General features: G+C 35.2%; 8 protein-coding genes and 1 pseudogene across 15 annotated transcripts in view; 6 read left to right on the top strand and 3 right to left on the bottom strand.

The window, feature by feature from the left end:
- The window catches only part of LOC117924649 (homeobox protein knotted-1-like 13), a 6,176-nt gene extending 4,802 nt beyond the window's left edge, over positions 1-1,374 (bottom strand). For 2 of the 3 annotated variants that reach the window (XM_034843344.1, XM_034843345.1), the window contains exon 1: positions 513-1,372. In XM_034843344.1, the coding sequence (XP_034699235.1) occupies positions 513-1,220 (708 nt within the window). In that variant the 5' untranslated portion in view covers positions 1,221-1,372. Of the gene's footprint in view, positions 1-512 lie in introns of all 3 variants that reach the window. The other variant, XM_034843343.1, reaches the window with a different exon arrangement.
- Positions 1,375-18,244: 16,870 nt separating this feature from the next.
- Positions 18,245-21,551, bottom strand: LOC117924494 (peptidyl-prolyl cis-trans isomerase CYP28, chloroplastic). Its single transcript, XM_034843119.1, has 2 exons — positions 20,803-21,551; positions 18,245-18,655 (listed from the first exon to the last, which is right to left on the bottom strand). Exons 1-2 carry the CDS (start codon positions 21,479-21,481, stop codon positions 18,444-18,446), a joined length of 891 nt encoding a protein of 296 aa, XP_034699010.1. The 5' UTR covers positions 21,482-21,551; the 3' UTR covers positions 18,245-18,443.
- An 18,472-nt stretch (positions 21,552-40,023) lies between these two features.
- On the top strand, positions 40,024-64,515 carry LOC117925022. Of its 3 annotated transcripts, none has more exons than XM_034843821.1 (9): positions 40,024-40,311; positions 40,399-40,529; positions 41,561-42,019; positions 42,134-42,740; positions 43,836-43,927; positions 56,924-56,998; positions 58,343-58,404; positions 63,498-63,567; positions 63,773-64,515. In XM_034843821.1, exons 1-9 carry the CDS (start codon positions 40,161-40,163, stop codon positions 64,157-64,159), a joined length of 2,034 nt encoding a protein of 677 aa, XP_034699712.1. In that variant the 5' UTR covers positions 40,024-40,160; the 3' UTR covers positions 64,160-64,515. The 3 variants fall into 3 exon arrangements, with proteins under 3 accessions (XP_034699712.1, XP_034699711.1, XP_034699710.1); XM_034843820.1 differs by having other exon boundaries at positions 41,561-42,031; positions 42,146-42,740; XM_034843819.1 differs by having other exon boundaries at positions 41,561-42,740.
- A 2,137-nt stretch (positions 64,516-66,652) lies between these two features.
- Positions 66,653-69,327, top strand: LOC117925158 (transmembrane 9 superfamily member 11). The gene is made up of 2 exons (XM_034844058.1): positions 66,653-66,761; positions 66,975-69,327. The coding sequence occupies exon 2, from the start codon at positions 67,010-67,012 to the stop codon at positions 68,978-68,980; it is 1,971 nt and encodes a 656-aa protein (XP_034699949.1). The 5' UTR covers positions 66,653-66,761; positions 66,975-67,009; the 3' UTR covers positions 68,981-69,327.
- A 1,090-nt stretch (positions 69,328-70,417) lies between these two features.
- LOC117925405 (adenylate kinase 5, chloroplastic) lies at positions 70,418-98,893 on the top strand. 2 transcript variants are annotated; one of them, XM_034844404.1, is made up of 19 exons: positions 70,419-70,724; positions 70,831-70,932; positions 72,696-72,824; positions 72,908-73,042; positions 83,199-83,345; positions 84,519-84,593; positions 84,689-84,782; positions 85,739-85,791; positions 85,949-86,077; positions 91,897-91,932; positions 92,002-92,082; positions 92,194-92,332; positions 96,360-96,439; positions 96,558-96,623; positions 97,453-97,482; positions 97,564-97,673; positions 98,286-98,423; positions 98,541-98,570; positions 98,653-98,893. In XM_034844404.1, exons 1-19 carry the CDS (start codon positions 70,530-70,532, stop codon positions 98,675-98,677), a joined length of 1,794 nt encoding a protein of 597 aa, XP_034700295.1. In that variant the 5' UTR covers positions 70,419-70,529; the 3' UTR covers positions 98,678-98,893. The 2 variants fall into 2 exon arrangements, with proteins under 2 accessions (XP_034700297.1, XP_034700295.1); XM_034844406.1 differs by lacking the exons at positions 72,696-72,824; positions 72,908-73,042 and having other exon boundaries at positions 70,418-70,724.
- A 1,564-nt stretch (positions 98,894-100,457) lies between these two features.
- On the top strand, positions 100,458-105,031 carry LOC117925406 (sugar transport protein 7-like). The gene is made up of 5 exons (XM_034844407.1): positions 100,458-100,837; positions 101,011-101,307; positions 101,946-102,265; positions 103,564-104,187; positions 104,271-105,031. Exons 2-5 carry the CDS (start codon positions 101,157-101,159, stop codon positions 104,754-104,756), a joined length of 1,581 nt encoding a protein of 526 aa, XP_034700298.1. The 5' UTR covers positions 100,458-100,837; positions 101,011-101,156; the 3' UTR covers positions 104,757-105,031.
- A 2,607-nt stretch (positions 105,032-107,638) lies between these two features.
- LOC117924769 lies at positions 107,639-108,589 on the top strand (annotated as a pseudogene).
- Positions 108,590-115,446: 6,857 nt separating this feature from the next.
- Positions 115,447-116,632, bottom strand: LOC117925660. The gene has a single exon (XM_034844725.1). The coding sequence runs from the start codon at positions 116,520-116,522 to the stop codon at positions 115,944-115,946; it is 579 nt and encodes a 192-aa protein (XP_034700616.1). The 5' UTR covers positions 116,523-116,632; the 3' UTR covers positions 115,447-115,943.
- A 5,357-nt stretch (positions 116,633-121,989) lies between these two features.
- Positions 121,990-144,179, top strand: part of LOC117925564 — a 22,676-nt gene continuing 486 nt past the window's right edge. Inside the window, exons 1-5 of one of the 3 annotated variants that reach the window (XM_034844611.1) lie at positions 125,378-125,467; positions 126,523-126,604; positions 136,961-137,000; positions 137,147-137,369; positions 144,095-144,179. The exon at positions 144,095-144,179 is cut by the window's right edge and continues 486 nt beyond it. In XM_034844611.1, coding sequence (XP_034700502.1) covers positions 137,187-137,369; positions 144,095-144,179 — 268 coding nt within the window. In that variant the 5' untranslated portion in view covers positions 125,378-125,467; positions 126,523-126,604; positions 136,961-137,000; positions 137,147-137,186. Of the gene's footprint in view, positions 122,011-125,377; positions 125,468-126,522; positions 126,605-136,960; positions 137,001-137,146; positions 137,370-144,094 lie in introns of those variants that run through there. The other 2 variants (XM_034844610.1, XM_034844609.1) reach the window with 2 other exon arrangements.

Genomic DNA, 144,179 nt, shown 5'->3' with positions numbered 1-144,179 from the left:
TCTAGCAAGTGGAGAAATAAGACATCTTCAGCAAAGAGATTCTTCAAAGCACTCCAAAAGCTAATTATTAGAGTGCTGAAGAACTGAGCACTGAACAGCTGGATTCTTGTAATGATGCGACATGAGAACATTCTGATTAATGTCACAAGGATAAGCTTTTGTACGGTTATTATGAGAAACCATACACCGTCCTTCGAATGAGAGATGAAAATAATAGCAACAGGCCTATTGCTTCACTCACTCTCTTCTTTACCCATCTCAAATTCAACTAATAGGGAAAAATCAATCAAACATGAAACTCGTTTTCCTTCTGAATTTATACTTTGGTGGAAAACAAAAGGTTATTGCTTAAGTTCAAATTTTTAAGGTGAACGAATGGCATTAATCGCAAAAATCAGTGAACAAGAGCATTCAATTTTCACAATCCAATTCAAACGAGTACGGAAGAGCTGCTTAGCTGAATGAATCAAACGACAAAAATGGAAACATAATGAAAGAAATAATGTTCTCACCATGAACTGATCGAGCTCCTTATCATCCAAAGGCTGATTTGCAAGGACCGAATACTTGGTTACAACGCCCTGAGATTGCGCCAGCTGCGCATCGATCCTCGGCAACTGGTCGACAGGCGTCGCGATTCGGAGGCATGAAACGTGAGCGGAAAGCAACTGTTCATACAAAGGATGGGCCAAGATATCGGCTTTGTACCTCGCATTTTCCCAATTCCCTCCAGAATCACAATCCAGCATGTCCTCACCATTGTTATCGCCCCGGTTCTGATTGTTCCCTCCGTTTCTCTTCTCCTGATTACCGTTCAAATCCGCCGATATAGCAGCAATCACGGACCCGCTAGACACCGGAACGTCGTCGTTTTGGGCGCCCACGTTGCTCATCGATCGCGAGAGCCACTGGTTGGTCGTCGTCGTGGCCGTCGCCGGAGAGGACGTCGAATCCGAATTCGTCTGCAAGTGGAGGAAGCTCCCATCGGCGTATTGACTCTGCTGCCGCAGAATTGCGTTGTTGAGCCACGTCGGGCCGCCGCCTCCGCCGCCTCCTCCTCCCAGCTGCTGGTGACTAGGAGGTTTTCCGGCACCGTCGGAAGACGACTGGCCTAGCTGCTCCGGCAATATTCCCCGCAAAACGGCCGTGTTCTCACTCAAGTGCGAGTCCGTGAAATGCTGGAGAGCCATATCGTGGGAGAGCTGGTTGTGAAACGCCATCAAATAAAAGCGGTTTCACGGCCACTAACTCATCACGCTCCGCTTTATATATATACACACACCCTTATACGAAGAAAACGTAGCCATAGGGAGAGAGAATGTGTCACTCTTCGCTACAAACGTAGCCTAGAGAGAGAAGTGGTTTTTCAAAAACGCTAGTGGTTTAGTGGAGGTGGCTACGGCTAGTCGGCTGCAGACGCCGCCCAATTTCAGAGGTGGAAAAGGTTTGGAAAAGCTCTTTTTGGAGGAGACTTTTGGTTGGCACGAGCATCTAGGATGGTAATCGGACGGTTACATGTTGAGACACGTGGAATAGGGTCGCTGTGATACTGGAGGTGTAATAAGACAAAGATATGTCTACGATGTTAGGGGGGAGCTACTCCACGTTAATTTAATGCGGCTGAGCTGTGGCTCCATCCTGTTGGGTGCCCTAGCCTGTTTACCACTTGTTTGGAAAGTGAGAAGAAAATTCAAAATAGTGCCAAAGCCAATACTTATCAAGAAATTTGTATTAAACGCTTGGTTAGGTTTTTAGATGGTACGTTGTAGGGTCCGTTTGCTCTACTTGCGCCCACCATTCAGATTTTTTCCTTTTTTTTTCCGTCACAATATTTACAACATAAAAAAAAAAAAAAAACTTTATACCAAATGTATTAACAATTTTTTTATTTTTAAAAATAATAATAATTGTAATTTCTATATAAATTATATGAATTAAAAATAAAAAATACTAATAATTTTTATAAAACATGTCAAAAATGGAAATTATTATCAAGATTTTTAAAACTTAATGGTATAAATTTTTTAATACGTAATTTTATACTCCAATGACGAAAAGAATTAGCTATGGATTTTTATTTTTTATTTTTAAAAATCAAATCCAGGAAGATAATATATAATAACATTTTAAAATAATGACGTGGCAAGGATCAATCGGTAAGTTGGTCCCAAGGAGAGACAAATGAGCTGCATGGAGCCAAAACCCCAAATTACGTTCCCTCCGGAAAGCGACCTTGGCAGACACGCGTCGAGCGTAAGTTAAACTGGACCACAGGGTGGTCCCCACATCGAAGCACGCGCCATCCAACCACCAATTACTATCCTACGTCTGTAGAAAAGGCTCGTGGGAGTGGGGACCGCGGAAAATTTTGACAATTCCGGGAGTGGGAGGGGCGCGTCGGTGGGTGGCGCCGCCGAGTCCACGCGCCAAAGGGGGAGAGGAGCCCCCCCACCGTACCAAAGCCGAAAGGCGTGGGAGGTGTGGGGCCCAGCGGTATACTACTGCCAACTTCTGGTGGGCCCCAGGTCTCGACTGAGACCACGTGTCGTGACGTAGAATGGTCCCCTACCTACTCGCTTTGTCCTGCCCTCAGCTGGACGGCAATTCCACCCATTCCCAACTCACTCCAATTTTGCTTTCTCCATTTTTTTTTTCTTTTTTTCTTTTTTAATCTTTTTATAAGTTTTGTTTTCTGGTGACTGGAATTTCCAACTCTATCTCCATTCTCAACTACTTATCGACGTGGCCGATTATTCTACTTATTTAACTGATATTTGTTTGCTTGATTCCTTTGCTTCTATTTATCTCCTTCCTATAATGATCTATTATACGGTACTCCATTAGCGTACAGCTTTATGTTACGACTCACACTTTATTACCTCAAAGACATCGAAATACCTATAAAATTATTATAAATACTTAGATATTTCAGTCCATAATTTTTATTTATTAGTCTATCTTTTCTTTGGCTTATCCTACACCATATAATTAATAGGATATAACATAAAATAAGAAATATCAAGTTTATTTGGTCATATACTTTAAAAATAATCTTTTATTTTTAAATTAAAAATAAATAAAAATTATAAAAAGTTATTTTATGAAATTTTATTTTTTATATTATCAATTTTTGTTTGCTATACCGTTGATATCATTATCTTATATAATTATTAAGATTATTAATTTATCAAGGATTTATCGTATTTGAGAAAGCAACGTTATGAGGTGGGATGGTTTTGCCACTCAAAACTTTTTGTCCCCCTGTATTTTCCCACCACCTCCTCTTTCCTCACCCATGGGAGAATATGATTCCATACATCAATGGCAGTTACTTTTTCCTATCATTACAATAATTTTTATTTAAAATGTTTTTAGTAAAAGTATTTTTTGTGAAATATTTATTTAAAAAAATTACCTATAAAATGTTTCTTTATAAGATATTTATAAGTGATTTTTTAAAATTTTAATAATGTTTCCTAAATTTGATCATACACGTCATCTTTCTTCAAAAACACATTTTAAATTAAAGAGGTTCTTAGAATCATGGTCAAACAAAGTCTAGAGTTAGAGTGATTTTAAGAACGACTTTGAGTTTTAAAAGTGTTTTTTTTAAAAAAAAAATAGATATTTGACAAAATTTAAGATCCATGAGAACAGTTTTTTGTTTTCTAAAACAAGGAACATGTTTGACAATTAAAAATTATTTAATTTTCTATTTTTAAGAATAGAAAATAAGATATTTTCAAATAATATCTTTAAATTGTTTTATGTTATTTTCATTTATCTTTAAAAAAATAATTATACAAATATATAGATTGATTAAAAATAAAACACTAGATATAAAAATTATTTTTGAAACACATCTAAAAATATTAAAAACAGTTTTAAAACATTTTAGTTTTTCCAAAGGACTTTTGTTATACACAACATCATAAAACAATTTTTAAACACGGTTACCAAACAAGCCCTTATAAAACATGTTTAAAAATATGAAAAATTATTTGTAGTATTTTTTTAAAAGAAACACTTAATAAGTAGTTCTCATAAAAAACACTTTTAGACAAAACACTTTTACTAAAAACATTTTAAATAAAAACACTGTTAAACACACTTTTAATTTTATTTTATTTCTAAAACATTATAAGAAAAAATGAAATAAAACAAAATATTTAAATAAATATCAATATTATGATTAAAATAATATTTAAATAGAATAGCATCACTCTTATTATTTAACATCTTCAAAAATTTTAATTCAATAAATAATTTTTGTTTTGTTGAATACATTTTATCTCTCAACCTAATGCATGTTTTGCATAGTCCTATTAAATTTAAAATCTAACACATTACTTTCCAAGTTTTTAAAATACTAATACTATACCTTTTTTGTTTGACAAGATTAGTCTCAATCGATGGAAATGTTACACGTGACTAAATAAGTAATGGTAGAATTATAAATTAAATCACCAAAAAACCCTAAATAGAGTCCCCCTCGTTCTTTTTCTTCTTCTTCGTCAATTTGAAACACCTAGCCCAATAACATTGATGAGTTGGGATGAAAAATACAAGTGTTATGAAATTAAGTGGTATTTGTTTTTTTACTAAATAGAAAAAACCAAATATTTTAATTTTTTCTATTTAACTAAAAGTAATATGTTTGACACTATCCAACATAATTAAAGTGAATTTGTTATCAGTATGTTTAGTTTAAGTACGTTGGTTGATATCAACAAGTTACTTCTAACTTAATGGACAAAGTCAAATATTTTAATTTTTTCTATTCAGTCACAAAATAGACACGGGTAAAAAAGAATTTGTTTATTTTTATTTTTAAAAAAAACGTGTCAATAGTGGCCAAAAGGTAAGATTGAGCAGTGAACTATAAATAATTGGTTTGAAAAAGAAAGATTAAATTTCAGATTTTGATGATTGATTTGTAAATGATGGAAGGTATAATGGCATTAGAGGACGTCAAAATTGAAATGAGAGGGGCCACCATTATGCTGTCGAAGCTCCAAAATCATCTTCAAGTCGAGGACCGATACCAAATTTCAACCTATATATGATTTACTAATGGGTCACGTTGACTGTCAACAGAATAAAGTTGATAACCTTTCAAAATAATTAGTAAATATTATTAAGAATTTTCAATCTTTTTCCAAACACTACATAACATGTGAAAGATGTGATTGGCTGAAAAGCTGACTACTAATCTGAGTGATGAGCATGAATAAAGAAGTAATATATCTAGTTTCGTTATGAGTAGACATTTCACCTATATATTTTAATAATCCCCAAGCTCCGGATATTTTTTTGAGATATGCTTCGTGACGTGATTACATTAAATTATATTAATTCAATTATTACTAGTTAAAAAACTATTGAAAAAGCTCGTAAGAATACCATAAGATACCTTTTTATTAGCGAATGGAAATAGTTAAGTCTTTTATAATATTCGACTTTTATTATTTGGGCAATTCCGTCCTTATGTTTAAGTGCGATATTCTTGTATCAATCTTTTTCCTTAATAGGACATTCCCATAAAATGAATTTATGATCTTCGTATTAATATTAATTTGGGTTATTTGATTATAAAGGTCATTGAAAACATAAGATCTATTTTACAATTATTTTTTAAAACAATTTTATGTTATTTAGAATAAAAACACAGAAAATAAGTTTGACAATAAAAAACTATTTAGAATAAACATGTAGAATAATTAAAAATAAAATACTAGATATAAAAATTATTTTTAAAACATATTTAAAAATATTAAAAAATATTTTAAATTTCTAAATAGACTTTTATTTTATAAAAATTAGATAATAATTTTAAAAAACTATTCTCAAAACTATTTTTTAAAATTGTTTTGGAAAACAATTATCAAATAAACTTCTAATTTTGGATATTTAATTCTCAATCATTTTTTCATCTCGACAAAAATGTCTTTATTATTTTTTTATAAATATAATTATTATTTTTAAATTATATGTAAATATTTAAAATGATAATGAGTATTTATATCAAAAGTGAATTATTTTTCAAGTAAAAAGATAGGAATTGTTAGATTCATAAATTTAAGAATTATTTCATCTATTTTAATAAATTAATTCTACTAATTTTGGGATTGAACTTTAATTATCTTATTTAAAAATCAATTAATCTTCGAGGGTATTTATGATATTCCATTATCATCATTGAATGATATATCTTCAAGTTTAAAAACAATAATATTATTTTTAATATTAATTTAATGAACAGAAATTAATTAGTCATTTGACTTGTAGCTTTTAAGGAATATGTTGAGTATTTAAGAAAAGCATAGAGATGATGATGTGGATAATGACTATGATGTAAGTACCTAGGAGGCGACGACAGTGAGCGTGTAATTATACGTACAGAACATATTCGATAATTAAATGTAATATTAATTATTTTAAATTTTATTATACTGCACATGGGACGTGGGCCCCACCCATTAATTTTGAAACCAATGGTCTGAAGGTATTTTGTCCAAAATATCCCATTCAAAAAGTTGGGGTTGTTATTTTTTCAAATTTGAATATTATTTTAATCTTTTTAATTGTGTTCTTTTCTGTTTTTTTTTTTAATTTATTTTTTTATTTCTCAATATTAAAATTTCAAAATATTTTTTATATTTCAATTATAACTAAGTATACTATGAAAAAAAAATCTAAAATATCTATATTTATTTAAAATATAATGTATTTTTAATTTAAAATTTATATTTTATCAAAAATTCATAATTTTTTTATTTTATAAATTTTCATTATGCTAAATTTATAAAAAAAAAAAATTACTATTCTAAATAGAATAAAACTAATTTTAGTATCAACTTATAAAAGGACCTAAGGGCATGTTTGATATTATATCTAAAATACATTTAATAACCAAAAAAACAAACAACGGTCTTTTTTATTTTTTAAAATAACATTTTTGAAAAAAGGAAAAAAAGAAAAAGAAGAAAAGCATATTTAATAACTAAAAAAACAAAAATGGTTTTTTTTAAGGCTTGTTTGAGAATTATTTTTCAAAACAAAAAATTGGGAAAACATGATTAACAATAAAAAATTATTTTTTGTTTTCTATTTTTAATAGTAGAAAATATGACGTTTTTAGATAATATATTTTAGTTTTTTATTTATTGTTTTTACTTGTTTTGTAAGGGTTGTTTTAAAAAATAACTATATAAAGATATAAAATAATTAAAAATAAAATACTAGATATACATTTTATTTTAAAAATATTTTAGATTTATAAACAAATTTTTATTTTATAAAATATCAAATAACAATTTTTAAAAAACAAGCATCACATATATTTTATTTTTTTTAAAATAGTATTTTCACATAAAATATTTTAATTGTTTTCAATTATTTTGACTTATTTTTTATAATTGTTTTAAAAATTAATTATATTATTTATTTTTAAAACATATTTTAAAGTATAAAAAATTATTTTAAATTTTCAAACATTATACACAATATTATAATTGTTTAAAAATGTAGTTAAAAATAAAATTTTAAAGTTATTTCCGAAAATAATAACTGGAGACGACCTGAAGTCAAATCCCAGTCTGGGCGCAAATCAGTAAATCACTATCATAGTCCTTGAGTTACCAAAATGCCCCCAACCGGCCAAGAAGGTACGCGGCTCAGTCTGACAAATTTGGGGCATGATTAGGAATCTGGGTCCCTGCCTGCCTAGGACATGGAGGTTTTATTCTCTCCTCAATCAGAAGCTGCCACGTTTTAATTTTTGGACTGTTATGTGGGGCCCACTCCCAAGAGAGACAATACTAGTAGCCACTGACACGGCTTCTTCCTTCACTAATCCACGAATCACAAGTTTTACAGTTGGCAGGATAGATATCCACCCACGCGCATTGTGATGGCGTGACAGTTCTTACTCTCATAGGAAGTTTTTGAGCCATATGTAAACTGTGATTGGGTGGTGCTTTCAATACAACTTTGAGCGCGTGCTTTAAAGCTTTCGTCCATTTTGGGAAACGAGGGAATGCACGCTTGCCCTTATTTATCATCCCATCCGTATTTTCTTTTCTCCCCAGTCCCTGTCCAGTTATTTATTTATTATTATTAAATTAAAATAAAATAATAATTTTCCACACTTAATTCTAATTTCTACGATATATTGTATAAGTTTTCTTGAATAGACACAAATCATTCTAATATTTTGGGAAACAAAATATTAGGTATTTAGAGTTTTTATGAAGCAAAACATCCATTACACTAGTTTTGGGAATTGCTTTTGGCTTAAAAGCTTTTTTTTTTTTTTAAAAAAAACATACTAAATATTTTTTTTAAATCACTTATAATATTCATAAAAGAAAACACTTCATACATAATTTTTGTAAAAATATTTTCAAATAAAATACTTCAATGAAACATATGTGAAAAAGACTTTTTTAGTTTATATTTGTTTTCTTGACTTTTTGTTAAAGATAATTTGTTCTCATACTTTAAGTTATTTATTTATTTTTACTTTTTTTATGACTTGTTATAAATTTTTGACTAAATAAAAAAGTCAAATATTTAAGATAATGTTTGTTTTGTTGTCAATAGGAAAAACTAAATATTTTGACTTTTTTTATTCAACTAAAAGTAACATATTAATATCAACAAATATGACTAAAACGAACGTATTATCACTTGGTTTGATTTAATCATACTGATTGATATTAATAAATTATTTTCACTACTTTAACGTTTCTAAATAATAAAAAAAAGTAATATGTTTATTTATTATCTTTTTAATGTTTAATAAAAATAACATATTACAAAAACAAATAGTCTAAGGTGATGTTTTTTTTTTTTTGCTTTTTACTGAAAGTAATTTGTTTTTAAAATTTAAGTTGTTTGTTTTTCTACTTTTTCATTGCTTATTATAAATTTTTTACTAATTAGAAAAAATCAAAATATGTAATTTTTTCTGAATAGAAAAAATAACATATTGATTTTTCTTTATTTTTTAATACTTAATATAAATAAAATATCATAAAAATAAACAACTTAATATTTAACACTATTAAGCATTAAGGTTCTATTTAAAATTAAGTAAAAAAACAAACACCACCTAATACTTAACGTTATTAAACACTATTTAATTTTAAACTGAATTTAAAATTAACTAAAAAATAAACACCAGCTTAATCATCTTATACCTCCTATTAAATAAGAATAATATAAGAATTAAGTGTTTGTATCATATGGAGTTTTTTGGTGGGTTGGTGGAGGGATTATATAATAAACTAAGAAGCAGTGGGAACCACATAATGTGGAAATGAAGCACAATGATGATGTAAGCATGTCTAAGGTAAAGCTTTTTTGGGTGTCTCTGTCTTCTTGGAGATGTCTATATATGTTTATGGGGTTGAGGGTAATCACCATTATTTGCAGTATCTTTTTCATAAAAAGCCACAGATGGGTGTGCATGGAATCAGATAACAACACTGTCTCCTGCCCCTTTGTGCTCTTCGCTTCATGGGATCCTCTGCTGAATGCAGGCCATCAGAGAATATTTAATATTTAATAATAACAATATTATTATTTAAATTTATTATTTTTAGTATTAAAAACAAGTCCTTAGATTGTAGGGTCAGCATCGTTTTTATTCTAAAGTAATGGGATGCATCTTGGAGATTTTGTGACATCATGCCCGGGTGGATTGCCATCATTCATCATATAAAAAATGAGCTGGCCGGAAGGCCCTTCTTCTTAGGCCATCCTTCACACACCCATTTGTTATCATAACCAATTGATTAGGAAGCCCTTGGGTGCATATCAATAGAGACTTTGGATCATTTGATTCAATGAATTGTAATAGGATGATAAGAGGGTTCTTTTTGGTTTATTTGTCATTAACTCGAAATCAAGATCTTAATGATCATAATCTTGACGATCTTCTCGAAAATCGACCAAATGCATTATTGGGTGATGTTGTATTTTGTTTGATGTGGAATAAATAACAGATCCACCGTAGTGTTTTCAAGATTTAATGTTAGTTATATTTGACTAATTACTGCAATGAATAGTAAAATTCGAATTGATTTGAGATTTTATTTTGTTCTTTTCTCAAAGTTTGAGAATAAGGGCATGTGATTTTGTTTCCCACCTCTTCTTTTTTCACTTTGGAAGCCATAATGTGCTTGCCATGAAAAAGTTGGAAATGATGGCCAAAAGGGCTAAATGCCCATGAGAGTTACATCAACTCAATAGTTATAAAATTTACATTTGATGTAAATTAGATTTGGACTTCTGTTGCAATACCCCCATGTGATTGTGTTTGTTGAAAGAAGATTTTGGAAGGCTTGTGAAGTTGGGGGTCTCTCTTAAAATGATGATCCCTTGAGAAATGGTCTAAACTCCATGCTTAAAAAAAGCCCAAGCTTAATGGACCCACAGATGAGGTATGAAGAGCAAATGAAGCCCTCCAAACAGGAGTCCCATCCTTATACCACAACCTCCAAAGTGTAGGTGGGTTTTGATTAGATTGGGTTTGAATTCAATCATTCAGAGGTGAAGAAGGGAATGAGTTGAAACAGACTGAGAGGAAAGGGATGTTCATCATTATTACCACCATATCTTATCTTATTCACTTGATGATTGGACAATGTTTTTAGGCTTGTTAGGACATATTTGTGGTAAGGGCATGAGAGCCCTTGGCAATGGGCGTTGTGATGTGCTCTTCCCGCCATCCACAGGGCAGCATTTATAGCCCACTCCCTGCCATCCCTGCTTCCCCTGGTGGCCCAGAATCAACACCTTTTAGGGGACCTTTTCTTGCTGTACCAATTTGGCAGGATGTCAGTGGTCCCCTACTAATTTTTTTCTGAAGGGAACCTTACAAGGGACAGTAGAACTGGAGCCTTTGACAAGGGTCACCCTTTACTAGGGACGGTGGAGCCCTTTAGAAGGGTCACAACCCCACTTTCTCTATTTCATGAGAAGCCAGTGACAGAGGTTGGAGATACTTTTCTGTTTGGTCTGTCATGACTCCTCGGTTCTAAAACCTACATGACTTCATACACTCAACCCTTCTTTGTGGTGCTAATCCTCCAATGTAAGATGCTAAGTAATGTTATTTATACCATTTAATATAAATGATAAATTTTATATCGCCATCAGGGTACAAATAAATAAGATTAAACTACGAATCTAAACACCTAATTAATAGTATTTTCTCGATAGATATCGAAAAAAGTACATTTAAATAGTGTAGTCGAACCCTCCTCCTCCTCCTCCTATATATACACTTGAGGATGATATGAGTTGACCCAGAAACACAACCTTCAATAATTGGAACATAAAATGCTCTTTGCCTATGGGTTCACTCTCCAATTTTTGTTTGCTTTTCCCAATCTACAGCCCTTGCCCCTTTTTGATTTTATGGATGATGTTTAAACCTTTTTCATGATATATAATAAACCAACGCCAAAGGTGATAAAGCTTAGTTTGAAAAACAGGTGTGAAAGCAAAAGGGTGCTACTTTCTTTTAAGCAAAGCAGGCAACAACCCCAAGGGTCAATGCAGTGGACATGGCACATGATTAAAATCCCATCAAACCAAGGACATTAGGATTGTTTCATTCATTGCATTTCCATTTTGACATGTAATGTTGCCATATCCCATATACTACACTCAATCTTGCAGGTTTAGAAAGTGTCACATGCAAGATTGCTGGAATATTTCTTGGTATACATAGTGGGTGGAAAATTCTCTAGGTATACTGTAAGGATAGGGTGTTACAGGGTGGTGATTAATGATTAATGAATAAAGCAGATTACTGATTGAGGTGGTTGGTCCCAAGTAGATGATTGGGTTGCTTTGTGGTCAATGGGACTGCACTTCTTGGCTGGGCAGTCTAAGAGATGAGCTATACTAGGGCTTAGGGTTCTTGGTAGATCCTGAGGCACAGCATCAGCTGCCACAGCAAAGGAGGGGAGGGCTAGGCACTAGACAGGCTCTGGTCATGCAGGCGGCAGGTCCATTTTCTGGATTTCTTTAACTGATTCAAACCCTGCAGGCATTGGGTTGGATCCACTACTGATGGACCAAACCAGGTTTGGTTTATTAAGGGTTCCCCCTAAGAGCTACAAAAGACCCACCAAAATCATTTGAGTTTGACAGGATGGTTTCATTAGGACTCCTCCACATGTTCCTGCAATTTGGAGAATTTTGTAAAAGGAAAGAGAATAAGGAGAATAATTGAGAGAGAAATCTAGAGAAAGTGTATCCTGAGATAGGGTTATAATTATAAGGACTAATGAATTTTTTTAGATAAGGTTTTATGGATGTACAAAAGATTTAATATAGGTCATGGTGACATCCATTAATTTATGCAGACATTTATAATACTCTCCTTGGATGTCATCAATTCTTGGACTATACTTCACTAAGACCTTACCAAGAAATTCTTAGAATATATATTTCATTAAAACTTTATTAAGCAAAACTATAATAAAGGAAAAAAAAGTACAATGTTCTTTTGATGCTATTAAATTACTACTATTGCTTCGTTAAAAACTTTACCAGTAATCCAGACTAAACCTAGATGAAGAAAAAAAAAACAAGTATAGTATAATAACATCTTTATTAGTTTGTTGCACCTTATGTAAGTATAATTATGCTTTCTTAAGTACTTTAGTTAAAATCTCTTTGAATTCTCACATTCTAATATTATGTTTGAGTTTCTTAAATGTTGTAGTACTCATATTTTCTTAGGTTCTTGGGAGTTAGTGTTCTTATCCTTTATAAAATCATATTTACTTATGTGACATCTTCTTCCACAACAATTGCAAATAATTGATGCGGTTACGTTAAAGGTTTTTTTTACAAGGCAAATTTTGAAATATATATATATATATATATATATATATATATATATATATATATATATATTTTTTTTTTTAATTTTTAAAAGATTTATAACCTAACCCCCCTTTTGTCAAAGATATATTTTTGGTTCAATAATCACTTCAAAAGTTTTTTTTCCTACAAGATAATTTTGAAAGAGAAAAGGTCAATCACTCACATTTCATTTTCAAAATTTTCTTTTCTTTTTCAGAAAAGGCTTGTACCTTCTCCACATTTTTCAGATTCTTTTAGTTCATTGAATTCGTTTTCAAGACATAAAATCTTTTTCTTAAGGAAGACATTTTTCAAACAAAAAATTTCAAGTTCAAGATACATTTCTTCAAATGCGCATTGATCATCTTCATCATCATCATCATCATCACTGGTGGTAGAGTTTATCTCATTTTCACGATCCTTAGTTTCCATGAAACACATGTTTATTACTTCATTCTCCATCTCTTTAGCAAATGATTTATCTTCACTATCACTCTATGTAGCAAACATTTCTTTCTTTTTCTTCTCAAGTTCACTTTTGTAGAGGGGATATTCATATTTGATATGTCCTAACTTTTTGTACTAGTAGCATATTAGTTCCTTTTTTACTAGAAATTTTTGTTGTAAATAAAATACTAAACTTTAAATATGCATAAACCTTGGTCAAGAAAAACCAAAGATAAAGTTACCATAACTTTGTAGTATTCTAGGTTGTCATACACTAGAATCAACATTGATGTGTTCAATTATTTTTAGATTAAAAGAATTAATTATTTGTTAAAGTTAATAAAATCCTAAGTAAAAATAAATAGAAATAACATATGAATATTTTTTTTAATATTTAAGGAAATAAATAAAACAAAATAAAATGTCTTGGAGAGTTTCATAATCTAATGTCGAATCTTTAGAGAGCGCATTGTAAAATCCAGGGTTTAGGTCTAATGTTAGAGAAAGCATTGTAAAATCCAAGGTTTAAGACTAAAGTCAATTTGTGATCCAATTGAATCCTAAGACCCATATTCCATCATAAATTTAGATATTTATTTTTAAAATATAGATCGATCTTAACCAATTAAATATGATGATTAATTTTTCCTTTTGGTTTAATTCAATCCAAAGCCTTTATCCATAGATTTTGTTGATAATAGGATCAAATTGAGTTAATTAGTGATTAAGGTATTTTCAAGAATCATTAGTACCTTGATAAAAATCTTTTGTACCTTATCCAAAGTAAATTAACATAGATGATTTATTTCTACTAGTTCAAAAATAAAAACATTAGGAAACTCAACTAATGCATTATTGATTCTTGCTTCTCCTTTGGATTCTTGACTTTCATGTTAACATCTTTGGAACTCATAACATTAGCCATACATGGTAGATGATTTCTTTTCACAACCTATGTTTGGTTGCCAAAAAAGTAAAATAGAAAAGAAAAATTGTAACTTCATTCAAGAATTCAAGAAAAGGAGATTAATCTCTCTTCTCCAGTTCTTCTCTTCTTTAAAACCCTAAAACAAAAGCAAATTTATATAATCTAACCCTCGGTGAGACATGTGATAATGAAAATCTTTAATTTCGCACAAGAAATACTAAGGTCGTATGAAAACTTCAAGTTTTGTACGGACATGCGAAAAGATAAATGGCATGTTAAATATTGCCAAAAACTTCAAAAAAAAAAAAAACCCCCCATTTTGTTTAATTTTGCTTAGGCATGCCAAATGGTTATCAAAACTCTGTAGAATTGCACCCTTGTTGGTTTAGTTTGCAGTCATGCAAACTTGGCTTCTTCCTCTTTTCTTTTTTTTGGGTACAATTTACTTCAATTGCTAATACCTTCCTTGTTTCAACTTTGATTTGCAAACTATTTGACATGTTGGATTTCTGACTTATTGAGTTTATAAAACCATATCACCCCAAAAAGATTGGAAGAAGTGCTTCAAAATTCAAGTCAAAGTTAGAGAATGTGTCATTGCTAGATTTAAGTTTCAAATTTCATTTTGAGCTTGATTACATTTGCTTTAAATATTCTTCCTCATAGTTGTCTACCCTCTACCTCTCTCCATAACATTAATTTCTCACCTTTAATGCTTATAACTTCCTTGTTTTGCCCTTGCATCTCATGCTCACCAGTCTTGAATATTTCTTTAGACATAATTAACAATTTACTCTATTTTAGTTAAAAATGACTTTTGCACTTAACATTCTTTTCATGTCTTAAACCTAAAATAAAGCTCAAAATAGAATCTTGATCTATAACTAGGATTTTAGCATTTACTTAAGTAAATTTGGGTGATTCAAGCCTTTTATAATGCATAAATTGTAGTGTTTATGTGCCATTGGAGCACATATTTTGGCTCCCATAACTCTTCTCCTTGTCTTTGCTTGAAAATTCTCTTTTATTTGATACTTCTTTTTTGTGTAAGGAATCTTTCTTTGGCTATGATTTCCTTCTTTTGTTCATTTGAAATTTGTAAACTTTTTGAACATTCTTGAAATAGATGTAAGATCTTCATCTTCGTCATGAACCTTTTCTTCTTCTTCTTTCTTCTTCATTTGTTGAGGCTTTAAGAGTTATGTTTTTCTTCTTCTTGTTCCATTTTTTATTTTATTTTATGATTCTTCATTGTGATTTCTAGAATCATTAAGGAAGCGATCAACTCCTCATGGGAATTTGGTGAGGTCTTTTGCCTCTTGGATTGTTATGACTTTGACTTGTTATTTCTTAGAAAAGGACCTCAAGAACTTCATCATGTTCTTTGATTTCATGTATTAAGGCTTGGGGTCTATTAGTGATATTGGTGAATCTAGTAAATATTTCGACAATAGTTTTTATCATCTTTCATTGAGAATAATCCATACCTATACACAAGAATATTAATCTTAGATTCTTTAACTTAATTAATTCCTTCATGAGTTATTTCTAAAAGTCTCCAAACGTTCTTGGTTGACTCACATTGTTATATTCTATTATATTAATTTCTATCTAGAGAACAATGAAGATAATAGACTATTGCCTTGCATTAGTTGAGCCTTTCTCTTAGTATGCTCATCTTATTCATTGACACAACATCCCATTTTCAATTTTGTAGGGATATGAGGAAAATTTTGGATTACGTACCATTGTCAAAGTCAATAGATTTAAAAACCATGTCATTCTATTTTTCCAATAAGCATAATTGGTTTCTATAAAAAAAATGAGGGGTCTATGTATAGAGAACCTCTCCATATGAGATGAGTTTGATGAATTAGTCATTTCTTCTTTGATGGTTAAGCTTAAACAAAGAAGTCTAACTCTAATACGAAATGCATAAACAAGTTAATTCAATCCTAAATAAACATCCAAAAGAGAGGTGAATTAAATGTTTATCACTTTTTCAAAAGTTTAATAAAATTTTAATTAATATGAGAAGTGAATGCAATGCAATAGACAAAAATTAAAACAATAAGAGAGAAGATATTACAAATGGTGTTTATAATGGTTTGGCAACCCACCCACATCTACTCCCTTTGGATTCAACCCAAGCTTAGAGGTAATTTACTAACTTCAAAGGTTTAGAGTAACCCCTTTTTTGTATACTTGGATTCTTAGGTTCCAATGGACCTTTACAATTCTCTAAGGAGTATCCTTCAACTCTTTTTTCGCTTTCACACATATCCTCAAGAGATTCCTTACTCTTAAATTCACTTACAAATGATGATTTGAAGTCGAAATGTTTCACAAAAATCCTAGCACAAGTTTAAGCCCACAACAATACAATTTGAAACAAGGATAGAGGATGAGACATTAAGTAATTAAAATTTTTGGAACAAATGCATTTAACAATAGATTGAAAGCCTTTTAGATTGATGAATAGTAAGGTTGCTCTCTTCATTTTGTATAGAATGGTTCAAATGAAATGTTTTTAAGAAGAAGGAAAGTCGAAAGAGTGGTTAGGTACAATTTACCTCCACCAATTGACCTTGGCGATTGACTAGTAAACTAGCCATTAGAGGTACAAGCATAGCAAGGAGTTGTTGGGAAAGCGACAACCAAGACTAGTCTACTTTGAAGATCAATTGGTAACTCTGATTGATTGAGCTTGAAGATTAACTAATGATCACAACTAAAAAAGGTTCAAAAGATGGAGACAAGCCGTCTCGATTGATTGACGTTGACAATCAATTGGTATGCCCTTTTAGTTTGCTAGATTTTATAAAAGTTAAGTTTTAAGCAACAAACTTCAGGGATAAATTAATTGATGCCTCAAGACAAATTTGAGAAAACCTTTTGAGATGATTTTGCTCAAGTTAGACTTAGTTTTTCTTTAACGCAAATTTTCATCCAACTTTTGAAATAAAAACAAACTATTTGAAGTCGATTTGAATGAGTTAGGTGCATAAAAGGAAATGCAATGCAAAATACTCCTAATGCTCCATTCAGTCTTATAAAATATGTTCCTAAGATGCTTTATCATGCTTAAGTCCATGAGAAACGGTCTTGATTCTTCTTTGTTTCTTGATTTGATTAATTTATAAAAATAAACAAATGTAATTGTTAAGAGAGTTATATTCAACAGTAATAAATTCATCGACAATTTAACTTTGTTTTGTTATCATCAAAATTACAAACCTTAAGTTAACAATATCCCATTAATGAATATATCCTTTCTTGTGGATGTGATATCCTTTAATACTATATTCAATGGAAAAGATATCCCAAAAATATGAGATATGCTATTTTATACTTACATTTGATTTATAAAAAGAATAAAAAAGCATATTTTAGTTCAATGTTCAAATTGAAAATCTATTTTTTGAAAAAAATTAAAGTCTTTCACATATTTAGTATTATTTGAAAATTGTTTTATAATTTATAACTTAATAAGTAAATTTTTATTTTTTTATTAATAATATTCATAAATATTTTAAATTTACAAATAAAAATATTATATTATTTTATTAAACATAGAAAATAATTTACATACATTCAATATTTTATTAAATAATGCATATATTAGAATTATTTTAAGGCATGTTTTATATTATAAATTTAACTTTTTCATCAAAATGATATACTTTACAAAATGAGTAACATAAAAAATTAAAAAAAAAAAAAGACTGGATAGTAAGTATAAATGAATGATCCATGGATTATACATATCTCATATGGTAACTTAGGATAATTATATTATATGAATAAAAAATCTAAAAATATATATATATAATATATCTCATCACTTATCTTATCTCATAGTTAAATATTAAAAATATATATTTTATTTTATTTTTTATCCTATCTCATACCATATGCAAGCAAATTAAATATAGCCAAAGTGTTTTAATTCAAGCCTTAACTAGTGCCTGATGTTGGCCATTCGTGCAATGATTTGAACCATGTAGCATTCAAATAAATTTGATGCATCAAATGTTTCCCTAAATCTCTCCCTTTTTTTGTTCTTCTCTTTATGCAGTTAACTTACAACAAATCCCTTCTTGAGAAGAAAAGAGCAATACATGGGAGTAATTTACAAAATGCAGGCGGCCATTGAGTGTACATGAGTGGAAAATTGCATTTATGGCAGACTAGGAGGAGAAAGGGAAGGCTTTGTCACTTTGAGCTCTCCGCAGTCACTGATGTAAACAGTTTTAAGAGGCTTGTTCCACGTAGCTCGGGCAATCGGTGCTCTATCATCTCCAAGAAACTCTGCCAAATCATTTAATTGGCGAATTCGCTCGGCGGGCTTGTATGTGGGGATGGAAGCTATGGCTGTAACGACATCCAACCCTGGTATCCAATTCAATTTCAGCCATGAGAAGTGCACATTCCAATAATATAGCAAGACCAGTTATTTTGGGAATTTCTTCCATAAAAGCTCTATGATGTGCATGCAAGTGTGCATGAAATGTTCAGCTTCTAAATCATTTCATGCATATGTTAGAATTGCAGTAAATCAGTGCAATGTGCAATGAATTTACTTCATTTGCACTGTATGATTATATGACCAGCATGGTTGTAAGCGAACAGAAGGGTTCTGTAAAGAAAGATTTTTTTTTTCTTTTATCATTGGAAGGAAAGTACAGGTCATCTGAAGGTTTAAACAGATTTTTTCCCATTTCAAAGAGATGACATATCAGAATTATATCTAAGGTGTTTTTTTAGTACTGTAGGTTAACTCCAGAGATTGGGGGGAAGTCTAAAAGTAACTGCCACGTTGTTTACTGATCAGTGATCACAACTATGACAGGCTAAAGTGTGTTAGTTGATGACCAATCTAGTCAACAAAGGAGAATGATGCCTCTACTGCACATTCAGCATCTTAAAAGAACAATACAAATGATGCAACTGGTGAAGTGGGGATAAGCCTCATGATCTTTGATTTTCTTAAACAGAAAACCATATTGCAAGACAATGTGAATCCTAAGCTTGTTCAAGTAAAACAACTTTACAACAACATTCCATAAGTCAGGCAACTTGTGCCCGAATATTTAACTTGCACCTCACACTCTTGGAAACAGTTGAACACAAACAAGTTTCCTTGAGATCATAAGCACAACCCTGATTCTAGTTGGAACAAGGACCATTATTATATGGAGAAAGGAAAATGGAAATAAGAGTCTAGTCTGTTGCTTAAAATGGAATGTGGTAGATGATGATATGATTATACGGATATCTTGGCTGGAGCATGATATGGTAGCTCCAAATACCTAAGAGTTTTCTTTTAACACTTGGAAGAATGCTAAAAGGTTCCTTGGTAATGGTAGAATTTTTAAATACATGGAAACTAAAATTGTCAGATAGCATGACATTCGTTATGGGCCTAAATCGTAATAGTATAAGCTTTCAGGATATCAAAGTTTCATTTTGCAGGAGTTCATTAGTTTGAACTTCACATGTTTATATCCTTAATTTATTGTGCCCACATATAAGCTCAAAGGAGACAGTCCAGATATCAAAGCTTCAATTAGTAAGACTTCACGAGTTTGAACCTCACTGCATGTTTATGTCCTCAATATATTGAGGACGTGTAGACTCAAAGGAGGTTGTCTATGACTTGTTTACCTAAGGATCTGTTTGACTCTCCAGTCTCCCCATATGGATATATGAGGCTGCATGTGAAGGATAGTGTTAGGGAGCACAATACACATTGTGTGTCCAAATCCTAATACCTTACACTTTTGGAAAAATTGGTAATCCAGCAAGAACCTACCCTATCCACCTACCAGCACCATGCCACCGGAGCCAAAGTAGGTAGATACAGAAGAATCCTTGAAGAGAATAAAATGGGGAATGAAACAAGCTGGTTTAGACATATACCGAGAGCCCTAATGGTGGCAATGCTGGAAAAGGATCATTGTGACATGAAGAATCTAAAGCAGAGACTCAAATAAGGGAAGGAATAAGGACATAGTAAATAAGAAGACTACAAGAACCTTGTGCTATTCCAAGAAATGGATTTCCATAATGCAGAATACATAAGAATATAACTGTATTCCCACCTAAATAATTGATGAATGGGTGATGCAGAAAGAGACAAGAAGAATCTCCACACAACCATTGAGAAGTGGAAGGCAAATGGCCTTGCATGGTGCCAGACTGCAAGCAGTCCATTAAGGAAGGTTATGGGGTGAAACTACATACATAACCATTACAAACTCTGAATTTCAAAGAGAATCAACACTTTCCATTCAAATTGCCCAAGAATCCTAGTCAACAGACCAAACATTTTGCTTCAAAATTACTTGGTACAGCTTGAATTAGCTACATTATGAGTTAAATTTAAATAATTCGTCCTTTCCAAGCAGCCAAATTCAAAATGACAGGGGAACAAACGTAGATGCACAAAATCCAAATAACAAAAGCAAAAGCAGTTGACGTAGAAATGTAGTATAAATGCATAAAACCGTGGCAATGCAGATGAATTCACAAATTACCTTCAAGCACAGACCCGAAAACAATGTTCCTGTTGTCGAGTTGAGGGCAGGGCCCAGGTCCGGTGGTGATTAAGAACTCGACATTTCGGTAATCAGGATTAAGTTTAATCTCATCATCATCATCGTTCTCCGACAAACACAGAGAAACAACACCGGCTTTTGAATGCCGGAGAGCAAAAGCCCTAGAATCAACAGTCTCGGTGTTTCGCGCCAAATCCAAGGGCGGTCGAACCTCGCCCTTGTCGCGGCGGCCTTGACGGCCCGCAACGAAGAACTGACCTGGGAAGATTTTTTGAACAAGAGTGTTCTTGTAGGAGGAGCCGGAGGAGCCGGTGCACATGGCCTTGAAATTGGAAACAGTGAGCGGGACTAGGTGGCCGTAGAGGCCGATGACGAGGCGGCCGAGCGGGAGAGAATCCCGACAATCGTCGGCTTCTGGGCGGAAGGAGGTGGGGCAGATGCTAAAATCCATGTAGACGCGGTCGGTAACGGTGGTGTCGGGAGGGGGAGGGGGCTGGGGTATGGCGGAGGAGGAGAGAGGGGAGGGGACGGAGAGGGAGGAGGTGGAGAGGAAAAGCAAGTGGCGGCGAGTGAAGGAGAGTTTAGACCTATGGTTAGGTTTAGGGTTAGGGTAATGGGGGACGGAGAGGAGAGGGGAGAGAGTTGCAGAGGCGAACATGGGGACTGGGGTTTGGGTTTGGACATTGTTTGGGATGTTGGACGTACAGTGGTGGAGAGCGGAGGGGAGGGTGGTGATTGGTCACCACTCACTCAGGAGTCTGTGGGGCCTACTATTTAATGTGGGTTTCAGTTTCCCTGTTAAACGTCGCCGTTTCCATACTTCACAACACAAATCGAGCACCATCAACGACGTCGTTTTAACGCAACGGATCCTACCTTCTCACATCCAGAACACTTCATGGACGCGATTTTCCTTCTCTTTTTCCTGTTTGTCTAGCGAGAAAATACACCAAACACAACAAAAACACCACTCAATTATTCCTAATCCAACTATTTGACTTGATTGAGGTCAGTTTTCCATGGATTGGATTTAAGACCAAAACAACATAAAACATCATTTTCCCTGCCTTTCTTTTCGTTTCTACAGCTTTGAGCATTCTCTTCGTCAGATAGTACTGTGGGATTTCATACTCTCTCCATTGTGTCTTATCAGGTTTGGCTCACATTCGAAACCACTATCTTTTTAATCGTTTTTTCTAATGATTTATCTCCTTTTGTCGGTGACTACCGCGATTAACTTCACATTCTTTAGGTTCTGTTTGTTTGGAGGAAATGATTCCTAGGGAAACTTTTACCCTCCAGAAAGAAGTAAAACAATGCTAGTGTGAAATTTTGCTCAGATGATCTTAACAAATAAAATTTTTCAAGTTGAAATTTTAGCCATGCTATACATACACAGAGTCACAGAGATAGACATTGGAACGGAATCTCATAAGACGCCCACAGAATAGAAAATTGGAGTTAATGGCAATCATGAAACTCTTCGCTTTTGATTGCCTTGAAATTTCATGGAGATCTCGCTTTGAACCCAAAGGGGCACACGGCTTTAAAACGCGTCTACTTAGTTAAAAGGAGTCTTCACATATATAACACCAAGAACTTTGTCCCCTATCCGAGACATCACAATCTGTAGTATAATATTGTATATATTTGTGTCTTCGAGGGGGCATGTACACTACTGAAGAGTACAGGACTTTGGTTGGTCTCGACTTCAAGTCCATTGTTTATACTATTTCCTTTTGTTGGTATTCTTATACCTTGATTTCGTTTGTTTACCCTCATTCAATGACCTAGATTTCACTTTCACATTCAACCATTCAGATTTGGAGTTTCATAGGTACCATTTCGGTCCCTTAGCATTTTCCCTTCAAATGTAAACTTTGAACTCAGAGAAAGCACAAGTCTCTAGTCTCACTCAGTTATTATGCCTATACGACGAGTCAAGTACTGAAACATGTCTAATTAGTGATTGAGAAATGTGAAGATGAGAATTGAAACAGATTTGTGTTTCTTTTTGGGCTTTCACAATTTTCACTTTCACTCGGAGCAAGCTGCTACCATTTATCATAATCCTTTACTAGAAAAATGGATCCTTTACTGGGGTTTGACTAATTTTTAGTCTTGTGAATAGTTATCATAATCCTGGTGTGGGCTTTGTGAATTAAGGGTGGTGGCTGACTGGTGCCTTAGGCTAAGTCAACCTTTCTGTTGTTTCTCAAGTATGCCATTGTTGGATCGCTCATAATGCTGATGAATTCTTTTACTTTTTAAGTTATCGATCTATATAATTACTTATAGGAAAATGATACCCTTTTGAATGAGTCTCAATTGTTTCTTTGACGCATGGAATGACGCATTCTATAATTTTTTTTCCTTCTTTTTTCCCTTCAAAATCAAAGGTATTTATACATTATGTCTTTCAATAGAATCCAATTGGAAAGAATCGCATTATTCATGTTGTATAGTGCTATGTTTGTTCCTTTCACATCATAAACTCTTTGAGCTCTTAAAGAATTGCAGTAAGAATAGTAAATGATCATTACTGCTGCGATGATGAAAAACAAAGATTTTGAGAAATGTAAGTGGATATCTGGGGGGGGAAACTTAAGTTTAGGTCTACAGCATTCAGTGAAGTAAGGTCTGACCATCACCTGCATTCCTGATTGCTGTGAGATTAGATATATATCCTAAGTCTTAAAATAATATAGTATATAGGATCAGCTGTTCTCTATCCATATATATATGGATGAAGAGAGTTGCAAAAGCATCTAGAAAGATGGGTGACAAACTTTTGCAAGTTTTTGTAACCCAATAAATTGTAATGTTAAGACTACTGCACCTGAGGTCCCCCATCTGCTAACACCCTGGCCTGCCCCTGCTCCCCAACCCATCCCCATGTTGCTTAAAGGGTCTCTGAGTGGCACCTTATGAGACCTGGGACAATGTGACTTTTGGTTTATATATAGAATGCCGCTTTTTCCAATATTGAACCTGGGTTTAAAATATGAAGTTTGGGCAACTTGCCAGACACACTATAGGCACTCATAAAATAAAAGTAGAAAATGAACATAGGTTTTAATACACAAGGGCTCATACTTGCATAGACATGTAAGGCAGTGACTTCATATGTTAGTTTTTTGGGGTTGCAACTTGTAACCTGTCCCTACAAATTGCATTTTTGTTTTAAAAAGGGCATTTTAGTATTTGTATTTTTTTGTCTCCTCTTGTAAGATACGATGCCCATGCCTCTCCATAAGGCATTGTGCTGTGCTGGCATTGTGAACAAAATGAACCTAGAATCAGGGAGCATATGTCTTTTATGCAGTTGCAGCAATGCTCCTAAAAAATATCAGAACATAAGGTTTGTATAAAACTGTGCAGAATTTACAGAAACAAAAATGGGAGAAACCAGTATACTCATTCCTCTGCACAATGTCCATTATCTAGAGGAGCATTGAATGAGTAGAAATAGAAAAGCAAATGAAATAAAAAAACTTCTTAATTCCTAATCTCTTTCCTTCTAATTTAGCCCAGAGTTACAATTCTCTAATGAAGTTCTTTTCTGTGACAAAACTTCATTTGCATATCCTCTATTCTGAACAAGAAAACATGATTGGGAAGAGAATTTGGAAGGTTTTATGGACAATGAACAATCATCCCATGACTGTTTCTTGGAATATGAAATATTCTTTTGCTGAGAACAAGCATTAGAGCAGACACCTTTTAAATTGTGCATTGCACAGCTGCAGTTGCGATGGTATGGCCTCCGCTCAATCTCCATGTCAGACATTGATATGCTTCCATCAAAGACACACCGTAGCATTGCCTCAGCTGCTCCAGCGGCCATTCTTTACACTCTCTTACTCCCGTATGAATCTTATGGGTGAGCGTGGGAATGTGGGTGAGCGGAACTGGTTGAGTGAATGTGTTGAAACTTCTTCATGCATTTGAATTGTTTATATAGAGCAGCATTTCTGTGTGGGATAGGTAAATTGTGCGTGATTTGGTGCTTCCCGTGAAATTCAAGAGAACTTTGGCCAAGAGGGTTCTTTCCAAAGTAGTTGCCCTACTAAAACAAACGGTTTTTCCTAGGGAGGCTTCAGTTCCAGACCCTGGGTCCTAAGTTCTGTGCAGAGAGAGAGGTTCATAATGGAAAATTGAAGCAAGGAAGTTTCTTGGCCCTATGTGGATTGTTTTATCTTGGGTTTCAACTTTTAGAAAGGGGGTTTAGCATCGTTTACTCCGGAGGGGTTTCTCACTTTCTTGTTGAAGAGTACTTTAGCTAGGAACTTATACTAATTCTGTTGTTTAGTACGAGTTTGAGCGGTTATTCCAATGGACCGAGGATCTTGGTTTAAGTGTCGTATCTATACAAGAAAAAGGCCCCGCTAATCACTCATCTAGGAGTACAATATGATTACAAGACTTTCACTTTTTGTGTCTTTAATGAATTAGTAAAGTTCACAAATTTTGAAAATTGATTTACTCTATCCCATGCTAGCTTGAAGCTATGAAGTATACAGAAAAGATTGAAGGGGAACATAAAAATTGTGGGTCATTTTTCAAGTGGCTTGGACTAAAATGGTGCCTGGAATGGGACTTTCATTTGTCGATACTCCTTTTAGCCATCAGAATATGAGAGGATTCAATCACAAGCAGTAGGTTAGCTGTTTTCTGATACTCCAGAGTGAATCGACCTTACAATGTCACCTGTAATTCATGGTTAGGTTGAGACTTTTGGATCTTTCATGATGTTGATAAACAAAACATTGGAAAATGAAAATGTCTGCCTCTTGAGCCATTCTTAAATAATTGGTTGTGTAATATACTGTCGGCTTGCCTTGTGAAGTATGCCAGGATTTCAGTTCTTGACTTCAATTTAGCACTCTTTGGATTATGTGTAAGCATAAACCAGTTATATATGATTCAACAGACATTCAACAAGATAACCCCAAAACAAGGCAACCCCATTCACCCTGACAAGAAAGGTGTCAAGTCTCATTGTTCACAACTACGCTTCTTTAAATATTATGGATATCCCAAATTTTGGGGAATTCAAGTACGCCTTTGGTACAGGAGGGTGTCTATTTGTTTGACTATACTCAATAGGAGAAAATGGATTGTTTCCTTTGAATATGGGATGGAAATGTGAGTTGACAACGTGCTTTACAAAAAGTGGGCCTCACTTTCCATTTGTTCTATCAAATTACCCAATAACTCAAAAGATGTTATATGATTCGGAGGAATCTCGTGATGATCCCTCTTATATGGGTTCTCGTGACTTTAAAATATATTTATATAGTTTTAAAAAGTTCGCTATGTATAATTGATGTGAAATATCATATTGGTATATAAGTAAACATAGTTCCTATGCTTTTCTATTTATATTTTTTGTTATTTTTGTTGTTCGTCATTGACATTGGTGAATGATGAATTTGCAGAAAACATAGCTTGCCTTGTCCAAATAATGAACCATGCTTTAAAATGTGAAACTTTTGGCACAGCTTGCTAGACAAGCTATAGGCATTACCAAAAGGAAAAATAGACAAATGAAAATGAGGGTTGATGTACACATTAGACTGTTTGGCATTGTTCTCATGCCATAACCTTTCCATGTCTAAAAACACATCCTTGAAGGTTTGTGACAGCTATGGGGTCCTAAATGTAACATGCTGTGCTGTCATTGTGAACAAGGTGATGAACTGTAGAATCAGGATCAAGGGGGCATATGACCTGAACATAAATTGGTATATGTTGTATACAGTTCCAGCATTGTGAGCCACATAAAAGATATCAGAACACAAAATTGACATAAAACTCTGCAGAATTTACAGGGATGAAAATGGAAGAAACTAGAATTCTCCTTCCTCTACACCATTTCACACTCCATTTGCATCTCCTCTATTCCAAACTGATGAGCTGACAAGAAAGGAAGATCGGGTGGAAAATTTAGAAGCGGTTGTGGACAAGGAACAATCATCCCATGACCGTTTTCTGGAGTATGAAATATTCTTTTGTTGAGAACAAGCATTAGAGCAAACACCTTGTAACCTGTGTAACGCACAGCTGCAGTTGCGATGGTATGGTCTCCGCTCAATCTCCATGTCATACATTGATATGCTTCCGTCAAAGACACACCCAAGCATTGCCTCAGCTGCTCTAGTGGCCATTCTCTCCCCTCTCTTCCTCCCTTACGAATCCCCTGTGCTAATGTGTGTGGGACACTGGGAGTGTATGTGAACTTCAATGTGTTTACACTTTGCCATGCCTTTTGACCTGTTTATATAGAGCAGGGATCAATGTTTGGTAGTGGGTCTGTGGGAGTAATCTAGAGAGGAAAAAGTTTGTGCCAGTCCTACCCATAGGAGAATTCGAGAGAAGTTTACTCTGGAGGGTTCTTGCCAAATCCTGTAAAGACAAAATGTCTTTTCCTAGGGAAAAGCCTCTGATTCAGATTGTGGGGCCTAAGTCCTAACTATGTTGAGAGAGAGATAGTGGGATTGTAGGAGCAGTCTAGGGAGGAAAACTTCAAGAGAAGTTTAGTCTGGAAGTTTCTTACCTAACATACTAATGACAAAATGTTTTTCCTTGGAGAATCTAGACTTAATTGTTGGAATTAGGGTGGGGCTTAGCATACTATACTCCGTCGGATTGTGTTTGTTTTCCAATTTTGTTGTTACTCATGAGATAGGCGGGTTCTTCTATGCTCCAAGGATCTGGTTTTGTGTGAGGAGGGCGACGACTTCTATGCAACAAGCATCTGGTTTTAAGTGTAGGTGTAGTTCATATGGTTCCATTTTCTGCCTTTATTGATGCTAATGACGGAACCCAAAAGTGTCACTTCATGTGGTTTTGATTGATTCCAAAGATCGACTCCCATCTATCCATTCCACCCAAAACCTTTGCATGTTTCGGACTTATGGTCAATCACTGGTGTCCTGTTCAATGGTGAGCTTTGGAATCGGAATCCCTTGTCATATGTGCAGGTAGAAATTCCTCTTTTCATCAGACAAAGGTAGGGTCGACCCAAGAAATGAAATGATGCCTGTTATGTGTTGCAACAGTAAGTCTGAGATTCATGTTCATCCGCGTATGAGTCAACCACTGAACCGCTTTCTTTGATATCTGTGTTGTTTTCACTCGTCATTGTGTCTCGTGTGTTTCATAATTCATGCATATTAAAAATTTATAAAAAAATGAGAAGTCTTTAAAAATATTTTAAATTTCATACATCTAGAAATCAAAAATAATTTTTATAGGATTAAAGGTAGTACATTTGATCGAAAAAAGTGTATAAAATTCTAATTGTATTTAAGTAAATGTATTAAGTTTAGATTTTAAAATTTTTGGGGTTTTTCTTTTTCTTTTACCTTTTTCGTTCTTTTCAAATGTGTGTACCAAAATATACTTTTTCTCTCGTCTTTTTATCAATCAATTAATACTTTATTTTTATGGCTCTTTTCAAATATATGTACCAAAATACACTTTTTCTCTTATCTTTTCATCAATCAATTAATACTTTATTTTCATAACTTTTTCCAAATGTGTGTATCAAAATGCACTTTTTCTCTCGTTTTTTCATCAATCAATTAATACTTTATTTTTATGGCTTTTTTCAAATGTGTGTACCAAAATGCACTTTTTCTCTCGTCTTTTTATCAATCAATTAATACTTTATTTTCATGATTTCCCCCAAGGGCCCAAAACCGTACTTGGGTTCCTAACTTGAAGTTGCTTATTATTTTTGTATCATGTATAAATTTTGTATGAAAAATGCTAAGGTACCAAATTAATATCTATCAAATTCTTTCGTTTGGACTGATGAATCCAATGAAATATAGATTGTTGGATGACGATGAGGCCCCAGAATGTATGTATATTTGATACGGTCAAATTGGTGGTGCTTTTTTGATATTTACTAAAAAAAAAATAGTATTAAATACTTAAAGTTTGTGGAACTAAATACTCGCCCTTTGCATTTTTATTATACATCATTAATGCCCTTGTTTGGGTTAAGAGGCTACTGCATTAGTGGAATTGTCTTGCCTGGTTTGCCGATCCCGTATTCTAAAACTTATCTAAGCAATCAACCCTGTGTAATGCATGACTCTAAATCCAACTTGTAGGCTCCACTGGAATGCAAAAATACTGATTGCTGGTCCAGTTCCGAACAATTTCTTTCATCCAGAATCCATTAATTGAACAAAACTTTCCAACCTGTTCAACACGCTTTCAGCCCCCTTCTTTTAAGTACACCTCCAACTAGATAGCCGCCCAAGTCGTGGGCACCACACCACAGTCCAGCACTAGCCTAGAAAACATCGACCATATTTAGCTTATCTTTACCTCTATTGTTCCCAAATCTTAGCATTTGCTGCCAAACAGTCTATCTCACACACAGGGATTCCTTTTAGTTTATGAAGGGCACACGCAAGTTTATGAAAAACCTACAAGGATGTTATTGTCCTTTACAATTTTGAGTTGAATACTTTATCATTTATCATCGAGAGCATTGAACTAGGAACCGACCACCACGTGAAGCGACCCCCCAAACGTGAAAATGTGCCAGCCATGCTTGCTGCCATGTTCTTGGGTCAGTCAAAAGCTTGATTATTATTATAATTTTTTTAATCTCAATTTGGAAATGGAAACTGGGGTTGGCGCATCTTGGCTTGAAGATGGCTCAGAAAATATCAAAATTTTCCATTTTTATCCACACAATTAGAAGATTCGGAGCACAACACTTCGATATTTCGAATAAAAATTAAGAAAATGAGACAGATGAGGAGATGTAATATATGAACACTGCATGTATTGTACACATACGGAAGCCAATCTGATAATTTATGGGCGATCATCACATTACAAAGCTTCTGTTTCTGTAAATTTCAATGGCTTGAAATTATTCTGGAAAAAAAAAATCATAAATGGAAAATAAAGAAGGTTCAGACCTTGCATGAAACTACCCCTTCTTCTTCTTCCCCATCTTCATTGTACAAACCCAATTGAGTCCTTCCCACCTCCATTGCAACAACAGGAGAAGAAGAGGGCGAGCAGCCCCTAGAAGCCGCCAAGGCCAAGCTCCCCTCGCTCCACGACCTCCGAATCCGATACGATAAACTCTGACTTCCCTTAGCCGGAGCCCGGGAACCGGTATTACCCTTGGACTTGTGAAGGGCGCATTTACAGTTCCTGTGGTAAGGCCTACGCTCTATCCCCATGTCGCAACCAGAGATGCAGCCCTCGTAAACACCCCAGAGCAGCCCCTCTGCAGCCCCTGTGGCCATGTCGTAACCACCGCAGTCCCTCTGTTTCCAACTTGGGGTGGGAGGTTTCTACGGAAGAGTGTGGAATGCGTTTAAATAATGGCATCAGGGCCCGTGTCGACAAAGGTGGTTGGCTCCCATCGACATATGCGGCACACGCCTCCTTGGATCACTCAGCATTGGCGTTGTACAAGCCGTGGGTTGTGGGGGCATGACAACGGCCCTTGGACCTAGTACAAAGCGTGTATGGGACCCTGTGAAGGGGGATAACGCCCTAGACTTAGTGCTGGGGTGGGTCCAAGTGACGAGAAAATGGGTAGGGAACTTTGGAGAGCAAAAACAAAGACACAGAGTGGAGCTATCGATAAGACACTGAATTGGGTTGTCCCATAAGCAACTTTTTTTGACTAATTTGTTTGGATTTAGGCCTGATAGGCCCTAAGATCTTGCGATCATCGGTCTTCTCCTACGAAGTCAAGGGGAATTCAGGTGGGTTTTGAACAAGATTATAATAGGCATTCGGCAGACAAGAGTTTGTTAAATTTAAGTACCCAAATCGAGTTTAATTAATTTTAAACTTAGCTTCTTGGTTTCTTAATCAAAACCCACTTAAATTATTGAGACTTGTCCAAGAAGAAGGAATGAATGTTTGACTGACTGTTTTGAATTAGGAGATGGTTATAATTTGAGAGTAATGGTATGGTGAGTGTATGGGATTACTTGCAGAGGAGAAAGGCTATGGTTGATGGGATTACGTTTGGAGGAGAGAAAGAGGGGCTGGAGACTTGAAATGAAGAAAAACATGGATTAAGAAGCAAAGTTTAGTGAGTGTTAAAATCAAATTCCACACCCACCCCACCTAAGTAAGATGAGAGTAACAAGAAAATTGATCACCCTAATAAATTAACTCTACCTAGATTTTGCAAACTCTTTTGAGTTCCTCCCATAAAAACGGGTTAAATATCTTCTCAAAACAAGAAAGATTAATTTTTTTTTTATTTCTTTAAATTAATATATTTTTTAAAATATTTTTTAAAAAATAGTATCTGAATGGAATAAGGGATTATTTCATTTCCGCATTCTTAACATTTATCCAAATATAGGAATAAGGGAGAAAAGGAATGAGATGTCTATTCCCACTCCCTATTCCCGTGTACCAAACACCTCATAACCTCTTTCATTTTTTATTTTTTAAATTTGAAGAGTAATCAATTTTTGACATAAATATCTTTCAAAATTTTCGATTATTTACATGTATATTTTAAAAATATATATATATTTTACAAGAAAAAAATGTTCTTATCTAAAATGGATATTTTTTAGGATGAAAAAAAAAATGGAGGGTAACTTTTATAAATTGGACAAATGACCCTTGCAAATATGTCACAAAATATTTATTTTCTCCCATAGTTTTTATTTTTTAGAAATAAAATGATTTTCAAAAATATGATAATATTTATATATTTAGATATAAGGAAGTGGAAATAATAATTTTCCAATTTTGTCAATTATTTCTAAAATAGAAAGTCCAAGTGCTTGGAAATGGCTACTATCATATTATAATTTTATTCTCATTTAGGATGAAATTTGGATCTTGATCATTGGGTCCACCGCATTAAACCGTACACACTCAAATATTATGGGCCACATGTCCATTCTCCGTCTCAAATACATGGGTCGGTACGCAATAAGGCCCAAAACAGACTCAAGCCCATCATTAAGTTCATTTTTTTAACTACAGTTAGGCTTGGTCCACGTGAAGGCACGTGAACTGCTGCTAGCGTGTATTTTTCATATATCTAAGTTTTATTTTAATTATTTCACAAAAATTATAAAAAATTAATTTTCATCGTACTTGAATATATTTTATTTTATAAAAGTTATTTTTATTAAATTATTATATTAATAATTAAAGTCATATTTATTTATTTTGGATAGAAGATAGAATATTATATAAATTAAAAAAGAATATATCAAATGTTTTATAAATCTCAATTTCATTATTTCTTTTAAAAGGAATAAAATTAAAATTTATGATTTAATAATATATAATCTATATCAAAAATTAAAATTAAGTCTTATAATAAATAAATAAATAAATAATTATTTATTTATATTTATTCTTATTATTATTTGACTTTTCTCATAATTGAAATCAAGCCTTATAATAATTTAATCTTTTATTAATTTGATACAAGTTAGAAATTTCATTTGAATAAGATTACTATTTTAGTTTTGAAAAATTTAGGAAATATTGTGTTTAAGAAATCCTATTTAAATAGGATTAATATTTTATTTTTTAAAATTTTAGGAGAAAATCTTGTTAAACAAATATTATTTAATTATGTCATATTTATAACACGACAAATAATAATGTGTGCTTATTTTTTAAATAAAAAATAATAATTAGGTATAATTATATTAGTTATAATTTATTAATTTAAGAAAAAAATAATTGATTACTTTTTATTTAATATATAGATATTTTTATTATATTGTTTATAAAAAGTACTTCCTAATTTTAGATGCCATCTTTAAAAACTTTATAGAATTTTAAATCTACCCATGATTTAAATCATAAAAAATAAATAAATAATATCTAAGTATATCCCATTTTGTGACTTTTTTTTTAGGAATGTCATTGAAAATCTTACGTGTTAGATTTTAAAATTGTTATATTTAGACGTGTTTGTTCAATCAAAGCAACAGTAGCTATCAACATTGAAAAGTTGGATACGCTAATGTCCCCATTTTTCAATTATAACTTTAAAAAAAAAAAAAGTGTTTTGATAATGACTTTGATTGAAAAGTACACAAATTTTTCAATGACTCGTAACTTTATGTTAATTACTCTCTAACTTATTGCAAAAAAATTGAATATAAAAATACAAAGATTTGAATCTAAAAATAACTTTTGTATTGAAAATATACCTTGATTACAAATTTTAACTTGAATACAAACAGGTTTGTTAATAGTAAATTGATGACTACAAAAAGATGAATACAAAAAAAGATTTTTTAAAGGAGAGAGGTTACAAAAGCTAAGAGAGAAATTTAGAGAACACTCTTTGCTCACACTACTCGCTCTCTTGGGTTCTTGAGCTCTCAACCTTGTGATGAAGGTTGCATCTCTATCTATAGAAGAGATGTTGAACTTGAGTCTTGATGAAATCTGCGTGCTTGAAAGTTTTTGAAATCTGCAATCAAATCTTGGGTGGCTGGTTGTATTCTTGAAATATACTGAAAGAGGTAAAAAAAATTTCCTTGTTAGAAGGGTGTTGAAAGAAGCCAAAAGAGAATAAATTCTCTTTCTCCGCGTTGCCCTTTGAAAATCACATTGGTAGACAAAATCTACCATTGAAATAGTATCAATACTATTTGACACTATTTATTACCATTTAAATAGTGTTTTTTTTCCTTTGCATTTCATATGTATTCTTCTTTACATTCTTCTTCACAATTTATTTTAAAGAAGAAAAAAATTTTGAAGAAGAATGTATAAAATGTAAGAAAAAAAATATTTAAATAGTAGTGAATAGTGATAAATAGTATATAAATAGTGTCTAAATAGTAAAAGTTGTATATTAAATTGGCAACTTTGATTTCAAAACAAACGTGCAAAATATGGGGCCTTCTCATCTTCAGCAACCCTGCAGAAAGTTAATGTTTTTTTTGAAGATGGAGAAAGCCAATTATCCAAGATTTTATTGCGGATTTCAAAATTTTTAAGCACGCAAATTTCAACAAGATTCAAGTTCGACATTTTCTCTATAAATAGAGATGCAACCTTCATCACAAGGCAGAATTGGAAAACTTGAGAGCTCAAAAGCTCAAGAGCGTCAAGAGCGAGTATTTTAAAAATTCATCTCTAGCTTTTGTAACCTCTCATTTCAAAAATCTTTCCTTTGTAGTCATCCATCTATTGTCAACAAGTCTATTTGTATTCAAGTTCAACTTTGTAATTAAGATATATTTTCAATACAAAAGTTATTTTCATATTCAAATCTTTGTGTTTTTATGTTCAATTTTCTGCAATAAATTAGACAGAATTAAATAATAATTATTTTTATTTTTATTTTTATGTTTGGAGTTCATATGATAATTAATTTGTTGCGTACATGAACTGTTGTATGTCTGGGGCGTGAATGGTATCAGAGCCAAGTTCTGCTTAAGAACCGAGTGACATTACGAGTTGGAACAATATTTGATCACTAATTTAGTCATGACTTAATTCGAATTGAATTTCCTGTGAACAACTTAATGAGCCTAGATAGTGGTGTTTAAGGGTAGAGGGAGTGTAAATCCCATGTTGATCTACTTGTAGTGGTCCCTATTCAGGAAATTATTTGAATTGATTAAGGACAAGATTATGATTATTTTCTATAACAATGAGTAATATTATAAAGGGATTAAGTAGAGCTAGTTCTTCCAGATCTATTAGGTCCCATGATAATTTTGTATCTTCATAAGATAATTTTGCACATAACTTAGTCAGTTCTTCATATAAGTTAAACAAATATGCAAATTCATCAAGATGAGAGAAAATAGTTGACGTAGACTCTTCTTCAAAAATAGGGATTTTTGAAACAAAGCTTGACATATTTGACAAATTTTTGAGTTTATTTTCAATTTGACTCATTTCTTAATCTAATCTTGAATTATTAAAATTTATGTGATGACTTTATGATGATGTAGCTAATGAATTTGTAGACCAATTTAACTCATATGAAGAACTAGATAAATTATATGCAAAATTACCTGATGAATATACAGAACTATCATGGGACCTAAGAGATCTGGAAGAACTAGTTCTACTTAATCCCTTTATAATATTACTCATTGTCACAGAAAATAATCATAATCTTGTCCTTAATCAATTTAAGTCATTTCCTGAACAGGAACCACCACAAGAGGATCAACATGAGACTTACGCTTCTTCTGCCCTTAAACACTGCTATCTAAGATCACCAAGTCATTCACAAGAAATGCAAATCGAACTAAGTTAGGACTAAATTAGTGTTTAAATATTGTTCCAACTCCTAATACCACCAGGTTCTTAAGCAGAACTTGACTCTGATACAATTCACACCCATGACATACAACAATTCATGCACACAACAAATTAATTTTGTCTAATGAATCCAAGCATAAAAACAAAAATAACTACTGTCTAATTCTGTTTAATTTATTGCAGAAAATTGAACATAAAAATACAAATATTTGAATCTAAAAATAACTTTTGTATTGAAAATATACCTTGATTTCATAGTTGAACTTGAATACAAAGAGGTTTGTTAATAGTAGAAGGATGACTACAAAGAGATGAATACAAAGGAAATATTGTGAAAGGAGAGAGAGGTTACAAAAGCTAAGAGAGAAATTTAGAGAACATTTTTTGTTCACACTACTAGCTTTCTTGGGTTCTTGAGCTCTCAAATTTTCCAACTTTGCCTTGTGATGAAGGTTGCATCTCTATTTATAGAAGAGATGTTAGACTTGAGTCTTGATGAAATCCGCGTGCTTGAAAGTTTTTTAAATCTGCAATCAAATCTTGGACAACTGGTTGTATTCTTGAAACTTGCTAAAAGAGGTAAATTTTCTTTTCTTGTCAGAAGAGTGTTGAAAGAAGTCAGAAGATAATAAATTATCTTTCTCCACGTGGCTCTTTGTACATTGGTAAACAAAATCTACTATTGAAATAGTATCAATACTATTTGACACTATTCACTAATATTTGAATATATATATATTTTTTTTTTTTTTGTCTTTGCATTTTATATGCATTCTTCTTCATAATTTTTTTTCCCTTACAATAGTACCAAAAGAGCTTATTTTCAAACATTTCCTTCTCAAGTTAGAAATACATTAAGAAAACAATATGAAAAATACATTAATCAAAAGAAAATGACTATACCTTTTTTCTATTGGTTTTTCAAACTTAGAAAACAAAGAAAACAATTCATAACCTTAAGAAATGAAGAAGGACATTAATTAGCAATAAAACACTCAGAAAATATTAAAAAATGAATTTCAACAATAACCTCAGAATTAGGTTCTCAGCCACCCTTAAATAATCATCAATTCAATTTTGACGATAATTCAATTTCTACCTTACCCTTCAAAATTCAAAGAACCAAAGATGAACAAAGTCCAATAATTTGCAAAGATATTAAACAAGGGCAACAACAATTAAATTATACAAATTATTCTCTTTAACATTTAACTCAACAAACAAGAAAATTTTCTCAATTTTTGTTTTATTCTGCCCCGGGAGGGAAGATAGGATAAACATCCAAAATAAAATTTTCTAAAACTTTATCATCATCATCATCATCATATTCTGCTAAGTCTTTAGATCAACCCTTTATTATTCCTATAAATGTTGCAAAATTAAATATACAACTAGCTACACCAATAGAAATAATGTTAAAAGAAATACAACTTATATTATATAAACTTAGTATTAATCAAAATAATAATCAAATTCAAACCATAAATCAATAAAATAGAAGAACAATTCAAAATGTCTCTAGACTCTAGTTAAACCCCCGATCAATGCAATTTCTAACAATTTATAAGTAGAAAAAATTATTATTCAAAACCCTATTTTCCCGATGTTCAATTAGAAGAAATAAATTATCAATTAGTTGCTAGTTATGATGATAATAGTTTTTTACGCATAGAATATAGATGGAATGAGTGAACATCAAATAATTAATTTACTTTACGAAATGATGACGGTTGCTAATGCTTGTAAAATCAAGACTAGTAATTCTAATTTTCATGTTGTTGGGGCCTTAGTATAAAATAGAAGAACAATTCAAAATGTCTCCAGATTCAATAGTTAAAACCCCTTCAACAATCAATGCAATTTCTAATAATTTTGTAAGTAGAAAAAATTATTATTCAAAACCCTCTTTTCCCGACGTTCAATTAGAAGAACGAAATTATCAATTAGCTGCTAGTTATGATGGTAGTAGTTTTTATGAATGGAATATAGACAGAACAAGTGAATATCAAATAATTAATTTACTTTATGAAATGATGATGACTGGTAATGCTTATGGAATCAAGACTAGTAATTTTGACTTTCATACTGCTGGTGCCTTAGTCATAGGATTCACTGGTTTGCTTAAAGGTTGGTGAGATTATTATTTGAGTCAAAATGATAGAGAATATATATTAAATACAAAAAAGACAATAATCAAATAAGAAGGAACATCAGTCCAAACTTATGAAGAAGACGTTGTCAATACTTTAATATTTGCAATAACAAAACATTTTATAAAAGATCCATTATATTTTCAAGAAAGAACTTCTGAAATCCTTAATAATCTTAAATGTTCAAAACTTAAAGAATTTAAGTTATATAAGGATATGTTTTTAGTTAAAGTTATGTCTAGACTTGATTGTGGAAGTCATTATTAGAAAGAAAAATTTATATTTGGTTTACCAACTTTATTTGCTGAAAATATTAGACAAAGAATAACAAATATCTATAATGGAAAATGGTAGTGAATAGTGATAAATAGTATCTAAATAGTGTAAAATAGTGTCTAAATAGTAAAAGTTGCATTTTAAATTAACAACTTTGATTTCAAAACAAACGTGCAAGATACGTGACCTTTTCACCTTTAGCAGCCCTGCAGAAACTTAATGTTTTCGTCTGAAGATGGAGAAAACTAGCTTTCCTAGATTTGATTGAGGATTTCAAAAAATTTTAAGCACGCGGATTTCAACAAGATTCAAGTTCAACATTTTCTCTATAAATAGATATGCAACCTTCGTCACAAAGCAGAGTTGGAAAATTTGAAAGCTCAAGAGTGGAAGAGCGCAAAAGCGAGCATAGAGTGTTCCAAAAAATCTCTCTTTCTAGCTTTTGTAATGTCTCTTTTAAAAAATCTAGTGATTTATATTCATCTCCTTGTAGTCATCCCTCTGTTGTAAACAAGTAAGTTTGTAATCAACAACTCTCTTATAATCAAGATATATTTTAAATTCAAAAGTTATTTCTAGATTCATGTTTTTATGTTCAATTTTTTTGCAATAAATTAAATAGAATTAGACTTTGGATTTTACAAACTTGAGTTTTTTATTTTTTTCAAGTGTATGAAATCGCACTTCAGATTTTATAATATATTAAATAAAATAATAAAAATATTGATAAAAAGGTTTTAGATTTTATTAAAAATTTATCAAAAATTTTGAAGAATAGTTTCAACTTATAAAATAAGAAAATTGATAGAACTTTTTAAAATAATTTTTGGAAATATTTTTGCTAGAAAAAAATTAGGAAAATTTAATGATTTCCAATCATAAAATTTTAGGATTTTTTGAAATAACTAAGTGTAAATCGTTTGAGAGTTAAGTTCTTTATTTAAAATTTAACCACAACATTTTAATATAGTAAAATAAAAAGATAATTAATATATTTTTAAAAACAAAATAGTATATCATATAATTAAATTTAACTCTCTTTTTTTTAATTTATTTGAAAATCTATATAAACAAATATTATTATATACAATATTATAAAAATATATAAATTAAATCGCTTAATTTTCTTATTAAACTCCTGTCCAATCTTAAATATCACACCGGGTTTGGGTTGAGTTGGGCCAACCCACCCAACTTGCTCCATTAAAACACTAGGAGAAGCAAAACTAAACATGCCATATTTTTATTTAACAAAATTAGTTTAGAAAATAAACAAGTGAAAATAAGAAAACTACGTTCATAGAAAATATCATATTTTCTTGGCGTGTTTCCTTATTTTTTATTTATGTTTTTAGAATAATTATAGAACAAACCCTTAAATTTTTTTTTCTCTTATGCCACGCATTTCCATAATGAGATAAAACCATGTTGACCCCTAATCTATGTAGACACATAAATTATTAGGTAATATGTCAATTATGCAAATTTAGTTTATTTGGACACTAATATCATATATTTTTTATTTTCAAACCTAGTTTTATATAGAATAATTATTGAAAAATAATATTGGAAAGAATGAGATTTTTAGTAGAAAATCATATCCAATCATTACCTTTATCAATTCAAATGATACAATTAGGACAGTAAATATATGTAATATAGTGAATAATAATTTTATATGGTAATGTGACAAATTTTATGGTAATGAAATTTAAATATAACCTATAAATACAATAACTATTTTTGGGAAGAAAATGCAGGCATTAGTAGATTTGTGTATTAATTATTTTTATGAAATGATATGTCTTTATTTGTTATAATTTAAAATTTTCATACATTTTTTTAAAAACACTTTTATTGTAACAATCAACATCCAATCATGTAAATATTATCCATTTTGAGAAATCGTTACAAATTATATCAGAGATAATCCCTGACTTGGATGTGAAAGTTTGTTTGACTCAGTAATAGGTGTTTGTTTGTTTAATATCGTAATCCCATAAGACATAATGAAAACGTTGTATTTGTATGAGGATATTTGTAATATTTATATTGAATATGTGATAAAATTTATGACACGTATTAGTCGCTTTTAATCTTATAAATGTGTTTTAAAATCAGGAAGACCTATTTGAGTCCAAAACGAATAATATTTATACCATTGGGGTAAGAAACTTAGTCTTAATAATTATTAATTAATAATAATAATAATAATAATAATAATATTAAATATAACATTTATAGAAAATGTTATTTCTTTTAAATAATGTTTTTGTGGAAAAAGAATCAAGTACAAGGTTTAGCTTTCAATAATGATTGAGTGATTACATTGTCACTTTTACATAAATAAGTAATTTTAAATACCAAATTAAAGGAGGGCTTTGTACATTGGGGTAAGTGGGCTAGACTTTATTTTGCGAGGGGGCCCTCCTAATACACCTGAGCTTGCTGTTCATCGGGATTGTACCTTAACCGCCTATGAGACCTTAATCTCAAAAGGTACAACTGAGTAATAGCAGCAATTTCAGAACGCAACTGCTTCGTAAGCAAGTCACCCGAGTCGAGCTTTTCGGTGTTGGCCCAAACTCGCCTGAGAATTGGACTCAAAGATCTCACAGACACACCCAATCCGCCATGGCCGGCGGAGCCAAGAAAAAGCATTTCAACAAGTCCAAGTCCAGGTCCAAAGCACCGTCTAACTTTTCTGCTGGATCGGTGTTCGTCTCTGGGGGTTCCTTGGTTGATTGGAGCCCCAATTTGTATTCTACCCCTAATTCTATCCCAGGTTTTTTTTTTCCTTTTCTATCTAGGGTTTCTTTCTCCGAAACTCTCTTTGTGTCTGAATTGGATTTGATTGAGCGTTGAATTGCAGGAAGAAAAAACCCCAATGGAAATGCCCGATCGGGGAATTCGGGTGCGAGCGGTGCTTCTGGGTCCAGATATGGGCCGGGGAAATACACTGGAAATGCTTACGGATACACCTATCCAGCTGCTACTCCCCAGGTAAACATTGTTTTGAGCTAAAAATAGGATTTTTTTCATCGATTATGTGGGTTTCTTGGATTTGATTGATTATTTATTTATTTTATTATTATTATTATTATTTTTAATTTCGGGACTTTTCATGTGGGTTCGATCCAGAATGGAGACAAGTTTCGTCTTGGTGTCAAAGTTATTATTATTATTATTTTCAAAAATTGAAGTTTATTTCATTTGAGAAGCGTGTAGTCCCATTTAGGGGAGAATTGATAAGGATATATTTTTTTTTTCTTTATTGAAGTCTTAATTGTGGGCTCTAGCTTGTTGTTTTCCTGTGAAGAAAATATGTATCTTGTAATTCTTGTATGTGGTCAGAATGGAAATGGGCCTATATTGAATCTCGAGCTGGCTGTTTCCATTGGCTTCAACCTTTCTTTCTATCATTAACAAAAAATTCATTTGGTGAATTGCCAAAAATTTCTACGAACAAAGATGAATTGTCCTTAACAAGACAGAAATCCTGTGCAACAATGCCAACAAGGAGGTAAAGAAACAAGATGTACAAACAAACTCTTGAACAATGTAACAGCACTTGAACACGGCTACTGCTCATGGACCAATGATTTACCATTTTTTTTGTAATGTAATTTATAATATACTTTTGAATGTGGTTTACCATTTTTTTTTAATTTCTTTTTTTTGCCCTTTTTATTATTTTAAATTTGACTGGATGGAAAACATCTAATCATATCAATTTTTAAGAGAAGAAAGTTAATTTTTAGTTTGAATGCATCTTTTTCCATTTAATTTTCATGAAATAGTTGCAGAGACATGAATTTTCCCAAAGTTGGCATTAGAAAATTTAATTTCAAGTGAATGGAAGGAATTCTTTTCCAGAATCCTCTTCCATGAGCCATTTCTCATTCAAACTATGGAAAAAAAAAAAGAAAAGGAGTTGTTATTCCTGTAGTTGCCTGAATGAGATCAAATTTAGATTAAAGTTCAGTAATCAGTTAATTTTTTACTGATCTAAATGTAGTTGAGGGATTTTTCAGGATGGTATGCATCCAGAATCATATGTTGGGGGCAGTAATGGGGATAATTATTTGAATGCATCACAGCCAATTGTTTTAGTTGATTCCATGGAGACTCAGATTGTTGCTTTTGAAGACAAAACACCATGCTCAAAAACATTTTGTGAGAATTTCACTTATGATTATGGTTCAGATTTGGTATTAGGTGATAGCTCATGCAGAGGATTGGGGTTCTTTGATGAATCTGAGACGGCATCAGGTGGCAATGGAACATCTAAGAAGAAAATTGAAGAGGAAGAAGGCTCATGTTTCAAATTATCATCACCTGAGAAGGATGCAGATGCTGATGAAAATATCATTTGCAAGTTGGGTGTTGAGATGGCTGAAGAAGTGCTTAACACACCCAGTAGCATTGGAGCATCCACAAAGAAAATGGAAGAAGGGGGGTCATGTTTCAAATCGTCATCACTCGAGAAGGACATGGATGCTGAGATGGCTGAAGAAGTGCTTAACACACCCAGTAGCATTGGAGCATCCGCAAAGAAAATGGAAGAAGGGGGGTCATGTTTCAAATCGTCATCACTCGAGAAGGACATGGATGCTGAGATGGCTGAAGATGTATTCAGTGGGGCATTTTCTTCAGAGAAAAATTCTGGGTTTTTGTCAATTGGAGGCATGAAATTATACACTCAGGATATTTCAGATCAGGAAAGTGATGAGGAAATTGATGGGGAGTCGCTTGATGAGGAAAGCTCTGAGTCTCTTGAGCCAGAAGATTCAGTTAGTTCATCGGACACATCAGATAGTGATTCAGATATTGATGAAGAGGTTGCAAAGGATTACTTGGAAGGAATTGGTGGGAGTGACAAAGTTGTAGATGTGAAGTGGTTGGTAGAACAGGATTTGGATGTCTCAGATGACGATGGTTCTTCTAGCAATGGCTTTGATGATACTATAGAGAAGTTGGGTGGGATTGCTCTCCAGGATGCATCTAGGGACTATGGTATGAAGAAGCCACGATCAAGAAAGAAAGCCACTCCTAAAACAGGAGTTGTTGCAGGTGATTGGTCAATGGCTTTGGATGATTTTATGTATTTAAAGGATCCCAGAAAAATTTCTGCAAAAAAGAAGCATGTTGCTAAGCTTCCACAGTCTTGGCCTTCTGAGGCTCAAAAGAGCAAAAATTTTGGAAACTTTCCAGGTAAAGAAGTTCATTAACTTATGATTTTCTTGGGAAACATGCATGCGCTATGTTGGGCCCAGGAATCTAATAATATATTCTCATGTCTGATATATTCTTATACTGGAGCAGGAAAATGAGGTTACTAATATATAATATTATTCTCTATTGTTTAAGCGTTGAATTCTGAATTCGGTCAAAGACGAGCTTTACAATCACATCTTTTTCTCCCTACTCATTTTTCTTTTGATTTCTGAAATATACTGATAAATAGGTGATTTAGATTGTCCATTTGGTCCTAAGTGGCAAGGCAGGTCTCATGATCTACCCAATACCCATCTTTTTGTTGGGCCTATCTAAGAAATTGATGGCCTTGTGTATGCAAGAGGTAGCCATCCATCATGCTGGTGTACTTGTTCTGCCAATAACTCTTTTATTTTCTTTTGTTTCATGCATTTGGATTATGTTGGCAAACAGGGGCCTCTCTCTCTTTCTCTCTTTCTGCATCAACATTGGGATCACCCTGGAGATAGGCATAAGTTGAATGTTGCTTTTCTTGTTGTATCAAATAACTCTATTTTCATATATAACTAGCATTGTTTGCAAAAACAAAGAAATGATGCGAGATTTCAGGTGGTCTGGATTTTAAGGTCTTGACCCACCCTTTCATGGATCTATTTCTAATGCAAAGTTTTAATAAAAGTGAGAGAAATGCAGAAATATTTAGTTAAAAAAAATTTATGCATAGGTGCGTACGAGTGCAACATTGTCCTTAATGCATAACTGAGCAGGTCAACCTGTTGAATAAAAAATGTGCTTAAGGAAGCTAAGAATGATCTAAAATTAAGTTTTAATCTATTCCAACATACGATTATATACTGAAAAAAAGAAAAGAAAAGAAAAAGGGGTTCAATTTTCTCTTAATTTCACATCATTACTGTTCAAAGAACAATCAACTACTCACCCAAATATGACCTGTAAGATGTCAGACACCACACTTACAGCATGCAATTATTTTTCATTGTTAATTTGGTGGATTGTATGCCCTACTTTCAGACACATTCAACTACTCACCTTCAAATTTTATATATATGTATTTTTAATATGTTTTTTCAGGTGCAAAAAAGAAACATCGTAAAGAAAAGATTGCTTTGAAGCGTCAGGAGAGAATGGTGCGCCGTGGTGTTGACCTTAAGGAAATAAATTTGGTAAACAGAAAACTCATAATTCTTGTTTAGGAGATTTGATAAATGACAAGTCTCCTTTTGCCTATAAAAAATGACAAGTCTTTCCTTTCTTTTGTTATTGTTTTTCATTTCAAATCATAATTTTTTAATGATTATTAGTGCCATTATACTTTTTAGTAGTATATTGTGGTGCCATCTACTCTTGAACAATATGCTCTTACTATGGATCATTGCAGCACTTGGGTGAGCCTTCTATGAGCCATCCCTACTTAAGTTAGAAATATGGTCCTATGAAGAAAAATATTTCTTATAGAAATGCTTGGGAAAGTTGGCATTAAATGTCATTATTGACTATTCTTACTATTATGATAATTAAAGTTATTGGGGAGCAACAATGTTGCTCTTCTAGGTGACTTGATGACTCAAGAAAAAAGCCTAGGCTCAGAGTGTGTGTGAAGTCGAGTGTTATATTGAATACTATAAAAGGTTTAGCTTCCCTTATTGATATCAATTGGTTTTCAAATGAGATGTGAAAGCTCAATCTAAGAATTGGTATTAGAGCTAAAGGTTATGGATTGAAATCACAAGAGCATCATGTTGAGAATGGGGTTATTGGGAGCAACAACACCACTCTCCTAGGCCTTTGATAGATGTCATGACGGATGTGTAAATAGGTCTGGGCCCAAGATGGGTGTGAAGTTACGTGTGATGTGGAATTCCGTAAAAGGTTTGCATTCCCTCATTTGGCACCAATTGGTTTATAAATGAGATGATCAAAGTCTAATCTAAGAAAATCGGTATCAAAGGCAAGGGTAATGACTCGGAGTTACAAGAGTGTCATGTGGGGAAGCAACAATGCCACTTGCTTAGACTTGAGATGACTATCATGATGGCTAAACAAACATATTCAAACTTGGGAGAAGTGTCAATTCTGGTAGGATGTTGAATGCCATAAAAGGCTTAACCTCCTTCACTGGACACCAATTAGGTTTTAAATGAAATGGTTAAAGTTTGATCCAAGAAAGAATCTAAATTATAGATATGTGCAATGGTAGATATGAATTTGTCACAATTAATGGACTCATTCTACAACATGTGGTACAATTCTTTATAAGTATAAAATGATGCATATCACAAGTACATATCCTATCTCAATTGTATCTTTCTATACATATAGGATGGATGATCTACATGGAGGCAACCGATTGCAATTGATTATTTTTATAGTTTTTTTATTTATTTTTTATTTTTTATTTTTAAACCAAATTTGAAAATTTTTCCCTAGAAAAATATTATATTAGTTGTTTAAAATGTACTTTAAGGTTAAACAATGATGACAAAACAAAAAAAATAAGATAGAGAATGATCTTAGATGAATCCTATCAAAAAAAAAAGAAAAAAGAATGATCCTAGATGAAAGCACTATGCAATTATTGAATGTTGACCTTGGAGATGATAATGAATGAAATCTTTAGCTTGATACATAAGGTTTCCTTTGAGGAATAGAGCTCTCTTAGGGAAGTGGCTATGGAGGCTTCCTAAGGAAAGTAATACTCTATGGTATAAGGTCATATTAGTATAGGCTACACTCCAATGGTTAGGATGCCAACGTTATAGTCAGGTGGTCACATTATTGCCCTTGGAAGGCGATTGCTCAAGTCTTCTTCGATTTTTCCAATCATATGTTAATGAGGATGAATCTTTAAGAGATACATCAAGAAAGGGAATTTGTATTAGTTGCAATTAAAGTAAGATTAGTATTACTTGGAATTACATTAGGATTAATATTAGTTGGAATTAAATTAGAATTAGTATTAAAATTATGATTAGTATTTATTGGAGTCAAAATAGGATTAGCTAGTTAAGTTATAATATAATTAAAATTTGAGTCATGATAGGTTTATTAGAGTCCTAGTAGATTTTGGATCTCTTAGAGAAACCTATAAATAGGCTAATCGATGTAAATTAAAGGAATGAATTGATTGATATTAATAATATTATGTTTTTTCATTACAAGTGTTGCAATCCTCAATGGTGCAATTCTATTGATTTTTCTTCTAGGTGAGACTCCTAAAAGGCTTTAATGAGACTCTAAGGTTTCTATCTTTTCTTCATCGTTTTTTTTTCTCTTTATTTTTTTATTTTATTTTTTCTCTACCATAAACTTTATTCTTTGTTCCTCTCCTTATACTCTAAAATCAAAACCCTAGCCCACCTATTTTTGAGTGTAGACAACCATCCTAGGGTTGTCCTACATCATATGTATTTTTTCGGTGGGTGATAGTGTTTAGATTTGTTTTTAGGAAGCCTTGTGTAGGGGAGATTGAGCATTTTGTTCCCAATTTCCAAACCTTTTCAAAGTAGTGAGAGTTAGAGGTTATCTTATTTTATGCATTCTTGGTTTCTCCTTTTCTTGTGTGTCTTGGAATGTTAATTTTTATCTTCACCTGACTGATTCAAAAATTGAGGATATTGAATTTTTTATGTCCTCTCTTATTCATCTATACTTGTCCTCTTTTTTTAATCAGATGTGAGAGTTTAGTCATTGCTGTCCTCAAATTTATTTATTGTAAAATATTTCTTCTTAGCTTTATCTAGATATGTGACTCCAACCTCTTTCTTTCCAGCAAATTTCATTTGGAAATTTAAAGTTTCATCTAAGTTTAAGGTGTTTACATGGCTTGTGGTCAGTATCAATGATTTGCTATAAGTGAAGAGACCTTAAAAGCTCTTAGTTTGATCCATTGCACTTTGTGTTTGGGAAGTGGTGAATCAACACTATGTGGTGACTTTGAGCCTATAGCATAGGTTAATTAGACTAGTCTAGATAAGTTGGGTTCCCTTAAAAATATGATTGACATGATGAATATTTGTTTTAGGTGGTTTGGAAATACCTTTAGTAGTATAGTATTGTTGCATGTTGCTTGTCTCATATTGATTTGGATAGTTTGGTAAAAGAGAAATGCAAGTACTTTTTATGACAAGTGGAGGAACCTAGAGAATATTTGGGTTATGATTTATTTTTGTTCCTGTTTTCTTTTGGCCTCTGCTAGTATAGCTTTCGAGAGTACTCTTCTTAGAGTTCTACAACTTAATTGGAATTTGTTGCAAGTCAAAAGCTTTAGATAAAGATTTGCTCCCTATATTGGGTTCATTTAAGTTAAATTTTGATGGATGTGCTTTGGGTAACCTGAGTTAGATGAGGATTGGAGTTGTGATAAGAGAACATAGTGGTATAGTGTTGGGAGTTTTTTCAAATATCTCTTTTGGAGGGTTTACCACTGCCCACGGCTCCTTGGCTTTCTAACTTATTGTTGGTAGGGGATTATTTTGGCACCCTAGGTGACTAAATCAAATAGTGGACCTTAGAGGTATAATAGGTAGCTTCACCAAATTCTAGATGTTGCTAATGACTTGGGTTTTTCCTTCTCTTAGTCTACGTGTTTAGCTAATTGTGTTGCCAATCATTTAGCAAAACAAGGAGCCAAGCATTGGGTTTTTTTTTTGTAGGAGATTTCTTACCTCCTTGAGCAGTGTAGTGTTGCTCAAACTTGTACAAGTTCATGTTGTATTCTTGATAAGTATGGTTGTCCTATTGTTTCTACTCAAGAAGTTAATTATTTTCTTCTGTGCTCAATGTTAGTATATTTTTAGAAAGATTTCTCATCCTTCATTTGTACTTGAAATTCATATTAATGAATTAGTTCATTTTTTATTAATTCTCACACATATTAGGTTTCTGTTTCTCTGTGTTCTTTTCCCTTTATTTATTTATTTTTAAATTTTTATTTATTTCCTTCCTTCAAGGGAGGGAATGATAATGAACTTGGAAAGTTGGAATTTTGAAAATGACACAAGCTCAAATCAAAAGATCTAGCCAAGTATATATTTATACTTATATGTAATTATAGTTTATATATATATATACAAAATTGATGAATATCTTATTTACCTTTTTTGAATTCTTATTTTTTTATAGGTAATTTTTCTCTCCTTTTTGGTCCATGGATTGAACTTGGAACCTCCTTGTCCCCACCCTTACACTTCCACAACCCTTCTCCACCTTAGCCAAGCTTCAAGGCCTTAAGTTTATAATCTTCCATAAAATTGGTTATGTGTTGCTTTTATACTTTGTTTAAGGCAACATATTTGTGGTTCATATATGCAAACATATTTTATCAATTTGTTTTTCTTATGTGAAAGAATTTATAATACACTTTATTATATGACAAATGATTCAAAAAAATAGTTAAATAATTATCAATATGATTTATGAATTGACAACTATGATTAAACCTTTACAAGAGATTCCATTAACATTCAGAGTTTATTCTAATTAAATAGTAGCAACTAAAGAAAATATGGAAAAAAATTTCAACATAACAATTATTTTTATGAACAACAACCAATGATGCATAAAAAACCTAAAAACATATTTTATTGCAATTATCTCAAAATCTTTTATTTCTACAAATTACAAATGACATTTTTATAATGTATTTGTTCACTCTTGCAAACATCTAAGTATTTGTTCTTTTTGATAGGCAACAAAATCATGTATTAAGAAATGCCTAAAAAGATGGGGTGCGCCCTATGTATATAGGCAGTATCAAATATTTAAGTATTTGTTGTATTTTAGCTGTTAGACATTGTCTTTTCATCTAAAGTTTCCATTGTAAACTATAATTTCACATCATTAATAATATAGCTATACACTTATAAAGTAATATGTCCAATTCCAAACAAACTTTTATTGACTTTCTTAATTAAAAAGTATCATTTCAAGAAAGTAAGGAGAATTAATGAAGCGTAGGATATCTAAAAATTTAAAGAAATTGAATAAATGCATTTTTTTAAGTTAAAAAATAATAATTATTGACATGAATCACAAGCAAAGGATGAGAAATTTTTCTAGAAATACAAAGGATGATACAAAAGGAAAGTAAGATAACTCTACAAAATCAACGATAAAATAAGAACATTTACAAAATATAGGAACAATGTGCGACCTAAGGGGATAAATATCCCCTACACATTTTGCTACTGGATTTGCAACATTATTAGCTAAATGTGGAGGACTAAGGGGAAAAAAAACAACTTGAGCTACTAGCTAGATTTAATCTTGGACAAAGCCACATGTCGTACTTTGAACGACCTCTTCGACTTAGATACCCATGAGATCACGACTATAAAATCCCCTTCCACTAATAAATTGTTAGAGTTAAAGCATGGACATGCGATAAGCGCTCTAAAAGAGCTAAACTCTCTACCTTAAAAGCCAATTCCTCTCTTACCAGTTGAGAGAAGATTCTCAACAATGTACCATGGTGATCCTTAATCACAACTTGAAATCCCTAGTAACATCGATTACCTAGAGTAGATCCATTAAAGAGAACTCCCAACACCCATAGAAGAAATAATCATCACATGTGTCATACTCTAGGGAGAAATATAATTTGTCCTAGCAAGATTGAATAGCCTATGCTAAGGACTCAAAGTCATTGGGCAATGTAAGAAAACGATCAATGGATACTATACTCTTTAGGCACATAATAGAATAATTAGGGCTGAGAGCTTTGAAGTGCTTTCTCATTTGTAGCAGATTATTGATGTTGACTTTCTTATTAGCTACAAGCCATGTAAAAGTTTTAACCTTAGATGGGGCTTTAGATTCCTGAATGAAGTTGACTAGAAGAGGGGGGTGTGGGGTTGGTGCAGGGCTTGGAATAAAGGGTTTTAGGAAGAACTGGAAAGAAGACTTTATAGAAAATAAGCTTAAGAAACTCCATGACCAAACTCTTACATTTGGGAAGAAAGGCGATAACTACACAAGGATAAGGGATGACATGATGTGCAAGGAACTTGCAAAATTATTAGATCACTTATTTCTTCATTGTAGAGTGTCATCACAACTATGGGCTTTAGTTTTCTCTCATGTTAAGGTTTTGTTAGTTGTGGCCATGACTGACATAATGGCATTATTTTGATCTCTTTTCTAATAGATTTTCTCATAAAAATACTAAATATAATTTGAGTTGCAAACATGATCTAACAAGTTTATTTTATTGAAAATTTTGGATTAACAAGCTTAGTAGTAAGAAAATCTCCTGAAATTAATTGCTTGTGTATTACATTTTGAAAGAGCTAAACATTTTGAAGGAACTAAAAGAACTTGCATGAAATGAGCCAAGATGGGCATTTTTGAATATGTTGATAACATGCAAGATACCCATCAAAATAAAATAGGGAGTCCTCCAGAGTAGGTTGCCTAGGCCTATATCTGATCACTTCCCTATTTTGTTAGAGGGTGGTGGTTTAAGAAGAGGACCCTCCCCATTAAGATTTGAAAACATGTGGCTTAAAGTAGAGGGTTTTATAGATCTCCTACGGAGTTGGTGGCAGGGAATTGTGGTTAGAGGTAGTGCCAGCTTTAGGTTGGCTGCAAAGTTGAAGGAGCTTAAACAAAACATAAAATCTTGGAATAGGGATGTGTTTGGGAGGCTGGAATGCAATAAAATGTCAGCTCTTCAACAAGTGGAATTTTGGGACCTGGTGGAAAGCGAGAGAAGCCTGTCAGAGGAGGAAACAAAATTAAAAAAGGATGCAAAGGAAAATTATAAAAAGTGGGTGTCATTGGAAGAAGTCCATTGGAGACAACTTTCAAGGGAATTATGGTTAAGGGAAGGGGACATAAATACGGGTTTTTTCCATCGTATGACAAATGCCCATCATAGAAATAACTCCATGGACAAAATTAAGATAAATGGGGTGTGGCTGTCAGAGGAGCAAGAAGTGAGGGAAGGGGTAGCTAACGCCTACCAACAGATGCTATTAGAAGATTCAAACTGGAAGGTTGATATTGGGAGGCTGCAGTTAGATCAAATAAGCTGCCAAGAAGCTGAGAACCTGGAGATTCCTTTCTCTGAGGAAGAGGTCCACTCTGCTTTGATGGATATGAATGGAGACAAATCCCCAGGCCTGGATGGCTTCACAGTGGCTTTTTGGCAAAACTGTTGGGAATTTGTAAAAGAGGAAGTCATGGAAATGTTTAAGGAGTTCCATGAACAAAGCTCTTTTTTAAAGAGCCTCAATACCACGTTTCTGGTTCTTATACTAAAGAAAGGAGAGGCTGAGGACCTTGGGGATTTTAGACCTATAAGCCTGTTGGGGGGGCTATATAAATTGATGGCTACGGTGCTAGCTAATAGGCTCAAGAAAGTGATTGGAAAAATGGTCTCCCCTAATCAGAATGCTTTTGTGATGGGTAGACATATTTTGGATGCCTCCCTAATAGTAAATGAGGTGATTGATTCTTGGCAGAAAAGAAAAGAAAAAGGGCTTATATGTAAATTGGATATCGAAAAAGCATATGGCAGCATTAACTGACAGTTTTTTATGAAGGTTATGCAAAAGATGGGGTTTGGGTCAAAGTGGTTGGGATGGATGTGGAGATGCATCTCTACAGCTAAATTTTCAGTTTTGGTTAATGGGGTGCCAACAAGCTTCTTTCCGAGTGCCAAGGGGCTTCGTTAAGGAGACCCCCTATCTCCTTACCTCTTTGTTATGGGAATGGAAGTGGTAAGTGCTCTCATTAGGAGGGCTGTTGCAGGGGGCTTCTTTTCAGGGTGCAGAATCCGGGGAAGAAGAAGGTCGGATTTGAATATTTCTCACCTTTTTTTTGCTGATGATACAATTGTTTTCTATGAGGCAAAGAAAGAGCACCTAACTCACTTGAGCTGTACCTTATTTTGGTTTGAAGTCACGTCAGGTTTAAGGATCAATTTGGCCAAAAGTGAAATCTTCCCAATTGGTAAGGTGGAAGAGGTTGATGTGATGGCAGTGGGTTAGGGTGCAGGGTGGGCTCTTTGCCATCTTCTTATTTGGGACTGCCTTTAGGGGCTCCTAACAAGGTTCTCTCTGTGTGGGATGGGGTGGAAGAGAAAGTGAGGAGGAGACTTGTGCTTTGGAAACGTCAATATATTTCCAAAGGCGGGAGAATCACTCTCATAAAGAGTACGATGGCTAGTATGCCCATTTATCAAATGTCTCTCTTTCGAATGCCCAAGGTAGTAGCAAGAAGGTTAGAAAAATTACAAAGAGACTTTGTTTGGGGAGGGGGAAACTTGGAGAGGAAAGCCCACTTTGTTAATTGGGAGGTGGTTTGTGCGGATAAGGAGAAGGGTGGGCTAGGCTTAAGGAAGCTAGCTCTCTTGAATAAGGCCTTGTTGGGCAAATGGATATGGAGATTTGCTTGCAACAAGGAAAATCTTTGGAAGCAGGTGATTTCGGTGAAATATGGGCAAGAGGGCCTTGGTTGGAGGACAAATAAGGCTAATGGGACGTTTGGAGTAGGGGTTTGGAAGGAGATTTTGAAGGAAACAGATTGGTGCTAGGAAAATATAGTGTTCATAGTTGGAAATGACAATAAAATCAGATCCTGGACTGACCATTGGTGCGGTCGTACAACGCTGTCCCAAAGTTTCCCACAATTATTTGCCATGGTTGCACATAGGAACGCCACGGTGGAGGAAGTTTGGGACCAGAATTTCGGTCAGGGAGGTTGGAATCTAAGATTCTTTAGAGCTTTTAATGATTGAGAATTGGATTTGGTAGGAAATTTGCTCCATGTCCTAAGGGGCTACAGGCTAACTTTGGAGGATGACTCAGTCTCTTGGAAGGGTGGAAGAAACGGGCAGTTTGGAGTTAAGGAAGCGTACAGTTTATTGGTTAACCCCAATGACACCGCCTTCTCGAAGAATTGCATATGGGTGGGTAGAGTTCCAACCAAAGTCGCTTTATTTGCTTAGGAGGTTACGTGAGGGAAGGTGCTTACGTTAGATAAGCTCCAAACAAGAGGGTGGCAACTCCCTAATCGTTGCTTTTTGTGTGGTCGTGAAGAAGAAACTGTAAATCATATTCTTATTTAGGTGGAGGGGCCCTTTTGTGGGAAAAAAAGGAAAAAGATTTGGAAATCCATCCCTTTGTGCATTTTTTGGACGGTTTGGAATGAGAGGAATAGGCTAGCCTTTAGGGGGGGTTCTTTAGCAATTCAGAAACTCAAAAATTATTTGGTCTGTAATTTATGGAGTTGGACTAAATTGTATATTGGAGAGGAGTCGCTTTCTCTTATAGGCTTCTTGGAGTGGTTAGCATCCACTTAAGGGTTGGTGAGGCTTTTGGTTTTTTTCTTATCTTGTTTTTGAGGTTTTAGCTACCTTGTATATCCCCTGTATGCTTTGTGGTTGTTTGCCTTTTGTTATTATATTCCTTGCTTATTTATAAAAAATAAAAAATAAAAAAAAGAGAAATGAGGCAACCTAATGGCACCTTGAGCATGCATTGTCAATAATGGGAATTGGTATGGGGATGCCAGTTGCATGAGTGGTATGGATCACTATTGGTGGATACCTTGTGAATTTTGGATCCTAACATTTTTTTTATAGGCCAAAGAATAATTTGTATTAGAAGCAGTTGAAAAAAAGAGCATCAAAGTACACATAAAGTATACAAGAAGCCCAATAGGCAAGCAGAATGGAAAAGAGAATAAAAAAACCTCCTTCTATCTACTTGGAGCTCAACCAATCTACAAAACTTATCATAGTGAAGGAATTGTCATCTATGTGTACTCTAACCTAATCTAGAAAGGTATACGTAAAGGAAGATTTGATTTCTTGATTCAACTGTTTAGTATCTTCCAATAACGTTCTATTTCCTTCATTCATAAAGGCCAAGATAGACTCAAAGGAGCAACCCTCTGAACTTTCTTTTGCCTTTTCTCCACAAAAGAGTCATGCCAAATTAGAAGGTTTCCTCTTTATGAAGAAAACATTACCCAGGCTACCCCAAAAAGAGAAAAAGCAACTGTTGTAAAGGGTGAAAGAGCATTTGATGAGCGAACTCCTCTTCCTCTTTACACATATAGCATATGTTTTGTGGGGTCCATAACCTCTGTTTGATTTAATTAACCATTAAACCTCTTCCTCATACAACTTCTAAGCAAGGAAACTCACCTTCATAGAAATTCAATTGTTCCACACCATGCATGCAGGGAAAGGCTCACTTCTGCCCCAGGTTGATGGGGTATAGAAAGATTTACCAAAGAATTTGCCACACTTGGATTCCTTGCAAGTAAATCTATCTTGTTCATCCCTTCTAATTGACGCCGATTATTGTCTTTGAGAAAATGCCTCTGTTCCTTTCAATTCCAAATCATGACATTGTCTGTGAAATTGAGGATTCATTGACCCCCTTTCCCAACTTGCTCCCATCTCTCTAATACCCAAAGGTGTTTATCCACGACTATAGAGAATAAAATTAGAAAGGATGGGAAATTTACTAAGGATGAGAAATTTTCTGTTAAGTCCCTTTATGGTGCATTGGAGCTTAGATATGCAGTCCCGTTTCTGAGGAGCATCATTTGGAGCCCTTGTGTTCCTTCCAAGGTGGGTTTTTTCACTTGGGAAGCTTTGTGGGGCAAGGTTTTAACTTTGGATCAACTAAAGAGGAGGGGGTGGTTTCTAGCTAATAGATGTTTCCTTTGTTTTGCTGAAGAAGAGTCCATTGATTACATTCTAATTCATTGCACCAAAGCGAAGGTTTTGTGGGAGTTATTATTTGCTTTATTTGGTGTGATGTGGATCCTCCCATTGTCAATTAGAGAGATCCTTCTTGGTTGGCATGGTTCCTTTATGGGCAAGAAGCGTAAAAAGGTTTGGATGACAAGTCCCTTATGTTTCCTTTGGATGGTTTGGAAGGAAAGAAATAGGATTGCTTTGGATAATGAGGAGCTTTCAATTTAATGGATGAAAAATCTTTTGTTTGTAATTTTTGGTCTTGGGTTAAGTTATTTATAAATGAAGAACCTTTACCTTTAATCAACTTTTTTGATTGGTTGGGTCCTAGATGAGGGCGGGTGAGATTTTTTTGTATCCCTTTTTTTATTTTGTTTTTGTTTTTTGGTGTCTATTGTATATTCCCTGTATGCTTTGGGCTAACCTTTAGGTGCTCTTTTTTTCTTTATATATAACATTTTTCTGTGCTTTTACCTATCAAAAAAAACGGAAAGGATTCTTCCGTAGCACTCTCACCACACCAACTATCTTTCCAAAAATTTACCCTCCTTTTGTTACCCAATATGAAGTAAGATGTACTTCTAAAATCTCCCACTCATTTGTAATAGACTTCCACAACCCCACCCTTAAGCTATCCCCCTTAGCCCTTGTACTCCATCCCCTTTCATTGGCCCCAAAATTTCCAACTATGACCTGTTTCCAAAGAGATTCTCTCTATGAAGCATATCTCCATCTCCATTGGACACTGACATATATTTGAGGACTCTCTCTTCTCAAGTTTTAATGAGCATTAATGATGGTTTGGCTTAGGAAATGCATAGAGAGAATAAATTTTCTGGATTGCTGCATTTAATGTCTTGGGATGGAAAGATAAAACAGATTTGAAGCATGCTATCAGGGTTGCAGATAATTATGGTTAGAGCATTTGTGGTTTCTCTGGCCAAGGTTGATGATGTCTCCATCTCATATGTGTTGGAAGATTTTGTATAATTTTTGTTGTGTTTTCCAAATATTCCATTTGTTGAATCCGATATTGGAAATAAATGGGATGATGTGTGTGACTTATATTGTTATCTGTTCTATATGCTTTTTGGAGTTGTGGTTAGGTATGTGGGAGGCTTGTGCGTGCACGGGGTCCAAGCCCACCCAATAAGATTTTTAAGAACCCTAACCTGAAAGCATCTAACTGGGTGCATTACTTGGTCTTGTTGCATGTTCAGCGAGACCTGTAGGATTCAGGGTTCCTGGGTGTGTTCGAATTGACTAACATTTTGCTCTACCTTGGTATTCTTATTCCTGATTTGTTAGAGGATTATAATTAGGAGAGAATATGTGACCTACTTTGTCATTTGTTGCCTTTTTATCCATTCACTGAAAAGCAGAGGCTCTGCATATTCTGACCATCTTTTCTCCTTGTTCTTTCCATACATTCTTTTGCCCTTTTCCATTCATCCTTTATTGGAGGCACATTTTAACGTCATACTATATTTCTTGCATTTCGGAGTGCACCCTTGCAGCAGACTGGTTGTTGAATCCTAGATGATAGGACAGTAGATTACTTGCTGCAATGGGACAATCTCAGAGGGTAGATATACTCTTGACGAATATTGCATTCTATTGCTCTTTTCTATTCATCCTTGATTGGTGGCACATTTTAACATCATCTATATTTCTTTCGTTTTGGAGTGCACCCTTGCAGTAAGCTGATTGTTGAATCCTAGATGATAGGACAGTAGATTACTTGCTGCAATGGGACAGTCTCAGAGGGTAGATCTACTTTTTGAGGATTATTTATGCACCTTGATCTCTAAGTTCTATATATAATTTTCAGTTCTTCACATATCTGCAACTACTGTTTGGATTTCAGTTTGTCTTGGGTTTATTCTTGGATTGCTTTCTGCTTGTTGACTTTGCCTATACATAACTTCCAACAATATGCTCTGTTGTTTCTTCTTAATACATTAAGGATCTGTTTTATTCTGCACTTTATTGCCTAAAGAAATCTTTACCTTAAATATTGTGGATTATAGTAATTTAACCTTGTCAAACAAAGGTCTCTAACTCCATCAACACTCATGCCTGTGAACCATGGGGTTTGGTTTGCTGAATCTGGTTATGTGTGGAAATTTATTAGACATGCAATAACTTCAACTCTTGAAGTGTTGCATCTCGTTTATGGAGCAGCATTCAACAGAAAATTTGTTAAGGTTGAGCTTCATAGACTTTAATATAGTCTTGTTGTGTGACTTGTGGCTCAATATCAGTCTGCGCAAGTAACAATTTGTTGCATTTAGACACATTTTTTAAGAAAGGTTTTTTCTTTTTGTTGTTTGGTATCCAATCACTGTGTATAACTGCATATTAGAGTATAACCTCTTGCTTTTGGAAATCAGTAGTCCAATGGATTCTCCCAAGTTCCTAACAACTTTTTGATTCTGAATTGTAGAAATTAAAGCAGATTGTTTTGGATGAAGTAGATATATTTTCATTTCAAGCTATGCTTCCCAAGGATTGTTTGCAGGTATTGGATCTCTCTCTCTCTCTCTCTCTCTACCTATCTATCTTTCTCTCTCTCTCTCCTTCACCCTCTCTCTTTCTCTCAGGTTTGAAGCTCACTCTTGTTTTTGGTTTGTTTGGTGCTTTGGTTTTTTTTTTTTTTCCTCACAACTGTATCAGTGATATTCTTGATTTACTCCATGCGTCTTTAGATATGACCTCAAAACTATTCGAGTAAACTTTGATGTTGATTTCATTTGGTTTAATTATGATATGATATATGACTAAGGAATAAGGTTTGTTTTGGTTTTATGCTTTGATATTCTGGGTTTCATTCATTGGTGGGGTTGAATTTCTCAAAGAATTCAATTATTGATCAAATAAACGTGGTTTCTCAATTGAAGGGCCTTACTGCCATTGCTAGGGTCTGGTTTGGTGTAGCTGTAGGTTCTTATAAAGTCCTTTGTAAAAAGATTTGTATGTAAAAGAGCCACTAGAAAGAGATTTGTTAGTGTTTGGTTGCTACATTTTTGGAAGGACTTAAATAAATTTGTAGTTTGTCATTTTGTCAAATTTATAAGGTTATAAATCTCATTTCATCAAATTTATAATGTTATAAATATCATTTTATAAAATAAAGTGTACAAATATCCATGTAAAAAAAATAAAATTCAAACAAGCTCTTAACTTATTCAAGCTCTTTTAGCAGAGGTTACTGTTCTATAACTTCTGCAGAAATAGCTTTAAGTCCTAATATCTTTAACTTGAAGGACTTCTTAAATGTAGTTAAACACAAAGGCTTCTTTAAGCCTTCCAAATTGTACACTAAACAGGGCTTACGTTGTACTTAAATCTAACATATACAAACGTTCATGTCAGCTTCCATGTGGGATGGAATGCCTTACTTTCTTCTGCCTTTACAATTGGAGTAAGGTCATTTTCCCATTTATAGTCATTTGAAAATGCTGTGAGGTGTTGTTTCATTTCCAATTTATCAAATCTCATTTTGTGGTTTGAGTGATGGAGGGTTTCCTACATGCTTATATAAACTTTATAATGAGATCCAGTATGTGGTTCCCTGTTGCAGGTTCCAAATACTTCTGCTTTCTGTTATCCTTATATTACTATTATTGTTTGGCACCAAACTTGCCCATTTACAAGTTGGTTTTCAACAAAGAGCACCTTCATATAAATGCATCCTAAAATCGTGTGCTTTCAAAAAATGTTGATCGGCATGAAACAAAGCCTTCACAATTTTCATCTATTCACCTACCCAATGATTTTGTGCAACTAAGGAGTAAGATGTGCTTTGTCCTTTATAAATTCTAATATTCTTTTCTTGACAGTAATGATATTCGGATATCTTCAGGTACAACGACTAGCATCAATTTATGGTTTGTGGAGTAGCTGCAAAGGTTCCCGCAAGAAGAGGTGAATATATAATTTTTGCCTTTTTGAGCCTTGTAGGGTTACCTGCGGATCCTTGTTGCTAAGTCAGTGCTGTAAATTCTTTAAACATCATCGAAATGAATTTTTATAAACTTGAAAACATCCCAAATGATGATATTGGTTCCTTTTTTCCTTGCTATTGATAAGCAACCTATAGGCTTTTGGCTTAAGATAGGCTTCTATGTACATGCTCTTCATATCTGGTGCGTATCACAGGAAGCCTTTTTTCCCCTTGGGGAATGCTGAGCAGAGCAAGAGAAACTTTACTCACAAGACTCTAATCCCCTTGCTGAAAACAGTCCAACCAACGATAGTTTTGGTTCCTTTTTTCCTGCCATTGATAAGCTACCCATAGGCTTTTGGCTTAAGATTATATACATGCCCTTCATATCTGGTGCCTATTGCTGTAAACCTTTTTTCCGCTTGCTGAATGCTGAGCAGTGTAAAATAAACTTTACTCACAAGACTTAAACTATTCATCCTTGTTTGTGGATTCTTCATAAATATGGTAAAACTAGAATGGATGTGTCTTCATACAGTCTAACAAATGATGGACAACTAAGTCACATGCGTGTCTCTGTAAGCTGTGGCCTGTAAGCTTTCTCCTCCCCTTTTTCCCACTTGCCAAAATTTATTGACAGGTAAGCTTTGTTAGGGGAAAGTTTGGGGAGTTAGATGGAGGCTGGAGTATGCAGGAGGTGAGAGAGGTGTTTGGGGTAGTTCTGTGGAAAGCCATTAGAGGGGGATGGGAGCAGTTTAAGCTCAGGAATTCAATCTCAGTAGAAAATGGGTTAAGTGTCAAGGTTTTTCTGGTAGGTGGATTGGGTAGAGCTCTTTGAAAGTGGGTTTTCCCTCTTTATAGTCTTGTTGAGGTCAAGAATGCAAGTGGCCGGTGTAAGGGTGGTGGAGGGGTTCAAAGCCATTAGAACCCTTGCTTAGGCCTTTTCAGATTGGGAGTTAGAGTTGGTGGGAGGTTTAAAGGGGTGCATTCATTGAGTAGGAGTGCTAAGGGAGTGGAGAGGATGGTTTGGATAAGAATGAGGGGTTGGTGAAGGCTTATTACAATTCTTTGTCCACTACAAGTTCGAATATCTTCCAGCAAAGCAACTGTGGGCTCTGGTACATCTTTGAGGGTGTGGTTTTTATTTTTTTTCCATTACTCTTGTTTTTATTTGTTTTGTTTCTTTCTTTCTTGAATACCTACCACAGTAGAGTATCCATGTGGTATTTTTTCAGATTTTGTGTGTGTGATTTATGTTCCTTCTATTTCTCAGCTTGACATTTTACAATTGGGGACAGAATAAAGCATCCATAATAAAGACACTTTCTATCTGCTCTAATTCAACACCACTTCCACTGCATTCCTGAGTAGATACTGTTACTTCCTTTCAAACCACAGCAATATTATTTGATCAAATCATTGAATCATCTATTTCTCTTGGAATCGCTTCAATGTTTATTTCTATGGATATCTTCTTTAGGAAATCTACAACTATTCTGTGACCATGTTATTTCTGCATGGGAAATCTACGAACTATTCCTTGATATAGAAGTTGCATCCTGTACTAGTATACAGTGGCGGAGCCAGCAATTTGATTTAGGGGGGGCAACTTTTAATGCATATATGGGCCTTAGCCCAATGGTCAAGACTTGTTATTGTTAGGGGGGCATTATCAGTCTTGTGTTTGAATCCTCCTGTTGCAAGAACTGGATTTATTTATTTATTTTTAACATTTTCAGGGGGGGCAGGTGCCGTCCCCCCCCCCCCCCCAGGCCCTACCTCTGCCAGTGCTAGTATACCACTTCAACTAATAACTTGCATTGTTACATCTCTTTTGAGACCAAGACCCTTTATTATGACTTGTGCTTGTTGCATACTTTGATCCATTATTGGACAAATATTTCCTGCTTTAGCTTGGTCCTTTTTTCATACACTTGAATCCACTAGTAGTGGTAGGGGACTCAGAAACCAACTGACCCTGTACGTTTCTAATTATGACAATGCTGTTCTTAAAACTGGCTTGAACATGAATAGCTCCCTTCGATATTCTACACTCACTCTTATGCAAACTAATATGTCCATTTCTATGTGACCAATTCTTGGTATATGCTTTGCTATATTTTATCATTTCATAAAGATGAGTCAAAGATATATGGATATAGCCATTTAATGTCAAAATATGATCTTTTTTTATTTGCACATCAGATTCTTTCTTGTCTTTGTTTTTGTCTCGAGTTGTGATAAATTACTATAATTTGCTCCCCTCATGTATTAGTGAATTTAACAAATTTTACATGCAGAAGCTCATATTTGTTGTTTGTTACCTTTGCTTAATTTCAATTCTATATTTGGAAGAAAATAAGTTTCTTTAAATTTTTAAAATTTGAATTGTATCTCCATGAAAAGGGAATGTTGAAGCTTTTGGATTTTTGTTTTTTTGTTTGTTTGTTTTTTTTTTTTTTTTTGGCCTAGATGAGAAAGGAATGTATTAAAAAACTTGTAACAAAAATGAGGATGCAAATCTGCATGCACAAGAGGTATATGTAGAGCACCCAGAGAAAACAAGAAATGACAAAAGAATAGGAGGACCACAAACCCCCTACCCTAAGCCATCAATAACATTGACTGGAGAGCTGCATTCCGACCCTAAAGTGTCTGTAGCCCATTCTATTAGACAATTAAGAAAAATCTCTTTAAATCTCTAATCGATAAGTTCCTTTTTTGTTAAAAATTCAGCCATTTTGTTCTTTTCGTAGGCATAAAAAAAAAAAAAGCAAATAGGCACCAAACTCTGTCCTTGACTTGTTGAATCTTCTCACATGCCAACTTAACAGAAGCTCCTTGATTGCCCTTGGAAGGATCCACCAAATCCTAAAGATGGATAATTAGAAATTCCACAATAGCTGGGATTTATCACAACAGATGAGAATATCGTTAGCTGATTCCTCAAACTGCATTTATTTGCTAATTGGTCTATATTTAGAGCACTTGATCCTTACACCTCCTTTGGAGGAATAACAATTGTCCTTGTGGTAGAGAAGTGTAATAGTACTTCTGATGAGGATGAATCTCCAAGATATATATCAAGAAAGGGAATTAGTATTAGTTGCAATTAAAGTAGGATTAGTATTACTTGGAATTAAATTAGGATTAATATTTGTTTGAGTTTAACTAGTATTAGTTGGTTAAGTTATAATATAATTAGAATTTGAGCCATGATAGGTTATTAGAGTCCTAGTAGACTTTGGATTTCTTAGAGAAGCCTATAAATAGGCTAATCAACGTAAATCAAAGGGATGATTTGATTAATGTTAATAATATTATTATTTTTTTTTCATTGCAATTGTTGTAATTTTCAATGGTGAGACTCCATTGATTTTCTTCTAGGTGAAACTCCTAGAAGGCCTTAGTGAGACTCTAAGGTTTTCCATCTCTTCTTCATTGTTTCTTCTTTCTCTCTATTTCTTATCTTATAATTTTCTCTACCATAAAATTTATTCAATGTTCCTCTCCTTACACCCTAAAAATAAAACCCTAGCCTACCTACCCTTGAGTGTAGGCAACCATCCTAGGGTTGTCCTACATCAACTTCACTTGGAATTGTCCCTCTTTTATACCCCTCCAAACTAATCTATCCATCTTCACTTGGATTTCCTAGGTTTTTGCTTTCTTTTTGTGTACTTTTTGGAGGATCTCTCATCCTTCTTTGCACTTATTTTACTTACTTTGATATACTATACTGTTGTTTCTTGTCAAAAAAGACCAAGATTGATGGAAGGAAAGGTTCCTACCCAACTCCCAAACAAAGAAGCTAATCTTCCTACCCTCTTTATGCACCCCTCTGAAATAATCTCACTCTTGTGAAAATAAACCTTCAATTTAGACATAAGCTTGAAGCAAAAAAGAATTTACCAAAGATATTTTAGTTGCTCGTTGTAGGTCTCTCGGGAAAGAATGATTTCATTTGCAAGCAGAAGATGAGATACCTCAACCCCTTTTTTTCCCCTTCCTAAAAAATTAAAGCCCCTGCCTGAATTAGTAACCAACCCTTCATGAATCCATTTTTGTTCTTTCTTTCCTGGTAAAACCCCCTTGAAGTATCTCTTGGATTATGAATTAATGCAGTGATATTAGACAACCCATCCTGTCTCTCTATCCTTTCTCAAAAATAGGAAGTTTTGAACCCAATTCAAATATTTAAAGAGGGGGATCTTTTTTACCAAAGGTTGAAAGAGCCTTTTTTATCAAATTGCTATTAGAGTGGTCTAAAGCTCCACTAGGGTTGAAGTTCCTTCTGGGATTTTATTGATGTACTTAGCTAGGGCTGCTAAGTTGTTTATCCTGTTCCTTTTCTTCTCCGCTTGGTGCTCCTTATTGTGTATATAGGTTTCACCCCTGTTTTTAGTAGGCATATTTTAATACAACTCTTTATTTTTCCTATAAAAACATATTAATAGGTAAGATGCTTACAGATTGCTGTATTGGACTTTGTCACATGGCTTGGAGAACCATGTTTTAGATGATTGTACAAGGAAATATTTTAATTGAAGAGTAAACCTATGTTTGGTTCCTGGAAAATTTGGGTAATTCTGTCCCTCCTCTGTGTGTGTGTGTGTGTGTGTGTGTCTCACTTGCTTTTAAGTTTGATCTTGTTGTCCCTCAAAACCTAGAATGTCTTTTTATCTTTAATTCCTCCCCTTCTGTTCACTTTCAGCTGCTTGTAGGAGCAGAATAGAGTAACCAAGATTTCACTAGGGGTGTCTAATGTTCTCTTTTTACCATTTGAGTTGTACATCACTATTACTATGAAAAATGCATTATGCACAGTAAGTTTTGTTTTCAAACCGTGCATGAATTGATTTCATTGTGCAATTGACCACCTAATAATGTGTAACAAGTCAACATATGCACCTTAGGAATGTTATCCATTGAATATTGAATTCTGTTGTAATTCAACATTTCTTCTCCTGTTACTTATCTTGAACTGCCACTTGATTTCTAAATGGCCTACTGTTGGCAAAAACGTAATGTTCACTGTTGAGATTCAAACTGAAATTATGTCTCCCTACCCCAGATTTGTCACAGTGACACGAACACAAGACACGCACATGCCAACACCAGGAGATAAACTTCGCCTAGACCAGGTATTTATATTTTATAGATTTCATCCCTTATGAAATTATTATTGTTATTATTTTGATTAGTATTGCACTTGTCTTTTTTTCTCTTAGTTTATTTGTTATTGCCTCCCTAGCCTGTTCTTATAGGTTCCATAAGATACACATTCTCTCTGTTGTATCATCCATTTACCAAATAAAATCTAAAACAGTGGTTATTCATGAACTTCAGATGATAGGAGCTACTGATGAGGATGCTTCTCGGAGCAAGTCATCCAAGAGCCAAGTCAGTCATCATGGCAGTGGGAAGAAGGGCTCATCATATGCCATACAGCCTGTGTCATTTATCTCAAGTGGCATTATGCAATCTGAAGCTGTTCAGATGGAAACAGCTGGGTCCATTGAGGCTGAGAACACCTACCATGAAAATAAGGGTGGAGCAAGCTCTACAAAATTGGGTGCCTTTGAGGTTCACACAAAGGGTTTTGGGTCAAGAATGATGGCTAAAATGGGATTTGTTGCAGGGCAAGGATTAGGAAAGGATGGCCAAGGTATGGTCAAGCTGATTGAAGTCACTAAACGGCCTAAATCACTAGGGCTGGGTGTGGAATTCTCTTGAACTGAGAAGAACTGATCTCAAATAATTGGAGGTTCCTGAAGGCACGATGAATATCAAAGAATTGTAGTTTTTGAAACACACATCAGAACATTCAGATCAAAGTGTATTGAAGGCATGGTTTGGGAAAAATTTCAGTAGTGATTGTCCCATTGGTTGCAATCAAAAACTTCCTAAATCATCTGATGCCCAATATTATATTCCCTGTGGAGGATAGCATTTCTTGCTTGCTTTAATAGCATTGTATTAGTTTAACCTTATGTACTGATGTCAAATACCTGGATAAGATATTGACCCCTCTATGCTTTACGCCTTTACCCTTAAATCTTCCCAATTCTTCCATTTGTTGTTAATTGTTATGGCTTTTTGATAAGAATTTGCCCCTTCATTTTCTGGCTTTCTCTCTCTCTCTCTCTCTCTCTCTCTCAGTTCACTGTCCAGCAGGAAACTTGTGGAAGGGTGACTTGACTACTCTGGGACGGTGACATGGACGGCAGACTGCATTGCTCAATCAGAAGCTCTACTTTTGAACTGGGGCATGAAATTTGTCTATATTCCTGCTTGTTTTCTATCATATTCATTTTCCATGAGCCATATATCTTATCCCATCCTATCAATCAAAATCAAACTTAATATTATTCACGAACCATATTTCTTATCCTATCCTATCAATCAAAATCAAACTTAATATTAATGTAATTACTCTTCAATAAAATCACAATGGATGAGATAATAGAATAAAATAAACAAAAATCCATTAAAGTAATATAGACTTCTCTCTTAAATATAATTGAAATGTTATTTGAACAGACACAAAAGGAAACCATATTAGTGTCTATTTCTAACAAACACAATTTTCTACTTAAAATTTAATTATATTTGATTAAATAAAACTCTTAGCAGAGATGACAAACAACACTTTGAAAAAAAGAAGTGCAAAAATAAAATAATAATAATAATATAATTAAGATGGATTATGACCCAATAACTCTTAACAATTATTAGGTCGAGTTCAACTCAATATTCGTAGTTGACTCTATATTTTAATTCACATGTTGTAAGTCGAAAAAGTTTATATTAAAAAAAAAAAAATTCCCCATAGAATGGAGAAAAATTAAGATATGAATCTCTTAAATGGATTTTGGTGTTGAGGCACCCATGCCAAATCAGTGGACATGGACCTTCCCTCATTTATGTTAGGCTTTGGAATTAAAGAACCCATATCCAATAGGTGGATACAAACCATCCGCACCCAAACACACTCCACTACCACAATAATTTCAAAATTTTGAATTTTCCCCTCTTCTGATTTTCTGGAGCAGGACTTGGCTCTTTATGGTCTGCTCATGAAATAATGAATAAATGTATACAAATATGACAGAAAAGTACACAAAATTTTCTTAGACATGTAATTAATTGGTTTTTATTTTATTTATTTTGTCTTTTTAAATTTTGTGCTTTCTGATTGGTGTTATTAATTAATTTTTATTGTTTCTGGTGAGGTCTCATGATCAGGGCCTGTCCTGAGTACCTTTCTATTTCTAATGGGCTAATGGGCCCACTCCAAGTGGGTATGGGAATTTGCAACCCCCATTTGACTATTCCAACAATTTCTTTTCCCTAAATACTATGTGTACAATAGTTTTAAAATCCTTTTATTTTTATTTTTTTCAGTTCAATAAAGCTTATTAAATTTTGAATTGACAGGTTCTGAAGATGAACCAGGCCTGCTACGCTGGAAATGACTGAGGAAGGAAAAGGAGTTGAGCTTTTCTGCTTAGGGATTAATTGGAATAATAAATAGAGGTGGTGAATTATGAGGTTTCCCTCATGGAATAATTTCCTTGCAGGAAAATTGTAGTGCCCTCAAGGGCAAGAGTCTTCACCATATATTATCATGTCTTTTTTTTTTAAGCAAGTAGGTAGAATAAAAAAAAATTGGGTCAATTGGTTGTCGGTGTGTAGTAACGCCTTCAACCTATCGAGTGAAAAGTATATGGTAATAAAATAAGTTATTTTTTTAATTTTATGAATACATTTTAAAATTATGAGAGTCGGGAGAAAGTAAATAATTTCTTTTATATAAAATTTTTAAAAATAAGTTTCAAATTTGAATAACTTATTGATTAATTGATTTTTCAATTAAAAATATTTTTAATTAAATTGTTATTAGTGAATAAATTATGGATAAAAATGTTTTAATTAGACTTTTGTGATTGAGAAAAGATAAAAAGTTGACTTAATCGAATGGTGAAATTTTGGTTTAATAAATTTAAGGAGCAAGAAAGGTAGAAAATTTACAAAAACTAAATATAAATGATATCCAAAAAGAAAAAAGGAGTACAAAAATATATGAATTGATTGATTAGGGTGCATTATAGGCTATATGTCTATATAAATAAATAAATAAATAAGTGGAGGAGGGGTAATATGGTCACTCCAAGAAAAGCCAAAGGCTCGTCAACACGCTGGCACCCTTTCGAAGTAACCGACGTTATAAAGCTGGGCTCGGGACATTTCTCGTCCTCTCTCGTTCGACACTTTGAGAGCTTGTAGATCTCCGTTTCGACTCCTCTCAACCCTCTATGCTCCGCCCTCTGCTGAGGTCAGTGGAATCGATTTCTAATTACTATGTTTTTTTTTTTTAATGCAAAACCATTTTATCGTTTGTTGTTTGGTTAATTTTTACTCTCATGATGCTGTAACTATGGAAAATTTTATGTATTTTGATGCATGATTTGTTGATGAACTCAAAAACCCATATAGGAAACGGCATTTTCTTGTGTTTTACTCATTTTCCCATCCGGGTTTCTTTCAGATCTGACGAAAATCCGTAAAAAAATTAGTGCAAAAATGGACTTACTTCGTCAATTCAAGATCTGGGTCTTGTTTATATGCTTGGTGTTTCAATGTGGATGTGGGTTTTATCTTCCGGGTAGTTATCCCCATAAATACGATACTGGTAATACCTTGTCTGTGAAAGTGAATTCTCTGACTTCGATCGATACTGAAATGCCCTTTAGCTACTATAGTTTGCCCTTCTGTAAGCCTCCAGAGGGTGTCAAGGACAGCGCTGAGAATCTCGGCGAGCTCCTAATGGGGGATCGGATTGAGAATTCACCATATCGGTTTAAGATGTACACGAATGAGACTCAGATCTTTTTGTGTAAGTCTGATCCGTTGTCAGCTGATGATTTTAAGATCTTGAAGAAGAGGATTGATGAGATGTATCAGGTCAATTTGATTCTTGACAATTTACCCGCCATTCGGTACACGAAAAAGGAGGGTTTTTTCTTGAGGTGGACGGGGTACCCTGTTGGAATTAAGGTTCAGGATATGTATTATGTGTTTAATCATTTGAAGTTCACGGTTCTCGTTCATAAGTATGAAGAGACCAATATGGCCAGAGTTATGGGAACTGGGGATGCTGCAGAGGCGATCCCAACAGTTGACAGGGCATCTAATGTGCCTGGGTATATGGTGGTTGGATTTGAGGTAGTCCCTTGTAGTGTCTCACACAACTTTGATTCAGTAAAGAATTTGAAAATTTATGATAAATACCCATCTGCAATTAATTGTGATCCAACTACTGTGGAGATGGCTGTTAAGGAAGGTCAGCCAATGGTTTTTACTTATGATGTTTCATTTGTGGAGAGTGACATTAAGTGGCCGTCAAGGTGGGATGCTTATTTGAAGATGGAAGGGGCTAAGGTTCACTGGTTTTCAATTCTTAATTCCCTAATGGTGATCACTTTTCTAGCTGGCATTGTCCTTGTGATCTTTTTGAGGACAGTTCGCAGGGATCTGACCCGATATGAGGAGATTGACAAGGAGGCTCAAGCACAAATGAATGAGGAGTTATCAGGGTGGAAGCTTGTTGTGGCTGATGTTTTTCGTGCTCCAAACAATCCTGCACTATTGTGCATAATGGTTGGAGATGGGGTTCAGATTCTTGGAATGGCAGTTGTGACGATATTGTTTGCAGCTCTTGGGTTCATGTCACCAGCTTCTCGTGGTACACTTATCACAGGTATGCTATTTTTCTACATGGTTCTTGGCATTGCAGCTGGTTATGTTGCTGTTCGTCTTTGGAGGACAATTGGATGCGGCGATTCCAAGGGATGGGTCTCAGTCTCATGGCGGGTTGCTTGTTTCTTCCCTGGTATTGCCTTTTTGATCCTAACCACCTTGAATTTCCTATTGTGGGGAAGTCACAGCACAGGAGCCATTCCCTTTTCTCTTTTTGTCATTTTGCTCTTGCTTTGGTTCTGCATCTCGGTTCCCCTTACACTTGTTGGTGGGTACCTTGGGGCAAAAGCCCCCCACATTGAATACCCAGTCCGAACCAATCAAATTCCTCGAGAAATCCCAGCCCAGAAGTACCCATCTTGGTTGTTAGTTCTTGGTGCTGGCACTCTTCCTTTTGGTACTCTGTTCATTGAGCTCTTCTTTATCATGTCTAGTATTTGGATGGGCCGTGTTTACTATGTGTTTGGGTTCCTCTTCATTGTTTTGATCCTTCTTGTGGTGGTCTGTGCTGAAGTGTCTCTTGTTCTAACGTACATGCATCTCTGTGTGGAGGACTGGAAATGGTGGTGGAAATCCTTCTTTGCCTCAGGCTCTGTTGCCATTTACATCTTCTTGTACTCAATCAACTATCTTGTATTTGATCTCAAGAGTTTGAGTGGACCTGTTTCTGCTACTCTTTACATTGGGTATTCCCTCTTCATGGTCTTTGCAATTATGCTGGCTACAGGCACTGTTGGGTTCCTTTCGTCTTTCTGGTTCGTGCATTACCTATTCTCTTCAGTGAAGCTGGATTGAAGAACTTCTTCAAGCTCGGAGATTTGTGCTATGAAGAGCAGTGGTGGGCATCCATGGGAGAAACGAAAGCAACCCTTAAAATTGTCCTTACATATATATCTTACTTGTTTTTCAGTTTTATCGTTTTGCTAGGGAACTTGGTGAAGATAATAACAATAACTTCGTCCAGTTTTGCTTAATTCTTTATTAGTTGAAGATCATTGCATGATACCAAAGCTCAGTTGCATTCTGGCGGATAGGAGTAGATGTGGGGTTTTCATTATGTACTTTGATTGTCTGAGTCTGTATGGATTTATTGGAATGCAAAATGAAAAAGAAAAGAAAAAAATCAAATTTGCGGCTCTTTAGGCTCCGGTGTTTCTTTAATTTTTTTCTTCCTTGACCGGATGCCTTCTCTGAGATTTTTGCTATTATGCTAGCATGGAGAGAATTGGCATGCTCTATTTATCAGTAGACCTGAGCCTGGCTCAAGTGGGGAGGGACCGGATTGTTTGATTTAAGGAAATAAAAAATAAAAAAAGATGTGTTTCCCACCTAACTACCAAAATGTAGTTGGTGAAGTGTCGGTGCCTGACAGATGGCTTCTCAACCCAGATTTGTCATGGGGCATGCAAAATTTGGGTTGTTTGGTATACGGGCGAAGGTGTTCTGGAGAAACAGGCCAAGAATAAGATTTGGTAACTTGCCTTGATTCTTCTCTACATTAAGAGGATGGGGTCGAGGCACATCCCTCTAGGCCCTCCACCACCGTCTGTCCATCACCACTATTCTTCCCCGTGCATGGTCATGGGCTCAGCCCAATGGTTCCTTTTAACAAGCCTTGTTGAGCAGGGATAGGAAGGAAACAATAATTTCAGATTTCTTACAACTTATTATACTTATAAAATGCTTTTGAAAATAATTCCAAATAGGTTAAGAGTGTGATTGAAAATGTTTTTATTTGAAATATAGTTAATGAAAGCACTTTCTTTAGTATATGTATATCTAAGAAACATTATAAGTATTTTTTTTTTAATTTTTTAAAAGTGTTTTTCAAAAATTTTCAAATATTTAAACTACCTTCAAAAACTCTTTATTACGTTAAAAGTGCTTTATAAAAATACTGTGAAATGTACCCTGAGCTTATTTACGTACCCTTGTTAATTCAAGGTGTTAGACATTTAAGAAGACATTTCCCGTGTTACAAGCTCAATGGCAAGTGCTTAGAGATGAAGCAAAAATAACGCTTAACTTCTGCTTTTAATTTTAGCCACCAAGATCTAATCACTTAAAACAACTCAAATTATTTCAACTTATTTTTCAGAATATTATAATAGCAGTAAATTAGTAAATTTGGTTTCAAAAATTTCCGAAGCCACAAATTATTTTCATTAATTAAATAAATGCCTGGTGGACCGTGTCACCGCGGAACCTGTGGTGTCCATTTTTCGGTTAACGCCACCCACTACTCAGCCCCTCGACTCTCCAACACCCTCCCCTGCCTGCTACATTCTTACCAGTTACAACTCACTACCTCCGTCCGTCCGTACCTCCGTGTGATTCATCGACAATGCTCCAAAGCTCTCTCGCTCCTCCTTCTCATCTTCACTGCACCAATCTCTATTCCGTTCCTTCCCTCCCTCCTCTCTGCTCCCTCCCTCTCTCCTTTTCTTCTTCCTCCATCTCTTTCGGTCGTCGACGTTGCCGCCGCTTGTCATTCGGAGTTCATGTAGACACCCATTTCAGCATCAACCCCGAGCCCAAGGTTAGTTTCTTTTTTTATTTTTTATTTTTTCCACTTGTTGTTCTGTGTTGGATTTTGTGCTCTTGGCTTTGCTGATCTTTTTGTTGGTTTTATTTATTTATTGCAGGGATTAAGAGTCAGTTGTGCGATAAGCGAGCCCTTGAAGGTAATGATATCGGGGGCACCGGCTTCAGGTAAAGGGACGCAGTGTGAGATGATTGTTCAGAAGGTAAGATAATTGGAAATGAACACGTGGTTAGAACTTAGAACTTAGAACTTTACTTGCCTATGGCATTGATCGCTGTTTTGTAGCTCGCAGACAATTGTGGATATAGACGCAATTAGATTGTGTTGAAATTTTGAGATAAGAATTCAGCTTTAGGTTCTGAAATTTAGCCATGCTCAATATTTGGACTAATAGTTTAGATATCTGGTTGATGAAAGAAAAGGTTCATTAGATGAAATTGATTGAAACTTTTGACCTTTGTCAAATCTGGATTAGGGTGGGAAATAAATTCCACAATCTTGCTTGTGAATCTTTAATCATTCTCTGCATTGAGACCATGGCAACAAAGTTCCTTTCATGTAACTAGTGTTTTTTTCTTCTTCTTCTTCTTCTTTTTTTTTTTTTTTTTTTCTTTTTTAAGAGATCTTTGGATAACATTGTGATGTTTCTAATTTTTTTTTTAGGTTGGAATGTTTAGGTTGTGGTTTAGGTTTTGTCAATGGATAGTGAAGGTTAATTTGGGCTCACATCTTATTTCTTGTAATGAAAGTTGTAATTCCTCTATTTTTTTTTTTCCTCAAGGATACTCATCCTTCTTGTACCTATTGGTTCGTTTTGTAATCCAATGTGCACTTAAAAAACTAAAATGGATGATGAAACTGAATTAGTACAACTGGCTTATGTCTTGTGATTGGTTTCATAATGTGGATTTGCTTCCATAATTAATAACATTGTATAATTGCACCATCTACAAGATGCAACCAACTGGCTCTTATGTTTCTTAACTGTTACCTAGTAACCAGTCTTTAAGCGATTGGCAGACTTTCATGTTTTCTTCACTAATGTCTCATTTTGTTGAATAGAACACCATGTTCTTTAAATCTCATAATATTAAGAAGGAGGAGAAAGAAGGGGATAAATAATATTAAGAGTCTTGTTAAGTGTTCTTTTATCCAATCTTAGTCAAATGAGTTGAGAAGAAGAAAATAGGATTATGTGCTCACAGAAAGATGTAAAATATTTGTATTTTTCATGTGAAGTTTGAGAACATCAAATATAAGGCTGATAGATTAGTTGGTTTTCCACTTTTTTATGAAGAAAATAAGCATAAACCCACATTCTTTTGTGGATCATACATGAAATGGACCCAATTTCATAAAATTGAATTATCACCATGGATTTCATTTTCTCAAACTGTGGTTGACATAAAGTTGCATCAATTCATCAAGGGTAATGAGTATAGAGCTGGACATATGATTGGGAAAGAGAAAATACCCGGGTTGATACTCTGTTCTCCATTCCTTGGTGAATGTACTAAGAGCTAATATCACAGATCCATTGACAGCATGACCTGATGCACTTGAGATGGACCAATTATTTATCTTCTTCTATTATGTCTGATTTTTCTTTGTCATATTCCTTATTCTTATTTCTATACCATAGCATTGGTTTGTTTAGGCAGGCAGGCATACTGCAGTCCAAGATGCAGTAATTTGCTTTTTCTCATGCTTCCCATGTTCTTTCTGGAGGCCTATTTGTTTCTTCATCCATGGTTCTTCTTTCCCCCGTCCCCTCCTTTTTAAATGTTCCTTTAAGAAGTTTTCGTCTGTTTAGTTTAATTGCTTTCTTTTGCACAATGCTTGATATCCTACTTCTGGTACTGTATATTTTCTTCATTAATTATGGTTCCATGTGTCTTCTATGTGAGGAAACCATAGTTTGTCCACTAATCTTATGATTTTCATTCATAACTGTTTTCTCTTCAGTTTGGGTTGGTGCACATATCCACTGGTGATCTCCTAAGATCAGAGGTCTCATCTGGGTCAGAAATTGGAAACAAAGCAAAAGAGTACATGGATACAGGTCGTCTGGTTCCAGATGAAGTTGTGATAATGGTATTACATTATTTAGCTAACTTATCTATATATTTCCTTTTCCCCTTTCAGTATTTGAGAAAATGAAAAACTTTGTCTGGCAGATGGTGACAACACGAATATCACAAGAAGATGCAAAAGAGAAAGGGTGGCTTTTGGATGGGTTTCCACGAACTTTTGCTCAGGCACAAAGCCTTGAGAAGTTGAAGATTAGACCGGATGTCTATATAGTACTAGATGTATGTGATTCACATGTTTGTGCTATTAACTTTCAATCCTGTGGAACTGCTCAAAACTTATTGAATCAGCTTGCTAGTAGTAAATATACTTATGGTCTCCTGAAAGATTTTATGATATGCTGACTAGCATTACATTTATTCTACACAAGTTACTCTTTTTGGGACTAACACACTTTGCTTTTATCTAGCATTGAAACTGTTTCATCAATTTGTTGGATAATGAATATTTGTTTGGAATTGGTATCCTAAGCTTCCATGCTTTTCTCTTAAAATTGGATGGTCTTGTATAGCATATATATTATTTTTTTTGATAGATAAACAACGATATATAAAAAGGGCCAAAAAGCCACAAAGTATACAGGGGGTATACACAGAAGCCTAAGACGAGAAACAAAAAGAAAGCGAGCAACCTCACCAACCCTTAAGTGGTCGCGAGCCACTCCAAAAGCCTAAGAGTGAAGAGGACTCCTCTCCGATGTACACCCTAGCCCAACTCCACAGATTACATACAAAAGAATTTTTGAGTTTCTGTATGGCTAACGACCCCCCCCCCCCCCCCCTAAAAGCTAATCTATTCATTTCCTTCCAAATCGTCCAAAATATACACAACGAAATGGAATTCCAAATCTTTTCCCCACAAAAGAGTCCTTCCAACTAAATAACACCTCTTTAACAGACTCAGGGAACACCCACTTAACCCCAAAAATGGCAAGGACAATCTCCCAAAGAGTCTTAACCACTATACAATGTAAAAGAATGTGATTGTCATTTTCCTCTTCACAACCACACAAAAAACATCGGTTAGGGAGCTGCCACCCCCTTCTTTGAAGCCTATCCAAAGTGAGGATCTTCCCCCACGTGGCTTCCCAAGCAAAAAAAGAAACTTTTGTTGGGACCTTATCCATCCAAATGCATTTATTCGGGAAGGCGCAAACTATGGAGCCAATCAGCATATTATAAGCACCCTTAACCCCAAAAGCGCCACGACCCCCCCCCTCCTTTCCAGCTTACTGAATCCTCCTCTGGAGAAGTCCTGAAGTTGCTTAGCAAGTTGAGCATATCTCTTATTTGATCCAGGTCCCAATCATTGAAATCTCTAGCAAATTTGAGATTCCAACCTCCTTGACCAAGGCTTGAGTCCCACATTTCATTGACTGTTGCATTCCTGTGAACCGCCAAGGTGAATAGCTGGGGAAAAATTTGGGACAACGCCGCATTACCACACCACTTATCAGTCCAAAACATTACTCTAGTCCCCTTCCCCACCTTAAACTCTATGCTCTCCCCGCACCAATTAGCCTCCTTCATGATCTCCTTCCAAACTCCCACTCCAAAAGACCCACAAGCTTCCTTAGTCCTCCATCCACACCCCTCTTGACCGTATTTCACCCCGATCACCCTTTTCCAAAGATTGTCCTTCTCATAGGCATATCTCCAGATCCATTTACCCAACAAGGCTTTGTTCAGCAAGTCAATCTTCCGGATGCCTAGACCACCCTCCTCTTTTAGGTTGCACACCACCTCCCAGTTAATTAAGTGAGCTTTCCCCTCCAAGCTTCCCCCCCAAAGGAAGTCTCTTTGAAGTTTTTCAAGCCTTTTTGCAACAGACTTAGGAATGCGAATAAGGGACAGGAAGTAGATGGGTATGCTGGCCAAAGTGCTCTTGATGAGAGTGATTCTCCCACCCTTGGAGATGTATTGTCTTTTCCATTGGGCTAGTCTTCTCTTCATTCTCTCTTCCACCCCATCCCAAGTTGAAGAGGCTTTATGGTGGGCTCCAAGGGGTAGCCCCAAGTAAACAATGGGTAAAGCCCCCAATCTGCACCCTAGCTCTACCTCCAACTCATCCACTTCCCCAACAGGAATTAGAACACTCTTAGCAAGATTAATTATTAGACCGGAAGCCGCCTCGAACCACGCCAAAATCCAGCTTAGATTGGTTAATTGCTCTTTTCTAGCTTCGTAGAAAATGATTGTATCATCAGCAAAAAGAAGGTGGGAGACAGTCAACTCCCCTCCCCCTCTCCCCCGAAGCCTGTAGCCAGATAAAAAGCCCCCCTCACCAGCCCTTCTAAGAAGGGTGTTAAGCACTTCCATACCCAAGACAAAGAGATAAGGAGAGAGAGGGTCTCCTTGCCGCAACCCCTTTGAATTCGAGAAAAATCCAGCAGGCACCCCATTGATTAGGATAGAAAATTTGGTAGTTGAAATACACCACCACATCCAATCCATCCAACGAGACCCAAAGCCCATCATAAGCAACACCTTCATGAGAAACTTCCAGTTGATACTATCATAAGCTTTTTCAATGTCCAATTTGCAGATCAACCATTTCTCTTTTCTTTTATGCCAAAAATCAATCACCTCATTGGCTATTAGAGAAGCATCCAAAATCTGTCTGCCTCTCACAAAGGCATTTTGGTCCACAGAAACCACCATTTCTAACACCTTCTTCAGCCTATTCGCCAGGACTTTGGCCAAAAGCTTGTACAAACCCCCAAGCAAGCTAATGGACCTGAAATTCCCAAGTCTTCAGCACTTCATTTCTTAGGGATAAGGACCAAAAAGGTAGTATTAAGGCATTTGGCAAAGAATCTATGCTCATAGAATTCCTTGAACAAATCCACAACCTCCTCCTTCACAAAATCCCATCAGACTTGCCAAAATGCCACTGTGAACCCATCCGGGCCTGAAGCTTTATCTCCATTCATCTCCATCAAGGCGAAATGGATTTCCTCTTCAGTAAAAGGTAGCTCCAAGACTTCAGCTTCCTGGGAATTAAGTTGATTGAGTTGCAGCCCTGTCAGCTCTCCATCCCGACTCTTTTGAGAGTAAGTTCTGGAAAGCGTTCACAATCCCCTCCCTCACCTCCTGATCCTCAGTCAACCACTCCCCATTAGTCATGATCCTGTCCAAGGAGTTATTCCTACGGTGGGCATTAGCCATCCGGTGAAAGAAACCAGTGTTCCTATCCCCTTCCTTAAGCCACAACTCCCTTGACTGCTGTCTCCAGTGGACTTCTTCCATTAGCACCCATTTATTAAAAGCATCCTTAGCTTCTTTTTTCAGCTCAGTTTCTTCTACAGAAAGGCTCATCTTGCTTTCCACACCATCCCAGTACTCCACTTGTTGAAGAGCTGAATTTTATTGACTTCCAGCCTTCCAAACACCTTCCTATTCCATACTTTAATTTTTTGCTTCAACTCCTTCAACTTGGAGGCCAGTTTGAAACTGGCCCTTCCTTTCACCTCAATCCCCTGCCACCACCCTCGGAGAAGAACTTTAAAATCTTCAACTTTAAACCACATATTTTCAAATCTAAACGGGGTAGGGCCCCTCCTTAACCCACCACCCATCAGCAATATAGGAAAATGATCAGAGGTAGGTCTGTGCAATCTGCATTGGGCGACCCCACTAAACATATCCAGCCAATTCTGAGTCACTAGAAACCTATCTAGTCTAGCCCAGGATTGATTATTCCTACCCCCACTCCAAGTGAAAGCACCCCCTTGCAGAGGAAAATCGAGAAGTTCTAACTCATCAATAGTCTGGGCAAAACTTTTCATAGCTCCAGTCAGCCTTCCCTGACTACTCATTTCCCTTTGGGACAAGATGACATTAAAGTCACCCCCTAAACACCACGGATCATCCCACAAGCCTCTGATTGCCCCTAACTCTTCCCACATACAGTCCCTATCCTCTCTGGAGAAAGGTCCGTACACACCAGTAAAGATGCAAGTTAGCCCATTTTCCACATTCCTGAACCTGTAGGAAATTGAGAATTTTCCCACCTCCATCTCAAGCACTTCCAGAGTCCTTTTATCCCAACAGATCAGCAGCCCTCCCGCAGAGCCATAAGCATCCAGGGCCCCCCGATCTGACCACCCACCAGAACCCAAACTTCTCACCAACCCTTCTGACATTGTGTAAATTTTGGTCTCCTGAAGACAAAAAAGATCCACCCTTTGACTCCTATTCATAGCCTTAATTACCCTTCTTTTGGAACTGTCGTTAGCTCCACGAACATTCCAGCTCAATAGTCTTAGCTTCATTTAACTTCCATAATCTGACACCCTCTTACTTGCTCTCCACCATTTTGCTTTTTCCCCTCTTCATAGTTAATGGAGCACTCTAATCTTTTCAGTTCCCTTTCGAACTTAGATTTCTCCAGAAGGGTTTTTCTGTGAACTCTTTCCCTTCTCTTTCGGATTTTAATCAAGAAGTCCACAATATCTTTCTCCAGACTTTCTGTCGAAAACCCCAAGAATTTACTAAACTTGGCCAGATCACTTTCCTCCCAGCTGGGCTCCCCCAAGGCCTTTGTTTCTCGTGGCACTGTTTGAGCATAGCACAACTCCTTTCCAAGTTCTTCAATTCTGCCTTTGTTGACCTCCGTCAAGTCCCAGCATTTGACAGTCTCACCCACTAGGGACTCCGTACCATTGAGTAAGCGAAACGAATTTTCCCCCTCATCACACTCCTTTCCGTCCCCAGAAAGGTCGCAATACTCCCCCAATGGAGTCCGACCGGAAAAAGAAGAAGGAGAAGAATAGGGCCTAGAAACCAAACACCCAAAATGAAAAAAAGCACTCTCGTACCTCAACGCTTCCTCAAAAAGGGCGAGATCAGTCTTCGATCTCTCTTCGGAGTGGAGCTTTGCCTCACAAAGCCTAGCGCAGGCCATCTTTCTCCCAAAAAAAAGAAGTTTCAGAAAATGGACTCCTCGAAGGACTAGGGCTAAACCTCTTTGAGTTTTGGGCCTCACCAAAGTGGTCTCTAGACTCCACAGACTGGGGTGGGCCTTGACCGTCGTCCGATCTAGCCGGCCCAAAACCCACGATAGTTTTCAAGGCCTTGGCCTGTCTAGGATCCTCCACCACCTTCGGCCCGAGGGAGAACTCAACCCCAAGAGAGGGGGTTGGGTCTAGTCTCTCAGGCCCATAGTCTAGCATGGAGCTTTGAGACTCCTCCAAGAGGCCAAGCTTGATGGGCCCACCCAACAATCTCATAACTCCCTGGGGCCCATAAGGTGACCCAGCAAGCCCCCGAGAACAGTCCAAGGGGCGCCCCGACCCGTTTGTCTGCCCCCGCGTCCCATCGGCAGACTGCGTTTGGTCCTCGAGCCTTGGACCACCTTCATCCTCCAACACGCGCTTGCCCTCGTGTGGCAGAAACTCACCCTCGACCTCTCCTACAACTTCGAAGGGTTTCCCCCTTTCTTCAGCCGGCAACGATCTTAGTGTCGGCCTAGTCTCCCACCACAAAGATAAGGAATAGCGCATGTTTTCGACCCAAATTTCCACCGTATTAGGGAGCTTCTCTCCATTAAGCTTCACCAGGATCCTAGCCCACTACAACTCCTTCATCTTCTCCGTTTTAGCGTTGATATCCAAAAACCCCCCACACTCCTCCCCTACCCTTCTCAGGATGGCCCGATCCCATAAAGAGATGGGCAATCCTACGATTCTCACCCAGGCCTCTCTCTCTTTCTCTCCCTCCATCAGACATCCCGTCATCTGGCTCCACTTCTCCAACCGCATGAAAAAACCTCCAATCGAGACTTCCCTAGCTTTTAGGGCTTTCTCAGCTTCTGCCATCACCTCAAATTCCAATAATGCCTTGCCACTTTCCAATTTAGCTAGTCCTAAGTTGCCCTTCAGCCCCCAAAACTTTGCCATTTGGGTCTCCCTAGCTTGGGGTCCCAGCAACCAACAAGACAGTGGGCTAGCTTCTTTAAGTTTTGGCTTAAGTCCCTATTGTCGACTTCCACCCTAACCACCACTTCTCCATTGCTGCAAGGTTGCTTAACCACCTCTGCGAAGGATTTGCCCAACAAGGGTTTCCACGGCTTTTCCTTATCCTTCTGTCTCACTTGCCTTTCGGAAGCAACATCCACCCCCCGTAACACCTCCAACAGAAGAGCCCAACCCCCTTTTGCTCCTCTGCCTTTGGGTACAAAGATGCTAAATCTTTTCTTTTCCCGGTCGACAACACCCAAACGAAGGAAGCATCCCCCCTTATTTTCGCCTCTCACTAGCAAGAAGATCCTCCCATTCTCTTGCCAAAGTTTCTCCCAATGTCCAATTCTCGTGTCCTTGGTGCAGAAAACCAAACCTTCCAGGAGCGGCTCTAAGCTCGCCGACCCCAGCTTAATCCATGAAGAGACTCCTCTCTTTCTTTCCACAATGAAGATTTGCATCTTGCCCTTCTTCTTTTCTGTCTCGACCTCAAAGGTCTTCGACTCCACCCCAAAACTACTTTTCCGAGCCCCTGACTGGACAAAGCTCGCTGCGTCCCCGTTCACGCCCTGAAGCAATCGCTCTCGCTCACTCTCTCTAGACCTTTCTCTCTCCTCCATGTACTCACAATTGCTCAAAATTTATAGCATATATATATATACTGAATAAATTCATTTACAAATAATATAGCATATATATTATTTGTAAATGAATTTATTCAGTACTTGCTAAAGCAGAAGAAAAAAGATAGAAGTACAAACAAAAAAATAAAAATTGAGGTTTAAAGGGTTAATTGCAGGCTTATACAAGGTAGAAAATTGGGAACGGCAGGGGAGGGAGGCTTTATTTCAAGCTTTAAGATGGGGAAGGGGGGAGGATAATGGGTGGAGGTTTCCCATCTCCTTTTTGTTAATGACACCTTACTTGTTTCATAATTGTCCAGATTAAACCTACATGAATTGGGTTCTACTATGATTTGAATCTTCTTCAAGATGGAAAGTTACCTTGAAAAAAAGTGAATTAATCCCAGTATAGAAGGTCCCTAATGTGGAGGAGCTGCTTTGGTGTTGGGATATGGGGTGGAGAAGCTTCCAGTTGCTTATTTAGGTATACCTTTGGGACCTTCTTTCAAGTCTTAAGCTGTTTGAGATGTGGTTGAAAAGAGGCATTTAAAATGTTTAACTCTTTGGAAAAGGTAATTCTTCTCTAAAGGTGGGAGATTCACCATACTAAAAAGTACTCTTAGTAGCTTGCCTATTTACTTCATATTCCTTTTTGTCATACCTAAGGTGGCACTAAGATTGGAAAAAAAATTCAATGGGACTTCCTATGGGGAAGAGGCGCTCTTGAGAGAAAATCCATCCAGTGAAGTGGTCAACATTTTGCAAAGATCATAAGAAAGGGAGGTTTAGGTATTAATGTTTCATCAACACTTGATAAAGCCTTATTCAGAAAATGGTGGTGAAAATTTATCGAGGAAAAAGAAGTCCTTTGGAGAAGGGTAACCGTTGGAAAGTTTGGGGAAAAGTTGGGAGGTTGGTGCTCTTGAGTTAGGAGAGATATGGTGTTGGATTTTGAAAGACAGTGAGAAAAGGATGAGGATCTATTAAGATCAGAACAAGATTTGTTGCAAGAGAAGAATCAAGCTTTGAGAAGATATTTAGTGTGATGATTCCTTTAAAGGACTTTTTCTCTTTTCTCTTTTGCAACTTGATAGGAGGCTTGGGTGGCTGATGTTCAGGTGGCAAAGGGTGGGCAGTTCATTTGGGATCTATTTTTCCTAAGACATTTCCAAGATTGGGAGGTCAACAACATTAAGGAATTGCTTTGAAAGCTTCAAGTGTTAGGGAGATGTAGCAGGAAGGAGGATAGTTTGGTTTGGAAGGCTAGTAAGAGTGGGAAGTTCTTAGCATTGGATGGAGGAGTGCCTTTCCCACCAAAGGAAGTGTGCAACTCTTGAGCTCCTGCAAAAGTGGGTTTCTTCACATGGGAGGCCATATGGGAAGAATCCTAACCTTGGATCAGCTCGAAGAAGAGGATGGGTTTTGGTAATCCGTAATTGTTATATGTGTAAAAATGCAAAAGAATCTGCTAACAATCTCCTCATCCCATATGGGAAAAATAGGTGGTTGTGCCACATTTTGTTATCTCTTAAACGTCTATTTGGTCCTAAAGAGCTACTACAGGTTGGCATGGGAGTATTATGAGTCAGAGAGAAGGAATGCTTGAAGAATAGCTCTTTTATGCTTATTTTGGACAATTTTGAAGGAGCATAATCGAAGCTCCTCTGAAGGGGTCCAATGCTCAGATCAATCTCATAAGGGTTCCCTTATTTATGAACTCTACCACTAGTTTCGCTGGTCTCTTCAAGATGGTTTTCAAGTCGGCTTTTCATCTCTCCTAGACTAATGTCAATGTGGATTTTGTTTGTCTTTTACTTTTGGCCCTGTTGTATGCTTCTTGTATGCTAGGAGAGTGCCCTCCCTTTTTTAATAGGTGCTTTTAATATATTTTTTATTTGTATATCAAATAAAAATAATAATAATAAGGGCAGAAGATTTAAGTTTGAATGATGGACAGTGGATAGGCAATCAATTTTCAACTCATAGATTATGAAAATGTTGTGGATAAGCATAACATAGGGCATATTATAATTGAAGATTTATCAAAAGGAAAATGTTTCAGATAGAACAGTTTCCATACGGAATAGGTTTCAGATAGGCTTGTAATCAAAACTAGTAGGTGGTAGAATTAAGGAGAATATGCATAGGAGGAATGGAGCCTTAATGAACTCAAGTATGCTAGGTCATTTTGACAGAAAATTGAAAGATTGAAAGATGAAAAGGCATGATTTATGGATCTGAAATTGGGTTTTAAAGCTGGAGGAAACGGTTGATTTTCTTTGCAGTGGTAGCTAATAATGCTATGGGCTGTTGACGGACAGGGAACTGTCTATTATCTGTCTCAGAAATGTTATCTGGTGGGTAATCAGTGAACCTGGTATTGGCTCTTAAGTAACGGACTTGATGAGGAAGCACTACTCTTTCATCAGGATAAAAAGAGATATTTGCCTGCTTAGAAACCAGTCAATTATCTGTAGCGAGGAGTTTTAGAACTTAGAAATCTGAATAGCAAGGAGAAAGTAGCGAGTTTTATTCCTCCTTCAGCAAAGTTGAATTTTTTTAACTTTGCAGGTTTTGCATTTCCTGTCCATGTGGTAGGCCAAATCTTGGTGATTTGTGTGGCAATCTCTCATATTAGTGAGGAGCAGTTACCATCATGTATGCTATTAGCTACTCTTTATGTTGTCATTATTGCTTCCATCCGTACCATGGAGGGGTCTCTTCTGTAGGCATTATTGTTGTTTTCCATGGACATGATATTTCCTAGTGATTCTTTGCTTCATTATCTGAGTATGAGGAAGAACTCTTCTCTGGCAGCATTGGTCCTTGCCATCCTCTGGTTGGCAATGGTGCCCCAGTCAAGTGCTAGTCATTACTGTTTCATTCCACCATGTTCAGACAGGTGGACTGGGACTGCTTTGTTAAATCTGACCTCTTCTTATCAGTGCATATACTGTACCTGTAAATTTGAGGTCAGGAGATCTTTTGCCCTGTCACATATGAGATGCAGCACCAATAATTTGCCTTCACTGGCTTGATGCTAGACCCCATGGATGTTGTTTATTTGGAGCCACTTGGTAGGTGCCCTTGAATTCGTACTAGCATTTTAACTGACAAATGGGCTGTTGCTGATGAAAAGGAACTTCACCCTTTGCTTTAGTCACCCTTTGAGATCACGCTCATGAATTGTCATATGGTCACATATGATAGGTGCCTGCCCTACAGTTTAAATTGAAGCATCTAATTACTTGGTTTGAAATTTATCTCAACTAAGAAAAAAGATGATATTCACTGAGACTTACAGTCTTGAGGTACCTAATAGGTAAAAGAATAGGCTTTTATAGGGGCTTTAGTTACATATTATTCACCTATTCATTCTTGTACTTCATTCCAGTTTTAGTAAACACTACCTAGAGAACAAGAGTCCTAGTAATGGATGATAATTCTAATAGATCTTGACAGAGGCATTGCCTTACTTTTCACTTTGGATTAATATATGTTTGGTATGCAGAAAATTGCAGTTCCTTTTTCTCTATCTTGTATAATTGCATCTGTGGTATTAGAAATTGACTCTAGCATGTTGTGTCCTCTTTGATACTGAAAAGGACTCTTGTTTTCTGTCAATTAGAGATCAAGGGTTCATTTGCATTTATATCTTCAGTTTCATTGGCCCCTTCAAGTTTTAACTCAAGTTACAATCTTGACACTTTTTTTAAACATCCTTTCAATTGTTCAATTAATAAAAACTATTTCCAAGATTGGTCTTTTACAGAGATGTTATTTCTTAATTCTCAGGTTCCTGATCAAATTCTAATCGACAGATGTGTTGGTAGACGGGTGGACCCAGTAACAGGGAAGATTTATCATTTAAAATTTTTCCCTCCAGAGAATGAGGAAATTAAAGCAAGACTTGTAACTCGTTCTGATGATACTGAGGAAAAAGTATGACTGCAAATCCTTTATTATCCAATTTCATAGTTCCTATTTGATCACTCATTTATTGTTTTCCTTAGATACATAATGTTGTGATTGTTTATTAGTGCTACAGTGGATTTGATGGTACTTTTATTTAAGAAAATCTTGCTGCTATAGAGAATAGGTTTCTCAAAAAAGAGAGAATAAAACACCAAATCAAGGGCTGTAATAAATTGGAACTTAATTGCACTTTAACAAAATTCCTTTGAGCATCCTTTAGTTTTCCATAACCTGGATAGGAACATGTTAAACACTTATTAGCTGTGAGGTGGATATGTTCACATGACTAAAAAGAAAAAGCAAAAACGGGTTGATAAGTAGGAGTTGATCATATGGCGTCATGGATCTGATGTATTATTCAAACCTGTTGATGTATGGATTGGTATCCCCTGAATCAAAAAGCATTTATATTTTCCTTTCTTCTTTTCTTTTAAACCAGAATACCAGAAAAATACTGCATAACTTGGTCCTAACAAAACTAGTAAACCTAGACAGAAACAATATCTAGCACAAACCTTGAAACATTAAGCTGCCTTTTAAATCCTGGCCAAGTCTAACACTTGCACCGTAGTTGCCACATCATTTGAATTGAAAAGCTGAGAATGCAGGTGCGTCTTGGTCCTTTTCTTCTTTAACTTTAGTAAAATCATAAATAGAGGTAAGGGAATACTTGATATAGTGAACGACAGCAAAGTAACATGTCAAATAATTGAGAGTACCCAGTCATGTGGATACCTTGTAACCATCTAAAACAATTGGTTCTGTTTTGCACCAATCGATCTGAATTTTCTTTAGTTTTCTTTATTATCAATTCTGCCTTAAAAGGAAAAAATAATGGACACAAACTGGATTTGTGCTGTGAATGCAAATATTCATTTAGGAAAATATTTTTGTCTTGTGGGCTTGGGTCTAAAGTGAGACAGCACTGTGTATGCTCTAAATTAAAACAGTGGGACAGAGTTTTCTATCAACTGTTGCACTTTAGATTACATTACAACTTTGACAAGGAGAAACATCATGCTTGAAACATGATAAACAAATTCTTTTTAGTTATCTTTATGTTTTTTCTCCATCTAGGCTAATTGACTAGGAGCTCCTACTGTTTGGTATCTAACATGTATCTTCTTAATTTGTGTCCAGGTGAAATCGCGTCTGGAAATATATAAGAAAAATGCAGAAGCAATCTTATCAACATACTCCACCATAATGAATAAGGTGTTTGCATGTCTATTCATGTTGATATTTGCGTTTATTTTTCTCCTTATGAGTCTCAGTGATTATTATTGGTTTCATTGTTTCTGAAAATACAGGTGGATGGAAACCATTCAAAAGATGAGGTTTTCAAAGCTATAGACTCTTTGTTGTCCAAAGTGCAGAAAGACAAAGAAAACATGATGAAACTAGGTAAGCGTTTTTAGAATTTTATCACTTTCGGAGATTTCATCGAGGTATTCATAAACAAAGCTTTTTTTGCATCCTTTGGTTCACTTTCCATACCATCCTGTGCGCTTCATATGTTTCTCTACTTATATGATTATGGACCATATTTTTCTTTCAATGTTGATCATAAAAGTGCCTTTTTTTAGCCCCAATTTTGTGGGAGTCTAGACATATTTATCTTGTGAAAGTAACCTTTTTTTTCTTGTTGAATCAAAGACTTGTATGTCTAACTAGGTAGCCCATCATACAATAGTTAAATTTTCATTTGTTCTTGTACTTCAAAAGAGACCTTTCATTTTGGAGTCATATATCAATATGTTGATTAAATAGAAGATGTCTAAAACATCTGAAGAGTGGTGTTTTCTTTATTGATCTTGATCTGGTATCAGTGCCCACATAGGGCACACACTGCTATTCACTCGAAGGAATAGCCCATTTGTCTTGTACTTACCTGGGACCGGACTATTCTTTCTTCGAAATTTATCTAAGTGTACAACCTATCCAGCACATGCTTTTCTGTTCATTCTCTCTTTAGATTTTACAGTGGGATTCATGTATCTATCATTTAATAAAATGCCAACTGATAGTTATGCATCGTTATCAATATATATTTTGTTTCTGATAAAAAAAGAAAAAAAGTTTTGCATTACTATTTGTATGGTGTTGATTCAGTTTGTTGTCTAGCTAGTTTGGTATTTGAAAAAAAATATGAAAAAATCATTGCTGGTGATCTTTCTGATTTTCTTATAATACTTTCAATAAGGGATGCTTACTAAATATATTGAGAACTTCATCCATGAAGTTAAGAAACTTATTTGAATTTCAGTTACCTAACAAACTTTAGCCTCTGTGGTCCGTCAATCTTCTTTTATTTCTTTTATCTATTTATTATTCATTCTTTTGACTCTTCTTTGTGTCAGAAAAATCAATTCGTGCAAGTGAACGTCTTTCAAATCTGGCCTCTTCAAGCCAGGTATCTGGTTGTGTATTGTAAAGTTTAATAATTGAATTTTTTTCCTCATTAACACTTTTCCTTTACATTATGAATGGATAAACAAAAAAATAACAAAAAATAAAAGGTAATTCGTTTTATTATTTTTCTGTACTTATTTTGCTTTAGCCTTTCACAGGAAAACTGGAGGGGAATTCCTACAAGATTGAATAACATTCCTCATTCTAGGGAAATCAGGACATATTTCTATGATGATGTTCTGCAGGCCACACAAAGAGCTGTAAATGATGGGAGAACTCGATTAAAGGTCAGTTAATTTTATTTGTCTTTGTCTGGTTGAAGATTCAGTTACTTCAACAGAGAAATCAGTATTAGTTCCATAGCAGTTGAACAACCATTTAATATCTTATTTTACTTTTTTTTTTAATTTCTGACAATACAAAACTCTCCTGTGAGCTATGATTGTCTTAACAAACTACTACACAAGTGTAGGAGATGCTCTACCATTCTGAACATCTTGAAAATATATATATATTCTTAAAGCTAAGATTTGTATTAGGAAGCATATAAGGATAAAGAATACCAACCAATACAGAGAAAATAAATTCCTTTGTACTTGAAGGCTTAGCTAATATAATATCATACTTATACACCGTACTACTTTCATGCTCATATTGGAATATGATGATTTTATCTGGCTTCAATGGTTTGACATTTTTCATCCCGAATAGAATGATTAATTAATGAACTGGATACTCCATAGTGCAAATGGGGACACTGTCCTTTTCATTTGAAACTGTTTTTGTCAAATGGCACTTGTTCTCTGTTTGGTTCTTTTGTCATACATCTGATTAGATATGTGTAAGTTTCTTGCTTGGAAGTATTTGATGACTTGATCACCACACCAGGGTTTTACCGTTATGCAATCCTATAACTCAAAAAGAATAAGAAGAACCATCTTATTTATCATTATATGTTGTCATTTATGTCAGTTTATGAAGTGCTCCTACATTTTTCAAAATCAGTTATCTTACAATGAGGCATTCAACTTGCATTAATAATCGGAACTGTGTAGTCCTTTTTGCCTCTTTTGTGATGTAGACAAGCCCTCTTCCTTAGGAAGAGTATTTGGTAGAAATTGCACTAGCAAAGTTTTTAATAGTTTAAGGTGTTGGGCCAGCGGAAGTGCTAATGTAAACAGATTAATGAAAGAACACAAAAATAAAGTAAACCAAACACAAAGGTACACAAGATTTTAGCATGGGTTGGCCACCATGCCTACCTCCATGGATGAGAGAGAACATTCTACTATACGATAAAAAATATTACTAAGGACAAAAAGCAAATACAACTATTGAGTCCCAAAACATTCCACTTTTTCCCATTGTTTGTATCTCTACCTTGAACCATGAGCCTTTTTGCTACATTAGGTATCTCTCACTTTTCCTCACATCTACGCCCTAATGAACTCTTGCTCCACTGGGTGTCTCTTTCTCTTCCTCACATCTCCACCCACCAGGTATAGTCCTCACATCTCTACCCATAACTTTTTCTTCTCATAACCTAGAGTATTTATAAAGATATTCCCACTAGCTTTCCTTACTCTATAAGAAATCTAATTACAATCGCATACCAACTTAGGAAATATTCTATATGATATTCCTTCTACAAAGAGGAATATATTCCAATTTGGAATTTGAGACACTACCCAACAATCTCCACCTTGAATTAAATTCCATTAATTCTATCTTCCATCTCTCCATGATGTGCGGTTTCCTTGTGCGCCTCACTCTCCTCGTGTGCCACGATTTTCTTTGTGCACCCTGATCTTGTCGTGTGTCATGATCCCCTTTCTTCTTATATCACTTGATAAGGGAACGATTAACTCCACCTTAAACATGAATTCTTTCTATAATCTTGTTTTGTGTTTTATTCTCTTTGCTTTTCTTGGAATCATCAAATAGGATTCTTCCAAACATCTTCAACCAAGGCTCTTTTAGACATCTTCAATCAAGGCTCTTTCAGACATCTACAATCAAAGTTCTTACACCACTTGTTGGGAAAGTTGCAACACCCAAATGTAGCAACAAAAAAAAAAAAAAAAAAAGTGAAATGGAGAAGAAAAAGTGATGAAAGAGCGATGAGAGATAAGCAAAGCGTGTATTGGGTTTTGCCTAGAGAAGGGTTGAAAGAATTTGAAGTATGTATTCTTGAAATTTATTTATAAATTCAATCTTCCTTACCCATGGAAGTATGTGATTACCTTGAACCACCAAAATCTTTCGTCTTCTTTATTTCACTTTATTTTTTCTATTGTGTTTGAGTGTTGCGATAACTAATCTTTTATAATTAAAAAAATGTAACTAGAAAGAATATTGCTTCAATGTTATTTCTCTATATGATTTTTGTTTAATTTCATTTTCTCTTGATTAGAGAACTTTCATTTTCGCTAAAAAAAGAATATATGTGTATGCTTGTCACTTTGTTATTAGGATTTGAAACTATGCCTTGTGTCAATATTGAATTAGTAAAAGAGGTTGTCCCCTATGGTAGTGGGATGGAATGGAGGAATGGTTTTGGAAGAGGTTGTCATTGTGGAAAAGCCTATATTTCAAAAGGGAGAAGGATTATTTTAATCCAAATTACTTTAGCCGGTTTACCATTTGTTTCATGTCTTTATTCTCTATCTTGAGAAAAGTTAGTATGAGGCTTAGGAGAAATCAAAGAGGTTTTTTATGGGTTGGTAGGGCTTTGGAGAAAAAAAAAGGGGTTTGGGTATTAAGAGTCTCTCTTTGCTTAGTGAAGTGTTGTTGTGTAAATGGAGTTGGCATTTCGCAAGTGAAAGGAGAGCTTTTGGGAGACAGGTTATAGGTAGCAAGTATGGGGAGGTAAAAAGGAGGTTGGTGGACTTGTGATGTGAGAGATGGGTATAGTGTTGGGTTATGGAAAGCTATAAGGAAGAATTGAGATACTTTTAATAAAAAATTGTCTTTTGTCATAGGTAATGGGAGGAGGGTGAAGTTCTAGAAAGATAGGTGATATGGAGAGGAGCCTTTTTATATTCAATTTCCATCTTTGTATACTTTATCCTCTTCAAAAGAGGCTTGAGTAATGGGCTTGTGGGATCGACTTGGGGAGAGGGGTTAGTGGAATCTTTGTTTTTCAAGATATCTTAATGATTGGGAACTTGATAATATAAAGCAAGTTTTTTGCAAGACTAGAAGGAAAGATAGTGAATAGAGAGGACTATAAGGCAATGTGGATGGATGCAAGGAATGAAACCTTCTTAGTGAAGTCTCTTTATGCTACCTTAAAGCTAGGGAACTCACCTTATTTTTTGGTGGGGGTCATTTGGTACCCTTGGGCTCCATTTGAATTAAGTTTCTTTGTGTCGGAAGCTTGTTGGGGAAAGGTTTTGACTCTTGATCAACTACAAAAAGGGGATGGACATTGGTTAATAGATGTTGTTTATGTAAAGTGGAAGAGAATTCCATAGATCACATTCTCCTCCATTATACCTTGGCAAGGATTTTTTGGTAGTTGTTATTTTCTTTGGTTGGTGTTCCTTGGGTTTGTCGACCATGGTACGATAGACTTTATTGGGGTGGCATGGGTTCTTCATTAGTAAGAAGCATAAGAAGGTTTGGACAGTTGCTCCTTTATGTATTTTTTGGACTATTTGGAAAGAGATAAAATCGAAGGTTGTTTGAGAATGAGGAATTGTCTATCAAAATTCTGAAGAGCACTTTTCTTAGAAGTATATATATGTGTGTGTGTTGGAGGGGTGGGGAGGTGGTGGTGGTGGTAAAGATGTATGTAGGTGATAACACTTTGTCTCTAATTGATTTTGTTGATTGGTTGGATTGTTGGTAAGAGAGGGAGCTGTTTTTTGGTTTTCTAGCCTTGGTTTGTTCCTTAGCTTTTTTGCTGTTTTCTTGGTGCTCGTTGTATATTTCCTATGTACCTTGTTGCGCTCTTTCTTTGGTGCATGTTTATAATATCTCATCATTACTTATCAAAAAAAAAAATAAATAGAATTACTAAAAATTTGAGTCAGTCCAAAGCTTGAAGACCTGAATCTGTAATAGTTAAATATTCATATCATTTTAAATTCAAGTACTGAAGTTATTAGAACTCTTCATTAAAGTAAGAAATGATGAAGGTTGAAATTTGTTAATAAATTTCAACCTACATCCCTATGATCATATTTTTCTAAAACATTCTTTCACTAATATTATCTTAATAAACTAAAAATTTAGTTCTGTAAACTTCAAATACCTGAATATGTAATAGTGAAAAGTTTATTATCATCTTGAATTCATGTGGTACAATAAGTAAACTATCTAATAATCCCTATTGTCGCATTTTTTTTTATTCTTTTATCTGTATTATCTTAATAAATATCAACACTACCCATGTTCAATGAAAAAATCTATGTAAAAAGACATGACAACATTCCAACCTTCCACTCATATTTTAACATCTAGAATTTATATGCATCCACTTGTCATCTATTAAAGGAAATATTAGTTTTATGGTTCCAGGATAAATCATTGGTCCAGGGACTTGAGGGAAAAAAAAAAAAGAAAGATGAAATTGAAACCATTCCCATTTAAATGAAAAAAAAAAAAAAAAACTATTAATATATTCTTAGAAATGAAAAAATCAAGTGGGCTTTTTGAATAATAAATAGATATTTTGACAGGTCTATAAGAAGAATATAAGGAGAGACACATGACAAATTTCTGCAATGAAGAAAATTCCTTTTAAAAGTTAACAAAAAAAAAATCCTTCTCAAAATTGCAAAGCAGATAAAGAGGGTAGAGGAAGAGAAATTTGTTGCTGGTAAGATTCATTGCATACAAGGTTGAATACTAATTTTAAACTAAGCATGTATTGCTTTCAATGTTGTCAGGTTTGCACAACCAAAAATTTTAAATCATATTTAAGTTAAACTGAAGTTTTAAGAGGCAACTTTTTTTGTTATCAAGCATATTGATTTTATAATTTTCAGCACTTAATATGATTATCAAACAACCCTTAACCTTTTTATGGTATGCCTTGCTGGAGGTGGGCTAGCTTTCTTTAATCTTTCTGAACTAGCATATAGGAATTGTGCATTAATGAAGGTGAATCAGGTGTTGAGAGGTTTAAGACTTGGCCTCTCTTTGCATGTTACATCTCAGACATCTGCGGGTTTTCCTATTACCATCTAGCTTGACTAAGGCCTTTGGATTGGTTTTTTTGAAGTCTAAAACTCTTCTTTAAGCACAACAACTTCTTTCTTCTGTGTTTGGGTAATTTTACTAAAAAATATTCTAGCTTAAAGAAGAGCTAAACATGGAAGCAAGGACAGCGTTGCTTATCATGGGAGCCCTTTTATAGCTTATGCCAGAAGTTTTTTCATTTTAATTGAACTTTCATATTAGCAAGATTGTTCTCTTTGAAATCATGGCTTCAGCTTCTGTTTCTGCTTCTAGATAGGGCCAAAACCAAAAAAAGTTTTCCTAAATGAGGCTTGAGTTTTCTTTGTGATTTCATTGGGTACCATGCTTTGAGATTCTATGTACTAAATACTTGATCATAAACTAGAAGTAATTGGAGCCTTTTAGGTCTAGTTTGGTGCAACGTTTTGATAGCCTAAAAACTCTTTCCAATTGCTTAAGAGATGATTGCAAAAGTGCATGTCCTACTTCTCATATGTGGAAGTTCTACCATTATTATCCGTTCTCATTGAGTATTTCTTGTGATTGCATTGGGCATGGAATTTTGAGGTTCTATATACCAAATACTCAATCAGAAGGTACATATTTATGCCTTCAAGTCTCCTGTTGTGCAACTTTTGGGTAGCCTAACAACTCTTTCAGATTGTTAAGCACTTTATGGGTGTTCAATTATGCACTAGAACACATTTTTTAAATCAGGCTTGGACCCCCAAATGTCCCTTCTGAGCAGTCTTACTGCTATCCTAGCCATCTACTTGGAAAGAGAAAGACAATTATTTCTTGTTCGTTCATTCAGTCATTGTGGTTTGCAGAGAATTTCTTTTTAAGGATGCAGCTAGCATTTGCAAATATGTCTCCAACCAGGATCATGTTAATAGTTTGAATCTTTCCAAATTAACAGGTGGAGATCAATATTCCAGAACTGAACCCAGAAATGGTAAGAAAAATTTCCCTTTTAATTTTTCTAGGATTTTGTTTGGAGTTAACCATATCTTATGATGCACAGGATGTTTATCGAATAGGTACACTGATGGAACTTGTTCGAGTCCTTGCTCTATCATTCGCTGATGATGGAAAACATGTTAAGGTATTTAGTTTAGTTGCTTGTGTTATAGCTAGCAGTAAATCTTCATTTTATAATAAAACACAGTAACAGTGGTTTCCATTTATTGAATTTTCCAGAATTGTTGCTCCTCAGGTTTGTGTTCAAGGTTCAATGGGAGAAGGTGCACTTGCTGGAATGCCATTGCAGCTGGCTGGAACTCGGAAGATCTTGGAGTTCATGGACTGGGGTGACTATGGTGCCAAGGGAACCTTTATCAACATTGGTTCTATAGGTATGCATCTGAAAACTAAAAGCATCTGCATTTGTATGACTTCCAGTTGTCTTTCCCCTCGTTATGTTGCAGTTTCTCATCGCATCCATCATGTCATAATATTATTGGTATTCCACATTCTTCATCAATGGTTCATTATTAGCTTGTTTCTTGCCTTTAAATAATAGGAACAAGGCATGTACAATTATGAAGAATAATGTCTTACATATAGACTTTCATATGAATTACTTTGATAGTAAGGTGGATACCATTTCTTCTTGTCAAGTTAATATTGCAAAAGTTTTGTTAAAAATGAGAAATGTTAATGTGATGGTGTTCTGAATTTTGTAATTTTCCCCAAATAAACTGTTCTCGTCCATATTTTAAAGTCTTTACTGTTTTTTCCCTCTTCATTGAACTTCAATGCTTTATTGTTAACATATTGTCCTTGTTTCATGGTTTCAGGCTGTAGACACTTCATTAGAGTCAGCATATTCAGATTAAATAGCATTTTTATTATGCATTATATATAACTGATTTTTAATGGCACTCCACCCTAGTGTTTCTACTGTATGTGCATTCTTAATTTGCAAAATATAGAAACATTCGATCAATTACAGGAATTATGATTTCCTTCTTATACATTTTTTTTTTTTTTTTTTTGATCGGTAAAAGAGATTCTATTAAAGAAAGAAAAAGACACCAAGAAGGTTGCTCAAGAATTACAAACCTATACACCCTCCTTCAAGAAAATGCTAAAAAAACACAAGGCCCCAAAATACAACCCTAATTAGAGCCCATCCAATCTATGAAATTAGCTATAGTTAGAGGACAATCAACTATGAACAATTTTGTTTCAGCCCAAAGAGAAAGAATAAAAGAGTATTTCAATCTTTGAATTGACAATATATCATCCTTGAAAGCCAAGCAATTCCTCGCCTTCCAAACCGTCCAAAAAATGTGCAGAGGAGCCGCTCTCCATACCTTCTTTCGCTTTTTGCCCACAAAAGAACCATGCCAGCTTAGAAGTGTTTCTTTAACAGAAGAAGGCAACACCCAAGCAACCCCAAAAACAGTAAAGAGAAGATCCCATAAAACCTTTGTTCTTGAACAATGAAGAAGGAGATGGTCTATGGTCTCCTCATTCTCAAGACACAGAAAACATCTATTTGCCAAAGCCCATCCTCTTTTCTGCACCTTGTCCAAAGTTAGTGCTTTGCCCCACGTAGCCTCCCATGCAAAAAAACTCATTTTGGGCTGCACATTCTCATTCCAAATAAGGCTTGAAGGAAACCGAGCCGAACCCCCCGCTTCAAGGGCCAAGTATAGAGAGTTAACCGAGAATTTACCACTCTTAGTTTCATTCCAAGATACCCTGTCCTCCACCTCCTCAATAATTCTATGACGATGTAACCGCTCCATGAAACTTGACGCTTCCTCTACCTCCCAATCATTGAAAGCTCTTAGAAAGCATGGATTCCAACCCCCCTTCCCCCCTCCGCCAAGGAATCCCAAACATCTACCACACTTTCTTCCTTCTCAACAGTCAGAGCAAATAGAGACGGGAAGGACGAACACAAAGGAGAATCCCCACACCACTTATCCCTCCAAAACCTCACCCTCCTTCCATTACCAACAATGCAAGTCAACCTATTGCTCACTAATTCCCAATCCATCCTTATCCCTTTCCACAACCCTAAGCCATGAGCCTCTCTCACTTCCCGAGTGGACCAACCTCCTCTCTCTTCTCCATATTTCCCTCTAATCACTTGATTCCATAGAGCTTCTCTCTCATTAGCAAACCGCCAATTCCATTTAGCAAGAAGGGCCTTGTTGAGAATATATAGGTTTTTTACCCCTAAGCCCCCTTTCTTCTTACTCAAGCACACCACCTCCCATCTCACTAGATGAGGCTTTCGCTCCAAATTACCCCCACCCCAAAGGAAGTCTCTTTGAATCTTTTCTAGTCTCCGTCTGACTACACTTGGTAGGCACAACAAAGACATAAGATAGATTGGTAAGTTCGATAACGTGCTTCGAATTAAGGTCATCCTCCCTCCTTTGGATAAGTATTGCCTCTTCCACATTCCTAGCCTCTTACGAAAGCGATCTTCTACTCCATCCCAAACTGATGTTGATTTGAAAGAAGCCCCCAAAGGCATCCCCAAATATGTGGACGGCAAACTACCCACTTTGCACCCAAACTCCCAAGCAAGGTGATCCATATTCTCTACCCTTCCTACAGGAATGAGTTCACTTTTTTCCAAATTTATTCTCAATCCCGAAGCGGCCTCGAACCACATAAGCAACCAACTAAGATAAGTCAAATGGTCTTGAGACGGCTTACAAAACACCAAAGTATCATCGGCGAACAACAAATGGGATATAAGGACCCCTTCTTCACTTCTTCCCTTGACTCTACACCCCGATAAATAGCCTCCCTCTACAGCCCTTTTGAGAAAAGCGCTAAAAACCTCCATTGCTATAACAAAGAGATAGGGGGAGAGGGGATCACCCTGCCTCAATCCCTTTGAGCTTTGGAAGAAACCTGTAGGGGTTCCGTTGACCAACACAGAAAAACTTGTAGTCGAAATGCACCATTTAATCCACCTAATCCATTTCTCCCCAAAACCCATTTTCTGCATAACTGTGAGAATAAAAGTCCAATCCACATTGTCATAGGCCTTCTCTATGTCCAACTTGCACAAGATGGCACTCTCATTATTTTTCAGAGTCGAATCAATGGCTTCATTGGCTATCAGTACTGCATCTAGTATTTGTCTTCCTTCCACAAACGCCCCTTGGGCCTTGGAAATCACCTTTCCAACCACCTTTTTTAGCCTATTGGCTAAAACCTTGGCCAACCACTTATACAAGCTACCCACCAAGCTTATAGGCCTAAAGTCCCCCAAATCTTCAGCTCCCACTTTTTTTGGAATTAAGACCAAAAAAGTTGCATTTAGGCTTTTAACAAATTTTCCATTTTCAAAGAATTCCTTGAAGAAACACAACACATCCGCCTTCACAAAATCCCAAGCAAATTGCCAGAAAGCCATAGAGAGTCCATCTGGCCCTGGAGCTTTATCCCCATTGCAACTCAACAATGCATTGAACACCTCCTCTTCCGTGAACGGGCTCTCCAACGTACTAGCATCCATCTGATCCAGAGTCTCTAACTGCAGCCCGGATATAGAAGGACGCCAGTCCCCCGAACTGGACAGCAGTAACTTAAAAGCATTGAGGATCCCTTCCCTAATTCCATTCTCCTCTGTGCACCAAACTCCATTAATCTTGATTCTGTCCACATTATTCCTCCTCCTGTGGGCGTTAGCCATCTTGTGGAAATAACCCGTATTTCTGTCCCCCTCTTTCAGCCACACTTCCCTAGATTTTTGCCTCCAACTGATTTCTTCAATTAAAACCCATTTTTTATAATCTTCCCTCGCTTCTTTCCTAGCTTCCAGCTCTTCCAAATTCAGTCTTCTAATTTTCTCCTTTGCATCCCACAACTGCACCTGCTCCAACGCCGCATTTTTTCTAAGCTCAATCCTGCCAAATGAGTCTCTATTCCACTCCTTCAGCTTAGCCTTCAGAACTTTTATTTTTTCAGCCAAAATGAAACTTGCTGACCCATTGATTCTGACCCCCTCCCACCAAGACTTCATAAGCTCTTTCACACCTTCCACTTTCAACCACATGTTTTCAAATCTAAAAGGGGAAGGGCCTCTTCTTGCACCCCCTACATCCAGCAGAATCGGGAAGTGATCGGAGACTGGTCTTGGAAGGACACACTGCCTCACGTCACCAAAGTGGATGTCCCAACCCTCATTAATCAAGAACCTATCCAGCCTTGAGAAGGTCTGATTATTCACCCCTCCGTTCCAAGTAAAAGGGCCCCCGACTAAAGGCATATCCTTTAACTCTAGGTCTTCTATGATTTCTAAGAACCTTCTCATATTCGAATTCAGGCTCCCCCCTCCTTCTTATACATAACTTGGTTGGGTATTTAATTTTGTTGATGTTGCCATCTCGTTTCATATTTGTGCAGGTTCTAAAGAGGTTGAAGAGCAAGATGACTTGTTTATTCTAGTGGCTCCTCAAAATGCTGTTGGGAATTGTATTATTGATGTAAGGATCTTGAGAGCAAATGTTTAATTGCGTTTTTATTTTTTTTTGGCACAGCATCTCTACTTGACACCTATACTTCCATATTTTCCTTTTAAGAGCCTTGAGGTTGAAAATGCAGGATCTAAAAGCTATGACCGATGCTGCTGGTAACCGTCCAGTCATTCTTGTCAATCCTAGGCTCAAGGTTTGGTTTCTGATATGAACTTTAACTTAATATCCATTCATCAAGTGATTTGTGTACCTATTAATATATGACTTGTCTTTCCTGCATTTGCAATTTTGTACAAAAGTACATGCTTCATTTCTTAATAGTTTTCATATAGTAAATTTTGTTTTATTCAAACCATCAAATGTACCAGCTCTAGGTCAAATGCAAAACATCTAAAATATCCCACATGAAAGAGCAGACCAAATCACAAGTAAAATTTCAAATGGGACTTCCCACCCTAGTCCCTAGTACCTCTCTTGTCATCGAGGTTCCAGAAAAGAGTGGCCTTAAATGATTCTCAGATTCTTTCCTTTTCAAATGGACCACTATACAGTTCCTAGCATTTTCTCTGCAGTTTAATCCCTTTAATTCTTCACTTGCAACAAAAATACACTGAGCACCCATGAAAACCTAGCCCTAATTGGCAAAGGTAAAATATATTAGAAGGCAAACCTCTTAATTAATGCAGATTATGCCATTGTGAAAATTCAATCTCTGGAAACTAGGAGTTTAACCATAAAAATCTTTTCAAAAAGCATAAGAAAATTTGATCTACTTTACAAGGAACTGCCACTCATTAGGAAACTATTAAACTGAACCTAAAATTCAGTTAAGGAAATTTTACTGCTTTACTATTACTCTCTTACCTATGAAACATGAAACTTTGTTGGGTTCCTCTCACCATACCATGCTTACAATTACCTTGTTTATTGGTTATTAAAGGTCCTTTTTGGCATCCAGTTATGTTTTAGTGCAAATACTTTTTTGTCTGTACTAATTCTCTTATGAATTTCTTCAAATTCAGGATTTACCTGGTTCCAGTGGTATTATGCAAGTATGTACAAACCAGTAAGCTGTAAATAACACACAAATGAATATATATTGTCAGCTTCTAATATGCCAATTTCTCTTGAAGACAATGGGCCGGGACAAGAGATTGGAATATGCTGCGTCATTTGAAAATTGCTATTTCTTTCGGCTTCTATATTACGCAGGAACTCAATACCCAATTATGGGTGCTATCAGGTGAGATTACTGTGAATCTAGTACTTTCTGAATGCCCTTAGTTTTGTTTTGGTTTTGGTATCTTTCAAATTTGAGAGAAATTTTGACCTACTCAAGAGGGAACACATCATGAAGAATAATATAGGATATAGAATGAGGCTACACAAAGTATTTAATACTCTATTATAATAATCTCTGTCAACCTTATATGGCTTTGATCAAGCAGAGGGTATGGCATGCAGTGGTAGTAAAGACTAAAGAGAAAAACCTTATGTAAATTTACTTCTCTCTCCTCTCAAAGTCAGTTTGATGTGAGAACTAAGAATCCGTTCGGTTGTGATTTTCGGAAGTGCTCTTAATCTTTCTAACACTTGAAATTTTTTATCAGAAGAGTTGTTTTCAAGTGTTCAAAAGGTTAAAAATATTCTCTAAAATCACTATCAAATAAGTTCTAAGAATACTAGAAGATAACTTCACAAGTAAAAAAAAAACCAAGTAAACATCTTGGCTACAATATTTATATCCATATTTTATATCTTGAGAGGGACGTAGGGGTTGGCATATACTCATCTCCCGAAAAATTTTTGTCAGCCAAAATGTTCCTTACAAGTCAATCTCACCTCATGATTTCAGGATGTCTTATCCATACCGTTATGAATTATACAAGAGGGTAGATGAATCATTTGGAAAGGAGAAGTATATCATCCTCACAACGTCTAGTGAACGGCCAAACATCGATGAAATCAATGACGCATTCATAGGAAAACCAAGGTAACTCATATTGAAGTTTCCGAAATGATGTGTTATTACCCATTTTCTTTCTTTACTTTTCAATCCCACCCACCGGCCTAATCATCAATTCAATTCATTTTGGATCAACACTTGCAGGTCTGAAGCCAAGAAGGCCACAGGATTCTGGTAATATAGACCTCTGTATGTTTAATAGTACCCAGTTGTTGTGTCTCTTTGAGGTTGACCCATTCATTTGTTTCTCCTGTAGGGGCTTCTTGAGTGGTATACTTTGAGTAGAAAGGAGAGTATGTTGATACGCATCAGATGGAGGTTTCAATATTAGAAAGTATGTAAAGGTAAATATTATGTTATCATACTGCCCATTTTGATGAGCCTGAATTGCACTCCTCCAGATGAATCCAGAAGGAAAGTGTTTATTCCCTTCAACTATTTTTTTTCCTCCCCAGGATATATTCTATTCAATACATGACAGATTTAATTCCCATTGACCACTCTTTCTTCCTTTATTTTGAAAGGAAAGAGACTTTCTATCCATCAGTGAAATTTGAAAAAAAAAAAAAAAAAAAAAAAAAAAAAAAAAAGAAAGAAAGAAAGAAAGAAAAAAAAGATTACCATAATGGAATTTAAAAATATAGATGCTTCTCATAAATAGGAAACATAAAATAAAGCAAGTGAATTATTTCATTAGTTGTCACCAAGTTTCAAGGTCTTCCCATGTTGAATCGTCTTCACTGTATAGAACTTCTCCCACCAGTGTTACGTCCCTGCCATGGCATCAATAATCCTGATTTTCAACCGCCAAACAAAAAAGATGGAGACCCTAAGAAGAGAGAATTGAGAAAAAAAATAAAAAATAAGAAAATGAATGGCTGAGAAAAGAGAACACAAAGTAAGAAAGACAAAGAAGATAGAAAGAGAAAGACAAAAAAAATCAGGACGTCGGATAGAATGGATAGAGGAGAAGATGGCGTTGTCGTGGCAATTTTTTTATTTTTTATTTTTAAAGGAAATAAGAAGTATTAATTGGATAAGGTTTGGGTTAAAACAGAATTCAGTTCCTAATAAAAAAAATTATTATTCTTTTGTTAATGAAATGGATATACAAAATTACACGTGTCATTTTAATTTCTCCTCCCAAGTCCCACCAAACCCCTTACTTAATCCTTCACTTATTTGTAAAGAAAAAGAAAGAGAAATGGTCATAGCCCCACCTGACCTAAATTAAGTGCTCTTCCAATAAACTTCTCCTTAAATAAGCTCCAAATTTTAATTATAATTAACGCTCCATGTAAAGATAAGGTTTGGAATCATAAAGAAAGCCGATCGTGGAAAATAAAGCTATTGGGTGGGCATTAAGAAGTGAAAATATTTTCTCCAACTTTCAAAAGTGGAACACCTCTGCAACTTTCAATAGGAATTAAGGTAAATCAATTCTACACGATCCTCAAATCTGTAGAAAAATCAAAAGGAAACAGAACTGCCTAGAAAAGAAAAAACCTTCCTTTTCATAAAGCTAACCATGCCCAATCCCTAAATTAGGAATATTATCTGCATATCAAGTTAGGAGAGATCTTCTCATACCCCATTATAGCCACAAGATAAAATACCAAAATTTTCAAATACAATATCATCTCTTTATCACTGCATTGGTGATGGGGCTGAGTGATGATAGTGAATTATTTGGCTTCAATGTAGAAAGTGGGGCCAGATGAAAGGACTCTGTTTTTGTTTTTGATTTGGCACTGAATTATTTTATGTCCGGAAGATTCATTGGTGTTGATGATGCACAGAGATGGTGACTCTCAACAAGTTGAGGAAAATTACAGCCAAGTACTATAAAATATTCATACACCTTCATGCATTATATTTGGTTTGGTGACAAAGTCCTCTTTCCTTTCTTTATTAAACAAAAAGAGAAAATAAAAATGAAGATTTGGTTGTGGTTAAATTGAAATTATAGGGAGTTTTTCAAAGTATTGGTGTCATTCCACTGAGTGTATTTATGGAAGAGAGACTAAGCAAAGTCAATAATAATAAACTGTCACTGCGAAAAAAGGGTTGTCTCTGACTTTTTCGGAGATGTTTTGGATTATAGGGGGTGGGCTTGCGTGTGATGAGCCCACCATCCATGACTCGGAAGAATGCAGACATAGCAGATAAGAAATGGAATCAGAAACTGAAGCAAATCCACATAAGCTTCCAACAGGAAGAACAAGCCAAGTGGTGAAGAAAAGACAGAGTGGGAAAAGCGTTGAAAGCCCATTAACCTTTTTAAGGGTCTCTCTCTTTCTGTTTCTCTCCCTGTTTCTCTTCTTGCCTTTTCAAGCGTCTCCAAAACCACCCAAAACCATTTTTTTTTCATTGGAAGTTTTTTTTGGATGGTAACTTTCTTGGGTGCCAAAAACAGAGCAAGCCTTCCGAATATTTTCATGGTAATTTAATCCCTTCCTTGATTTAAAGCAAGGATTTTTTTTCCTTAAATAATTGTTGTCCTGTATCAAATATTTTATCCATTTGTTGTGGATGAAGACTGGTAAGTGATTATGATAGGTCAGCCCCTCATTATTAAAAGCTAATACCATTGTTGATTTTCTCTTCACTTCAGTTGAGAATTACAAAAACCTTGAGTGGGGAACCTCTCTGTTTCTCCTTGTAAACCGCCCTTGGATTGAATTCTCAAGGAGAAGAAGGTCTTAGAGTCATTTTCCTTGGTGTCTCAACTGTGTTGGGAGAGGAGGAAGAAGAGGAACTATGGAGGTGGGAGATGGGTCTTTTGCTCCTGTAGGTGTGTCCAAGCAGAGGGCAGACCAGTACAAAGGCGGGCTCACTACTTATGTGGTCGTTGCTTGCCTTGTTGCTGCTGTTGGGGGTGCAATTTTCGGCTATGACATTGGGGTTTCAGGTACTTCACTTTTCCTACATCAAAGCTGTAAAATATTCCAGTTTGCTTTTTGTAATGATGAGGGAATCCGTGTGAAATGGAAGAAAATCTCAAGGGAATGGAACTTTTTGCCTTTAGGCATGGATAATTCTTTAGTATATACTACTTTTCAAATGGAGTACTGGGCATCTCATATCTCGCAGGAATGGAATCAGAATTATAAAGAACTTTTTGTACTGACTTTTGGTTGGCAAGTGTGGAGAAGATTAAAATTTGAAACCAGATGGGTCATTAGTCCATGAACAACAAAACAAGACAGAAATTCTAGTAGCCAAATTGGGACTCTATTCAATTTTCCTCTGCAGATTTTGCTTTCAAATTTATGCACTTTTCAAAACCCCTCAGATGGGGGTTACATCCACAAAGTCCTGTTTTCGATGTTGCTGTCACCACAAATCTAATCCTGGACAAAACTCCAAATGAGAGTGGAAAGTAATGGTGATCTTTTTTCTGGATTTGATTATCTTTTAGAAGAGTAGCAAAACACAGGTTTATCCCTCTGTTCCTGAATATGATGATCATAAGTGGCCAAATGCCCAAAATGTTCATTAAAAACAAACATAACAAATTCTTACCAATGCTATCTTGATGAATAACAGGAGGCGTGACATCAATGGATACATTTCTTGAAAAATTCTTCCACACAGTCTATTTAAAAAAGAGGCGGGCCGAAGAAGACCACTACTGCAAGTACAATGACCAAGGCCTTGCAGCATTTACCTCTTCACTCTACCTTGCTGGTTTGGTTGCGTCCATTGTGGCATCGCCTATTACAAGGAAGTATGGGCGTCGAGCAAGTATAGTATGTGGTGGGATCAGCTTTCTTGTTGGAGCTACCCTAAATGCTGCAGCTGTGAACTTGGCGATGCTTCTTTCGGGTCGGATCATGCTTGGTATTGGCATTGGATTTGGCGATCAGGTAATATAATTTACATGAAACTCTAGATTTTTTCATGTTGCCATAGACTCACTTCTACAGTTCTACCAAACATACATCCAGGATTCCTTATTTGAAAGGAACAGAATTTTCATTCTCTGAACTACCAAACCTTCACAGCCTAAAGGTCTGGTCTGGTGTTTGTCAAGGGGAATGGAGTGCATAAGAACTCCATCATAGAAACGTCCATGTATCTCAAAGAATAACAGGAAAAGACTTAATACTTCTTACTTAATAACTTAAGTTAAATTATTTTCGAGTTGTTCAAATAGTTGAAAAACAATTAGAAGGAATTTATAAATGATTTAGAGGTTAGAAATCATGAAAAAGTGTAATAAAAATGAAAAAAAAAACTCACTTCATGGTATCTGGACTTGAAAGACACCCTGGAGAGATCTTGAAAAGTTGGACACAACAGAAATGTCCAAATGTATGATATTGGATAGAGTTTAATTGTTTGACAGTTAGGTTGTTTGGAGGGACAGTTCCAGACAACTATAACAGGGTTTGGATGTACAATTCCGAACATTCTAACCTTGTTCAAAAATATAGCGTCAGACATTTATAAAACATTCGACTTTGCAAAACTGAACGCCATTTGCGACACCTCCTTCTTCAAAAATGCGAAAAGAAATATAAAAATATTATAAATGACATACATTTGCACTTTATGACATTCCTTGGCACTTATGCCATCATTGGAGATGATTATTTGTTTATCCATTGGTGCAAAACACAACTCTCTTGATAAATTTTATTAGAACTTTAGAGAGATTAAAAGAGAAGTGAAGGAAGAATAAGAAGGTAGCATCAAGGGGTGTTTTTGTTCTAAAAATATTCATTATTTAAATGGATGCAAAAATCAGTTTGGTGGATACAAATATAATTTTTTATTTATTTATTAAGTATTCATATTAAAATTTTATAGATGCATAAGAATAATTATAAAAATATTTATTATAAAAGATGAGTTGAATGTAAAATCATACTTATAATGTACTGCCATTAAATATGGACAAACAAGACAAAAGAGATTCGAGATTAAGAGTGAGTTATCTATTTTAACTTTTTAAAAACATTTTTTATTTTTAAGTTGTGATATTATATTATTTTATTAAATATATTTTATCTACTTAATGACTTAAATCGAATCATTAAGTGGTACTGAATATTTATCAAACACCCTCCCAGTTGGAGACTCAAGGAGGAAGGAAGGTGGGATGTGTTTTTGCATTAGCTTTTTAAATAGTTGATCTACTCTTTGTTATTCTTGTGTGAAGGCAGTGCCACTATATTTGTCAGAGATGGCGCCAGCCCATCTCCGAGGAGCACTGAACATGATGTTTCAGTTAGCAACCACGACGGGGATCTTCACAGCAAACATGATCAATTACGGAACAGCAAAGCTCCCCTCATGGGGATGGAGGTTGTCATTGGGCCTGGCTGCATTACCAGCTATCTTAATGACAGTGGGAGGCCTACTTCTTCCTGAGACTCCCAACAGTCTAATTGAACGGGGATCAAGGGAGAAAGGGAGACAAGTCCTAGAAAGAATCAGAGGTACCAACGAAGTTGATGCAGAGTTTGAAGACATTGTGGATGCTAGTGAGCTTGCAAACTCAATCAAGCATCCTTTCAGAAACATCCTTGAGAGAAGGAACAGGCCACAGCTGGTTATGGCAATCTGCATGCCAGCTTTCCAGATCCTCAACGGCATCAATTCTATTCTCTTCTATGCCCCAGTTCTGTTTCAGACCATGGGATTTGGAAATGCTTCTCTCTACTCCTCCGCTTTGACAGGGGCCGTTCTTGTTTTATCCACAGTGGTTTCAATCGGATTGGTGGATAGATTGGGTAGAAGAGTTTTACTGATTTCTGGGGGAATCCAAATGGTCTTATGTCAGGTACACATTCAAAAAACACTTCATTTCTGCTTTTTTCCACCATATAACTCTTTCCATTTTTCCCACTTTGGCATGATGAACAGGTGATAGTTGCCATAATCCTGGGGGTCAAGTTCGGAAGCAATGACGAGCTCTCGAAAGGCTACTCAGTATTGGTGGTGATTGTGATCTGCCTCTTTGTTATAGCTTTCGGATGGTCGTGGGGGCCACTTGGGTGGACAGTTCCAAGTGAGATATTCCCACTGGAGACCCGATCAGCAGGACAGAGCATAACAGTGGCTGTGAACCTCCTGTTCACCTTCATAATAGCTCAGTGTTTCCTTTCCATGCTTTGTTCTTTCAAGCATGGAATTTTCCTCTTTTTTGCTGGGTGGATTGTTATCATGACCCTCTTCGTATACTTCTTCCTACCTGAAACAAAGGGAGTTCCCATTGAAGAAATGATATTCGTGTGGAAGAAGCATTGGTTCTGGAAGAGGATGGTGCCTGGGACTCCAGATGTTGACGACATCGATGGCCTGGGAAGCCATTCAATGGAGTCAGGTGAAAAGACAAAGCTAGGCAGCTGAGCTTAATTCTTCCGATTTCGGTGAACTTCAAATAATCCATGTAGCATATGGCAAGCCAGGCTCCTATCATGAGCCAAATAAATTAGTCTTTGTATATTGTTGCAGGGTGGAGGGTTTAATTTGGCCTACCGTGAGAGATCCCACATACAAATGAGGCTTTGTTTATATTTTCCGCATGAAGTATGGATGGCTACGGAACAGACTTGGGACGGGCCATCTCTATTCAAACTCCTCCTTTTATTTAAATTTATTTCCATCCTCCCCCAAAAATGAAATTAAACTCGTCCTTTAATCTTTATTTAAATTATTTATGTAATTTTGTAAAAAATATTGATATGATTAAAATTAATCAAAATATATAGAAATATTATAAAAAATTTTGAGAAATAATAAAAGTAATAATATACATATTAAAGTTGTTTTACTAAAAAAAATTACATAAATATAATTGATATAAAAAAGGTAATTTATATAGTTTCTTTTTGTTTTAAAATGTTTATGGCTTATTTATTAATTTGTATTTATATATAATTAATTAATTGAAAATTATTCATTATAAAAGTTATTATGATGTTTTTATATCATGAGATAATTAAAACTAATTATTTTATTAAAATTTTATTTTTATGTTTTATTGTTTTTTTCGGAAAAAAACTTTAAATAAAATAATTACTATATATTTAGAGTGAGTTTGACAGCGATTTTAAAAAATATTTTTAGTCTTTTTAACACTTAAAATTTTTTATTTTTCAAGTATTAAAAACAATAGAAACACTTCTCAAAATTATTGTCAAATACACTTTTAATATATGTGACCTTCAATAATGTTGGCAAGCTTTTTGCATACCCACTGTCATGGGCTCAAGCCCAAACCTTTTGTATGTTGTAGCTAGGTAGAGGGTTTAATTTGGCCTACCCTGAGATCCCACATACAAGTGAGACTTTGTTTAGATTTTTAGCCGCAAGTATAATCGAGCAAATAAGGTGGCATTTAAAATATATATATAACTTAATTTAAATTAAGTTTAAATAGACGTTAAATATTAAGTTGTTTTCTTTATTATTATTATTATTTGCTTGAATATTAAAGAAATTTGATTTAAGACTATGTCTTTGTTTTTTAACTTGTCATAAAAAAGTATAATGTTTTTTTTTTTTTACTTTTATCTTAAATTTTAAAGCATCTTGTTTTAAGAGTTAAGCTTAAAAAAAATAAAGACTTATTTTATTTACTTTTGACTAAATATGCTTAATCCCATTATTTTAAAATCTTATCAAATATATTTTTTATTTTGAATGAGAAAGGATGTAAGTGAAAATAATAAATAAAAATGATAGATGAAGTATTTAATGAAATTCAAAACCAATTGAGATTAGGTGTATTTATCAGGTGAACAAAATTAAACCAAAACAAATGATTCCTAAAATCCTTGTTGGTAGATATGGGATAAGAGATGATATAACATATCATATTATTTAGTTGGTAATGAGATCAAATAAGTTATATGATCGCTTATCTTATTCTATTTCAATCAAATATGACATAAAATAAGTTATTTTCATATATTATCTAACTTTGGTCTTGATGATTAAGTTGGAAAGTTCGGCCTTACCTAAGAAGAAGCTAGTTCTTCCTCCCTTGCTTGGCGGTTGATTGGCGGTTGATTGGTTTAAGAGAAAGATAGACCATACTACCAAACTTTTGTCTCTGGATGGGAAATCATAAAATGTAAGGTTGAGTATTGGAGGGTTAGTCAGATCCCCTCCTGCTTTTAGTTTGTCAGGTAGAACTCATTTTAGTTCTCAAGTAACTCAGTCTACCTCTAATGCCTTGAAGAGGCAGATCAAAACTCATGGGAACAAACACTTTTTTTGAGAAGGGTAAAGCGAGGGATAGGATAGATGAATAGGAGCGTAGCCTTAAGGTTGGCCAAAGTGGAAGGCTCCCTTGACCTCACTGGAAAATGAGAAGGAAGCTTTACTCAACCTTTTAGTGAAGATCAGGGAATCTAAGACTTCTCTTGAGGTCAAACTTCTTCATGTGTAAGAAAAGACGCTAAAGGGTCGACAAAGATGAGGTTTCGGCTAAGGTTTTTAGGGAACTGATAACTGATCTTCAGTCTCTAGATGAGCTTAATCAAAATGAAGGTTATACCTTTGGCTGGGTAGATGCTCACTTGGAGTTGGGTGTCAAGAACTTTGATCCTCCTAATTGGCTTCGATAGTCATTTAGAGGGTTTAACCGGTCAGTACTTGGTAGATCACTTAAGGCTAGATGAAGGGGGCTTTCTAAATCTAATAATTAGATGAGCTTTACCTTTTTGTTATTGTTGACATATTAGTCTTATTTTCTCTCTTAGGGTGCTTTGGTTCTCCTTGGCTTGCAAGTGCTGGGGATTCTTGGTGATCCACCTATGGGCCCTTCTAAATAGGTCGAGATGGATATGTAGTAGATATTACACAAGGATCATGTCAACTGACTTCCATGGACCTGGGAGGTGGCTTTAGGATTAGGTCGACTGTTTCTCCTGAGCGAACTAGGGATGATCTGCCTCAAGAGTAGGGGATTGACATCAACAGGGCTGAGCCTTCTGGAGATGACTGCAAAGAAAGGGATCTTCTTGTATTTGATGCTATCCTACGAGGCAGCGTGTGACTTCCTAGTGATCTTTTATATCTTTTTGAACAATTTACTGCTTTTTGTGTGATCTTTTTTATTGACTTGTTGGGAATCGAGTTGTTTTGAGTGGGGATTTTCTTTCTTCTCTGGCCAAGAGAAGTTGCCAATTGTGGTAAGACCTTTTAGGAAGGTGATCGATTCTTGAAAGAGCCACCATACATGTGTACAGTTTACCTTTTGAAACATCGGATGTACTCTTTGTTGTTACCGTGTGAAGGCAGTGCCATTATATTTGTCAGAGATGGCGCCGACCCATCTCCGAGGATCACAGAACCTAATGTTTCATTTAGCAACTGCGATGGGGATCTTCACAGTAAACATGATCAATTACGGAATAGGAAATCTCCCTTCATGGGGATGGAGGCTGTCATTGGGCCTGGCTGCATTACCAGCTATCATAATGACAGTGGAAGCCTGGGAGGCCTACTACTTCCTGAGACTCCCAACAGTCTAATCGAACGGGGATCAAGGGTGAAAGGGAGACAAGTCCTAGAAAGAATCAGAGGTACCAAAGAAGTTGATGCGGAGTTTGAAAACATTGTGGATGCTAGTGAGCTTGCAAACTCAATCAAGCATCCTTGAGAGAAGGAACAGGCCACAGTTGGTTATGGCAATCTGCATGCCGGCTTTCCAGATCCTCAACGGCATAAATTCTATTCTCTTCTATGCCCCAGTTCTGTTTCAGGCCCTGGGATTTGGAAATACTTCTCTCTACTCCTTCGCTTTGACGGGAGCAGTTCTTGTTTTATCCATACTGGTTTCAATTGCATTAGTGGGTAAATTGGGTAGAAGAGTTTTACTGATTTCTGGGGGAATCCAAATGTTCATCTGTCAGATACACATTCAAAAAGCTCTTTCATTTCTGCTTCTCCCTCCATATAACTCTTCCATTTTTCCCACTCTGGCATGATGAACAGGTGATGGTTGCCATTATCCTGGGGACAAGTTCAGCGGCAATGACAAGCTCTCGAAAGGCTACTCAGTATTGGTGTTGATTGTGACCTGCCTCTTCGTTATGGCAATCGGATGGTGTCGGTGGCCACTTGGGCGGACAGATCCAAGTGAGATATTCCCACTAGAGACCCGATCAGCAGGACAGAGCATAACAGTGGCTGTGACCCTCCTCTCCGCCTTCATAATGACGGAGGTCTAGAAAATCTTTTTTAAAAAATTGAAAATCTTTCTTTTTTTTTTTTAAACAAAGTCAATTTTTTAAATAAAATTGAAAAACTGTTTTTTAACATAATAAAGATAATTATTTTTCTAAATGTTTATCTTAAATAAATTTGGGACCATCTTTTTTTAAAAACAATAAATTTGAAATCATTTTTTGAGTAAAGATAATTTGCAAAGTTTTTAGTATAAAATTGAAAAACCTTTATTAAAATCTTTCTTTATAAAATTGAATAAAAGAAATCATTTTTGGCAAATAAATAAAAATAAAATCCTTTTTAATCAAATAAAAAACAATTTTAGGTAGATAAAAATGGGGATAAAAGCATCTTTTGTAAATAATTTTGTAAAATTTTTCTTCTTTTTTCTTATTAAACACCATTTTCATTGATAGAATTGAGTTGGATATTCTTTTCTAAATAAAATCATAAATCTAGTTTTCTAACAAAAAATAAAAATAAAAATCTTTTTCTTGTAAATAAAATAAAATTCAAACTTCTCTCTTTAAATGAGCTTGTACTTATTAATAAAAACAAGAAATTATTTGAAAATAAATTTGAATGTGAATAAAATTAAATCTTTTGATAAATAAATGAAAGCTTTATGAATAATCAAATTGGTTTTTAATGTAAATAAATTCTTTCAAGATTTCTTACAATTTTATTATGATATTTGAAATAATAAAATCTTTTTAATAATCATTTTGTGTATTTCTCATGTATCAATTTTGTATATTTGTGTAATTCACTTTTATCATTACTTTGATGTACACTTGTATTATTCTTTTGTGGTATCCATAATTTACTAACCATTTGTCATAGTTCCATCGACCTATTTAATAGAGACCATTTTTTTAGGGCTTAAAGGGATATTACAGTTTATCACTACACCTTCTTGATAGGTAACCTGATATCTGAATCTATTTTTACTTTGCAAATTTTTCATTTTTCCAAATAAGGAATCACATAAAGTTTTTTTTCTTATTTTGTTTTCCTTTTTAAAAATAAACTAAAATAAGTGGCGACTCCAACCTTTCAAAAATAAGTTTTTCACAATAAAATGCGAGTCTCACCATTAAATGGGAACGCACATGAAAATTTTGAGTCCATAAAATGACGACTTTGCTAGAGATGTTTAAAGGGTCAGACTTAACTCAAGTTAAGGGAAATATGATGTTTGATTAGTTAACCAGTGCATACCCTCTTATTGTGCCTTTGTTGTATGCTTGTTTGTTTTAGGGCACGTGAGAGTTTGACATGTTGATTACTTTTACTCTATATATATATATTGTTTGTGCCTTGATTGTATATTGTTTCTTGTTATCATGTGGACTTGTATATATCTACTCATATCTATATATATCTACTCATGTTTGTGTATGCTTGTACATATCTGCTTTGCATGACTACTTTCATCCTACATGGTGCATGTTTGCTTGTCTCTATGGGATGCACATTTATTCCCCTATCTCCGACCCCTTAGTCTCAGTTAATTTGTCTTCCCTTCGATCTTGTATTTGATATAAGACTTAATGCTTTGTTTGTTTTGCGATCGAGCTAGTAATTAACAATAAGGTATAGTTTTAAGTTATATCTATGTTTGAGAGCATATTGGAGAAGGTCATCATGTTGATGTTGCTTGGAGTTTGATCTTTGAAGACTTGTATAGCTCAAAGTTAGATTTAAGATATTTGTGTGATTAGTTTGTTGAATGCATCCACATCACCCATTGTGTACTTTAAATCGTCACTAACTGTTGAGAGTTATGAGACGCACTAGCCAGTAGGAGAGCCTTTGTCATTACCCCTGGGATGTGAGGTATTACATGAGTAGAGATGGAAACCATTTTGCATGGAAACACCTCGTTTCTTGGAGGCATAAGAGGTTGCATATCGTTGGAGGGTATGATTGATTATACTAGGGACTCTTTTTAGCTTACCCTTTTTAGAGTCACCTTAACCTTATAGGTTGAGCTTTAGATCATTCAACTAAGATTTCTACCTACACATAGGTGCTTCTGAGCCTTTGGTGTCGTTTTAGTCACATTGTGGATACAACACCTCTTTTTTTTCTTTTTTCTTTTTGTGATAAGAGATCAGTACAAGTTTGAGTATCAATTGGTGTACTCATTGAGTCCAACATGCTTTCTCCCTAGGCTTTTGTCAGTTTTCCTTTCTTGAGTTAACACATTCTTTTAGTTTGTTGTCACTTTCTACTTAACATTTTGGGATACACTCATCGATCATGTTCATCCTTTTACGTTCTACACTTGTCATGGGCTTGATACCTTATTCTTTGATTGATTGTTTCCATTTTCAACATAATATTTTCATTATGGAAATGTGAAAGACATGGTTTTCACATTCATATATTTTTTGAGAGATTCACCTTATCATTTTCTTTTACAAAGCTTGGGTTAAAAGTTGATTCAAGGATATCCTATTAGAGATAGGGAATTGATCTCATGATAGTGTCATTCTTCAAATTCTAGATTATTAATAAAAATTCTCTAGTCACATTTATAGTCATCTCACAATGGACACCTTTATGACTTTTGAGTTTCTATCATACATATAGATTTTGGCTACCATCATAGGACCGTGTATCATATCTTGTCATGTGTCATGTTGTGTTGTATCATGTTGATTCCGTGTAAATCCAGTCGGGTCATTTAATAAAAAACATTTATAAAACCTATGACCTCATACTAACATAGCAAAGCTACTATAGTATAGTGGCTCTAGGGTCGAACTCTATGATGGGTTTTCATTCTACCAGTGATATACTCAAGATTAGAAATTGAATTTAATGATTTCCTTTACCAAAAACTTAAAGTTTAAAAGAAAATAAAATTTATTTTGAAAGTGTTTGAAACTAGATTAACATAAACTAATTAAAAATGGAAGAAAGAAAGTCTCCCAGAGCTAAGGATTGTTAGGATCAAGTTCAGAATGCAAAGTGGAAAATTCCGGATTTTTCTCCTCGCATTGGGGATTTAACCTATAGTTATTTCCCGAACCGGTATAGGTTTAACAATGAAGATTTAATCCATAAAAAGTCAATAGAAATGGTAGTCAAGGTCCATTAATGGCTTTAGACACTATGGGTTTTCACCTTGAACCACTTTCCAATGGCTCGTACATGATAACTAATGGACTGATATGGATCTAGCGATAAGCATCCATAGAGACCTGAAGCTTACCATGTATTGACCATTCAAAGTGATTATAAGGGATTTAAAGCAAAACCTTGGATTTAAAAGCCATTTATGAACTCCAACTACCTGTATTTAATGCACGAGAGTTTTCCACCTTTGCATCTGGACTTTTCACCTAGCTTCCTTCACTCTAAGAAACCAAAAGTTTAGTCTCTCATCCTCTAAGAAAACATCTTCAGAGGTTGTTTGGCTTCCAAGAAAAAAAAATAGTAGAGAGAAAAGGGGAAACGAGATAGCTCTGTATTTTTCTAAGTGTAAAACATAACACATATGATAGCTGTCTTTGAGAGGTGATTTCCACCCCTTATATAGTCTTTACAAAAGCAAAGCTTGTGATTGGCTTGTTACAAGGATAAGAAAGGAAATTACATCAAAAAATTACATAAGAAAATATCTAAAGTGGAGTCGGCAAAAATAGAGGAAAATTCGCACCACGCATGGGCTGTGCGAATTTGGAAGGGGGTGTGCGAGTTCCGCACACCATTCGCACAAGCTGAAGGTGTTGTGCGAATTTCGCACAAGCCTAGAGCAGTTGTCTTCCGAAGGCCATATCTTCCTCATTTCAACTCCAAATCGTACACGGTTTGAAGCGTTGGATTCTTGACTTCCTGAGCTTTGAAATGGTATATAGCATGTAAAAAATGGACTTCGGGAAGTGCTCTAAAAGTGCGAAAGAAGACTGCAGCTGTTGTCCTCTATTTTCCTCTTTGCTTCTCTTTGCTTCTCTCCTTTGGTTGGCTTGTCTTAATGATCCAAAAAGCTGTCAAAATACTAAAACTAGCCACAAATATGATTAGAATTCATTGCTAGGTCCTTAACATGCCAATTGGAATAAAGATGGAAAATTACTACACAAAAGTGCTTAAAACATAATGACTTAAAGGTGTAAAATAGCATTTTTGGGGTAGTAATCACATGCATCATATCTTTGGTTATCTTGAGTCGCATCATGTTTCGTGTTGTTTTGTCTTTTACATGTGTTTGTTTCATGTCTTATGGTCACGTGTTGCACTTTTGACTTGAGGCATTTATTCACATTCGCATTATGATCTTGAGGTCTAAGTCATCACAAATGATATTGAACTTATTGATCTATGACCAGAGGCTCAACCTAAGGAGTTTGAGACTGTGACCTATTTATCTTATGATAAAAGCAATACTCCATCCTATCATTTCATACCTCGACCTTATGCACCTATCCGTGACCAACCTTACATATCATTACCCTTGACACAATTGCATGACCTTTTCATCCCTAAGTATGTTAGCTTTATGCATCCCTTCTCTGATCCAACCATGTAGAGTCTGAGAGGGTTGAGCCTAAGGTAGATCTTGTTGTTAAGGGTTGACTTATGATGAGCGAGTTGGTTGATTGTTCTATGGTTTGTTAACCATTCTATGGTTGAGATGAGCATCTTTCAGGTTGTTGCATAATATTTTGATTGGGCCCTTACACGTGACTTCAAAGAGTTGGTATGGCGATAAGAGGTTCATTTTATGAGATGATGATGAGTGGCTTGTGATGAAAGAGTGAGCAAATTGCTTTTTGAGAGTGTTGATTATTCTATAATTGAGCAGATCATCTCAAATTAAGCCCTTACACATGACTTTAGAGAGTTGGCATAGCTATAGAAGGTTTATTTTATGAGATGCTGAGTGGTTTGTGATGGAGTGAGAAGGTTGCTCTTTGAGATTGTTGATTATTCTATAATTGAGAGGATCATCTCAAATTAGGCCCTTACATATGACTTGTCAATGCAATAAAACCCACAAATTACCATTCTTTATTTCTTCAATTGTTTCTTTTCAACCTTTTGAAATAATATCTTATTCAATAAAAACCTTTTTCGCAACTAATTGTATTTTTCATCTCACCACTCCTCCACACACATCTGAACATAATAGGTATTCTAAATATTGTCATTGTCATATTGTTGAAACAAATAGCAATGATGGTGTCGTGCGGAAGTTCATCCTAACTTAGTCCTACAATTCTCCCTCAAGGATCTTGAGCCTTTTTCTTACTTTATTGGCGTTGAAGTCACACACCATCATCATGGGTTATTTATATCTTAACGTTGATATATTAGTTTTTAGGCGGCGGGGGGCCTCGTATTGCATATGAGATTCTCGTTCGTCAACTCTGATAGGCATCACTCCTAAGGTTCCTTTGCTTTTCTCTTCAAGATAGTTGCATTACCAGTTGGAATTGCAGTTGATGTCGGTCCAGTGGTAGTTCTCAGCCACCTATCATATAGGAAAGTGGCAAGGGTAAGTATAAAAGTCTTTGGCTTACCAACCGGTAAAGTTTTTGCTTTTCCTCGGGTTTAGTTTGATTTGCAATTGGTTACCCTCGATGTCGTGCCTGCCTTCAAATCAGTTGAAGGGGTTTAAGTTTGACTTCATATACCTTGGAGCGAGTTGCATTACCATAGGAATATATAGTTAAAGGAAGCTTACCCAATTACAGTATTAAGCTAAGCGCATTCAGTTCAAGCAATCTCAGGTTCAGCACCCTATATTGACTAAGCTCTAAGCTCTCGTAAATATCTAATGTGAATAAGCTGCAGTAAGAGGGTCAGTCCTATTTATCAGTAATAATTTCTATATTAGTACTAGACTAGTATAGTATACTTCTAATATTGGCGATCTTTTAGCTCGCACTTGGATGTTAGATGCCAAACCAGTTATCACACCACTTGCTACATCTCCCACTCTTGAACTCCACATCAGTATCTCTCTCTTACTCGGCCTATTAGCACTTTTGCAATGAATAAACTCTCATTATTTATGCATCGCCCACTAGTGATCACTGGCATATTAGAACTATTGCACATTCTTCTACTAAAGTGGGATACTATTATGTTGCTTGTACATCTAGTGAATTGCATTGGGTATGTTTGGTGTTAATATTCTACAAGTACCTGTTATCTACTACGATGATGTTGGTGCTACTACTCTCTCATCTCTAATAACGTTGATGCTACTCATCTCTCCTTTCTAATAATGTTGGTGCTACTCATCTATGCTCCAATCCAATCTTTCATTCTCACATGAAATATGTTGGCATTAGATTATCACTTCATTCACAAACAAGTTCAAAGTGATGATGCTTTCTAGTGGCTCATGCCTTCTCCAAAGATCAATTAACTGATGCATTCACCAAACCTCTTTGCACGATTTCCCATTATTTGAATTTTTCTGTCTTTAATTAGGAGAGCCCTCTTTGCACGATTTCCTATTATTTGAATTTTTCTGTCGTTAATTAGGAGGGCCATAATTTCCAAAAGTATACCGCTTTTCATCGTGTCTCACCAGGTTGAAAGAAAACTCAACTTGGAGGGTTCCACCACCCCCCTAAGCATATAACGTTTGCTTTTTTCATGTGTATCTCACTGGGTTGAAAAACACTCAACTTTGAGCCTCTAAGGATCACCTCATACCGTAAAAAATTCAGGGTCAATTTGTGCTTCTTGTCCTCCTAAGGTTTAGATTCCCCGATCTTAGTAGAAACGGAATGCACGATTTAGATGCCCGTTCAGGCAGAATGCTGATCTCGTAGTTGGGGTTCCCCGTCTGAATAACATCATCACCATCAAAATAAACAGCAAACACAAGATCACACCGAAAAGGGCAGCACCATTTTATACTAAAAATCTAAAATTTTATTCAAGACTATAGAGCTACAACAAAGTTATGGAAATGTTCAAAAACCTAAACAACCAGTATCAATACTACTTTCCAATACCAAACTATTGAAGAATCAAGCAGAGATGCTTACACACAACGCTGCAAAGCAAAAAACAGAGATTCTTTCAAATAAAACTACCCACGAAATGAAATACCCCACACCCACACCCACACCATCTTCGTCGATGGCTTCATCGACTAATTCAAAGATTATCAGACTAACATAGAATGGAATATACAGCAAACACTACCATGTCTAATTCTCCGCACTTCTCTAGCAAGAAGTCATCATAAGCACTGCTTCGATCACTTCATTTGCTTATTTTTTTCTCAAGGTCTTCCTGTTGAAAAAAAATAAAGGAAGATCCATGAGCAGAAGCCGGATCTGTATCATCCGATCAACAACTTTTTAATCTTTTGAGCCTAGGTCAAAGGAAATCGAGACGCAGCAATCGCCGTAGATCGCTAGTGGCCGCGTCGTTACTGGGAGATCCATCCTTCTTTGTGAAGAAAAGAGGGAGTGGAAGAGAACTCGGAGGAGGCGAAGAGAAGAACGCTGATCCGGCATAAAGGCCGTCCACGACCTTCGATTCCGAAACTCTAATCTCTTTCTGAACCATTTCAGGCTCCGGACCTAGCCGATCCGTCGAGCCCAGCATCAAATCCAAATCAGCCTCGCGCCTCGCCCTCCCCTTCCTGTCATTTCCAAGCCCTCGGTTTTTGGGTAGACTCAAGGCCTCGCCACGCTTCAATATCGTCACCTGTCCCATGACCAGATTCCTTGCCGGCGACTTCACCACCATCGATCCATACCGATCTGGAACTCGATCATTTCCATTATCTTGAAACCCCAGCGGACTCCGCTTCCGTCGACGAGCCCGCGTACCATTAGGGTTAGGGTTAGAGTTAGGGTTAGGACGAGATTTAAGAAGAGGGGAATAAGTTAGGGTTTCGGGGTGAAAACGATCCCTGAGACAATCTTGGGATCGAAGGACTACAGTGGCCATCTCTTGTTTGGCTAGCAAGAAAACGCAAGAAAATGAAAAAGCCTGAAGAAATCCAGATGATTTCTCTTCGAAATGTACTTAGCTGGGCCTTAGGAAATCGGTACGTGTCCAGGGTAGAAGGATGGAGCGGGAATATATACAGAAATGAAAGCGCCACGTGGCCTCCATCACCGTCATGAGCATCGATTCCATCACCCGCGGGGGACGCAAACTGTCACAGTCTCATACGGACATCATTATTAAGAAACCAAACTTTTTCTGAAATTTACGTGAGTGCCATACCGCGTCTTTATCAACCGCGTTTCTGTGATGTGATAAATGAGGAGGGCGGTGGTAACGTTGGTAATATTGAGAAGAAAGAATGGGTAAATGAAAAGAGGGTGGTCCTCAAATGTGGAAAAAGGAGAGGACACGCGTCTTAGAATACGTGGCTATTAGGTTTAATCTTATCGACAAGTGTCGACACGGTCAACCGACTCCATCCTCACTTATCTGAACCGCCTAAAATGGGGGTGGGCCGCCTTTTCCACTTTTGCACGCAAGGGATGAACCGGATTCCTCTCCTTCCCGGTTCATTTGGAATGGTCCCACTTCCCGTGACTACAAAGAACCAATCACAATATAACACCTATAAGGCTCATTAATTTTTTATCATACATGTGACACGTCTCATTTATTTAGATTTACTCTTATAGTAACATCACATGTGACTTTATGGTACAATTTTGCCGGTAAAGTAGTATTTAATAATTTAATAATTTAATTTAAATTATCATGTAAATCAAATATGTTTAATAAAATAATTTAATAATATAATTTAAAGTAAAAAATAATTTTAAGTAATAAATAAAAATAATTTATTTATTTTTAATTAAAATACTTTATTAATGTTATTTAATTGAGATAAAATAAGTAAAAATATTTTTCAAACAAACCATTAAAGACTTAAATTAAAAATAAAAATAAAAAATGTTCAACTTGATTTTATTTTTCATGAATATGCTATTTTAATTACCTACCATATTTTTTCAATCTTTTTATCTTTTTATATTTCCTTTGCATTTCCTTCCTCACTAGTATACCAACTTTTTCTTATTCCTTCCTTATTTTTCTTCTTATTCCTTTCTTATTTTCCCTCTATAAGACACCTCATATAGATACCAAAGTAGAATTATGATAAACTTCAATAAATTCATATATAATATGGGATGGAGATAAATTTATCCAATCTTTTTTTATATTCCAAATATAATAATTCTAAATTGAGATATGAAATATATATTGACACACTTTATAATATATGTTCGAATAATCTAAGTTGTGACACGAGATATAATCATCATATTGTTTTTAGTCAATTATATTGATATACTCTATTATTTTCATTTCTATCAATGATGTAATAGAGATGGTAGATGATTGTAACATATAATTGAGTTTTTTTTATCACGTTTATCTCTCTTATGACTTGGTTTTGGAATAATAACTCTATTTTTTTTAATTTAGTTGGGACATGAGAGCTATTTTAAATGACTTTCTACAAATCATACTTAACTTATTTTAAAAACCAAATCATTCTTATTTTCTAATACCTATAATATTTTCCAATAAAGAATATGGATCTATTTATAAAGTACTCTTTCATTAGTAATGAATTTGATATGTTTGCCATAAGGTGAGTGGAAGGGGAATAGAGTGAATTAGGTGTTGATCAATTTTCACACAATTGTAGAAGTTATGCAAAGTTTGGCAACCGCTTAAATTCGCTTCTTCTAAGTTCTTCTCAAGCTTGGAGACTTTTCTAATATACCAAGGTGCAAAGTTTGACAACCTCTTAAATTCGCTTCTAGGTTTTTCTCAAGCATGGAGACTTTTCTAGTATACTAAGAGCTTCCTCAACCAAAGTCATTCAAATTCGTATACACTTTGATTTAAAGGTTTCAGTGGACCTTTACAACTTTTTAAGTGTTCTCCCACACATTTCCCACTCTTCTCTCATAAAGGTACAAAACAGAATTGATCTAAGGTAATGAGAGCTAACTTGGAATAAATTACAAAGAAGAAAGTGGGTAGGCTTATCATGCAATTGAACAAATTGTGAAAATAAATGGACACAAGGCGGTGTTTAAAGCTCTTAATGGTTGATAAGATTGATGTTTAAGAATTGAAAGCATTATAAATGAACTCTATAAGCTTCAAATAGATGATTTTTGCATCAACCAATTGTTAGAAATAAATTTTTATCATTCTATCTCATCATTAACAAAACTTGAAATATGACAAGTTATTTCATCTCTTATCTTATCACATACTATATTCAACTAATCAAACATATTTTTAGGCTATGTTTACTCGATTGGAGATGATAGGGTAAGGATAAGTATATCTTAAGACATCATTTCTTCTACTTATATTTGGTTTGTAAAAAGAATAAAATATAAAATATATTATATTTCAATATTTAATATTTGTTTAAAATAAAAATTATATTGTGTCACAATATCTACTATTAAGAAAAGTGTAAAATATTTTATATATTTAATATAAACTTGAAAACATTCTACAATTTATAATTTAACAAGTAAATTTTTATTTCTTTGTTAATAATATTCATGATTACTATATTTAAATTTTACAAATAAAAAATATTATATTATGTTGTTAAATATACAATACAACATGTATCTATTAAATAATATACATTTTAATATCATTTTATGATATATTTCATACATAAGGAATATAAAAAGAGGTGAGATTATATATCCTACCATACTTATTCTACTTGATGTTTGGTCGAAAATGGGATATAATAAGTGATTGGATAACTTATCTTATCTCATTGTCAATCAAATATGAGATCCTATCATGTTATATCTAGCCTATGAAACATGTTCTTAAGATGTGTCATAAGTAAGCACTAACTTAGAAATACATCAAGTGCATGAAACATCATTTTAATTTTAGATTTTATGCTTCTATTAATTTGGCAAGTTCACTAAAATACCCATTTTCTAGTTTAGAAAATGCTAATTGTTTCTCAGAACTATTAGTTGCTTCATTTTTTTCTTCTTATTTAGATTAGAAATATATGCCTTGGAAATTTAAAGTATTGTCAAAATTTGTGTGTTTAGGCAACTTAAGGAGGTAATTGAACTTAGGAGAAGAAAAACCTCTCTTTATGATCATATGTACCATAGAATGGTCAAGAGCATTGAACTTTGGGGCTCCTTATTACACAATTGTTTTGGAGTCATCTTTGTAGGGAATCGGGATTACTTTGTTCCTTATGGATCTCATAGGGTGCATGCAAACTATCCTGGATTTTCTAGATTTAAGACAAAAAAAAATGACAATAAAAACCATAATAAACAAAGATCTAGAGATTTTGAGTGATATACTTGCAATCTGAATGTTCCTAGGTCAAGTCCAATTTGATAAAGTAAACCATAGATGTCGTAGATCTCATATACCTAAAGATCTTCTGCTAAATATCTCTTTTCTTAGATCTCTAGCACAAGAGAAAGATAAGTTTTTCTAAAGGGAGGGTAGGGTTTTCTTTTATGGAGTGTAGAAGATAAGGATGCAAAAGTGAAGCCTAACACCCTTAAAGAGGGTTTATATGAGTTTCCTTATGGGCTTAAGTAACTTAAGTCCATCTTGGATTTTGATCCCTTAATCCAACTCATTTGACTCTTAATTAATTAATTAACTTTGTTACGCTTCAATTTTTTAATTAGCCTAGACCAAAAAGAACTCTTTTATACAATATCAACTGAAAATGAAAAACCTCATAAACTTCGAATACGTAGAGACAAAAGGGGATCACGAGCCCCTTTATGTAATATCAAGTGACCTTAATCATCATGGGGTAAGTTATCAAAAATGAATATAAAAAATTATGAACCATGTGAAGTTCTTAGGATAACGTTTTCATTTCTAAGTTTTCATTTCTTAGGGTAACATTTTCATTTCTAAGTTTTCACTTTTATTGGTACAATATTATGTGCAATATCCATAGTGAAAAAAATTATTGTACACATTTATATTTTTGGGTACAAAAAATAAAAAATATTATTGAGTTAAATATTTTTAGTTGTAAGATTCAAAATAAAATAAGATAAATTAAAAATTAAAAATTAAAAAGCATTAAAATATTGTTGATTTAATTATTTATTTATAAAGCTATAAATAAAATAAGATAAACAAAAAATTATTATGTCAAAAACAAAGAAAGAAAAAATATGTGTGTGAACAAAAAAAAAAGGTTACGTGTAAAAAAAAAAGAATATGTATATGTTAAAAATAAATAAATAATTTATGTGGAAAAAAACATGTATATGAAAAATGAAATGACGGTTTAGGGATTTAGGAAATTTCCACTAGATGATCGAATGAAAGAGGAATGGTGGATTAGGGTTTTGGGGTTTTAAATTGAAATAATGATTTTGCCCTCACTTAAACATGTCACATATTTTACACATGTCTTTCATTTATTTCAACTAACGTCATTGCACAACACATGTACATTACATGTATTTATGAAATATGAAGGATAAATATGAGGAGGTAATGTCAAAAACACGGTATAAATTGGAGGGTAAAGTGTAATCAACTTTTATTTATTTATTAATGTTGACCCATAGTTCCATCATATATGATGAACCCTACATCAACATATGAACTATAAAAGAGGACAATTTCTTCAAAATCATGGTCTTGTAAGTTGTCATTGAGCTTCTTAAGTTTGTAAGAATTGTTCCAAATGATATCGATATAAAATCTATTTGTCACATTAGCCTCACAAAATATAACACAATATGAAAATAATCAATTCATGATTCTTAAATTATTTATAAAAAGATAGTAAAAATTTTATGTATAGAAGTTATTCTAAAATCCATCCTTATAACTAAATTAATGAAATTTTAAACTAACTATATTTTATTTTATTTTTCCAAAAAACATAATTTTTATTAAAATGGTTCAAATCATTTTTTGCCTCAAATTAGCCCCTTTTTTATGCTATTATATTTTTCTTTTATATATATATATATATATATTATAATGAAATAAATATTTTAGAATATAGATATAATATTATAAAAAATAATAATTGGTTTCATAAATAAAAAAAAAAAGATATAAATTTGATATATAAATTAATATAAGGTATAAATTAAAGATATATATATATTTATGAAACTCATGAGACCTAAAACCAGCTTAAATCCAATCAAATTAATCGTGGATAAAACATCTTTAAAGTGACGAAGTGATGTTGGGTTGAAACTGTGGTTGATTAGGTCCATGAACAGAATTGGGCTGCCCCAAGTTCAGCCCATTATCAGACAGCCCACTGTACCAGAACTCCATCAGCCTGCAACACAAGTAGCGCCGTAGCGGCGATCTCTATTGGCAGGAAAGCATCCTATAATTTCTTCTCCAAATGCAACGTTTCGATCGATCTCTGAGTTCAAGCCTCAAGGTACCGTTCCTATCGCTATTCCAATTCAATCATTCGACTTATGGTCTAGATAAAATCGTTTGGTTGCTGAGAAAATGAAAGAAAAATTGAATTGTGAACCTTCTACCATCTAGGGGTCAAAAGAATGATACTTCACCTAAAACTGTTACGGGTTTTTGGTTTGGCTTTCTTTTTTTCCTTCATTTTCTTGGTAAGCAACGCCCGTGAAACTAATGCAACTTTGGAAAACTGCTCAATCTGAAATTTTTGTTGGATTGACGACCATTGCTATTTGGGAATGTTTTCTTGTATAAAAATAGATTTAGTTTATACATGCAGAGCAAATATGAGAAAAGTAATTAAAATTTTGAATTATAAGCTTTTCTACACCGATGATTCGGGAATATGGAAAAATGCCAATTAGAACTCACACGACTGCTCGACTTAGTTCGCCTGAGGGTGTTTTTTTCTTTTTTCTTTTTTTGAAGCAGAAGATGAGAGATAACACAGGAATGAAAACGTTGTTTTCTTTTTATTGCTCTATTTTCTTGGAAATCAAACGGAGGGCTTGAGTTTCTCTTGAATGCTTTTAACTTGTCATTTGTCAATGCTATTGCTGAAAATTTTGAATTCTAGGACTTCAATTTGGATCATAGATCAAGCTAGAATTCTTATAAATTTAACTACCAAGGAATATTATCTTGTCTTGGACAATTATATACATAAAAGATTAGGCTCCTCAGCCAGTTATAACCAATAAATAATAAAAAAGTTTGAATTTGTTTTGAGTTTTAAAACTATGTTTGGTTCGAAAAGCACACAAAAAGTAAATTTTCTTCTTCTTTTTTTATTTTATGTTTAGATTCCATGGCAAAAGGTAAAGAAAAAAAAAGTAAAGAAGAAAAAACTCATCTCATTGTCGTCTCTACATAAGATGAGTGTGTGATGTGTTAATGTATTTCTTGGAAATGACCTTAGGTAAGGGAAAGTAGGGAAGTTGATAGGACATACTCCAATACTTCAATTCCTCTAAAACGAGCTACCTTGTACACTTCCTATATAGTTTGTTCATTGACCTTATACAATGAGTACAACTACCTTATGTAGTTGTTCAAATTCCATATTCGTACTCTTGGTTGTGTGCAGAAGTGTGTTAACCATGATTTAATCATAATCTATACAATAAAAATCTGAATTAGCATAGTCATTTGACTCAAGTTTTAAAACTTCGAACACCAAAGCAGCAGACACGAAATTCAAATTTCGTTCTCAATATTCTTCTCATTTTCTCATTAACTAAACAAAGCAAATCACAACTATTTGGCTCAAATTTCAAAACTTTGAACTCTAAAGCAACAATAACCAAAAAACTCAAATTTCATTCTCAGTCTTCGCCTCATTTTCTTAACAACTAAATAAAGTAAAGAGAATGAAAAGTTAGTACAAGTGTTTCTAGAAAAGGAAAAAAAAAATCCTCTTAGGTTGACAAAGAAGACAAGATCGCAATGGTGACTAGTGCTAATAGATTGTACGATCAGGAGAAATATTTAAGGCCATGAATTGTTGTGATTTAAAAATTCCTTTGTTTTGTCTCCCAATAACAAAACATGGTAAATAAAAAAAAAAGTAAATAAGAAAATTCTTTCCTTTACTCAAATGAATTTCTCGGTTGGTTCACTGATAATGTAGTATGAATTAAAGACCAATTGAAGATCAAAGACCACTAAGTGGATTGAGATGATCTATGATGGTTTTGGTCAAGCTTGTAGGGACTATGGATGGTGGAGGTTTGGATTCTAGAATGATTTGAGGTAAAAGACAATGGAAGCCATTAAGAGAGATGGGAGAGGGTTGTAGAAAGAAAAGTACGAAGGGTTGAATAAGCAAGATATGAGTATTTTTTTTCCTACACTTTCAGATCCTTACAAACAATTATACAAAATATGTGGCTTTAGGGACATTATTAAATTTATTTATTTCAACATAATTGTTTCATAAAAAAAAAAAGGTGCAATATTTTTTCTCATATGTGTGAGATGTTTGATTATAAACACTTTCAGGGCGTGTTTGGTATGTGAAAATAAGGAGTGAGAATGAACATTTCATTTTTTTTCTCCTTCATTCTTATGTTTTGATAACTTAAATGATAATGGAAATGAATTAAAAGTTATTCAAGTGGAAATGAAATCATGGGATTTGAATTCATCCCAATTATAAAGTATTTTAATTTTATAGTGCAAATTATTTTTATAAATACTTTTTAAAAATTAAAAAGCTAAAGACTTTTTTAAAAAGCTAGAATGATTTGAGGTAAAAGGCAATGGAAGCCATTAAGAGAGATGGGAGAGGGTTGTAGAAAGAAAAGTACGAAGGGTTGAATAAGCAAGATATGAGTATTTTTTTTCCTACACTTTCAAATCCTTACAAACAATTATACAAAATATGTGGCTTTAGGGACTTTATTAAATTTATTTATTTCAACATAATTGTTTCAAAAAAAAAAAAAAAAGGTGCAATATTTTTTCTCCTTCATTCTTATGTTTTGATAACTTAAATGATAATGAAAATGAATTAAAAGTTATTCAAGTGGAAATGAAATCATGGGATTTGAATTCATCCCAATTATAAAGTATTTTAATTTTATAGTGCAAATTATTTTTATAAATACTTTTTAAAAATTAAAAAGCTAAAGACTTTTTTAGATAAATTGTTTTTTAAAAATAATTATTTATTTTGAATTTGTAAAAAATACAAATTATAAATTCAATGTATATAATGTAAACTAAATTTAATTCACATCTTATTAAAAAAATAATTTTAATTAAAAATAAATAAATTTGAATAAAATACGAATATTAATAATATAATAAAATTAAAAATTATATTTTTTATAAATATTATATTTTGAATTATTACTTAAGATGATATTTTGACTTATTTCATTTAATTTATAATTAATTAATCAATTTTTTGAATTTCAAATTATTACTTAAAATGGTACATAAATTTTTATTATTTAGCAAAAAAAAATCTCATGAATTTTTTTAAATGACAATAAAAAATTATTTTAAACTATGTAAAATGTGAGATTTTTTAAATAAAAAACATTTTAAACAATTTATTTCATTTGTTTTTTCATATTAATTTAAAGAGAATTGAAATAAAAACAAAATATATAGTTCCATTCATCATTTTATGTACCAAATGCGTCCTTTAAAAGAATAATAGTAAAATAAAGCCTTTTACAACAATATATTTAAAAAAAAAAACAAATTATAAGTAAAGAATGATAATTAAAAAAAAATCATATCAATATTTTAAAATTTTATATAAATATTAAATACATTACACGTAAATAAGGAAAATGAAAAATTTTATTTCTATGTAGAGAGGAGAATCTCTTGTACTTGTAAGTAAGCATCGATCATTCTTTCTCCAGATGCCGCTTTTCGTCGATCTCTGAGTCCAAGCTTTGAAGGTACTCTTCCAATCTCCATTTCCGACTAGTTCAATGGGCTTCTAGTTTATATACAATCGTTTGGGTGCTGAGAAAATAATGAGAAAACGAAAGAAAAGTTTGAATCCTAATTCGTTTACCATCTAGGGCTCGAGGCAGTAATAAAAATATGTTTTTATTTTTTATTTTTTTATTTTTCTTCATTTTCTTGGTAATCCAAACTCATTCTCAAGTGTTTTATAAATTGGGAATGTAGTGCAGTGAGTTTTGAAATCTAGGGCTTCTCTTTGAACAGCCGTAAAACTATTGTCAGTTTGCATTACAGATCACGCTGGAATTTTTGTTAGATTAACGGTTTTTGCTGCTTGGAAATTTTTTCTTGTATAAAAACAGATTTAGTTTTGATACGGAGAAAATATGAAAAAAGTAATTAAAATTTTGAATTGTAAAACTTTCACCAACGATGATTCGGGAATACGGAGAAATGCCACATAAAATTGACACTGCTGAGGGCCCCTTTATTTTTTCGGAGGCAAAAGACGAGAAATAACTTGGGAATGAAAATGCTGTTTTCTTTCATTTCTGTATTTTTTTAGAAACCAAACAGAAAGCTAGGTTTATCTTGGAATGCTCTTAACCCGTCAATGCTATTGTTGAAAATTTTGAATTTTAGGAATTCATTCTGGACTACATGGAAAATGCCAAATGATCATTGGAGTATCATTTCCCTATTGATGCCAACCCTTTTTTTTTTTTTTTTTTTTGTTATGGGGCTGAATTCTTGTGACAATAACCATGGGGAGGGAATTTCTCATCTAGATGAGGAAAAAATAGATCAAATTGACTAACTCTGAAAGGAATTTGAGAGTTCAGCCACTGATTTGAGCATCCATTATTTGAATAGTGGAGTATTTTGCAAAGGCACTCCTTCTTAATTTCTTATGCAGTTAGCTTATAAAAAAGGAAAATTCTTGGGCAGTTTCTACAATTAATCTTGTATGAGTGTATATTATGAATTATCCTTTTATGGTGGAGAAAATTTTATCTTACCTGTTCTTCTATTCTGAAAATTTCAGGCCTCTTCCTTGAGCTGTTGTGAGGCTTGTATTGGACTCCTTTGAAACATCCAAGCAAGTTAATCAACCTGCCTTGAGTAATGTAAGTATCAAATTTTGCAAAATGTTCATCTTGGTCATTAATTCATTTTGCCTTGCTCTTGAATGGTTACATATTTAAACTTATTTTTAGAGTCTGAACACATTTTCATTTTTAAGAAAATAGGTAATTTAGGAAATTATATGGGTGCGTTTTGTTAAAAACTTTTTCCTTTTCTAAGTATGTAAAAGTGTGTACATTTTTTTTTTGTATATATAAATAATTTAATTTTTGCAAGGTAATATATTTTAGGAATATTGATTATACCCTGAATTACCATTTAATGCAATGAATACATCGGAATAAAGAATATTCGCAAAGGTTATAGTGCAGATTTCAGAAATATAAGTGTGATTGTTTTTGGCTAATCCTTCACCTCAAAGATCTAATTCTTCCTTGGATTGGTGTTTTCAAGTTTTAGCATATGATCATGCATGACATGATTGTTTTTACTAACCTATTACACCATATAGGTGTTTAAGCTTCATGAAGAGTTCAGGAAAACAATCAACCCAAATTTAGGTGGGTTGGGTCGGGTTGATGCTAACATGAGCACAACCCAACCCAACCCAACCCAACCCATCCCAACCTCAAACTTGATGTACTTAACCCAAGCCCAATCTAACCTCATTTTCTTAGCTCGGGTGGAGTTGAGATTGAATGGATTAGATTCAAATTAGTTAGATTAGACTCAGATTAGTTAGACTAGACCTGAGTTGGTCAAGTTGATCAGACCGTATGATTCAAAATTCATCCATAATGTTTTTTAAGAACTCCTTTTTCTATATATTGATACCAAAATTTAATAGTAAATGAGACAAAATTTCAAGATAATATTAAAATAGTAAAAATGAATTTATATATCTGTCTATGAAAAATGGAAAAAATATATGATATTATAATTTGACATTTTTCCTTAAAAATATAAAAAGAAAACTCATATTATATAGGATAATATACATTATAAATATTATAAAAATATTAAAATAGGTTCGAGTTAGGCTTGGGGTTATCTAAACCTTGGACCGAGCCTAACCTAAATTGAGTCTGGGTTAAAAAAACTTGACCCAAGCCCAGCTGATAAAAAAATGATCAACCTTAGCCCCTACCCAATATAAAAAATGATTGTCTAAGCCGGTCCAAATGTTGCATCCCCAGAGAAAACATAAATAAAAATGGAAAATAGAAGTGTTTATTTTTAGATATTTCTCCAATTTTATTACCCTTCCAGTGGAAAATAAAATAAAACCAATTGAGGTTGTTTTATTAGAGCCTTTTGGTGGTGGGTGTATATGTCTTGTATACCTTGGGTTGCACTTTTGGTGCCTCTTTTTAATATATATACTTCTTTATCTATCAAAGAAAAAAAGTTGTTCTAGTATTATTTTTCATTTTTTTATTACTTTTAAAAATTAAAATAAATCTTAATTTCACACTTTCAACAAGCATGTTAGCTTACACAATAATATTTTGCCATAGAGCATTACTTATCTTCTATTTCCTATTATATACTTGTTTGTTTGTATCTATCAAAAAAATATACTTGTTTGTTTGAATTGAGTTATGACAAAATAAATGTTATCTTGTAAATTGAATAGAGGAAGAAGATTACAAAAAGCTTTATTATGTAAATTAATAAGTTTTTCATATTCAATTAAAAATATACAATACTAATAATATCGCAAGATTCAAATTTAACAATTTCATCAAAATTATCTCCTATGAGTGTTTTTTTATTTGTTTTTGTGTAAAATATTTAGTCAAGAAGTTCTAATAAGTAATTCAATAGAACTTTGAACTTGAATTTGTCCAATGCTTCGATGGCCTTTTCCATGATTGATTTTATAGAGTGGCTTTTTGTCTAGATAGGGGAAAAGTTTTTTGTTTTTCTTTTCGCCTAGTTTCTTGGGCGATTTTTGTATATTTCATGTGTACTATTTTTGCTGCCTCTAGGTGTTTCTAATACAAGCTCTTACTTACCTATCAAAAAAAAAGAAAAGAAAAGAAAGCTTCGATGGCCTTATTTGAATCAAGTGAAAAAAGTTTTACCCGAATGTAACCTCAAATTGTATCCACTATATGATTAATAATTTATTCATTTATTTATTTTTATCTCCACTTGAAAACGGTGGATGCTCATTCTGATGGTCATTGTTAGGATGAGTCGAAATTAAGGAAAAGTGGAAAAGTCATTTTGGCCATTGAAGGAGAATTAATTCTTTTCAAATCAACGTGAAAAAGGACGGTTTTTATTGGGTCCAAACCATTCCAATTAATTGGTTGTGGTTTAAATCTCTATTCACTATCAACGCCTACCAAATCCACCTAGGATTTCAATGTCATCATTGCCCTATTGTGAGAAGCCAATATCATTTATATATATATATATATATATATATATATATATATATATATATATATATATATATATATATATATATATAAACTTATGAAGGTTATTATTTTCGCATGTAAGCCAAGTGAATAATAATATTGATATTATAAAAATTTTGTTATACATGAAATAATTTATATATATATATATATTAAAGTAGAACTTTTGTTATACGTAATTTTTTTTTTTTTAAATTTTTATATTAGATTATTTTTAATTGTAAGCTATTTTAACAAATTTATCTAAATAGATATAAAAGCTCTCTTTATAAGCCAATTCAAAATAGGGTCAAAGAGATTGATGGAGTTGATGAGAGACTCTTAACTAGCTTATATATGTAGTATGATCTTGTTTTATTTGTTCATATGTTTTTTGAGTTTGCATTTTACTATTGAACCAAGGCTATGAACTATGGTAGAGATGGAGTTTGATTTGATTTGTTTTTACTTTTTGAACATAGTGGAAAATACAAATAATATCAATTCAATTCTTTCTTTCTTTTGTTTTTTTTTTGAAAGAAAAATATATTTTTGAATAGGTGGAGTGTAGTAATTTCTTGCATGCAATTTTCTAATATATGGGAATATTTGTTAGAAGATTTAATTAATTATATTTTTTTAAGAAAAAGTTTGATGTTCTAAGTGTGATGCTTATGCTTTGATGAAGAGATTCTACTTTGTAGCATTTGGTAACATGACAAGGCATAAAGGTTTGTTTGGAGAATGGCAACTAATTAGAAAAAAAAAAGTTTTTATTTTTTATTTTAATTCTTTTTTTGGGGAGGGTTTGGTATTAGTCACTCTATTATTACTTAGAAAACATTATCAAAAGAATGCAATATTTAGGGCTATTTTGGGAATATTTGAAGAGCCAATTTGACACTGATTTTTTTTTTTGATGGGCAAAGAGACAAAAAAAATATATTAATAAAAATAATACCCAACGGCTAACCCCAAGCATACAAGAGGTATACAACACATGTTTATAAGCAAAAAACAAAAGGAAGAGGGATGTAAAAAACTCACCCACCCTCATCTATAGCCTAACCACTCAAAAAAGTTAATTAAAGAATTAGGCCCTTCATCTATACACAACTTAGACTAAGACCATAAATTACAAACAAAAGAATATTTCATCATTTGGATCAAAAGATCCTCATTTTCAAAAGCAACCCTATTTTTTTCCTTCCAAATTGTCCAAAAAAGGCACAAGGGGGCTACTCTCCAAACCTTTACTCGCTTCTTACCCACAAACACACCATGCCACCCAAGAAGGATTTCCTTCACTGACGATGGGAGAACCCACAACACACCAAAAAGGTTAAATGATAACTCTCATAAAACCCTAGCCTTGGTGCAATGAATTAGGAGATGATCAATAGACTCTTCAGCAACACAACAAAGGTAACATTCGTTTGAAAGAGACCAACCCCTCTTCTGTAATTGGTCCAATGTTAGAGCTTTATCCCAAGTGGCTTCCCAAGCAAAAAAACTTGCCTTAGTATGAACACATGGGCTCCAAATAAAGCTTTTCGGGAATGGGACTGTGTTGCTGCCCTCCATAGCACTATAAAAGGATTTAACAGAAAAATTACCACCCTTAGCCTTCTTTCACTGCATCCTACCCTCCAAATTGATAACCACCCTATTCCCTTGCAAGGAGAATATGAATTAGCCTCCTTTCATTGCATCCTATCCTCCAAATTGATAACCACCTTATTCCCTTGCAAGGAGAATATGAATCTCTCCACCATCTCCATCTCCCAATCGTTAAACGGCCTAGAAAAGTGTTTCAGCCCCCATCCTCCCCCATGCATCCTAAACCTCCGTCACCCATGCCTTTTTAGAAGTCACCAAAGCATACAACAAAGGGAAAGAAGGACTTAGAGCTTTGTCTCCGCACCACCTATCCTCCCAAAATCTCACTCTTTTTCCATCCCCTACAGAAAATATGAATTTGTTTTTCATAAAAGGCCATTCCTTTCTAATTTCCTTCCAAAGCCCCACACCATACACCTCCCTTACTTCTCAGGTCCACCAGCTTCCTTCTTTAACCCCGTATTTCCTACTAATAACTTGATTCCAAGGGGTCCCCCTTTCTTCCACAAAGTGCCAACACCATTTACCCAAGAGGCCTTTATTGAGTTTAGAAAGACATCTAACACCTAAGACACCTTTTCTTTTATCCGAACAAACAATCGACCACTTCACAAGATGAGACTTTTTCTCTAACACCACCCTCCCCTCCCCAACCCTAAAGAAAGTCCCTCTGAATTTTCTTTAGCCTTAATCTTACTACTCGTGGCATACGTAGCATAGACATGTAGTATATGGGTATGGTTGACAAAGTGTTCAAAATGAGGGTGATCCTTCCTCCTTTAGAAATAAATTGCTTCTTTCACATGACAACCCTCTTTCAGAACCTCTCCTCCACCACATCCCAAACCGCCATCGAATTATGAGCAGCCCCCAGAGGAAGCCCCAAATAATAGGAGGGTTGCACCCCCATCTTGCAGCCAAGTTCTAGAGCCAAATCCTCCACATTATCAACTCTTCCCACCGGGAGAGTTTTGCTTTTGTCCAAGTTTATTCTCAGACTTGAGATGGCTTCAAACCACATTAATAACCAGCTCAAAAAGGCCATTTGCTCTGGGGAAGCTTCACAAAACACGAGTGTCATTAGCGAACAACAAATGCGTTATTTGCCCTAACCTTACAACTTGATAAAAAGCCCCCACTCATAGCTCTATTAATAAGGTTGCTAAGGGCCTCCATCCCAATCACAAAGAGATAGGGCAATAGAGGATCCCAAAACTGAAAAACTCGCTATGGATATGCACCATCTTATCTAGCCTGCTCACTTCTCCCCGAAGCCCATTTTTCACATCACAGTCAACAAAAAATTCCAACTTATGTGGTCATATGCCGCCTTTATATCCAGCTTGCATAACACCCCGCTCTCATTTCCTTTTATCAAAGAATCTATAGCTTCATTAGCTATCAACACAACATCAAGTATTTGCCTTCCTTCAACAAAAGCGTTTTGAGTCGGAGACACAATCTTACTTACCATTTGCGCCTCCCTTTTTTTTGTATTAAAACCAAGAATGTAATATTTAGGCTTCTAACGAATTTGCCCCACTCATGGAATTCTCTAAAAATGCCCATAACTTCCTCCATGAATTCCCAGCGAAGCTGTCGAAAAGTGATGGTGAACCCATTCGGCCCAAGAGCCTTGTTCCCATTTGGCTCAAACAAGGCAGAGAAAACCTCCTCTTCACTAAAAGCTTCCTCCAACCTTACTACATCATCACTGATTCGTTCGAAGTCCAATCCTGCTAAGCTAGGGTGCCAATCACCCGACTTTGTCAATAGATTCTAGAAAGCCCTAGCCACCCCCTCATAATCCTCATTCTCCTCTGAACACCACACTTCGTTAATTTTAATCTTCCTCAACCAATTTCTCCTTTTGTGGGCATTAGCCATCCTATGGAAGTAGCTTGTGTTTCTATTTCCTTCCCTCAACCAAATTTCTCGACTTTTGTCTCTAGGAGACTTTCTTCATAAGCACCCATTTCTTGAAATCCTCCCTTGCCTCCTTTCTGGCTTCCACTTCTTCCATAGATAACTCTTTGGATTTCTCCTGCTCATCCCAAGAAGAAACTTTTTCTAAGGCCAAAGTTTTATTAACCCCAACTTTTCCAAACACATCCTTGTTCCAAATTTTCAAGTTGGTTTTAAGGGCCTTCAACTTCTTTGCTAGAAGGAAACTACAAGAACCACTAAAATCAAAACCTTGTCACCAGCTTTTTAGCAACTCCTTAAACCCTCCCTCATTTAACCACATATTCTCAAACCGAAAGGGGGTCGGTCCTCTCCTCACCCCTCCCTCCTCCATCTAGTAGGATGGGGAAGTGATCAAACATTGGTCTTGGGAGGGTGTACTGAACTACCCCTCTGAAATGACTCTCCTAGTCCTCAGTGACTAGAAAGCGGTCCAGTCTAGGCATGGACTGGCTGTTCAATCCGCCACTCCAAGTAAACGGACCCCCCTGCAGAGGAAGATCTCTCAAATCCAATTCATCGATCACTTTTGAGAACCTCCTCATGTTTGAAGACATCTTCCCTTTCCTGCTACGTTCACAAGGGAATCTGGTCACGTTAAAGTCCCCTCTAATACACCAAGGATCATTCCACAACCCCCAAATAGCCCTTAACTCCTCTCAGCTTTCTCTATACCTCTTTACAGTAGGCTCATAAACGCCCGTGAAAATCCACATGAATCCATCCTCACAATTTTTAAAACGGCAAGAAATTGAGAATTGACCCACCTCCATTCCAAACCAGCTCCAAAACTTTGTTATCCCAAAAGACTACCACCCCTCAAGTTGCACCCCTAGCATTCATTGCACCCCACTCTAAAAATCTTCCCATTCCTAGGCTTCGCACAACTCTAATAGACATTTCTTGCATTTTTGTCTCCTGCAAACACACCACATCCACCTTTTGAGACTTGATTAAAGCCTTGATTAATTTCCTTTTATTAACATCATTCACCCCTTAACATTCCAAGACAAAATTTTCAACTTTATGTAAGGTGGACCTCTTTGGCCCCTCCTCTTTTGTCCAACCCGTTCCCTTTTTTTCCTCTATTATAATTAATTGAGCATTCTAGCTTTTTAGCTCGCGATCAAAGTTAGTAGTCATCAAGCAAACTTTCTTTTTGCCCTTTTCTCTTCTACTCTTTATGCTTTGAAGCGAAATTAGAATTTCCTCCTCGAAACCTTTTGTTGGGAATGCTAGCAATCTACTAAACTTGGCCAGAGAACTATCTTCCCAACCACCTCCTATCCGCCTCTCTTCCTGCGACGACCTCTCAACCTCTGGACTTTCACACCTATCGCCTACTTCCATAAAGGATAGCATCTTCCCCCCTCACCCCCATCATCTTGTCCTGTGAGTCACACTCAACCATCAAAAGCCTTGACGACATCTGTTTCCTCAACGACTCCAAATTCCCTTCACTAACGACGTCTTTCCCCCTTTCCAAGCCAAAAGACCTACCCTTCACCAAGGTCCGTCCAAGAAAAGAAGAAGAAGGAGAAAAGAAACCCCGACCCCTTGTGAGAAGAGAGACGTCGCCATACCTAGAAGCTTCAGACAAGAGAACTTCATCGGTAGCCGCCGCCCTAATCACCTTCTCCAGAGACATCGACGCCAAGTCTCCCCTCAGATCCCCATCGAGGACATCGACCCCTCACTTTTCTCCTTCTCTCTCCATCTCGGTTCTCTCTTGAGCCCTAGCAAGAAACGCCCCTTCTGAAGCCTTTGGGTCAATAAAAGAGTTCCCCCCACAGGGCCCAACTTGCTGGGCCCAAAATCCTCTCCCACTTCCCTTTTCGGCTCACTCCACCATCTTTTAAGTAGATGGGCCTCACAACCCCTAACTCTCTACCCCCTCTCTTTAGAGAACCCAACCCATTCAAAGGCTAGGACCCCAAACTCTCCAACCCACCCAATCCACTTCCCTCACCACCGACCTGACTACCCAAAGCTTCTGACTCGTTTCCCATAACACTCGAATTTCATCTGCATGACATGTAGCACCTTACAATCAAACCGTTTCTCCCTATACATTCCTCCTCCCCAGCCTCCACAGTCCCCACAACTTGCACCCCTGTAGAACGAGCAGCAACAAAAGCTGCACCACCCTTCAAAAGTCCACTCGTAGACGACACGTCCTATGCCCTAATTGTGCCTCTACCTGAGCAAATCTTTCCTTTGGACTTTTATTGTAGGTAGTGCGTGAACTTACATCTTCTTCTTCCCTAGCCATTGTGAGGCCATCTACATGGCTCCCTCGCGACGGCACTACGTGCACAAACCACGGTGGAAATTCCCACCACAATAAAACGAAGAAACACCTTGACCCCACTACAACCTAGACTGAGCTAGGTAAACTTCTCCCATCCAACTTCACCAAGATTTTAGCCCATTGCAACTCAGCCATACAAGTCGTGTCTTCATCCTTTGTAATAAAAACTCCGCAGCCATCTCCAATCTTTTTGAATACCTCACGACTCCACAAATGAACAGGAAGACCCAACACCCTAACCCATGCTTTATTAGCATGAAACTCCTTTTGAAAACACCCTACCTCCAGGTTCCACTTCTCCAAACACAAAAAATTCTCCTTAGCCTCCCACATCGTCTCAAACTCAAACAACAACAACCCTCTCCCTAACATTGCAATTCTTAAACTCTCCTTTGGAAGCCACGAGAGTTTTACCCACCTCCTTAGAAAATCCAGCTCAGGAATAGGAACTGCAGAGTTGCCCCACCATCCCACCAAGCACCGATTCAACTGTTCCAACCTTCTCTGCATGTCACTAGCCCCCACTTCAAACCACACTGAATCTCCTGACCTTATATGTTTAGGCTTAGTAGCCTCCAAAAACGACCTTGATACCACCCCCTTCTCCTTCAGCAGAACTTCTGGGGTGAGTGGAGACTTTGCATCTCCAAGAGGCTCCACTCCAAGCCTCCTCAATTTCTTCGCCAGAGTGTTCCACCCCCCCAGCAGTCCCTTTCTTTCTGGAACAATAATACAAAATCTTTTTAGCTCTTAAGTGACTAAGTCACAAACAGAGCATAGAAGGAATCTTCCAACCTCGTTCGAACAATGTTCCAATCTATATTTCCTTCCCCTCTCCTCCCAGTTAAGAGCCCACTTCCTATCTCTATTATCCCTGCAATAGGTCTCGACTCCACCCAACAAACATTGCAAGCTCGCATCTCCAAACTTATTCCAGAACGTGACCCCTCTGCATCTCTCCCAAATGTTGCCTATCAACTTTCCTCCCTCTACCTCAACCACAATCTCAAAAGATTTTGCCTCCACTGCAAGCCAGCTTCTCCCTCCCCTTAAAACCTCACTCATCTTCCCTTTAAGATAACACCCCATATCCATCCCTCATAACCTTTGAACACGATTCCCCATCCCAAAATTTCTATCCTGTTTGACACTGATTTTAGGAAGTGTTTCTATCCTTTCAAGCTCTTAAAAGCGTTTTTTTGGGTAAAAAATTGGTGTCTGACAATATTTTAAAATTTTAAAATTAAATTAATTACTTTGCTTAGATTTGCTCTTCGTCCAAACTAAATTAAAATTTTGAATTGCAAAAGTTTTTATACTAAGGATTCAGGAATATAGAAAAATGCCAATTAGAACTCGCACAATTGATTAACTTAGTTTATCTAAGGGTATCTTTTTAAGCAGAAGATGGGAGATAACATAAGAATGAAAATATTGTTTTCCTTTTATTTCTCTATTTTCTTAGAAATCAAACAAAGGGCTAGAGTTTCTCTTTGAATGCTTTTAACTTGTCATTTGTCGATGCTATTGCTGAAATTTTGAATTCTAGGATTTCATTTTGGACAATGGCTCAAGCTAGAATTTTTATAAATTTAACTATCAAAGAATATTATCTTGGACAATTATATATATATATAAGAGTTTCCTCTATCAGTTTATAACCAATGTATAATAAAAAAGTTTTATGAGTTTTGAAACTATGTTTGGTTCTTGGAAAGCATAAGAAAAGGGAAAAAAATTATTATTTTATTTTATTTTATGTTTAGATACCGTGGAAAAAGGTAAAGAAAAAAAATACTAAGGAAAATAGAGGAAAATGCTAAAAAATTTCCTTTCTATTTTTCTGACAAGGTGGGAAAAGTTTGGGGATCATACATTCTTGAATTATTTGATTTTCTCTCAATTTTTCATCAACCAAACTAGAATTTTTATTTTATTTTATAATATTTCATTTTTTTCTTCTACTTTTCATCTTTATTTTCTTTTCTTTAAACTTTCAAGGACCAAACGTAGCCTGAGGGGATTTATTATGCTTGTTAGAATAAAATTTTTAAGATTTGAGATATGAGGCGAAATAAGTGATGCAACAGGAGCGTTTTGGGAAGAGAAAAGTCTACAAACTCTTCAGAGGTAGTCAGCAGTTTCACTGAAATATCCAATTTCTAGTTCTATCGAATGTTGATTGTTTCTCCAAATTGTTTTTCTTCAGCAATTTATATTTAGAAATTGTGCCTCATAATTTACAGTATTGATTAATTTTATGTGTGTTTAAGCAGTTTAGGAAAGCAGTTGAGCTGAAGAAGAGCAGAGGAGAAAATGCCTTTTTATGATTGTATGCTTCTGTTGAAGCCACATGTTAACAAGGAAAGTTTGATGGACTTAGTTGCTCGAGTTGGAAAACATGTGTACAGAAGGAATGGTGTTCTTACTGATATAAAGTCATTTGGGATTGTTCGATTGGGCTATGGAATTAAGAAGCTAGATGGGAGATATTATCAGGTGAATCTACTTTTGCTACTAGAGATTTTTTATTTATTTTTTTATTTTTTTATTTTTTAAAATTTGATACATTATTTGGGTCTCTTAGTGTTTGAATGGGGAATTTATAACCTGTTCATTTCTATAGTTCTATCAGCGGTTTGATATGTTTGATTGTTGACACACTTTTGCACATGATTTCTAAATGTAATTATTGTTGTAACTGAAATTCAGTTGGTCTCTGATTGTGTATGTTTGTTATAGTGTAATGGAACAAGCTGTGATCGAACCATGCTATCAGATCCTCAAGTGGTTTAACAACGTGGAGGATGATTGTCCTTCACCCTCTCCTAGATATACACTACAGCATTACTCCAGGAATGGAGCATCGAGGGGATGATATGAATCTAACATCTTAATATTCTAGGACTTCCAAGAGCTTCTAGTTTCCCCAATAACCCAATTCATTAAATCTATTGTATCACCTTCCAAGTGCTTATTAGGTTCTTATATTTGAGTTTCCTCAGACTCCACCAGAGAGCTATACTAGAACTGATTTGACCTGCTGAATCTTGAAATGTTAAGTATTTCTAATGTTCGTCCTCCAAAAGCAGTGGATAGGGTGATGATCTGGAAATGTATAAGAGCTGGCTTCAACATTCACTTTGAAACTCTAAACAGATGGAGAATTCAGGTGATATGGAGTGTATGGTATATTCTTAGTGACAGATTCTGCTTCTGTCACGTTCTAAGTCCATTGATACCTACAGTGCTATCTGTATAAACTCTGAATTCTACTACTGCTTTCTAGTCTCTAAAAACTACGAGCTTTGCCAAGCAGAATTGCCTTTACTAGTATAGTGGACTATGTAGAGAGTTTGATGTGATTTAGCTGCATATGCTATCATTGCCTCTACAGTGAATATTTGTAGTCATTGATGTATAACTGCCACTCCTCTCCCTACCATTCAACATCACTAACTGTCTTTGTTTTGGGAATGAAAAAGCATGAGCCTACCTTGACTCATAGGTGCCTCGATATAGTTGACTTGGCAGTTTGAATCAGCTCTAGAGTATGAAATTTGATGACTTGGTTATCATGACTGGGGAAAAAAACAAAGACTCATGCAAATATGTATTTTTAACAGTTATTATTTTCATTGAAAAGTGTTGACTCCACTTGAAACCTGGTGGAGTTAACAAAAGGTGTGAAGGTAAATCTGAACAAATTTGGCTGTACTGAATTTACTTTGTGAACTTCAAAGTTGTATACCTTTCTTTTTTTCTTTTTTGTTTTTGCTTTTTTTTTTTTGATAGGTAAAAGCAATTGTATTGAAAAATAAAAAGTAGACATGACGTATACAAAACAACTATTAGGCAAAAAGACATGAATACACAAAAACTAGCAACCGCACCCTACAAAGAACCTAACCAATTCACAAAATCTAGCATTGACATAGAACCATCCCCAATGTACAATCTATTCCAATCCCAAAAAAGATATAAAAAAGGAGCTTTTAAATGTTTGGTCTAAACTTTCACAATTTTCAAAGGCTCTCCTATTTCTTTCCCTTCAAATGGACCAAAAAAGGTATAAAGGAGCAACTTTCCAAGCCTTTTTCCTTTTTCTACCAACACAAAAGCCTCCCTAACTCAAGAGCAACCCTCTCACTGAAGAGTGCATTATCCACCGTGGTACATCAAATAAAGCAAAAATCAACTACCACAAAATACAAGCTTTCAAACAATGAAGTAGAATATAATTACTTGTTTCTTCTTCTTCTTTGCACATGTGGCATCTATTAGACATCTTCCAACTCCTCTTTCTAAGCTGATCCCAAGTCAAAGTCTTGGTTCAAGTTGCTTCCCAAGCAAAGAAGGAAACTCTAATAGGAGCCCAGGAGTTCCAAACTATACTATGAGGGAAGGTTCCGCTCCCCTACTAGCCAAGGAGGAGTAGAAGGACTTAACTAAAAATTCACCATTCTTTGTATCCACTCACACCAATGTATCCTTAGAATCTAAAGAGAGGAATTGATCATGCAACCTCCAAAAGAAGTTATCTACTTCCTTTAACTCCCAATCATTCAGTTGTTTAAAAAACCTAGGGTTCCAACTACCACCATCCCAAACATCAACCACCCAAGCATCTTTAGAGGAAGCTATAGAAAAAAGATTTGGGAAAGTATCCCTCAAAGGTAAATCCTCGCACGATTTATCCTTCTAGAACTTCATTCTATTCCTAGAACCAACCTTGAAGCATGTTTTAACTTTGAAAGCCTCCCATCCATTCCTGATTGCCTTCTATACCCTCACACCATACCTCTATCTTACCCCTTTTGTGCACCGACCACCATCTTCTTGCCCATACTTGCCAATAATTACCCATTTCCAAAGAGGATATCTTTCAATTGCAAATCTCTAAGACCACTTTCTCAAAAGGGCTCTAAAACCCAATCCCCCTTTTGCTTTTTCCAAGCAAATAAATAACCAACCAACTCAATAGATGGGGCTTATTAACCAAAGCTCCCTTGACCTTAGGGAAATCCCTTTAAATCTTTTCTAGTCTAGCCACTACTCTCTTAGGGATGACAAAAAGAGACATGTAGTAAATAGGTAAGCTAAATGAGGTGCTTTTAATCAGAGTCTACCTCCCACCTTTTGAGAGATACTGCCACTTCGACAAAGCAAACCTTTTTTGAAAGCTTTCTTTCACCCCTTCCCAAACCCTAGAAGACTTGTATGTAGTACCCAAAGGAAGACCTAGGTCGATGGTTGGGCGGGCACCCACCTTGCAACCTAGAACTTCAACAATCTCCTCCAAATTTGGGACATCACCAATTGGAATCAACTTACTTTTCCCTAGATTAATCTTTAGCGTTGAATACGACTCAAACCACAGAAAAACCCAACTCAAATACTTTAGATTTTTCTTACTAGTATCATAAAGAATGAGGGTATCATCTGCAAAAAACAAATGAGACGCCTCTACTCCCACATCATGCCTTCTTTTGACCAGAAATCCATTAATAAAACCACATTCCTTTGCCTTAGAGAGTAAGCGAGAGATATTCTCCATCACCAAAGTGAACAAATAAGGACACAAAGGGTCTCCTTGTCTCGAACCTCTAGAGCTTTGGAAAAAACTTGAAGGGGAACCATTTACCAAAATAGAGAAGTGAGCTGTAAATATACACCATCTAATCTATCCTATCCACTTGGAGCCAAACCCCATTTTCTCCATAATTGTAAGGACAAAACTCCAATTAACATGGTCATAAGTCTTTTTGATGTCCAGCATGCATGAGATTCCTCTCATATTGTCTTTTATTCTGGAATCAATTGCCTCATTTGCTATCAACACAACTTCCAAAATTTGTCTCCCTACCACCAAGGCATGCTGAAAATTTGAGACTAAGGAGCCCACCACCTTTTTAAGTCTATTTACTAGAACCTTAGCCAGAAGCTTGTATTACCCTCTGACCAAGCTAATGGGTCTAAAGTTGTTTAGGTCTTCTACCCCCCCTCTTAGGTACCAAAACTAAAAACATTGCATTTAGACTCCTCTCAAAGGACCCCAAGCCATAGAATTCACCAAAAAAACCCATTACCTCATGCTTCACAAAATCCTAACAATACTATTAAAAAGCTACGGAAAAACCATCTGGGCCCAGGGCCTTATCTTCACTCAAGCTGGATAAAGTGGCAAAGACCTCCTCTTCAAAGAAAGGGATTGCCAAAGCTTCTGAATCAGCTAGCTATAAGGAATCGAAAACCAACCCATCTATACTTGGCCTCCACTCCCCTACCTTTGCCAGAATCCTTTGAAAAGCTTTTCTCACCCCTATTTTGATGTTGTCCTCCCCGACTAGCAACTCACTATTTACTCTTAGCATGGCCATAAAATTCCTCCTTCAAGCATGGCCATTTTGTGAAAAAATCTAGTGTTTTTGTCCCTTTCTTTTAGCCACAACTCTCTTGACTTTTGCCTCCAAGAGATTTCCTCCATCTTTGCCCATTTCTTAAACTCGTCCACCACTCCTCTTCTAACCTCATTTTCCTCCACTGTGAGGACTGTTTCCCTTTCCTTTGCATCCCATAGCCTTAATTGTGCCAAGGCCTCCAGTTTCTTAGTGGACACATTACCGGAAACTTCCTTATTCCAGATTTTTAGGTCCTATTTCAAGGCTTTAAGCTTCACCGCTAGAATGTGACTAAAGGACCCTTGAACACTCTACCCCTCCCACCAGTTTCTGATAAGATCTTTGAAGCCTTCCGCCTTTAACCACATATTTTCAAATCTGAAAGGTGTCTTACCTTTTCCTTATCCCTCCACCATCAAGCAGGATTGGCACATGATCTATGACTAGATTTGGAAGGGTGCTTTGAAACATCCCACTGAATTGATTCTCTTAATCATCAGAAACAAGAAAACGATCTAGCCTAGAGGTTGACCTATCATTTAACCCACCAGACAGAGGGAGATCTTTAAGACACATCTCAATAAACTCTGAAAAGCACCTCATAGAAGCCGATAATCTTTGACAGCTCCTCATTTCCTCTAGGAATCCTACTACATTGAAGCCCCCTCCCACAATTTTAAAAGGGCATCCCAAACCCACTTTAAGTCCTTATAAAGAATCCTCTATAGCAAGTTTCCCTCTTCCCACGCAACCCTAATAGTTGCCTACTGCTCCAGATGCAGCCTTTCCTCTGAAGCCTAAAGAAGCCACACCTCCTATAGGTCTCAACTCTCTAGAAATCGACAACTCACCTGCTGGTTGCAAACCCGCATTCCTCATGCAACAACGCGCACAGGAATCCCCTTGCTTCTTCTTCCCTGCTTCTAGCCTCTCCTTGTGAGGGGTCACTGGAGCAACCCAAGGTAGGAGCTCCCACCACAAGTAAACAATAAAACAAAGTTGTCCTACCACCACCTGTAACTTCCCCAACACCTTTCACCCATTTGTCTTGATTAAAATTCTTGCCCACTACAAATTCTTTCCTCCCACAGTCTCCTCATCCTCCCCCAAATAGCCCCCACAAGCATCACCCACTTGAAGAAATCTCTGTGCCAAAGATACAGCTAGAGGCCCACTATCCTCAACCAAGTGGACTTAGCTTAAACTCCTTCTTTGAAATATCAAGTTTCTGGGCCCCATCTCTTTAGCAACAAAGTCTTCTGCTTGAAAACACGCTCTCCTTCCTACAACACCCTTTCCGCCTTCCTTGGAAATTCAAATTCAAACAACATCAAGGCACCTCCCAACAAGTACAACAAGAGGTTCCACTTTAACCTCCAATGGTACCTAGCCCACTCCTTCAAAGGAGATAACAACGGAGCATCATCTGAGAAGTCTCCCCACCAAGCACCAGTTAAGAAAATGCAACTTGTTGAAAGCATTGACACCCCCAAACTGCAACCACACCGACTCACACTCACTCCCCCAGTCAACAGAAACATTAGCAGCCTTCAAAGGCCCTTTCCTCTGAACAGGGCCAAACTGAGTGTTGGGAACATCGTCAGCCTTGACCAGAAGCACTGCTCCACAGACTCTCAACTTTTGAGCTAAATTAGTCCACCCCCCCAGCAACCCCTTCCCTTCGGGGAAGATCAAAGCGAAAAGATTTGCTTCCGCAGAAAAAACGGAACAAAACAGGTACCTTCCCGCCTCATTGCTGCATAATTGGAGCTTATAGTTTCTCCCTCCCTCAAGCCAAGAGTTGTTGAAAACCTTCAAACCCTCCTTTTGGCAGCAGGCCTCCACCCCTTCCAGAAGCAAGGACAAACCCCTCTCTCTGAATCTTATCCAAGAAGAGAAACTTCTTCCCCTCTCGGTGATGACCCCAGTAATCTTCCCATTGAGCAAATCCACTGAAATCTCAAAGGATTTAGAGTCAGCCCCGACCTAGTATAAAAGGTTGGTTGAAAACTTTGGGAGCCCAGTATCCCTGGAATGGTCAGCACAATAACATGGGATTCTCTGGGGAATGGTATTACTCATCAGTTATTAAGTTTATCTGACTAGGTATGACATTGCCATAATACTTTTAACCATGCAACAAAAGCTTTAGAAACAAGGTGGATGTAGTGGAGAACAATTCATTTATAAACAACCCAAGTGGCTAGAATATGTGTCTTCTAAGGATGGAAGTTTATTTTGGATGTAGAATGGAGGCTTCTGAATTTTATATATTTATGTTGAGAAGATAGAGGAAGGCCAGTATTTTCTTTGAAGTTCCTTATCAGTAACCTGGGTTTGTGGAACATTTGGCTTTCGCCTTTATCATTACTTAATTGAACACTGGTAGCCAAAATATTTGAAGGGCTTCAATCAGATGGAGCTTTGGCCTATAAAGAGAGGAAAAGAAACAAAGAGAAGAAAAGAAAAGAAAAAGGATATCAGATGCTCAGCACCAGTATATGGGTATGGTGCTCTGGTCATCATAATAGGTTATTGTCATTGAAGTCTACAAATTTGTAAGAGCTTTGAAGGAAATGCTTGCTATGGCGTTCAACCCATTTAATATAAATTTGTACACAAAGTAAGAATTTTTTTTTTTGGTTGTGTTATGAATTCCTGTTTTGAATTTTGTATTTTTGCACTTCTCTATATTTAGTTAATTGGTACTTTCTGTCCCTAATTAACATGACAATCAAACCCTCATTTTGCTTTTGTCATGCACTTTTTTATTCTCTGTCAGATTGAGTGGAACACCTTCTGATTGGTTTGCACATGTTATAGGGCCAACTGATGCAGATGAGCATGATGGCTACACCCAACTTCAACAAGGAGCTGCATTACCTGAACAAAGAAGACCGATTGCTAC

Source organism: Vitis riparia, chromosome 11 (assembly GCF_004353265.1).
Source record: "Vitis riparia cultivar Riparia Gloire de Montpellier isolate 1030 chromosome 11, EGFV_Vit.rip_1.0, whole genome shotgun sequence".
Classification (NCBI taxonomy): Eukaryota; Viridiplantae; Streptophyta; class Magnoliopsida; order Vitales; family Vitaceae; genus Vitis; species Vitis riparia.
Note: the sequence above shows the minus strand (reverse complement) of the source record. Positions and strands in the feature narration are given on the sequence as shown.

Excerpts from the sequence above, each read along its gene's own strand:
- LOC117925406 (XM_034844407.1), top strand. The coding sequence starts at position 101,157 with ATGGAGGTGGGAGATGGGTCTTTTGCTCCTGTAGGTGTGTCCAAGCAG. Across the intron at positions 101,308-101,945 it reads CTATGACATTGGGGTTTCAG|GAGGCGTGACATCAATGGAT; the intron begins GTACTTCACTTT and ends GATGAATAACAG. Across the intron at positions 102,266-103,563 it reads GCATTGGATTTGGCGATCAG|GCAGTGCCACTATATTTGTC; the intron begins GTAATATAATTT and ends TCTTGTGTGAAG.
- LOC117925405 (XM_034844404.1), top strand. The coding sequence starts at position 70,530 with ATGCTCCAAAGCTCTCTCGCTCCTCCTTCTCATCTTCACTGCACCAAT. Across the intron at positions 97,674-98,285 it reads CCAATTATGGGTGCTATCAG|GATGTCTTATCCATACCGTT; the intron begins GTGAGATTACTG and ends TCATGATTTCAG. Across the intron at positions 98,424-98,540 it reads GCATTCATAGGAAAACCAAG|GTCTGAAGCCAAGAAGGCCA; the intron begins GTAACTCATATT and ends CAACACTTGCAG.
- LOC117924494 (XM_034843119.1), bottom strand. The coding sequence starts at position 21,481 with ATGTTCGCCTCTGCAACTCTCTCCCCTCTCCTCTCCGTCCCCCATTAC. Across the intron at positions 18,656-20,802 it reads TTTCGGGTCTGTGCTTGAAG|GGTTGGATGTCGTTACAGCC; the intron begins GTAATTTGTGAA and ends ATTGGATACCAG.
- LOC117925158 (XM_034844058.1), top strand. The coding sequence starts at position 67,010 with ATGGACTTACTTCGTCAATTCAAGATCTGGGTCTTGTTTATATGCTTG.
- LOC117925022 (XM_034843819.1), top strand. The coding sequence starts at position 40,161 with ATGGCCGGCGGAGCCAAGAAAAAGCATTTCAACAAGTCCAAGTCCAGG. Across the intron at positions 40,312-40,398 it reads TACCCCTAATTCTATCCCAG|GAAGAAAAAACCCCAATGGA; the intron begins GTTTTTTTTTTC and ends GTTGAATTGCAG. Across the intron at positions 56,999-58,342 it reads TTCCCAAGGATTGTTTGCAG|GTACAACGACTAGCATCAAT; the intron begins GTATTGGATCTC and ends GGATATCTTCAG.
- LOC117925660 (XM_034844725.1), bottom strand. The coding sequence starts at position 116,522 with ATGGCCACTGTAGTCCTTCGATCCCAAGATTGTCTCAGGGATCGTTTT.